Below are 138,250 nucleotides of genomic sequence, written 5' to 3'. Positions count from 1 at the left end.
ACACACACACACACACACACACACACACACACACACAGGCTGTCCTTAAACTTGAGCATCCCTACCCATAATCTGAGGACAGAGCAATGACAATGTCAGTCACTGATCAGAAGCAAAAAAGGAGCCCCAAGTCCCAGCCCCAGCTCTGGCAAAAACTGTGGGCAACAGAGCAAATCACTGCCTTTCTCTGGGCTGCGACTAAATGTGGGGTTAGACTAGATGCTTGGCACAAACCTGCCAGCACTAAGACTCCAGTGCTCTAGTACTCTAAATTTCATTCATTCTACAAATATTTCTTTTTTTATGTCAATATATTTTAAAATTTCTTTTTTTTTTTTTGAGACAAGGTCTCACTCTGCCACCCAGGCTGCAGTGCAGTGGCGCAATCACAGCTCACTGCGGCCTCGACCTCCTGGGCTCAGGCAATCCTCCCATCTCAGCCTCCCAAGTAGCTGGGATTACAGTCATGAGCCACCGCACCCAGTCAATGTATTTTTAAATTTCTAAAAAAAATTTATGGACATGTAATAGTTGTACATATGTATACAAATATTTCTTTTGACCTTAATTGCACACAGACCAAGGTCAGGCCCTGGGAGGCAGTGATGGACAAACAGAGACATAGAGTTTACAGAGTAGCAGGGAAACTTGCAATGAGCAAGTAAACAAACAAATGAATATCTAACTGCAAAGTGGGCTAAGAGTTGGAAGCGGTAGTTCAGGGGCCAAAAGAGCACTTGCCTGGGAGGCTAGTCTGGCCCCGAGCCTCAGAGGGGCCTCCATGAAGAGGTGACAGTAGAGCTGCTCTTAAAGATGAGGAGAAGGCATTTAGAAAGGCAAGGACACAAGGGGGTGTCCAGTCACCATCAGCCCATGCAAAGGCCCCGAGGTGGGCGGCAGCGCAGCCCCTTCCAGGCAGCTCCTGAAGATTATTGTCATTGCAAGAGTCCAGGAGCCAGCTCTTCAGGCACCAGGAGCTCTGCCTGTTTTGTGAACTGCCATAACTTCGCCATCCAGGACAGTGCCTGGAACACCGTGGGTGCTCCATTAACGCTTGTTGACTGTGTGAATGGCCACTCTGACCTCCACGCTTGCATTTTCTTTTTTTTTTTTTAATTATACTTTAAGTTCTAGGGTACATGTTCACAATGTGCAGGTTTGTTACATATGTATATCAACACCGCATGTTCCCACTCATATGTGGGAACCGAGCAATGAGAACACTTGGACACAGGGTGGGGAACATCACACATGCTTGCATTTTCAGGTTTGCACCAGGTAGCGCTCTGAGGGTCTGCTCCAGCGGCTCCTCGTTCATCCTAAGAGACTCACGTTCCACGTTCTCTAGTTTGGGGGGCCTGTTGTGGGGCCCAGCCGGGATGTTCCTTGTGGACTGCACTAACATGGTTCCCAGGGGCACAGGCAGGCCTGTGGCACGGAGCAGGCTGTGCCACTCACTTGTAGCCTGTAATTTCAGAGGCATAGAGTGGCACCTGGGCCCTCTGCCCGGCCTAGAAGGGATTCAGAGACCTCACCCTGTGCCCGCCGTGCAATTAGCCGCCGGGGTCCCCGCCCTGGTGGGCAGGCATGGCTAGGGAGGCAGGGAGGGTGAGGGGAAAACCCACCCCACCTCGGTCTGTGCCAGGGTCCTCCCCATCTGCTCCAGGGGCGGCCACCCTGCCCACCACAGCCCCTAGCTCCAGCCCCTCGTGGGTGCAGGGTCTCTTCTAATTACACAGCCCCAGTGGCCACTGGAGCCTGTCCTCTGGGCAAAAATAGGCCAAGCCTTTCATGTGGCAAGAGAGGCCTGGGCTGTGGCCCCATTACAGCACAGGCCTGGCCTTTGGAGGGACACCCGTGGAGTGGCCTCCCGCCTGGCACTCCATGGAGGCAGAGTAGCCTTTTCCCTGAGGACGCTGGCAGAGTGTGGGGTGGGTTTTTCTCCCACCCTCCCTGCCTCCCTGGCCATGGCTGCCCAGCAGGGTGGAGTTCTAGGTGTGTTGTGAAACCTCCTTGGGCCTCAGTTTCCCCACCTGTAAACCAGACATTTTCACTTGTTCCCCAACTGTTGACTGAGCACCTGTGTGTGCCAGGAACTGTGCTGGGCACAGACAGACAGCAGTGAAGGAGGCAGATGCTGCCACACCTTCTCTTGGGCTGTTCCCCCTGCCTGAAGCACTGTCCTCCACAGCCGCTTTGCCTGACCACCCCTACGCACCCTGAATCTATGTCATCACCACCTCCAGGAAGCCCTCCCTGCATGCCAGCCTCTGGAGAGGGTGAGCAGCAGCCTCCTCTACACTCCTGTACCCTCTGGGCTCCTGGCTTTGAGCCCTGAGCACACTGGGCTGTAATGCCCTGTTTACGTGCCTCTCTAGATTGGGAGCTTCTCAGGGCCAGAATCCAGGCCTTTACTGTCACTCTATCTGTGTCACCCACGCCTGGAATATAGTAGATGCTCAGCAAATGCCCTCCCACTAGCCAGTGCAAACTGCTCATGCTATAGATGGGGAAACTGAGGCTGAAGGAGGAGACAGGATTCACTGGGGATACACTGATATTATTTTGCTTGTTTGTGGGTTGATTTAACCAATATTTACTAGGCAACTGCTCCACACCAGCTCCTGCATGGACACTGCAGGGCAGCCAAGAGCAAGACAGATCAGACTCCCGCCTCAGAGAGCTCCGGGTAAGACAGGCAGACAAGAAATAAATCAACCAGCAAAGAGGGAAGGTAACCCGACACTGTGAAGTGCTGTCAGGGAAACGGAAAGGACCAGGAGACAGGGAGTAGCTGGGAAGCGGGTGGGGCGGGTGCCTGGGCAGCTATTTTAGCCATTGTGCTCAAGGATGGCCTCGAGAGAGGTGTCTGAATGGACACCTGCAGAATCAGGAGAACCAGGTATGCAAGAGCAGGAGGAAAAGCTTCCAGGCCAAGGGGACGACAAGTACAAGGACCGTGAGGCAGGAAAGGGTTTGGCAGGAAACCTCCTCTGAGGAAATAAGACTGCGCGCCGCTGATCTGTTCTTACCAGGGGGCAGTTCGAGCTAGGAAATTGGGAGACTGACATTAGCTCCTGGCTCTGCCCCTCCCACACTGTGATCTGAGCCTCACTTTCCCTTCCTATACCAGGAAGGGTCAGAGGAGGCATCAGTAAGCTCTGATGTTCTGTGATTCTTAGTAAATTTTCCACTTGTTTCAACAACCATCCCTTCTCCCACCCCCAGCAAATAACAGGATGCTCACCCACTGCTGGTGGGAGAGAAAAATGGCACAGCCACTTTGGAAAAATGGTTTGGCGGTTTTTATATAGTTAGCCATCACTTCTCATCTGACCCAGCAATCTCACTCCTAGGCATTATCCAAGAGAAATGAAAACACACATCCACACAAAGACACAAACACAAAAGATAAAAGTGTCCATGGCAGCTTTATGCATAACAGCAAAAACCTGGAAGCAGCCCAAATGTCCATCAACAGGAGAATGGATGCACAGACGGTGCCATGCTATGCTTGCATGATGGAGTACTACTCACCAGTGAACAGGAACAAGTGTGGACGAATGCCACAGACACGTGGAGCAAAAGAACTCAATCCAAAAGAACACACATGTCTCCATGAAGTTCTAGAACACAGGCAAAACTAATAGGCCAGGCAAGGTGGTTCATGCCTGTAATCCCAGCACTATGGGAGGCAGAGGCGGGGGAATTGCTTGAGTTCAGGAGTTCAAGACCAGCCTGGGCAACATAGTGAGATCCCTGTCACTACAAAAAAATGTAAAAGTAGCCAAGTGTGGTACTAATCACCTGCAGTCCCAGCTACTCAGGAGGCTGATGCTGGAGGATTGCTTGAGCCCAGGGGTCAAGGCTGCAGTGAGTCATGGTCATGCCACTGCACTCCAGCCTGGGCAACAGAGCAAGAAAACAAAACAAAACTAAGCTATGGGGTCAGAAGTCAAAAGAGCAATTACCCTTGGGGAGTACTGCCCAGGAGGGGCACAAGGACCCTTCTGGGGGTGGACCTGTGTAAGATCTATACCTGGTTAGTGGTGGTTAGGTGGGTAGTTAGGTTGGTGGTTAGTGGTGATTAGGTGGTTAGATGGGTGGTTAGTGGTCATTAGGTGGGTGGTTAGGTGGTTAGGTGGGTGGTTAGTGGTCATTAGGTGAGTGGTTAGTGGTCATTAGGTGGACGGTTAGGTGGTTAGATGAATGGTTAGTGGTCATTAGGTGGGTGATTAGGTAGGTAGGCAGTTAGTGGTCATTGTTTGTATTGTTAGGGGTGTTAGGTGGGCATTAGGTATTAGGTGGGTTATTGTTATGGGTGCTTAGGTGACTAGGTGGGTGGCAGAGTGGTTAGGTGGGTGGTTAGTGGTGGGTAGGTGGGTAGTTAGTGGTAGTTAGGTGAGTGGTTAGTGGTGGTTGAGTGGGTGGTTAGTGGTGGTTAGGTGGGTGGTTAGTGGTGGTTAGGTGGATGGTTAGTGGTAGTTAGGTGGGGGTTAGTGGTAGTTAGGTGGGTGGTTAGGCAGGTGGTTAGTGGTGGTTAGGTGGGTGGTTAGTGGTGGTTAGGTGGATGCATACATGGAAAAATCAAGCTATAGTCTTCAGATGTGTGCCCTTCATGTAGGTTATGACTCCCTTAAAAGGTTTTTTTAAATAATAAATCACCCTGCATCCCTTTCTTCTGGGGGCAGTGACCCCCCGGCTGAAGGCCAGGGGTCTTAGAGCTTCCGGTGGCTGCAGTGGCCCAGCCGGCTGCACACTCCATGTCAACATTTACATTCCCCAGGGTCTAGTGTAAGATGCGGCTTCATCAGCCCAGCATGGAAGCCAGATGGGCCCGGCAGGAATGTAAACGCTCACCGCACTGCAGACCCGGCTCTGGTGCCCTGCTCTGCCAACTGTTCACTGGTGCCCTTGGGCCAGTCACTACCAGGAGCCTCACTGGCCAGCAGGAGAAGGAACAGAGGCGATGCTTCTGAAGATGCTTTACAGCCATGGTGGAAATGGGGGCCCTGTCTGTCTTTGAGTCCTTGAGCAGGAGAGGGGCTAGTGGAGAATGAGAAATAGTGAAGGCTTGAAGCTGAAATTAAGAGGCCCTGAGCTACCCAAATTCTCAGGTAAGTCACCTCACATTTCTCCTGCTCTCCCTCCACTTCCTTGCTTTACATGAAAGCCATTTCTTCCCTCTTCCTCTCCCCTCTGCTCCCTTCCTCCCCTTCCCTTCGTTTTTCTCCCCTCCTCTGCTCTCTTTCCCTTCTCTTCCCTTCCCTCCCTTCTCCTTCCTTCCCTCCTCCCATCCTCCCCCCCTTCCTCCCATCCTTCCCGTCCCTCCTCCCCTCCTCTTTCTCTCTCCCCCTTCCTTTCCCTTCCTTTATTCCTCTCTCTTTCTCTCTCTCTCTCTCAACAAATACTTATTAAGCACATACTATGCGCCAGACACTTTCCAGGCAAAGAACAACACAGATTAAAAATCTCTATTCTAGCGGGGTGCGGTGGCTCACGCCTGTAATCCCAGCACTTTGGGAGGCCGAGGTGGGCATATCACCAGAGGTCGGGAGTTCAAGACCAGCCTGGGCAACATGGCGAAAACCCGTCTCTACAAAAAATACAAAAATTAACTGAGCATGGTGGTACGCACCTGTAGTCCCAGCTACTCGGGAGGCAAAGGTGGGAGGATCACCTGAGCCCAGGAGGTCAAGTCTGCAGTGAGCTGTGAGCATGGGTGACCTAGCGAGACCCTGTCTCAAAAAAAAAAAAAAAATTCCTGTCCCAGCCAGGCACAGTGGCTCACCCGTGTAATCCCAGCACTTTGTGAAACCGAGGCAGGAGGATCTCTTGAACCCAAGAGTCTGAGACCAGCCTGGACAACATGGCAAAACCCTGGGTCTACCAAAAAAAAAAAATAGCCAGGCATGGTGGTGGGCCCCTGTAGTCCCAGCTACTTGGGAGGCTGAGGAGGAAGGATCACTATAGCCTGGGAGGCGGAGGTTGCAGTGAGCTATAATCGCACTACCCTGGGCAATAGAGCAAGACCCTGTCTCAGAAAAGAAAACAAATGAACAAACACACAAAAAATTCAGGTCCCTGCAGAGGGACCCTGCAGAAGGGGACCGAGCATTGAAAAGCTTGCTTCGTGAGGCCACGAGGCGTGGAGGAGGTGGGAGTCAGTATGGAGGTAAACAGAGCGGGGTGGGCGGCCTCCATGCAAAGACCCTCAGGAGGCGGGACAGCGAGCAGGGAGTTGCTCAGAGGAGGAGCCCCAGCAGCGGGAAGGGCAGTGCTAAGATCCTCAGGTGGGGGCGCCTGCGTGTTCTTGGAGTGGAAGAGAGCCTGGCATAGCTGGAACAGAGTGAGTTAGGGGAGAGTGGGAGAATGTGGGGCCCCTGCGGGCGTCAGCAGGGGTTTTGGCTTTTTACTACGAGTGAAGAAGATCAACCGTGGGTCCCTGAGTGTGTAAAACTTCACCACTCCCTTCCTTTCCTTGCATCAAACCCCCTCATCCCCATCCTCACTGCCCCCGCCCCCATTCACACACATACACCCTCTTGGGACCCTGATCAAGAGACAGCGCAGAGCCCCATCTCTGGGGAATGGAAGAAGCTCTACAATAAGACCTCACGAAGGTGACCAGCCTGGCCAACATGGTGAAACCCCATCTCTACTAAAAATACAAGTTAGCCAGACGTGCTCGCTTGAACCCTGGAGGTGGAAGCTGCATTGAGCTGAGATTGGGCCACCGCACTCCAGTGCTGTGTTCGAGACCCTCCAACCAGGTGTCTCTTTCCAGTGTGGAAACAGAGCAAGACTGTCTAAAAAAAAACAAAAAACAAAAAAAAAACACCCCATGCAGGCCATGCAGTACCCCAGACCTCCCTTGGCCCCTTCCAAACCTGAAACCAGCTTCCAACCCAGCTGTGGCTAAAAGCTTGGCACCCAGGGGTTCCTGACCAGCCACCTCCTCCAGGCAGTTGCCATGAGTCAGCCTTCTGCCCCTGGGCCTAGGGACAGCCTCACAGACAGGGTCTTCCACAACACCCAGACACACCCACCAGTGGGAAAGGGCCACATCGGGGAGGTGGCAGCACGGAGGTAAAACCGTCAGGATGAGCCAAGACCACCTGCCCTTCTGGGACCTCTGAGTTCTGCTGCCTCTGAGCTGGATGACCTTGAGCTAAGTTACTCAGCCACTCTGACCCTCGGTTTCCTCATCTGTTAAAATGGAGGTAATAACCCTCACTTCTCTGGGTTCTTGTGAGAATTCAGTGAGCCCTTGGCAACTGGCACGTGATAAATATGCTAATAGTAATAACAATCATAGCAACAGTAGTGACACCTGGATGGAGAGTCTTTTTTTTTTTTTTTTTTTTTTTTGAGACGGAGTCTCGCTCTGTTGCCCAGGCTGGAGAGCAGTGGCACCATCTGGGTTCACTGCAACCTCCACCTCCCAGGTTCAAGAGATTCTCCTGCTTCAGCCTCCCAAGTACCTGGGGTTATGGGTGCCCACCGCCATGCCTGGCTAATTTTTGAATTTTTAGTAGAGATGGGGTTTCGCCATGTTGGCCAGGCTGGTCTCGAACTCCTGGCCTCAAGTGATCCGCCCACCTCAGCCTCCCAAAGTGCTGGGATTACAGGTGTGAGCCACCGCACCCGGCTGACAGAGTCTGTATCACACCATCTGGGCAGCAGCTAACACAGAAGCCTGATATACAGCAGGCACTCCACAAGGCTATGGGGTGGAAAGTGACAAAGCAATCAGCCACCCAGCCCCTATCCTCGGGGGAACGTGCGTGCAGACCCAGGGCTCACCTCCCCACTTCAAACCCACAGCCCAGCTGGGGCTCAGGGGTGCATGAAGCCAATTGACCTCCCCAGGGCTGACTCCAACCCTTGTGAACTGGACACACGTGGATGCTGGCCGGGGGGGATGGGCCCCAACAGCTGGAAACATCTGTTTTGAATTGTTGGTTGGAAGCACCAGCCAAGCAGCCAAGGAATTTGTGAGCTAATTTTAGGCCACAAGACCGAGAGCTCTGCAGGGCGGGCTCTCACTCCCCAAACCACAGGGGCGGGGGCTGTGGGGGCTGTGGGGGCTGTGGGGACATGGAGGCCTCCACAGTACTCCTTGGATGGTCCACATTGACCCGGCAGCCAGGAACTCTCTCTCCCAGGGTGAGCATTAACTGGCACCAACTGTGTGCCAGGCTGTCCACGCCCACTCCACCCTCCCAAATCCCTAGGAGTAGGAAGGATGCTTCTCCCCATTTCCTAGGTGAGGAAGGGAGCCTGCCAGAGGTTAGCAAGTTGCCCAAGGTCATTCAACTCCTAAGCAGTGGAGCCAGGATTCAAACCAGGGTCGCCTGACTCCAAGCCTTAAACCTAAGGCCCCCCGGCTCTCTGCCCCTGCCGCTTACATTTTGTCAGTCCCATTGCCTCGCCTCAACCCCTATGCCCTCTGCAAAGCCTCCCTTGCTAGTCCCTTTATTCAGATGTCTCCTGATTCCCTACCATGTGCCAGGCACCAGGCAGGGACAGGGAGAGAGTGGACATGAGGGACAGAGGTCCCACCCGCAGGCAGAGCAAATCAATCTATCAACATCACTCTGACCGTCACCAGTGCCTTGAAAGGAAAAGGGGGTGTCCTAGTGAATATCTGGGGAGCAGGGCTGCAGAGTGGCCTCTCTGAGAAGGTGACATCCAGGCTGAGGCCTAGAGGATGAGAAGATGCCAGCTGTGCAGATATCTGGGAACAGGGCCCCAGGCAGAAGAAACAGCAAGTGCAAAGGCCCTGAGGCAGCACTACCTGAAAAAGAGCAAGAAAGCTCGTGGAGCCGGTGCAGAGTGGGAGGTGACGGAAGCTCTTCTCCACCCGTCCAAGCAAGGTGACCGTCAACAGATGAGATGGCATCTGAGCTGGGCAGGAGTCAGGGCCCAGAAGCTTCTGCCGGTGGGATTAGACAATCCTGCCAGCCCACGCATTTGTTTGTATCCAGAAATTTGCGTAGGGGCTGCTGAACCTCTCAGGAAAATCAGTTGAAGCCTCTCCCTCTCAGGGGCTTGGAGGTCGGGCAGAAAGCCAGATAACAGGGACTCCAGAAAGAGCTACCTCAAGGGAATAGCGGGCATCTCAGAACCAGGGCTGAGACTGGCCACCGTTGTGAGAACTCACCCTCGGCCACCCTGGCAGGGTCCCTGTGCCTGTGAAAGGGGTCGTGCTTGTGCCACTTTTGTGCTTAGGTCTCCCTGCCGTGGGGCCCTTTCCTTTCTCCTTTTTTCTTGGCAGGGGCAGCAGTAAGGCTGTCCTGATGCACATCTCGGTGTGGCGTTCTGGTTCTGCCAACCTTGGGCATAGGTGTGCCCAGTTCTGTGGGGCCCTGTGCGTGTGCTAGAAAAGAGACAGCCATCACTGCAGCCTTCCAGCCACCAAGAGATGCACAACAACCATGTTCCTGATGACACAGAAGCGCCTCTGGGTTTCCAGAAATCTTTGGGAAGTGGGGTTCTGGGGATCCCACACTGCCGGAGGGGAAGCCGCAGAGCTGGGTTTCTCTACCGCGGCACTTTTGGACTTCTGTGCTGTGGGGGGCTGTCCTGTGTACTGTGGGAGGTTGAGGAGCATCCCTGACCACCACCCACCAGATGTCCCCTGATTGTGACAACCAAACATGTCTCCAGACATGGCCAAATGTCCCCTAGGGGGCAAAATCATCCCCGAGGAAGAACCACTAGCTCAGAGCACTCCTGTTTGGGCATTAATAACTATAGGATAATGTCTGGGGCCCCTAGATTTCCTAACACTTTGGGTTTCTTTCTGTCCATTTGGGAATATTAGGAGAACACAGAAAAGTTGAAAGAAGCAAATTAAGCTCACCCAAAATCCTACACTCAATAACTAACCTCTCTTAATAATTTGGCATATTTCCTTCTGGTCATGTTTTCTTTATACTTGATAATCCTACTAGCCATGATTTCTGGAGGACTTATCTTCTAGCCATGACTTATGGAGGACTTACCTTCTAGCCACGACTTCTGGAGGACTTACCTTCTAGCCACGACTTCTGGAGGACTTACCTTCTAGCCACGACTTCTGGAGGACTTACCTTTTGCAAGGCATCATGCTAAGTACTTTCCATGCCGGTCTCATTAAATCCCCAGAACACCCCTGCAAGATGATACTATTATTATTCCATTTCACAGATGAAAAAGCTAAGGCTCAGAGTTCATTTAACATCATGTCATGGGCATTTTTCCATATTATCCTTCAAAAACATCATTTTCAATTGCTGAATCATGTTTGATTGATCATACATCTGGGGCTGCCTTATTTTCTTTACCTCTTCCAAGTTGCTGGAATATTCCACAAACATTTCTGAGTCACCTACTCTGGGCTAGGATCACACTAGAGACTGAGGGCAAAGATGAGTCACAATTCCTTCCCACAAGCACACACCATTGTATGCCCAGGGACTGTGTGGGCGAGTACATGAATGAGGGGTCGAGAGACCTTGTGCCCCTAAATGCTCAGCAATCAGGTCTCTGCCCACTTCCACTCCCAGGGGCAGTACAGCATGATTACCACAAAAGTCCTCAAGGCTAACCATATTTGGACCCTAATTCACACGACGCCTCAAACACAGAGGTTTGATCTTTTGTTGACTGTCTCTAGAGGCAGTTGGGCTACATCAGTGAAAGACATTAGAAAGAGTTGTTCACCAGTGGCTCATGCCTGTAATCCCAGCACTTTGGGAGGCCGAGGCGGGCAGATCACTTGAGGCCAGGAGTTCCAGACCAGGCTGGTCAACAGGGAGAAACCCCATCTCTACTAAAAATACAAAAAATTAGCTCGGTGTGGTGGTGCACACCTGTAATCCCAGCTACTCGGGAGGCTGAGGCATGAGAATTGCTTGAACCCAGGAGGCGGAGGTTGCAGCGAGCTGAGATTGTGCCACTGCACTCCAGCCTGGGAGATAAAGCGCGACTCTGTCTCGAAAAAAAAAAAAAAAGTTGTTCACACAGGAGCTGTTTGTCATTATCTGGTTTCTCTCCCAGTGTATATAAAAAAATATCCCATCACATGGGGTGTGAGAACATCTTTGCCATTATCAAGAGGGCTCATATCGGCAAAGGCTCGCATCCTTTACTGAGGAGTGCCACCTCTCCCCGCGGCTGCAGGTCCTGCCTCTGGGCAGACGTTCTCATAGTCCTGCCTCCAGGTTTTCCCTCTCTCCCAGGCTGCAGCCTCCTGCTGCCTGGTGGGAGGCCTCTCTTGGGTCAGTACCCATTACATCAACCGGGTTCATTCACCTGCACTCTGCAGCCCAGGCTGGAGTGCGGTGGTGCAATCATAATTCACTGCAGCCTTGACCTACCAGGATGCAGGGATCCTCCCACCTCAGCTTCCTGAGTACCTGGGACTGCAGGTGTGTGCCACCATGCTAGGCTAATTACTTAATTTTTTGTAGAGATGGGGTCTCGCTATGTTGCCCAACCCAGGCTGGTCTCGAACTCCTGGCTCAAGTGATCCTCCCGCCTCAGCTTCCCAAAGTGTTGGAGCTACAGGCGTGAGCCACAGTAACATACAGTCTGGCCAGGTTGTATGTTATATTGTGTGATTCTGATGATAAGTTCTGGAAAAGACCAGTGGTTACCCTTGTTGGGGAGGGAATGATCTGGAGGCGCTTGCAGGGACCCTCTAATATGATAGAAACTTGTCTTATTTGGGGGAACCATTGATAGTCTCTGAGCAGGGGAACAGCCACAGAAGGTAAGGACATTCACAGGGGACTTCCAGGAGGTGTGGCTTCCTTGGGCCTCCCTGTCACCCAGTCCCTGGGAGTGGCGGGGACAGCAGCTGTGGGAGCTCCAAGGAGCATGCCCAAGGCCCTCTGCTCTCACACATGCCTTGGCCGACCTCTGGGTTCACACAGCCTTGTGAATTCACCTGCTTGCCTGCTTGCTTATTGGTTTGCTTGCTTCTTGGGGTATATTTTACACACAGTAAAAAGCACCAGTTGTAAAAATGCAGTTCAATGAGTTTTGGCAAATGCAGACACCCGTATGACAACCAACCAGACCAAAATAAAACATGTTTCCATCATACCAGAGGGTTCCTGTGAGCCCCTCCTAATCATTTCCCACCCCCAAGAGTAACCACTGATCTTTTCCAGAACTTCTTATCACTGGAATCACACAACATACAGCCCGGCCAGATTGTATGTCACTGTGGCTCACGCCTGTAACCCCAACACTTTGGGAGGCCAAGGCAGGAAGATCAGTTGAGCCAGGAGTTTGAGACCAGCCTGGGTTGGGCAACATAGCAAGACCCCCATCTCTACAAAAAAATAAGTAATTAGCCTGGCATGGTGGTGCACACCTGCAGTCTCAGCTACTCAGGAAGTTGAGGCAGGAGGATCGCTGGAGCTTGGTAGGTCAAGGCTGCAGTGAGCTATGATGGTGCCACTGCACTCCAGCCTGGGCAACACAGTGGGACCCTGTCTCTAAAAAGAAAAAAAATATAGCCTTTTGTGTCTAGCTTCTTTCAGTCAGCATGGTGTCTTCGAGATTCGTCCATGTTGGCATGTGAATCAGTGCAACACTCCTGTTTATTCAGAGTAATATTTCCTTGCATGGATGGACCACAGTTTATCCATTCACCAGCTGATAGATATTTGGGTTGTTTTCAGTTTGGGGATCTTATGAACAAAGCTGCCGTACACATCTGTACCAGTCTTTCTATGAACATCTGTTTTCATTCTCTTGGGGAAATATCTAAGAGTGGGATTTCTGGCTTGGATGGGGAGTACATGGTGAGTACACGTCTAACTTTATAAGAAACTCCCCAACTGGTTTCCAAAGTGGCTGTATCATTTTGCATTCCCACCAGCAACATGTGAGTGTTCTAGCTTCTCTGCATCCTCACCAGCACTGGGTGTTGTCAGTCTTTCTAATTCTAGGCCTGCTGGAGGGTGTGAAGGGGCATCTGACTGTGGCTTTAATTTGCATTTCCCTGATGGCTAATGACCTCAAGTATCTTTTGCAACAGATTTCCTGGAACCTCCACCTGGAGGCTGAGCAGGCCCTGAGACTCAACTTGGCTGAACCCCAGCTCAGGATGCTCCTCTCACCACCAGCCCTGCAACCTCCTTCCATGGCTTTCCCAGCCACCCCATGGCACCCCCATCAGGACAGCTGCCCAAGTCAGAAACCTGAGATTTCAACCTCCTTCTTCCTCACTTCCAACCCATCAGCAACTCCTACCCTTTTCTTCCCAATTATCTCTCGATTCCACAATTTCTTTCCACCCTGCCCTAGTCCAGCTTCTCCTCATCCTCACACAGCCTCTTCCTCCTCCATGCAGCCACCCTGGCTCCTTCCAGCTGCCCCCACCTTGTCTGCTCCCCTAGTGCAAACTCCTGTGCCCATGTTGTTCCCACTGCCTGGAACTTTCTTCCCTCTATCCCTTCCCTCCCAAGTCAATAACTCTGTGTCCTTCAAGTTTCAACCATGATTTTCCTGACCCACGCCCCCAGCTCTGGCCCCATTGCTCTCAGCATCTCTCCTCTGGGCTCAGGGCCCAGCCATAATCTGATTTTTTCCTGGATGATTATCTGATCAATCTGTCCCCCTCTAGACCATGAGCCCCAAAGGGGTCTCGAACTCCTGGCCTCAAGTTATCCGCCCACCTTGGCCTTCCACAGTTCTGGGATTACAGGCCTGTCCTACTCACATGGCATCCCAGGTCCTCTCACAGTGCCTGGCACATTCCATAGTAATCGGTGGCTTGATTGAATGGCAAAGAGGGATGAGATCTGGGGAAAGAATTTGAGGAGCCCCTGCCAGATCAGCTGCTGGATGAACCACCCCCAGGGTGGCAGCCCCAGCCTGTAAGAGACAAGGGACCTGGAACAAACTAAGCCCATCATCCCCCGCCCCCCATTTCCTGTCTACCCTCCTTCCTTCCCTGCTGGCAGAGCTGAAGTCAGCACAGTGTGGTTTCCTAACCGTGCAACCTGCTGGAGCAAGTGGTTCAGCTTTCTGAACCTCGGTTTCCCTGGCAAGAAAATGGAACAATCATTGCACCCACATTATGGGGTTGAGTCCTAAATGAGATAATGCAGACAAACTGTTTGACAAGGCACTAGGTATGCAGTAAGTGCTTAGTAAAGGCCAGCTGCTTGTCCCCAGCCATCCCTCTTAGTCCTAGGCCCCAGCTCTGCTGTGTTGTGTTCTCTGCAATGAGAGGGCTACGCTGTACTTGGTTACCCTCCCAAGGAACAGCGTCTTCTCTCAGCAGCCAGGAGCCACAGAGGGTGACTAATGGGGGACTTCCAGGCGCCAGGGCAGGTCAGCAGGGCTGAGGCTTTGGGGCGTGGGATTCCCCCAGAACCCCACTGTGATCTCAAGGACAGCGTGACACAGTGGTAAGATCCTGGCTTTCAGGTCGGGTTCCAGTCTCAGATCCTCTTCATGATCTGGGGCAGGCGACTTCACCTAGCTCTCAACCTCAGTTTCATCTTCTGTAAAATGGGGAGAATACTAGAACCTTCTGTGAGAGCTGTTTGAGGGGATTCAAGGGGATATTGCAGCTGTGTGTGTGTTCAGGATGTGTTTGCTGAATGGATGAGTGGGGTGATTCAGGCTGGCTGTCCTCAGGGGCATGGGAGGCCCAGGCAGGAGGGGAGGGCACAGGGGTGTGCAGGAGCCAGACTATATCTGCCTGTGAGAGCTAATCAACAAAATTTTCAGAATTTTGTGTCAGTTGTTAAATCAATTAAATTCTATTATATTAAAAGCCGAGGTCATCAATACTCAAAACTCACCAACTTCTACTAATTGTACTACATTATTCGATGATCGATGCTCTTGTCACTAACATCTATTGTATCATCGACTATATGATGGTTTGGTAGCTCAAAATCGGCTATGGGAGTATTTACATGGAAGACATTGGCAAATGCTACAAATCAGGCCTTTTTCCCATTGGAAGCCAGTTGTTAAACACTTAACAGCACGCCACTGGCTTTGGGGCTCCTTCCTGGCTAAATGATCTCTAAGTCTGGCCCAAGGGAAACGCAGGCTTCCACCTGCTCTAAGAGCTGGCGGCTGGCGCCCCCTGGTGGCCGCTTCAAGCACCCGGCTTCGCCCACCCTGAATGAAATCCCACACCTTGGAGAGAGAGAAAACTGTAAAGGGAAGGTGGCCCTCTTCCAACGCAAATGGAAAGCTGTGGTTACACAGCATCCTCAGGAGCTGTCAGGGAATAGGGGAAAGCTCCCAGGAAGACGAGGTGATAAGATCCCTGGGGAACAACTCAGAGGTCCTTCAGCCTGAGTCCACAGCCCCCTGCTGTGGAGCCTTCAGCTCCCCTTCTCTGATTTTTCTGATCCCTCCCAAAGGGGAGGTAGACTCAGTCTCTCCTGACCCACCAGCCTGCCAACCCCAGGTGTTAACTGACCCAGCTCATGGCAGACACTCCCACCTTCTTCCATCAGCACCCCCAGGACACTTTGAACACACCTGCCTGTGTGTATCAGATTTGATCCTTCTAGAATTTCAGGGGAGGAGACAGACACTGCATTTCCAATATGTGTCGGCCCTCTCCCCACTCCTCCCCGATGGTGTCCCATGGCCCTTCCCCCTGACAGCTCTTTCCTACCTTTCCCTTGTCTCTTTCCTCCAACCTCTCTCTCCCAAGCTGCAGCCAACTCCTGCCAGACTCACCCTTCTCTGTGAACTCCCCTTTTCCAGGCTAAACCATTGGGGGCAGGGAAAGAAGTCCTTCACTTCCAAAGAGGTCATTGAAGGTATTTTTTTTCTTTTTTCTTTTCTTTTCTTTTCTTTCTTTTTTTTTTTTTTTGAGACAGCTTCTCACTGCTGTTGCCAAGGCTGGAGTACAATGGCACGATCTTGGCTCACTGCAACCTCCACCTCCCAGGCTCAAGTGATTCTCTCACTTCAGCCCCCTGAGTAGCTGGGACTACAGGCACACATCACTGCACCTGGCTAATTTTTGTATTTTTTTGAAGAGATGGGGTTTCACCACATTGCCCATGCTGGTCTCAAACTCCTGAGCTCAAGCCATCCTCCTGCCTCGGCCTCCCAAAGTGCTGGGATTACAGGCGTGAACCACCACACCCAGCCGGAGGTATTTTTCAAGAAGAAAAATAAAGATTATCCCCTGAGATGACTTTTATTCCTCTCCTAGAAGGTAGAACAGAGTCTGTTTTAAGCGGCAGCTTCTTTCTCTATATATGGAAATGACTGGAAGGTATTTGGGAGCAGAAGACCAAGAACTCTCCAAATCCTGGTTTTCTAATCTGACTGAAACTGCCTTTGCAAAAATTGTAACTGAGGAAATTATGACAGTGAAAGAGACCAGACTGAACAGACTCCATCTTGCTTCTAGCCTTTAAGCTGTCCTTGTTCATGTTTTGACTTTGAAACAAAATTAATAATATCCCTTCCCCCCGAAAAGACCCCCTTCTTGCCTGGGGACCGGTCTGCCTTTGCAGGACTAACAAATTAGCTACAAGATTAGAAATTATGGTTTAGGGGTCATGCAGCCTCTGGCTCCAAGAGTCTAAGCCTCCCCAAGTTGCTCCTGGGGATAACATCAGTATTGTAAAACCTAAGATCACTGCGTGAGATATTTTGCAGACCCTGCACTGGATGGATCAGTTGACACCACCCATGCCGGTATTCTGGCTCAACCAGTTCTGCCATCGCAGCCAGGAACAGAAGACATGAAGAAAACCTCAGTGGGATCCCCTATGACTCCATCTCCAACCTGACCAATCAGCACTCCCCACTTCCCAAGCCCTTACCAGCCAAATTGTCGTTAAAAACTCCGATCCCCGCATGCTTGGGTAGATTGATTTGAGTAATAATAAAACTCCCTTCTCCTGTACAGCCTGCTCTGCATGAATTACTCTGTCTGCATTGCAATTCCCCTGTCTTGATAAATCGGCTCTGTCTAGGCAGCAGGCAAGGCGAATCCACTGGGCGGTGACCTGACCCTCACAAGGTAGTGTGGGTTTTGAATGGGATAATGCAAATGTTGCTTAAATAGCAGGGCCAACCTGGTTTACTGGGGCTGAGTTTCACAGAATATGGGACTTTCAGTGCTAAAATCAAGAAAGTCCCGGGCAAACAGGGACGACTGGTCACCCTATGCTTAAAATCAGACGTCGGCAAACTGACGGAGCTGAAATAAGCCTGCTCCCGTTTGTAAATAAAGTTTTATTAGAACACAACCATGCGCATTCATTTATGGACATATTGTCAGTGGCTGCTTTTGTACTACAAGGACAGAGTTGAGTTGTTGCAACAGAGGCTATGGTGTTGCAACAGCTAAAGCCTACAATATTCACTGTCTGGTCCTTTAAGAAAAAGTTTGTCAGCTTGAACTTTTCCACCATTTGACAGCAAATCAGTGCTTCCATGAGTTGTACAAAAGGTTGCAGGCTGCATCTAGGCTGACCAATAAGCTACTGGCTGTTAATGAGAGACAGGGCCTGAGAGAAAAGGAGAGGTCAGGGTGAGCTTCTGGAGAGTGGGCAAGATTCTGTGCTTGGCCAAGCTTTAATCAGTCAGGCCCCTGAGTCCTCTCCTAAGCCCATCTGTGCACTTCCTCGTAAAATCCAGTTCTGGGCCAGGCGTGGTGGCTCACACCTGTAATCCCAGCACTTTGGGAGGCCGAGGCGGGTGAATCACCTGAGGTCGGGAGTTCGAGACCAGCCTGACCAACATAGTGAAACACCATCTCTACTAAAAATACAAAATTAGCTGGGCATGGTGGCGCATGCCTGTAATCCCAGCTACTCAGGAGGCTGAGGCAGGAGAATTGCTTGAACTCAGGAGGCGAAGGTTGCAGTGAGCCAGATCGCGCCATTGCACTTCAGCCTGGGCAACAAGAGCGAAACTCCATCTCAAAATAAATAAATAAATAAAATCCAGTTCTAACAAGAACTCTGCTAAGTCAGCTTAGCAACAACCCTCCCCCCACCACTCCATATCTGATCACCTCCCATATCTGATCATGTTCCTCATCTGCCACCATCCCCCCAGTGACGTCTGAGCACCCTGGCCTGCCTCCAGTATGAATCCTGTTAGGTCAGTGTAGAAAATGACCGAGAACCCATCCCCAACAGTCAGTTTAGCCAGAATTCCCCTTCCCCTGATGTTTCCTCTTGGTAATTTTCCAACCGCAGATATCCAACCCTGCTCCCTGGCTATCAGTTCCCACTTGCCCCTGCTGTACTCATAGTTGAGCCCAAATGCCCCCACTGCAAAATCCCATAGCTGCAGTCCCTGCAGTGATCGAGAGAGTCCCCCTCCCCTTGAACAAAGTCTTCCTTACTATGCTTTAACAAGTGTCATTGAATCTTTTTTTTTTTTTTTTTGAGACAGAGTCTTACTCTGTCACCCAGGCTGGAGTGCAGTAGCGTGACCTCAGCTCACTGCAGCCTCCCTCTGCCTCCCGGGTTCAAGCAATTCTCAGCCTCCTGAGAAGCTGGGACTACAGTCACATGCCACCACACCCGACTAATTTTTGTGTTTTTAGTAGAGACAGGGTTTCACCATGTTGGCCAGGCTGGTTTTGAACTCCTGACCTCGGGTGATGTACCCACCTTGGCCTCCCAAAGTGCTGGGATTACAGGCATGAGCCACCGCTCCCAGCCCCATTTTTTTTTCTTTAACAGGAGGATAGATTGATGTTTAGAGGGATGTTGGTCTGAGGTTTGGGGGGGACCAAATTCTGTGGGCCAAAACTGGGTAATGGGGGAAGTGGAATAAAGTGGTCACTGGTGGGGAAGGGGCAACCCTCCCTTTGGCCCCCCACAGCCTGAACTTTTCCTGGTCACCCAAGGATGTACAAGACCCCCTGTTGTCCAAGAGGCAAAACGGAAGTCAACCTAACAGCCCATGAAAGAGGCTTCCTGGGGGGCCAGGGGCTGAGGGCAGACAGCTGAGGACCAGCCCCCATCCTGCACTGAGGGCTGGAGAATTCCGGGAAGGCTGCCTGAAGGAGACAGCCTTGAAACCTTGAAGGATTCCGCTATCGTTTGTCCATCACTCATTTATTGCCTGCACTGGGCCTGCAGTTGGGATACTGCAGTGAACAAGACAGAGCCCACCCTGGAAAGTGGCCACAGGGGAAGGCAAGAGAGGACGGCTGGGGGTCACTTGTCACTAGATGGAAGCTCCTTGGACCACACAGTCCCAAAGAAAGGTCTGCCCTTGGGCCCGCGAAACCCATCCCAGCCCTCACAGGCTGAGCCTCACCCTGGGTTTTCCCAGAGAGGTGCCCAAGAAGACCCAAGCTGCCCCAAGTCGGAGGAACAGCAGGAAACGGCCTCAGGAGTCCGTCACTCTCCGGTACTCCTCCCTTAGAATGTCCACTTCCTGTTTGGTGACCCTGGCAACCAGAAAACAATGGCAGTGCGTGTGGGGCGGGGGAACTCCATCTTCCTTGGGTAAGTGGGGAGGAGACTCCAGTGACCAGGAGAAGCGGGGAGAGCCATGGGAGACGCTGAAACCCAGCGAAGATGGGGGACAGGAAAAAGGAGAGAATCTGTCTCAAGTAAATGGCCTCCTGCCCTGGACCTCGGCTGAAATGTGGCTGGGATGTGGCTGGGCTTCATCCAAGGAGGGAGGAAAGAGGTGGCTCCACTTGCCGGTCTGCTTGGCCCCAGGCTGCTTTTGTCCTGTTTGGGTGGCCAGAGTTCCTTCCCTGAAGATCCCCATCCCCAGGGGTCTCCGAGGAAGCCCAGAGCTGTGGAATGAGGTCTGGGCACCAGGGGTGGCCCAGGAGAGACCGTGGAGGTGGGGTCTTGCCAAAACAGATGGCAGAGGGAGCTAAGGGAGGAAGCTGTGCAGGGTGAGGTCATCCCCCTCACGGTCCTCCCTGGGCTCTGGCGTCAGGCCCTGGCTCTTGCCCTTGGGCAAGCCCCCATTGGCTGTGGCGGAGGGCCCCTCACCCCCATCAGGCAACAGGGATGAGATGCAGACCATCTCGGTGGGGGAGTAATTACGCACGGGGTACATGTGGCCCTTGCGGGAGAGGCGGACTGCCAGCACCACAGTGCACACGAAGAAGATAGTGGCCACCAGTGCCAAGATTAGGATGGCCAGCAGGCACTGCTTTACAGAGATGTGGTCTGGGGGCCCCACTGGGTGGTTGATGGACAAATTGCTGGCTGCCATGGGAATGCCCTTATGAGTAACAGAGGACACAGAAAAGGGTATGAACAGACCCCTTTTGGTAGTAGGTTCCATGGACAGGGCCTCTGTGGCATTGGGTTCTGTGGACAGGGCCTCCATGGCTGCCAGTGGAGTGGTCTGTGCCTCCGTGGCTGTGGGTTGAGAGGTCTGTGCCTCTGTGATTGCCAGAGGAGTGGTCTGTGCCTCCATGGCTGCTGGTGCAGTGGTCTGTGCCTCTGTGGCTGTGGGTTGTGTGGTCTGTGCTTCCATGGCTGCTGGTGGAGTGGTCTGTGCCTCCATGGCTGCTGGTGCAGTGGTCTGTGCCTCCGTGGCTGTGGGATGAGTGGTCTGTGCCTCCGTGGCTGCTGGTGGAGTGGTCTGTGCCTCCGTGGCCACCAGTCGAGTTGTCTGTGCCTCTGTGGCTGCCAGTGGAGTGGTCTGTGCCTCCATGGCCACTGGTTGAGTGGTCTGTACCTCTGTGGCTGCTGGTTGAGTGGTCTGTACCTCCATAGCTGCCGAATCCGTGGACAGGTTCCCCATGTTGGCCAGCTCCGTGGTCAGCTCTGTGACTGCCCCTCCTGCATCCAGGCCAGTAGAACGCCTTGCAGCAGGCTCCACAGTGGTAGACTCAGGGGTTGCAGGCCCAGTCAGAGGAGCAGTGTCAGTGCTGTTGCTCAGTGTTTCTGGAGGCTCCGTTTCTGGCAGGGAATCATAATCCAGGTACTCATAGTCGGTGGCCTGTCTCCGGTCCCGGGCAAGCAGGGGACCCAAGGCTTTCTCGGCTTCATCTGCCCAGGTGTCCCACAGCTGCAAGCTGCTGCCAGGGCCCAGTAGGATCAGCAGCAGGAGGAGTTGCAGAGGCATGGCACCTTGGGGGAGACAACAGGCGGAGGGATGTCAAGACAGCTTCACCCTTGGGCTTAGCAAGCACCCTAGACCACCACCCTCTACTGCCACAGCTGGAAGCATATCTGGTCTGGAGCAGGGACTGGGGACTTAGGCATCCCTGACATGCCTGGGATGGAGAAGACCCTCAGCCAGTAGCAGTTATTATTATTACTAATCAACATGAATAAAGCCATCCAGGAGGGCCCTTTAACTTCTTCTAGATGGTGCATAGAAATTGATTTGCCTCCCTCTCCATTTTGATTAAGCCACTTTATTTGTGGACAGGACAATCCATTGGGGTGTAGAAAGAATTAGTGCCTCTGCTTCTTGTTCTATTAACTTTTCATGTCACTCTTTTTTTTTTTTTTTTTTTTAGATGGAGTCTTGCTCTGTCACCCAGGCTGGAGTACAGTGGCGCTATCTCAGCTCACTGCAACCTCCACCTCCTGGGTTCAAGTGATTCTCCTGCCTCAGCCTCCTGAGAAGCTGGGATTACAGGCATGCACCACCATGCCCAGCTAATTTGTGTATTTTTAGTAGAGACGGGGTTTCACCATATTGGCCAGGCTGGTCTCAAACTACTGGCCTCGAGTTATCCACCCACCTTGGCCTTCCACAGTTCTGGGATTACAGGCGTGAGCCACTGCACCCGGCCTCATGTCACTCCTTCTTAATTTCAAGTATTACATTATTTATAATCTATCATAAGAATAAAGTAGTACCTGCACAGAATTCATAAATAGATTAATTGACCAGTTATGAAGTCCATAAGCAGAAGAGTTTGGAAACCACAGACCTCCCAGATACAGCTGCTTATTGGACCTTTGAGGCCTCTTGGAGTCTGATTCTGCCTGCTGCCCGCTCTCCCTGCCCACTGCCATGCCACCTCTATATGTCTGTCTCCCTCCTTCTCCTATCTTGCTTCCACCCTCCGTAGCCCTTGCCAGTCCTCAGAGTCTCAGTTTATCTCATTCCTTCTCAATGACTTGGCTTGGTCCCCTTTGCTTTGGTGGTGTTCTCGCCTGCACAATGCACAACAGGGATGACGGTGCCTACTTCACAGCCTATTGTGAGGATAAAATGAAGGGATGCATGCAAGACCCTTAGCACTTCGTTTGCATGACAACCTCTCAGCAAAGGTTGATTTAGTTCTTTCAGTCAACCTGCACTGTAAGTCTTCAAGGGCCCAGGGCTACTTAATTACACTCTCCATGGCCAGGAGAAAACTCAAATCTCTTCAGAGCACCCCTGCTCTCAGGAAGCTTATAGTCACTGAGTGTGCCTGTGGGTAGGACCACTGTCTATTCAGAGACTCTACATTGTCCTCCCTACTAAGTAGCCAGAAAAGACAGCGCCTCTTGTTTGGCCATCTCATTGATCTTTCTTCTTGGCATTGTGAACATCTGCGCTTTCTTGTTTTCTTTCTCTCCCCTCATGCTCTCCTTGGCACTGGCTGGTGTTTACAGAATTGAAAATTCTGTGCTGAGAATCCTATGGTGAGTGACAGCCATGTTCTGGGGCAGGATTCAGATATTCCTGCATTCCCTGGACATAACACCCTTCAGCAGCACACAACCCTTAGAATAGTGTCTGATGCAGAGTGGGCATTCAAGAATAGCACCTGGACAATTTCCAGTCTCTTCCTTTGTACTTCATTCACATGATTTGGAGGAAAGAACAGTTGCTCATCATTCCTCGGGTGACTATAACTCACTCACGGGACCCTCACCTTCCAGGTTCAATCTGATCTCATATGTTAGTTAGAATTATGTTGGTTTCTTTTCTTTTTTTTTTTTTTTTCCGAGACAGAGTCTCGCTCTGTTGCCCAGGATGGAGTGCAGTGGCATGACCTCGGCTCACTGCAACCTCCGCCTCCCGGGTTCAAGCAATTCTCCTTCCTCAGCCTCCCAAGTAGCTGGGACTACAGGCACACACAACTATGCCCAGCTAATTTTTGTATTTTTAGTAGAGACAGGGTTTTGCCATGTTGGTCAGGCTGGTCTCAAACTCCTGACCTCAAGCGATCTGCCCACCTCAGCCTCCCAAAGTGCTGGGATTACAGGGCGTGGGCCACCGCGCCAGGCCTATGTTGGTTTCAAATATGCAAATCTGATCACATCTTAAACTAATTTATTTCCATTTATTTATTGACTTACTTATTTTAGAGACAGCGTCTCGCTTTTTCGCCCAGTCTGGAGTGCAGTAGTGCAATTATAGCTCACTGCAGCCTCGACCTCCTAGGCTCAAGTGATCCTCTCACCTCAGCCTCCTGAGTAGTAGGGACTACATGCATATGCCACCACATCCGGCTAATTTTTAATTTTTTTTTTGTAGAGACGGGGTCTTGCTATGTTGTCCAGACTGGTCTCAAACTCCTGGCCTCAAGCAATCCTCCTGCCTCGGCCTCTCAAAGCACTGAGATTACAGGCATGAGCCACCACACCTAACCCACATCTTAAAATGATTTCTTAGGCCAGGCGCAGTGGCTCATGCCTGTAATCCCAACTCTTTGAGAAGCCAAGGCAGGTGGCTCACCTGATGTCAGGAGTTCAAGACTAGTCCGGCCAACATGGTGAAACCCTGTCTCTACTAAAAATCAAAAATTAGCTGGGCATGGTGGTGCACCCTGTAATTCCAGCTATTTGGGAGGCAGAGGCAGGAGAATTGCTTGAACCTGGGAGGCAGAGGTTGCAGTGAGCCAAGATCACACCACTGCACTCCAGTCTGGGAGACAAGAGCAAAACTCTGTCTAAAAAATAAAAAAAAAATACTTTCTTAAACCAAACTTTACGATATTTGCACCAGAGACATCTGGCCCTCACAATTATCCCCATTTTACCAAGGACGACACTGAGGTTAAGAGAAGTGAAGTGACTTGCCCAAAGACACACAGCTGGTGAGAGGTCAAGATCAGATTGAAACGCAGTGAGGTTCAGGAAGGCATGAAGCCATCAGGAGAGACCTGACCTAGTTGAGGAGACAAAAGGCTGGGCTTGTGGACTTGGGTGGGAGAGGGAGGGCAGAGTAGGAAAAAGGAGGAGCTTGAAAGCTATGTCCCCCAGAAAGGCCTGCCACGTATTTACCAGGTGCCATGCAGGGCATAGGGTTGAAAGCATAGATGTGGGGTCAGACAAAAAGGATGTTCAAGTCCTAGCTCTGTCCCTTACAAGCTGTATGACCTTGACACAGATGCTTGCCTCCCTGAGCTTCAGTTTCCCCATCTGTAAAATGGAGGTAAGAAACCGTGCCCATCTCATAGGGCTGTTGAGAGAGTACAACAAGGGGATAGATTCAAAAGTTCCAGGCTGGTGGGCATGGTGGCTCATGCCTGTAATCCCAGGACTTTGGGAAGCCAAGGCGGGCAGATCACTTGAGCCCATGAGTTCAAGACCAGCCCGGGCAACATAGTGAGATCCCCATCTCGACACAAATAGAAAAATTAGGCCAGTCACCGTGGCTCACTCCTGTAATCCCAGGACTTTGGGAGGCCAAGGCAGGTGGATTGCTTCAGCTCAGGAGTTCCAGACCAGCCTGGGCAACATGGTGAAACCCCATCGCTCGTCTCTACGAAATACAAAAAAATTAGCCAGGAGTGGTGGTGTGCCCCTGTAGTCCCAGCTACTCGGGAGGCTGAGATGGGAGAATTGCTTGAGCTTGGAGAGATCAAGGCTGCAGTGAGCTGTGATCGTGCCACTGCACCCCAGCCTATGTGACAAAGCAAGACCCTGTCTCAAAAATAAATAAAAAAATTTTTAAACAGAAAAATTAGCCAGGCATGATGACGCACGCCTATAGTCTCAGCTACTGGGGAGGCTAATGCGGGAGGATCGCTTAAGCCTGGGAGGTTGAGGCTGCAGTGAGCCGAGATTGTACCACCGCACTCCAGCCTGGGCGACAGAGTGAGACCCTGTCTCAAAACAAAAGTTCCAGGCTTACGGTAGGTGCTTAATAAATGTAACACACACACACACACACACACACACACACACACACACACACACACACACACTTTTGCCTCCCAATTTGCCTTCAGGGCAGCAGAGTTTCTTTGGGGTAGAGTTCTTATCCGGGGGAGTAATCTACGGCCCAACCTTCGCCCCACTTTCCTGGAGGCAGGGACTTCAGGAAGAAGCCACTAGCCTAGAGACATATTTCATACTTATGAGCACACTCACAGCCACCAACCCCCACTTGGGCAGTTCTCTGTTCCTGGAAGGCAAAGCCCTCAGCCACTTCCTGGAAGCAGAGAAGGTGGGGGCAAAGCTGCAAGGACTGGTCCCCCTGGTTCCCGGGTTGGGGGAGGCATCTTGGTGAGTCAGAGCCAGACTTGCAGCAGCCTGGAGGCTGGGAGAATAACACAGAAACATGGAGGGTGCTGGGGCCCAGTTCTTCAGGTAGGCTGTCACTGTCACCCACCCCTCCCCTACAGCCACAGCCTCCTGCACCCAGAGACAGCTGGGGTGGAGGAGAGGCTGGGGCCTGAATCCCACATTTGCCCCCACTTAGCGGCTGTGTAAACTCGGGCAGGTTGCTTCACCCTCCCTAAGCCTCAGTTTCCTCATTGTAAAACCGGCAATATTGCTAAAAAAAAAAAATCATCATGAGAATTGAATGAGTGTATGGAAGGTCCCAGACGCTGGCTTTCAGCGGGGGGTACTTTATCTGGGGGACTCTCTTCGGGGCTGCAGGCAGAGGAGCAGAGGAAATGGAGGTCTCAGACTCAGAGGGTATGGAGATGGCGGCCTCTCTACCTCCCCCCGTGGGTATTTGGGCTTTGAGAAAGCAGAGACCTCCGTACCTGTTGTGATAAAACCTGGTGCATTGGGAAAGCCCAGATCTCCTTTCCTGGGCCCGTCTAAAGCAACTACCTTATCCTACATGTTCCTGGTGTCAGTGCTGAAAGTCCCTCAACCCCAGAAACCCCTCACTCCCAGGCAAACTGGGGGTGGGGGGTGTTGGTCACCCCAGCCTGGTCCCTGCCATCCCATGGGCTTTAAGACACAGCAGCCTGGAGCCAGGCCACAGCTGAGCAGACATCGGCCCATCTAACAGAAAGAAAATCTGAGGCTCAGCCAGGCACGGTGCCTCGAGCTTGTACTCCTAGCACTTTGGGAGGCCAAGGCAGGAGGGTGACTTGAAGCCAGGGGTTCAAGACCAGCCTGGGCAACATAGTGAGACTGCCATCTCTACAAAAAAATTAAAAATTAGCCAGGTGTGCTGGTGCATGCCTGTAGTCCCAGCTACTCGGGAGGCTGAGGCCAGAGGATGGCTTGAGCCCAGGTCAAGGCTGCAGTGAGCTATGAGCGCACCACTGCACTCCAGCCTGGGTGACAGAGTAAGACTCTGTCTCTAAGAAAAAAACATATTTTTTTAATGAAAGAAAAGAAAATCCGAGGCTCTGAGAGATCTTCTCTCAGCTGAGGCCACACAGGTAGAACGGGGAGGAGCTGAGTTTTCTCACTGTGTATGGCAGGTAGCATAATACCTCCTTAATATTTGCGACAGTAAATGTATTATACAACAGTAAAAATGACATATGTGGGAGCCCCTCCCATGGAGGGATGATTTCATCCTCTCACTATCTGGTGACCTCATTCCTCCTCACCCCTGTGTTCACTGGCTCTAACGGTGCCATCACACCGATTAGCAAGCAAGGCCCAGAGCGGCGGGATCACTCCCAGGCCCCATCTTCCACCTCTCCTCTCCCCAGAAGGCAAAAAAACAGTCCCACAGGAGTGGGGCCCGGGCAGGGCTCCGACAGAGGGGTCTCCAGTAACCACATCCTATTTGTCTCAACACTTGCCTAATGGAGTAGGTCAGAGACTGCCCGTTTTGCCTCTTTTGCCCTAAAACCAGGCTGCTTCTGGCCCAGGCCCCATCTAGACTCCACGTGGGCCCCATCTAGGCTGTGTGGAGGAGCAGGCTGCAGGGGGCCCAGACTCCAGCTCCAGAGACCCCGCCGTGTGGCTGCCCTGAGCTGCTCAGGAAAGATCCTCATGGGGCTCCACACTACTAGGAACCTTGCACTGAGAATCCTGAAACTGGGGGTCAGAGCGGGCAGGATCTTGGAATGCTAACATTCAAAAGACTGAGCATCTCAGGGTTTGGGTCAAGTAGTCACCAAGAGAAGGAAAGACCCCAGATAACTGAGGCACAGGCAGCAGATCTAAGTCTGGGTAGACAGGACAGACCCTGCCCTGCCCTGCCCTGCCATGCCCTGGGAGTCACATCAAACCAGGTCAATGCCCAGCTCTGTCCCTTAGAAGCTGTGTGACCTTGGGCAACTCACCTCACCTCTCTGAGCTGTGGGTTCCTTAGCTGGAATACAAGGACAATGGTAGCACCCGCTTTTTATGGGGTTGTTGTGGGTTGAAGAGGGCCAGGGAAATGCTGAGTCCTCCCAGAAGCCTTTCCGGATTGCCCCAGGCATGATTAGTCACCTCCCGTGTTTAAATCATTTCTGCTGTTCATTTACTTTCTAAAAATGTATTCACATTGACTCCTAAACTTCCAGAAGAGAGGAACCACAGCTGTCTTGCTGATCAGGCCACAGGCCCAGGATTTAGCCGATGGGCAGGCACACACCACTCGCAACACTTGCCCAGCCACTGTGGCTGTCTGCTCTGCTACCCCCACGAGACCACAAGTTTTTGGAGGGCAGGAGCTCTCCTGGGTCTCCTGGCATCCCCAGGGGCCCCACTAAATGCCTCTGCAGAAGAGGACATGTGACTGAGGCAGGGGAACATGCACAGAACTGCATAGCATGTGCTGTCTTCAGACTTTTCACACCACATTTGCCAGCTGACGCTTTCCAACCTCTTTCCATCATCTACCTCAACTCACATCAGGGAGCCTCTGTAGACATTTTTTCCCACTTATCATCGCCCTCATGAAAGGTTTATATATTTTTATTTACTTTTAGAGATAGGGTCTTGCTCTGTTCCCCAGGCTGGAGTACAGTGGTGCAATCATAGCTCACTGCAGCCTTGAACTTCTGGGCTCAAGCAATCCCCCCAAGTAGCTAGGACTACAGGTGTGTGCCACCCGACCCGGCTACTTTTAAATTTTTTGTAGAGATGGGTTTTCACCATGTTGCCCAGATTGGTCTCAAACTCCTGGGCTCAAGCAATCCACCTGCTTCAGCCTCCCAAAGTGCTGGGATTTACAGGCATGAGCCACGGTGACCAGCCCTCCTCAGGAAATGTTAATAGCACAGATATGCTGTATATCTGTTTAATGTTTGGTGGCTTGCAAACCACAGTGTTAGTTGAGATTTTTTTGTTACACCCCCTTCCCCACCCTCCACCCCGCCAAGAACCAAGTTACACCTGCTGGAACCCAAACTTGCTGGCCTGATCCAGAGGCAGTAAGGTACTTGGCACAAATGAATTCAATGAGACCTACGTCTGGTTAGTTGAACAACTGTCTTTAAACAGTTTTCTAAACACCCCTGTGTAGACAGACAGATTAACAAACACAGGCTCTCAACACACACACACCAGCCATCTTATCTCCTTCTAGACCACTGGCCCCCACTGCCATCTTCCTGTTCAAGTTCAGCAAAGGAGATTGAGACACAGGCCTAGGGTCACCACGAACTCCACGGGCATCCTGCAGCCAGAAGCCACGCTGCCAGAGGCAGCTGCTTCTCCCCTTCAAGTCTCAGTTTTCTCATCTGTAAAAGGGGCACTGTCCACCCTCCAAGGTTCTTGGATGATTGATTCCCCAGCTCCTCTGATTGCCCCACTCTGGGCCCAGCCTGGCAGCCCAGCCCTTCCGCTCTCTGAGGTTTAACTCCCCTGGCTGCTGGCCAAGCCTGTTGAGGGAGGCATCAACCACCCAGGGCGCGGCCTCCCCAGGTAAGGCCAGAGGAAGAGACTCTGGGGCTGTCTGAGGGCCTGGGAGACACCTTCTGAGGCCCCGGCCCACTGGGGGGCCTGGCTCTGGGGGCCTCAAAGTCAGAGATGGAAAAAAAAGGAAAACAGAAGAAAGAGGAAAGAGGAAGAGAATTCTAGGCAACAGAAGCCCAGATATCGACAATATGGGGTGTGTGTGAGTGTGTGTGTGTGTGTGTGTGTGTGAGAATGTGTGTACAGCAGGGCACAACAGGCCCCCGCCATTTCCTTTTAGTGTCCTGAAAGTATCTCAAATACAAACTAATAAGAGTATTCTAATTTTTTTTTTTTTTTTTTTTTTTTGAGATGGGGTCTCACTCTGCCACCCAGGTTGGAGTGCAGTGGCACAATCTCGGCTCACTGAGACCTCCCCCTCCCAGGTTCAAGTGATCCTCCCACCTCAGCCTCCCAAGTAGCTGAGACCACAGGCATGCACCACTACGCCTAGCTAAGTTTTTGTATTTTCGGTAGAGACGAGGTTTCACCATGTTGCCCAGGTTGGTCTCGAACTCCTGAGCTCAGGCCATCCACCTGCCTTGACCTCCCAAAGGGCTGGGATTACAGGTGTGAGCCACTGCACCCAGCCAAGTATTCTAATTATTATTATTATTATTGTTTTCCTTCTTGCTAACAATAGTATCCTAATTCTAATATTTTAATAGTTTGCCACAGACAAGTGTCATTTTCTCAGTCTTATAAAAATGGGAAGAATGCATCTTTCTCTGAAAACAACTTTTTTATGCGTCCATAACATATGCGGCTTCAAGACAAATCCTGCTCTCCCTCTACTTTCTGGAGTCTTCCAGACCTAATCTCAGCTCTGCCCCTAAACAAATCCCTTCACCTCTCCCGACCTCAATTTCCCATCCAAGAAAGGAGAGGGTAAGATCATTTCTAGGGAAACACTCATGGTTTCTCTGATTTTCAAAATCAGAATGCCCCCAAGCCAGAAGCTGCAGGCAAACTGGCCAGGGAGGGAAGTAAGTTAATGGGAGGCTGGGGCTGGTGGGTCACACCTGTAATTTCAGCACTTTGGGAGGCCAAGGCAAGAGGCTTGAGGCCAGGAGTTTGAGACCAGCCTGGGCATCAAAGTGAGACCCCATCTCTAGGAAAGGTAAAAATATTAGCTGCATGCGGCGATGTGTGCCTGCAGTCCCAGCTACTCAGGAGGCTGAGGTGGGAGGATCACTTGTGCCCAGGAGTTTAAGGCTGCAGTGAGCCATGATTGTGCCACTGCACTCCAGCCTGGGTGACAGAGTAAGACCTTATCTCAAAAAAAAGAAGGAAAAAAAAAGTTGGCAGGAGCAGGATTCAGAAGAGTCACAGAATAAGGCCACAGACTCCAGGAAGACTTTAGTCTTGAGTCGGAGGGGCCTCAGTTTGCCCTCCCCAGGGGCTGCAGCTCAAGAAGGGCCTGGCGGTCCTGCCCAGGCCTGCCAACAGCTATAAGGCAGGCCCCTGGGCCATGGGGACCTCCAGCCACTCCTTGTGGTTTTGCAAGCCAGCACTTACCACCGTGCTCAGCAGAGCATGGGACAGCTGCCTCGTGGGCCCAGAAGAAGTGGCTTCTCTGCTTTAGTGACAAGGTCCCAGCCAACGCTGCCAGGCACTGCTGTGGCACCCCCTGTGGCAGTCCCAGATCCGAGCAACCCCCAATAGCTGTGTGTGGAAGGAGGAAGCGAGAATGTGGTTACTTAGGCAGGGCCATGTGACAGCCCACACCCCTTCGTTTGTGACAGCTTTGGTGACAACATTGATAAAGATGGGGTGGGTAGTGGGGCATCTCCTAGGTCTGACATTTTTCTTGGGTTTCCATAACTGTGAAAACACTAAGAACCAAGTAGAAGCTTTCTGGGGAGAAGTTCTTTGGTTCTGAGTGGGGCCCAAACTGAGAAAGGCCACAGCATTACTTCAGCAGCAATGGACAGTCAGGGCCAGAGGGAGCCCCCTGAAGGGCAGGAGTGACCAGATAAAAAGGAGAATGGTCTCACTTCTTGCCCAAGATTGGCACGGGGTGGGGAGGGATGGGAGGTGGGCGGGGAGTAAAAAACACAAAATATGAAGCTTCAAAGGGTTTGTAAATATGGTGTATTTCTTCTTGCAGGACTCAAAACACTCTCTCTAGATGCACCGCACAGGCCCTTTCAGCTGCAACCAAGCGTCTCTCTAGGGAGCTGGACTACAGCTTCCACAAGGGCGAGCCCTGCTTATTTTATTTCTTCATCCTAAATTTGTTCATTTGACCAACTCTGGCAATCCGGACTGCATGCCCTGAGGTCCAAAGGCCAGCAATTCTGGGCTGTGCCCTCTGGTAGCCCTCCATCCACTGCGGAGGCCGGCAAGTAAACAAGTCGATGGAACATCATGCCACAATGACACAGCGCAGTGAGTGCCATTCTGCGGTGAGCAAGGGAGGGGCCTCTCCTTCCACCCTGGGTTGGGGAGGGAGGTTAACAGGAGGAGCTTCCAAGAAGTGGCACTTGAGATGACAAGCCAGGTGGGCATCCCAGGCAGAGAGCACAGCAGAGGCAAAGGCTGGGAGGCCTGAGAATACCCAGACACTTCTGGAAGGGAGGGGGTCTCCCAGGGTCTGCCCTGCGGCTTTGCACCAGGCAAGGGCTCAGGACATGCACAGGAAGATATTCATATCTTGCCTTGCACAAGGTTTTTTTTTTTTTTTCTTGCTTGTTTGTTTTCTTTTTTTTTTGAGATGGAGTTTCACTCTTTTTGCCCAGGCTGGAGTGCAATGGCACAATCTCAGCTCACCACAACCTCCGCCTCCCAGGTTCAAGTGATTCTTCTGCCTCAGCCTCCCGAGTAGCTGGGATTACAGGCATATGCCCCCACCCTGGCTAATTTTGTATTTTTAGTAGAGATGGGGTTTCTCCACGTTGGTCAGGCTGATCTTGAACTCTCGACCTCAGGTGATCCACCCGCCAAGGCCTCCCAAAGTGCTGGGATTACAGGCGTGAGCCACCGCGCCCAGCCGCGCACAGGTTGTTTTAAAATGAAAACCAGAGACCCAGCAGGTGTTCGCCATGACACAGTCTCAGCCACCTTAGGAAGCTGCAGCTGGGAAGAGCCAAAATCTCACCCTGCCTGAACAGACAGGGAAACCGAAGCCACAAGAGGGGAAGTGAGACCCCTAGAACCCAGGCCCCTCACCCTTCCCCAGCAGGTTTGGAAATAGCCATCCTTCAGGGACAGGGGACTGAGAAACTCTAAACAGACCCAAGTCTGCCTGGAGGTCACTCTGATTAGCGGAGGTGAGTGGTTGCAAGCTGTCACATCCAGCCTGCCACGTGGTTTTGTGCAGCTTGTGAGCTAAGAATGGTGGTTACATTTTTAAGTGGTTGGAAAATGTTTTGTGATGCATGAAAACTGTGTGAAATTCAAGATTCCGTTTTCATAAAGTTTTCTTGGGACACAGCCACACTCATTGGTATACACATATTGTCTCTGGCTGCTTTCACATTGCAGCGGCAGAGTTGAATAGTTTCATCACCTGCAAAGCCTCACAACACAAACGCTTAACATTTCCTGAGCCTGTGGTCAATGCCAGACCCTGTGGTAGGTGCTTTGCATACATCAGCTCATATAATCCTTGAAGCTACCTTTAGAAATGAGGAAACTGAAACTGAGAGGGAGAACGTGCCTTGCTCAAGGTCACACAGAGTAATGGCAGAGCCAGGACTCAAGTCCAGGCACATGGAATAATATTCTTGATCTTAACCCCTAGCCTGGGACGGTGCAGGCTGAACGGTGAGCTCCGGCACATCAGCAATTACTGTATGTAAGGAAAAAGGAGTAGCTTAGCAGCAGGTAAGCTATTTCTTCTGTGTGTGTGTAATAGGGTCTTGCTCTGTGTCCTAATCTGGAGTGCAGTGGTGTGGTCATAGCTCACTGCAGCCTCAAACTCCTGGTCTCAAGCAAGCAATCCTCCTGCCTCAGCCTCCCCAATAGCTGTTACAGGAGCACACCACCATGCCCAGCTCCAAGTAATCTATTTCAAGGTGAGACTTGAGCAGTGAAATTTCCTTCTCAGAGGAGCAAATATTGCTAAGATAAATCTGGTGTATGTCATCTGTGTGAAGACCATAAAACCACACTTCACTGCACCTGACATCTGTGAGAGTCAAAGACTCAAAGTGAACATGTTTCTGCTTCTAGGAATCAAGCCCAAGAAAAATACTCCAAATTGCCTTCCAAGATTGAAGCAATGATATCTGAGGTAAGAGAAATATTGGGAAAAAACACAGACTCCCCTACTACAGAAACCTGTCCCTTGATGGAATGTGATGCAGGCATGAAATTCATATTTATATTGAATGCTTATAAAGTACTCAAGACCTGTTAGGCAGAAAAGAGAGGGTACAGAAGTATATAAACAGCATAATTCAAGTGTGCTTGGATGCTGAGAGAACAGACTGAAAGAAATGCTGACGGTGCCTGTCTCTGGGTGGCATAATTATGAATGCCCCTTTCCTTTTAAATGTATTTTCTTTTCTATATTTGTATATAGAAAAAAATGTATATAATGATGTCTATTTCACTTTTTCTTTTTTTTTGAGACAGAGTCTCACTCTGTCGCCCAGGCTGGAGTGCAGTGGCGCGATCTCAGCTCGCTGAAACCTCTGCCTCCTGGGTTCAAGTGATTCTCCTGCCTTGGCCTTCCTAGTAGCTGAGATTACAGGTGCTCACTACCACAGCCCGCTAGTTTTTGTATTTTTAGTAGAGACGGGATTTTGCCGTGTTGGCCAGGCTAGTCTCAAGCTCCTGGCCTCAAGTGATCCACCAGCCTTCACCTCCCAAGGTGCTGGGATTACAGGCATGAGCCACCATGCCTGGTCTACTAATTTGTTTAATTGTCACAACTGCCTCATGAGGTATGTACTGTTAGTATCCCCATTTTGTAGATTAAAAAAAAATGTTCCAGAGAGGTTAAGTAACTTGCCTAAGGTCACAGAGCTAGTAAGTGGCAAAGCCAGCGTCTGAACCTAGGGTGTCCTATGAAAGAGCCTGCATTCAATCACAATAAATATTGGTTCAATATATAAATGATTCCAGCTCCTCCTTGCAGACCTTGCCTGCTGTGATTGGTCTAAGAGGACCCAATTCTCCCCACCTCCTCCTAAACACCGTGTGAGCTGCTTGGGGTGTGGAGCAGGAATTGCAATCAGCAAAGCCAATGGGTGTTAGGTTCCTCTCTACACTGGAGCCCAGTAGTGGGCTAGCCTGGGAAGCAAGGGCTGTTTATGGGTCTTCTGAGAAAAATGCACTCCTGGTTGTAACTAACTGCCTGGTACTGTTGGAACAGCCCCATGTTAAAGCAAAAACATGGCTCATTGGGCTCCTACTTGGAGCTCTCTTACAAGTGGATCCTGAGCAACTAGAGATGTGGTATTCAAACAAACAACCTATAACTTCCTTATACTTAAATGATCATCCGTGCACTAAATTCAGTCTTCCTTCCATTTGCTGATGGATGAAAATGCCTGCAGCCTCATGGTGGTCCCCAGTCCCCAGAGGCAACACCACAGCCTGTACAGCTGCATGTGTGCAGTGGCCTGTTTAATTGCGTTTTGCTTCTTTGTTGTTTCAGGGTGGGGAACTGTTCCCACAGTGACAAGCACAGCTGTAACAAAGCCTCATACTACAGAGACAAAGAGAGGAAGGCTTGGGTGCCAAAAGCCAGCGCAACTTAGCTTCAGCCTGGTATTTACCAAGCTTAGGTTGGTCAACAGTACAGTTATTAAAGAAAATGAAAAATTAAACATTTGTGGAATCCTGAACATATGTGGCTAGGCAAGGACTGTAACTGACGGGCCAGGTATAGCCTGAGATTTTATAATCTATGTGTAACTTGTCAGGAACTGTTATCCCTCCCCGATAAGGTGCTGGCTTCCTATGCAAACCTGTGTCTGCTTCCCTAAAAATGGGGAAAACAGGGGTGATAGAATCCCACCTCCCTTCCCAGTGGTCACTATCCCTCCGAGGAAGCTGAGGCTCCCTGGTGGCGCAGGAGGGCACAGGTGGACCGGAGCCCAGCCAGACTGCAAAGCCTATTTAAAAGCCCGTTCCTTCCTCCAAGGAAAGCAAGAGTCTTGCTGGTTGTGCCGCTTGTTTCTCAGGGCAGTGGTCTTTTCAGTTTACTCACAATGGGACCTTTTGTTCGAATGAAAGCAACGGTCTCATGAAATAGAATAAGAATAGAGCTGCTCGCAAGCAAGGCCCAGAAGGGAGGAGGGGAAGTGACACCCAACTGCCTGCCCTCCCCCGTTCCCCTGCTGCTAGGGGGGCTCACGGGCTACAGCTTGCTGATTTGAATCATCCAAAGGGGAAATGGTCCACTGTGGGTCTGGTCCAGGCAGGATTCAATTCTCTTTCTCAAATGGGAACAGAGATCTGGGGAGTTCACTTTCGGCCCCAGATTTTGGCTGCCAAACTGGGTGGCACTAGGAACCAGCTTCTGGGCTGGAGACTGCAGCATGAAGCCATTCCTCCAGAGTGGAAGAAAACAGGGGCTCCCCAGCTCACTGAGTCTGCTTGGACTGGGGGTGGCCAGCGCTGCTGGTCCCAGACCTGGAAGGCCAGAGGGCAGACAAATGTTAGAAATGTACTCCAGACTCTGTGATTCTTCCCCAGAGGGTAGTGGCTGAAGGAATCCATGCCTCTGGCAGACATCCTCAATCACCGGGCCTCAAAGACCCCTGGGAAGGGGTCTTTAGGAGAGAGACCTTGGTGTTGAGGAAGCCAGGGGCCTGGCAATAGGAATCCTGGGATATTTCGTGGAATTTAGGATCAGAAATAAAGCTGGACCTTAAGCATGGACTCGGGGAGCTACAGGGACCCAGAAGCCCTTTCTTCATCACTGCATACCTGCTCTGCCTGCATGGTCCCTGGCTTCCCCAACTCCCAGGCCCCCATAAAGGAAAACCCAGATCTGATGCCACTGATGGTGGCTCCAAGGGGCTCATAGGTCACCTGGAGTTGACTGTGGTCCAGGACAGTCTTATTCTGTGAGCAAAGTACTGCTGGGCAGATAATGCAATATGTGCTCCCATCCCAGATAATGTCTATATTTTCAACTATTCAGTCTTTCAGTAAGTACTGATTGACACATCATGCCAGATTCTGGGGATCCCGGTGAAGGAAACCAGTGCCTGTCCTCATGCAGCTTATATTCAATTCAGGGAAGACAGTCAAAACTCCAATGAGATGACAGATCAGCTATCAGTGGTACTAAGGTGCTACGGGCACTATTTACATATGGGGGTCAGGTGAAGTGCTGGGAAGGGCAGACATTGGAGTTGGGGAAAGGATGGGCACTCCTGAGAGAACAGCACATGCGAAGCTCAGAGGTAGAAGGCCTCCTGAACACAAGAGAACATCAGGAGAGGGTGAGGGGCGGCAGGGCAGGCAACACGGGGCCTCCTAAGCCAGTGGTGAGGATTTCGTTTTTATTCTGAGTGGGATGAGAAACCATGGAGGGTTTGAAGCCTTAGATACAGGAGTCAATGAGCTTTTTCTTAAAGGGCTACACAGTAAATATTTTAGGCTTTGTGGCTGTACGATCTGTTGCAGCTACTCAACTCTTCGAGTATAGAGCAAAAGCAGCCACAGACAAGGCACGGTGTGTTCCAATAAGCTTTACTGATGGACACTGAAATTTGAATTTCATATCATTTTTACTTGTCACTAAATACTGTTTTTTCCCCCAACCATTTAAAAATGTAAAAAACCTTCTTAGCTTGTGGACTACACAGAAGCTTCCGGCAGGTTGGAGTTAGCCCATGGGCCTTAGCATGCCTTCTCCTGCCTTAATACCTGAAAAGGTGACTATGGCTGCAGCTCTGAGAACAGATTCAAGTGGGTGGGGGAAGCTGGGTTAGGAAGCTGTGACTGTTAACCTTGTCAACTTGATTGGGCAATGGGGTGCCCAAATATCTGGTCACGCGTTACCCTGGGTGTGTCTGTGAGGGTTTTCTGGATGAAATGAACATTTGAATCTGTGGGTTGAGTAAAGCAGGTTGCTCTCTCTGGTGTGGGTGGGTGGATCCGTTCAGTTGAGGGCCTGAACAGAACAAAAAGGCTGAGTAATAAGGAATTCCTCGCGGGCACGGTGGCTCATGCCTGTAATTCCAGCACTTTGGGAGGCCAAGGTGGGCGGATCACCTGAGGTCAGGAGTTTAAGACCAGCCTGGCCAACATGGGGAAACCCCGTCTCTACTAAAAATACAAAAATTAGCCGGGCATGGTGGCGCATGCCTGTAGTCCCAGCTACTTGGGAGGCTGAGGCAGGAGAACTGCTTGAACCCAGGGGGCGGAGGCTGCAGCGAGACAAGATTGTGCCACCGCACTCCAGCCTGGGGCGACAGAGTGAGACTCCGTTTCAAAAAAAAAAAAAAAAGGAATTACTCCTGCCTGACTGCCTTCAAGCTGGGACATCAGTTTTTAGCTGCTTTCTGATCTGAACTGAAAAACTCAGCTCTCCTGGGTCTCTCTGGTTTGTTGACTGCAGGTCTTGGAGCTTAGCAGTCTCCATAATCATGAGTCAATTCCTTAAATACATCCGGATCTCTCTCTCTTCCCGCACGCAGACCCTATTGGTTCTCTTCTTCTGGAGAACGCTAATAGAGAGGCTCTGTCCACGCAGAAATGATGGGAGCACAGGCTGGGGGAGTCACCGGGCAGGTGTGAGAAGTAGCTGGGATATGGATGCACTGTGAAACCAGAGCCTGGGTGTGGGATACGCGAGAAGAGATGGGAGTCAAGGAGGCTCAGAGGTGGAAGAGCATGAACTTCCTCCTGTAGACAAAAGGGATAATCACTTGTGTCTCCTTCAGAGACCTTGACAGAAAACATCACTCTAGAAGCAAAACAGGGAACAGGCGGTTGGAGGCAGAGAAACCAGTTACAAGGCTGTTCGGACACTAGACTGGTATCTACATGGGGAGGCACCTGGCAGGTGGCCAGATCCCCAGATGGAATCTCCACCTTGTGGCTTATGAGGCATTCTGGGCCACTGCCTCCTGAAGACACTGCTCAGGGTGATAAGAACTCATTTTGCATTTGGGGAGCTGTAGGCGGGGATGGTGATAAGCAGCCCAGGATTTTGTTCGCCAAGAGGTATTATTCCAACTTCCACAACCCAAATAGCATCTCTGCACGGAAATGAAGCTGCAACAGCTCCCTGTCATGGATGGGGCACTTCCCAGCTCTCAGACCTCATCACTAGAGCCCCCAAGCTCGGATGTTGTTGCTGAACTCCCTCAAGGCACTGAGCCTTTAGTTAGCCTGAGCACCTCTCCTGGCTGGACCAGGGGTCACTTGCTCCATTACAGTTCTCTCCAGCCTGGTGACACTCTCACTGTAAATACAAGTTCTCACTCAGTGAATGCCAAGACGAATCCAACCCTACCTAGTGGGGGAGAGATTAGGAAATGGGTGATGAGAGGCACAGGGCTCTTGGGAAGGGAGCCCTGCTGCTGGGGGCCTGAGAGGCACCCAGTGGAGAGGAGCCTGGACAAACTTGGCAACCAGCCCCCTGATCGCGTTCCGCAGCATCTCGGGGGCCAGGCACCCTGCGTGTGATCCCTTTCCGCTGTAACCAGGCCTGCCCCCTGCTCTTCCCCTCGGAGACACAGATGACCGCTCCTCTGGCAGCCCAAAGCTTTCTCTGCCCCCACAACTGCCTGCGGGCCTTTGTCTGAGCCACTTCTCCTCAGTTCTGTTCCAAACCCACCAGGAAGTCCTTCCCCAAAAGTCCACTTAACTCTTTGAGATCGGTGTGAGGAAGCTGCTCTAAGAACAAAACTGAGCACCCAGTGGTGAGTGCCCAAGCTCAAGTGTGCAGATTTTTTCTGACAGCAGAACAGACCTGTCTACTTGCCTTCCAAGTTGAGTCCTGAAGTGGATAACTTCCTCCTCTGACTTCTGCCCTCAGGCTCCCTGGGCAATGGCCCTGGCGTTGCTTTCTAGCCCCTCACCATGAAGCCTGTCAGGGAGCCGCGTGCCTCACCCTCTATCTGCCCCTCACTAAACTCAGGATCCTAAAATATGCCCTCTTACCCATTTTCGTTCACATGAATTAAACTCCAAATACAATGAATTTGAAGGATCCCATCTGCCTCTCTAAACTCACCCCCCTCCACATTTCAGCCAATCCAACCAACTCAGCAGCCACCTTATCCTCACGGACCTTGGGATGTGCAGTAATTCCCATCTCCCACCCAGCCCTCCTGACACTCGCCACAGGGGAACTTTCACCCAGCACACCACGGCTAGGTGAACACACCCCCACCCCACCCCACCCCACCCCACGCCCCAAAGTTCGAAGTTGAGAATAAGCCATTTGCTGGTGGACTCGGTTCCCGCAGGAGGGACGAGGATGGCTGCCATCTGCACATCAGCTGCCTGGGACTTAACATTTCACACGTCACGTTTCAAACAGAGGCAGCAGCTGCAGCTGAGATGAAGCATATCAAAGTATACTTAGCCCTTACTATATTGGAAGAAAACGTATTTCCCAGTTCCGATGACCTTCATTTTCTGCCATATTAAAGTCTTACATAATTTAATTTTTATATAGCCAATCTGTCTTTTCCTTTGTGATGTATTCCATTGCTTTAGGGCTTTCATTTTTTTTTTTTTCTAGTCTGAAGTGTAGATTAAAAGGGACTGACTTTCTTCTAACTAGAAAAGAAAAGGTTTTAACTGTGGACTCCATTAAGAATGTAGATTGGTGTCCCTGCTGCCCCCACAGCTCACCAAATGTTGCTGCACCATTTCACACATCTCCACTGATTTATGCTTATCTTAATGATTATTAACTTATCACAAATACATTAATTTTAATAATGCCTTTCTGGGAATAAATACATTTATAGGAAATTCAGAAAAATAGGATTAGATAGAAATTACACACAACTTTACCTCCCTATAGCAATAACAACATTTCTGGTACTTATTCTACACATAAGTATACATTGTATATGCATATATCCTTTAAAAAGTTTGTCACAAGCCATCTGTTCTGCGGTGGTTTTACATATCTGTATTAGGAAACCTACACTTCTCACTAGAAGTTCTGGTCCTGAATGTTCTTATGAGGTCCAATGGACTTCACTTTCTTCCCCATTTTACTTCTGAATGGATAAGCCAACTAACATCATTTACTGCAGAGTGACTCCATGGGGTAGAGAGCTGGTGAGAATTACTTTGTAAACACACTTATACTTTTTATGCTGACATCAGCAACGCAGTTCACTGTAGGGCACTTGGCATACACAGAAAAAAGTTGGTAGTGACATCCAGCACCCAGAAATAATATACTTTCATGCTTCAACCTAGGTAGGTATATATTTTAAACCCAAGTTGGAATTGACTTTATTTTACTATTTTTTAATGTTTCCTACTCAATACTCTTTTTAAATGACTTTAAATAACAAAACAGTATTATAACATACGAATATGACAAGTAACTTACTGACCCCCTTCTGCAGAGTTGATTTTACTCTTCTAATTCCTGAATGTACCTCCCACTAGTTCTCTGGGACAAAATTTCCAAAGGTGAGAATCTTGGGTCTTAAGAAAACACTTAAGGCTTTTGGTACACTTGCCAGACTGCCCTCTGGAAAGGCTGTCCACCCCGCACATACCCCTTTCTCGCAGGAAAGGACTGCCACCCCTACATTCTTTGGCAAGGGACTTCTTTTTAACGAACAAAAGAGCACAAAGGGCACTGTCCAGCCTGGACATCAAGGGTTGCCCATCTGAAGAAAGGGCACTGTCCAGCCTGGACATCAAGGGTTGCCCGTCTGAAGCAGGAAAGGTGTGCCCTTGATGGTGACTCACGTCCGTGACCCACTGCCAGCACTGGGATACTTAATATGCCCGCAGAAAGAGAAGGGGCCACTTAGAGTTAACAGATTCTTAAGAGCCAACAAAGAGTTTTTCTGGGTGTAGAATACCAAGTACAGCAAGGGAAGTGACCTTAAAAAAAAATGGAAGTTCCCCCCAGACGAGGTCTGGCTGGCTGTCTGGGGCCAGCATGCTGACCTTCAGGTCTTCTGGCAAAGAATCAAGGTGGCCCGAGTGAGAAAACAAGTTAGTCATAAACAGACCACCACGCGTCTCCCGGCTGACTGCGGGCACCTCGGGTCTACAGAGAGCCCTGCCAACTTCTACTTCCTGCAGCCACGAGTGGACCAAGAACATGGCAGCCATTCTTCTCACAGACTAAAGCAACTTTAAGATAAGGCATTTGAGGAAGGGGAGCTTTATGCTGACCATTCATCATATTCAGAAAAAGCAAACAGTGGGAAATTCTTTGCTACACTGAAATGTCACGAGACAATGTCATAGTGCGAAAGGGAAACCCTGCAATTCAACTAACCCTGGAAGCCTGCTGGAATAAAAGTCACAGCTGAGCCAAGAGAATTTTGTTTCTACTGAAGAAAAAGTGCTTTCAAAGGCTCTGTCAGAAAATCAACTCATAGTATAATAGTAACAGTGGTGGCCATGCAGTGAGGGTTGTTTGTGTGGCCACACAGGTATTCCTCTCATCTGAACTATATGGAATTATCATTCTCCTTTCAAGAAAAGGGACTCAGAAGGATTAGGAACCCCATCCCAGGACACACTGCTGGCAAAGGTCTGAGGCAGGATCCAAAGGCTCAGGTCTGTTGGAAGCCAAAACACAGTGCTTGACTGACTTGGAGACCTCACTTGCACTTGAGCTGAGCCACCCACACGCACTTCCCCTGTACTTACCCCCACAGAGGAGTATGGCACTGTGCTCGTCCACCAAAGTCAGAAAGCTATGTCAGGCAGAGAGGTGGGGGCTGCCTCACAGACAGCCAAGGCGTGAAATAAACACAAACACCATTTTGTAATCAATGATTTTTATCTCTGAAAATGGAAGCAAGTGTTTTGACAGAACACTATGGCCACTCTATAAGAGCCGACCTAGGAGTAATTCACTGTCCTCTTTCGGGATGTCACGGCTTAAAAAAAAAAAAAAAAGACAAAACAGGAAAATAATCCACAATGCTTTGGGGCGCCTACTCTGAGCTTGGCTGGGCATCCGTTCATTAAATAAGTCATAAGCTACAAACTAAGATCAGGGTAACTTTCCCTTGCCCTCCTGCTTCTCTTTGAACCACATGCCCTATGGTGTTTCACCACCATCAACAACTTTACTTCATTAATTCGATATCAGAACCTTAAAACACTTCTGAATCTTAGACAAAAGGTCCTCAGCAGATTACATTGATAAAGAAACAAATACAGGTTTGAATATAAGTCATTGTCATTATTGTTTTCTTTACATCTCATGATCCACTTCAATATTAAACACACACATACACACACACGAAACCACATCAAACATTCAGATGTCCTGAAATTGTGGAGACAGCACTCCCAATATTGGCTGGATAAGAACATGGTCCTTTTTCTACATGGACATTACTCCAAGTTCAGCTGTCACCACACTCCGCCCTCACCTGGCTCCCTGTATACAGACGTTTCCAGCCAGTCCCATGCCCACACCAGCACGAGCATGTGCAAGAATTCCCTTCGTGGTCCCAATGGCACTACACACTTCACGTTCAATCACAGACAGCCCTTCCAGAACAGAGGCTCCTTAAATCTTGTTTCCCAAGCATGCACTATAAGAAATTGGAAATGGGGCAAAGTTCCAGCTAACCGTGGAATGAACAGGCAACCAGAGCTCAGTCTCTGGTCCCCTCCGAGTCCGGGGAGCCTCTGTGCTTTGACGCAGCCTTGGTGCGAGATGGAGAGGCAAGGCAGGTTAGTTGTGCGGAGGGACATGTTTGTATGCATTAAAGCTACAGCAGAGGTCTGCGCTCCTGTTTCTGCTTCACTCTCTATCATTCTCCTCAGTCTCAATATTCATTCAATCGCACCCTCTGGCCTTGTCTTAGCTTAATGTGGTTAGAGCTAAAAGGCAGGAAGGAAAGAAGGAATGGCTGGGGGAGCCCTGAGAGAGGTCGCAGCACATGTGAGGAAGAGGGTAGGACAGGAGCTTTGTTGGTGGAAGGAGAGCCACTTCCTCCTCCAACACAGCATGGGGACAGCACAGGGAAACAGGATCACCCAGGGCAAATACCCCTCTCCACATGCCCACATTTTTAGTCCCCACCACTGTACTCAAGAGCTGGGCAAGCTGCTGAAAAGGGCAAGAAGGAACACTCAGCAGTACACATGTCTTCCTATCCTGGGCACCCTTGTCAAGTATCGACCAAAACCTGAAACATGATGTTTAAAGTGATGAATGCAATAGATCCTAGGTGTGTAACAAACTGCAGAAACACATGCTAGTTTGGGTTAGATTATAATCATCTGAAGCACAGGATAACCGAGAAGCAAAATTCCATTCTGGTACAAACACCCAATTTCTAGAAAAGAGAAAGGAAAGGAAGAAATACGATGTGAGCTTTTTTGATCAGAAGACTCCATGAAATGAGAGCGGTGGTAATATGAATCCACGTGATTTTTCAAGTCTTCCTGTTGTACAGTCATCAAAATGACCAGGTTTGTGCTGCAAAGGAGCCAGCACCATGTGGCTGCTGCTTTGATTGTTCTCAGATGAATGTTTATAGAAAATAATATCTTATCTTCATTTAGTTTATAAACATACACAGTGCTGTCCCTTTCAAATTAAGGAAAAAAAAAAAACCACACACAAATACTGCAAAGTAGCAAAATACAAAGGAAAACAAAGCTACTTCTGGTTTTGGCAACATTAAAAAAGAAAGAAATATAAAAAGCAATGTGGCATTGGTCCCTATTCATTAAAAAAAAAGGGTACTTTTTTTTTTCTAAAATTTGTTTTCTAAAATTCAGAGTATCTGGGATTTTAAAAGTAGCACTTTTTAAAAAGTTCAACAAGTCACGTAACACTTAAAACATCAAAAAAGCTTTCTGATAAAAAGCTCAGCTTTTAAATCACGTTTTGTTTCTGCAAATTTGGGAGACAAATTGAGTTCTTACTGGAATGTGGCCTATCGCTGGTTGACAAATCTGAAATGGAATGTCTCCAAATGGCAGTGCCTCCCTTTCCGCCCTCCCTAGGACCACACCAACAACCAGCTCCCAAGCACAAGTTCTTGCTCCCATTTTTTTGTAGGGGTGGGGGTGGGACCTTCAGGCTGCTATTTTTGCCATCTGCTGTTCTAACTTGGAAATACGCTCATCTTGATTGCAGATTGTGTCTTTTATAGATTTGATCTCTTTTAAAATCTCATCCAACTTGGCTTCATTTTGCTAAGAAAACAAACAAAAAAAGGAGGCAGTGATTAAAATGCAGTAAACAAAGTTCAACACAGTTCAAAACTTGTAAGATATAAAATGTAGTTTTCTATTTTGCAAACGGCAAGCCATAGTCACCAAGTTGAAAAGAGAAGTCAAAGCCCTACTGTATCTGGGGCTTTGAATGCAATGAGCACTGGCCGATCTATCTGAAACCCTGTGGCAAAACAACAGTGTGTCACAGTGTCACAGTGCCACTTCTGATCCCGAAGCCTGTGCGTTTACTCAAATAAAGGGTCTCCTGGGTCACAGTTAGACTATAGGACAAAACAGCCTCCTTCAACAGTGTCCTACGTCCTAACCACCCCAATCATTCCATCAAGAGTAACTTCTATCTGACCAGAGCGAGGGGTGACTCTCCCAGAGGCTACAGAGCTCCTGCCATCTGTGAGGAAGGCTCCTTCTTGGGAGAGAAACCCTTGCCCTGTGTGTCCACTCCTTCTCTCTTACCCAGGACCTGCTCTCCCGGCAACAGCAGTACTCTCCAGTGGCCACAGCAAGTCAAAGGCAGGCTTGATTCCCAATTCCCCACCCAAAGGGCTCTTGCCTAAATCCCCCTTGTTGCCAACCCCACACCGCCAGATCCTTCTGTCATAGCCACTCAGCTACATCTGAACACGTGCCACTCCCTCCTTCCAGGGACCTCCTCTCCCTGGTGCCTATGACCCCACGCTCCCATGATATTTTATTTCTACCCAAATCAGAGAAGGGTTTAACTAGTTTGGCAAAAGACAGGAAAAAACCCAAGAGGCTCCTGTTCACACTCAGAGATAGGAGGAGACTGATACCTATCCCAATCATGGTGGTTTGTGGCCACACTTGGCTCCTTTAATGGGGCTAAAGGAGCTTTAACTCCATTAAAGGAGGCAAGTGTGGCCACAAACCACCACTATCACATGACCGAGGACCTTCTCCCACTTTTTCGTTTACTGAAAACCCCTGTGCACACAGCTGGGACAGTACTCGCTGACGCCCTGGACCACAAGGGCTTTCTAGAGGATAAAGCCCGAACCAGCCAAGAACCCCTGCACTCCACTGGTCCTCACCACACTGGCCGTGTCCGTGGTTTTCTTGGGGACGCTGATCAGGTCACACTTCTTGTTTGCAGTGGGCTTGCTATCCAGAATGTTCTTCTTGACCACCTTGAGATCCCTGTTTTTGCCTGGAATGTACCCGTGCTTCAAGGAGATGAGGATTGGGTCTGCATTCTTGCCTTCGAACCACTCTTCTGCCTCCAGTGCAGCCTCCGGCCCCGCTGTGTCAGGATACAGGTCATCTTGGAAAAGGTCAGACTACAAGAGACATTTGGCACCCATAGGTAAGAAAGAAGAAAGGCCTGGGATTTTTGAATTTTATTTTTACATTTGTTTAAAATATGGATTGCCTAGAAAACTGAGCACTCACCTTCCTGGGAACAGTCATGATAATAGGTTCACACTTTCTCTCATGAAGTTTGAAGAATCTTCAGAGGGGAAATAAAGGCAAAGTTGCATTAAGTGAAATATGAGGCTGACTAACAGGATGAATAATGAGTTTTCTACAATGCTGTCTGAAATGTCAAGTGCTTCTTTACCCATCCCCACATCTGATCCACCCTGGGAATAGGCAGAACTTAGTGTTCCCGGTTGACAGATAAGAGAATGGAAACCGAGAGTCACTATGCTAGGAAATGGCAGACTGGAGACAAGAACCATGAGCAGAGGTCTACGTATGATGATGACAAATGCCAATTATCTGGGGGGCAGACCAACTGTGGTGGAAATAAAAGCAACACTGAAACTGACTCACTTGTGAAAAAATTACCATGTCAACATACAGGAGAGAACATACATCTGTTAGACTGTATCTACGACACGGGTACAACACAGGTGCCAGCTTGAGGTGGTTGAACATGTAAGTATAAATATGACTTTTAGAAAGCAAAAGAAAACAATCCTAGGATTATGATTTTCTCATCCAAGCAAACCACATCGTACATGACACTCAAGAAAAATGTGAAACATCCAAAATGTGGAAAGAGAATGTAAAGCAACTTGCACTGTAATATTGGAAGAAGGGAGCAAAGAGCTCTGTAATGGGGAAGAAAGGTATAACATTTTTATTTGTATCCTACAAGAAAACTAAACAGACCAGAAACGACTTCTCTTATGATGACCCTGATAAGGTCAAGCCAATTTTCTTTTTCAGTCAAGACAGGAAACAACAAAAAAAGCCTCTAAAGCTCCTGGCAAGAAAGGTGGCCTTAGTGAGCGTTCTGGCCAGATCACCAGATCAAACGGCTGGTGTGCAAGTGGACATCCATGCTGCTGGGGAAATGTTTTCTGAATTCCAAGAGTTTAAGTCAGAGAAGACACTGCCACATCAAATATGCAAAACCATTTCTCCTGGAAACCTGCAGCCTTTGGCATCTGAAACTGGGCAGGAGTCCGTTGAAGACAACCTGGCAGATACACTGCTCTAACACATCAGGGGAACAAAAGCTGAGTAGAGCTCAGGGTGGTAAAGGTTTATAAAATCATCGTCCTCTTTAAAAGGAAGGTTGTGTCAAATGTGCCTGTTTACTATTTCAACCAAAAACTAAAAGAGTCCCAGATAAACCAAAAACCTTTTTTTTTTTGAGACTGGGTCTTGCTCTATCGCCCAGGCTGGAGTGCAGTGGCACAAGCTCATTGAGGTCTTGACCTCCTGGGCTCAAGCAAATCCTCCCACCTCAGCCTCTGGAGTAACTGGGACCACATGTACATACTACCACACCTAGCTAATTTTTTTAATGTTTTGTAGAGACAGGGTCTCACTAGATTGTCCATACTGCTCTTGAACTCCCAGGCTCGTGATCCTCCCACCTTGGCCTCCCAAAGTGTTGGGATTACAGGGTGAACCACCACTCCTGGCCCAAAAACATATTTAAAGACTGATTTAATGAAAATTCTGTGGTTAGTATAGCGAATAAAAAGACTGACTTGGCTTTGACTTCCAGCTCTACTACTAAAACCCATGAGAGTGTGACAACCTCACCAAGCCTTAAGTTCTTCATCCATAAAATGGGGATAAAAGTTACACCTACCACATAGGATTGTTATGAAAAGTAAGAGGTAGCAAGTAGCATATTTAGCACAGTGCCTGGCATACAATAAATGCTCAAGAAACACTTCATAAATCGGAGACATTCCGAACAACTGTGTTTATGGTCTGTCGAACTTTTAGATGACAACAAATGTGTTTTGAAATACTGGATGTAATCATAAACTTGAATTCAGTCTATTTTGAACCACATTTTGATTAGTTTGGTTTAAACCACAATTTTCAATTATCTTTAACAGCTTTCCATCATTATTCCAACTTAAAAAAAAAAAAAAAAATCACACAGAGAGTTTTGGTTTGTTTGTTTTTGTTTGTTTAAGATGGAGTCTCGCTCTGTTGCCCCAGGTTGGAGTGCAGTGGCACCATCTCGGCTCACTGCAACCTCCGCCTCCTGTGTTCAAGTGATTCTCCTGCCTCTGCCTCCCAATTAGCTGGGATTACAGGCACCCACCACCACACACAGCTAATTTTTGTATTTTTAGTAGAGATTAATATAAAAAAGGGGCTTATAAAAATTCTTTTACTTTTATTTCAAAGACATAAGTATCAATTCTTTAATTGTGAGACCAGAACAGCAAGAGTTTTAAAAGTCCATATAAACACAGTGTTGTACAAATGTTTGGTATGACCTTATATGTGATGATGTAGTGCTAATTATTCTGTTGTTTGAAATGGCCAGTGGTCACTGAGTCTCAGAGGATATATTTGTTGACTAGCATGAGAAAAAAGCCTGTCCCTTAGGAAGCCTGCTAGCATTTAGAATATGAATTTTTTAAAAATCAGAAGTAGTACAGAGAGGCAGAAATTATATCATAGCTGAACTTCCTAAATCAAGCTAACCTACCATCCCATTATAGGACCTTTGGTTTCTCTATTTTAGGACCAGTGGGGCCCCAAATACAGTTTTGACTCTGGTTCTTCCACTCATAGGGTAGGAAAACCACCCACTTTTCCATCCCCAAGCCAGGCTCTGCCCTACTTGCCCACCAGGGAACACTGACCACGGCCTCAGCTTGAAGATTAAAGATGCATGTTTCACTATTTCAGTAGGTGTGCAATACACCCCAGCTATGCCGCTTCATTGCTGCACTTCAGTTATATAGGCAGGAAATGAGGTATTAATTCCACAGTACACACAAGGACAGAAAGACTTGGGCTTCATAGAATTTCTTGCAGCTGTATTGCTCTGGTATCACCAGGCATTCAGGTGATGATAAAAAGTGAGATGTGCCGGGTGTGGTGGTGGGCGCCTGTAATCCCAGCTACTTGGAAGGCTAAGGCAGGAGAATTGCTTGAACCAGGGAGGTGGAGGTTGCAGTGAGCTGAGATCACACCACTGCACTCCTGCCTGGGCAACAGAGCAAGACTCCGTCTCAAGAAAAAAAGTGAGATATTTTTCTAATGAAGAAACTCAGTTTTAGTGAGTATCCTTAGAAAGTGCCATCTCATCTCACGAGGTCAGGAGATCGAGACCACAGTGAAACCCCGTCTCTACTAAAAATACAAAAAAATTAGCCGGGCGTGGTGGTGGGCGCCTGCAGTCCCAGCTACTCGGAGAGGCTGAGGCAGGAGAATGGCGTGAACCCTGGAGGCGGAGCTTGCAGCGAGCCGAGATTGCGCCACTGCACTCCAGCCTGGGCGACAGAGCGAGACTCCGTCTCAAAAAAAAAAAGAAAGTGCCATCTCATGGCAATGTGTATAATTCTACTACTTTCTTGCTCAGAATGGTCAGATATTTTTGAGATCTGAAGTATATGCTAGTCTAAGTACAAATAATTGTCACACAGTTACACCAACCTAGAACACTTAACAATCTCTATTCTTTACCTGGCAATCTCACATTTGTTAACATCAAGTCCCCTCTTGGGCATGTAACCCATCCCTCTCTGAGGCTCCTTGCTGCTGAATGTGTTGAGGTAGTGGACATACGGGGATTCATCCGTGATCTCAAAATAGCGAATACTGCTGTCACCCTGTAAGAAACCAGAGACAAGTTTGTGTCTGATTGTTAACTGAAACATCTGGATTATGGGGGTGTCTCTCTCCTCTATAAACCCAGCATTAGTTGGGACCCCGCTTCAGTAGCTGACCTTTTCTTCCTCATAAAGAGGCTTGCCTAAAGCATGTAACAGTTTCTTTTCCTCACAAAGTAATCCCTCACTTATCAAATGCTAGCATGCCTTTTAAGTGGTCTCCTTGGCCTCCTACCAAAGGCTCTAATTTTACTCCCCTGAGCCTAGGCACCAGGCCAGGGTTAGGGCAAAAATGTTAATGCCTCTGCCAAACAGCTACATTGCAATTCAACTTTGAAAAACAAACAAACAAACAAAGACTAAGAGGATTGCTGAGAATGCAATTATTGATTTAAGTATTCATTTACTGGCATAACGCAATGCTGTTCACAGACCTAAGGGCACCAATACCAGGCACTGAGATGATAAAAAGTGAGATTTTTCTAATGAAGAAACTCAATTTTAGTGAGTATCCTCAGAAAGTGCCATCTCATGGCAATGTGTACAATTCTACTACTTTCTTGCTTAGAATAGTCAGATATCTTTGAGTACTGAAGCATATGTTAGTCTAAGTACAAATAATTGTCACACAGTTACACCAACCTGAACAATGACGGCAATCTTGTCTGGCAGAGAGGAGATACACATATATGTAAGAAAGAAGAAGACAAAAATAGCTAGGTGGTATCATGCCTCAACAGTGCTCCCAGTTCTCATGATTTCCATTTGTCTCAATGACTGAGATATCTAAAGCAATGGAAAAGAAGCTAAACCCTTACTAGTCATTTCTGCATGCCCAAAAGAATTTTCCATCTCATGTTACTAATATCTGAGTAACTGCTCATTTTGTTTGTTTTAATTCAGTCAAGGGCAACAACGGCAAGGTAAATGTACTTAACACCTGTTAACATCTGTTAAAATGGCTTTCAAGGAAACAGACAAGATCTCCGTTTCTAAAACAATGACCTATAAAAATGTAAATCAGGTCTGCAGCATGCTCAATCAGCTACGAAAAGCAACATCACCAGCTTTACCACCCAGCGAAGGGCTATCTAACAGGTCTAGGGACTAATTCAACAGCTCCACTGTTATTAATTCATTTATTTCAACTACAAAAAGTTCTAAGGGAAATTGAGCCTACAAGAAAAAAAAGGGAATTATAAGGTTCCCACTTACAAAAATGAAATAATAAAGCTACCCACAGTCTAGGTATGCTGAGCTCATAAGGCAGGAGGAAGGTTTTTGGAGTTCAGTGTGGAGTCTCCCTGTAACTGTTATCACTCCTGAGCTTTAGTCAGGCCTCATATCTTCAAGCCCAGAGCCCTAGCACTGAACCCCAGGAACAAGAACCCTCTGGAGAGTCTTTGACGCCCTCAAAACTTTGCATCCACAAAGCACCATTCTCCTTTCAAGTCCATGGTGTGTGGTACTAAGTATACACATGCTCATCTGGGGTTATCCAACAAATTTCAGCATTAGATGTGGCCAACTGGTTGCCCATCCCTGACATAAGTACAGATAAATCTAAAATCACCAATCAGGTAGCACTGCTAGGTGAAGATGAAACACCAGTGTATCTTCTTTTTTTCACAAGAACGCCCTGATTGGAGCATTTTCCCCAACACCCCAGCCCAACCCCTGCTTCAGTCAGAAGTATGGAACATGGCGTGTTATCACTGCACAACTGGCAAGCGGCACACAGTCCAGTCTCAAGACCTAAAAATACCAAATTATCTGTCCTTGGCTTATAACATACACACACAAATTAGAAAAATTAAACAGATACAACACATTGCCTGTCCTCTAAATCTCTGAAGGATAAATGTTTCCACTTACAGGATTTAACACCAAACATCAAAATTACTGTTTACCTTTCCACATAAGTAAATGATGCTGGTGTCAGGGTCATAGAAAGGCAGCAACACCCCATTGCTAGTGTCCATCTCATGAAGGGCAATTGGTTCCTGCATATTTTTCTGGGGGTAAGATAATAATAATACATATATGTGTGTGTATACATTTTTTTAAAAATAAATTTTTCCAATCTTATTTACATTCTTCTATACCAATTAAGTGAGCCATTTTCCTAGAATAATATAAGTTTGAACTATGCACATACAATACTCATACATGAAAACAGCAATAGGGATGCTAAATGAGATCCAACTCACAAAATTTCACTGATTTGACAACATAATGCATGCATACATCAGCGTGATTTCATGACAGTGATGAGAGAGCCCTTCTCCTTTGTTAATGTTTTCTTTTTTTTTTTTTAAGACTGAGTCTCCCTCTGTCACCCAGGCTGGAGTGCAGTAGTGCTATCTCGGCTCACTGCAACCTCTGCCTCCCAGGTTCAAGCGATTTTCCTGACTCAGCCTCGCGAGAGCTGGGATAATAGGCACATGCCACCACCCATGGCTAATTTTTGTATTTTTAGTAGACACAGAGTTTCACCATGTTGGCCAGGCTGGTCTCCAACTCCTGGCCTCAAGTGATCCAGCCGCCTCAGCCTCCCAAAGTGCTGGGATTACAGGGATGGCCACTGCGCCCACCCTATTTTATTTTTTGAAAGTACTTTTTAAATTATAAAATATGTGTGCTTTTAAAAAGTTGAAAGATATAAAAAAGAACATAAAAATCATTCCATATTCCAAAATCCTACAGCCCAGTGGGTGGCAGAAGCTATTATCATTTTGATCTATTTCCTTCCGACACATGTACACACAGAGATTGAGATGACAGAATGTACGTTGTATTTTTCCCCACTTAAGCTAATTATGAACATTTTCCCAAGCATGACTATTTTGATTTAGACAACTGATCATATTATTTATGAAACATGAACTTATTTCCCAAATCCAAAACACTAGATTCTTCATTCTTTTTAAAAAATATAGTCAACAGCCTCTTCAGGAGTATCAAAAGTATGTCTTTGAAATACATTTACCAGTAAGTCTCCAATGAGGATAAGAACTTCACATCCAATCTAAGACAAGCAGGCGTTTAGAAAACTACACTAAGAATCCCATAATCTACTTACTCACCGGAAGACCTGCTCAGAACAGAGAGAAAGCTCAAGTGAAAGCAAGCGGAAAGGCTGGGGAGGGCGTACCGGATTCCAGAGAGCCAGCTGCCGTTCGCTCATGCGGCTGAACCCAGTGGTGAAGACATTGCCATCGGCCAGGAAGATGGCTCTCATGGGTCTTGCTCCTTCATGTGCTTTCTCCTTCTCCTGGAGAGCAAAAAGGCACACGCCACACATTAAACTGCAAGAAGACAAGGTGAGTGGGGAAACTCGGGCACAGATCCAACCTCACCAACTGCCACTCATGTTCACCTGGGTGTGGGAGGGAGGTCAGTGTTAACCATCCCCCTTCCCCAGATGAGGAAACAAAGAGATACTATGTGATCTGGTCAAGGCCCCTCCGTGAGGCAGCAAGAATGCCAGGATTTAACTCAGAAGCCTCGCTCTCTCCACCATATCCTGCTGCCAACCCAAGTCTATGCACTGCGAAAATAAAACACATGAAAGGACTCTGACAAATGTTTGTTTCTCAAGAGGATAATAACATAAGGAGATTAGGTATGCCCTACCATTTCTACCAATATCATAGGGCAGAAAGAAGCCTTGTCTAGTTAACCCTTTCCTTGACCTCGGTAGTTTAATGAATGCACTAGGACAACCCTTGGAAGATGTCAGGTGGAGAAAACACTTTACACAGGGCTGGACAAGTCCCCAGGGCTCAGTAAGCACCAGCTACTATCATTGCCCAACTCTCGAAAAGAAATGCTGCCAAAGAACAACCACATCTCAGGAAGGGCCTCAGAGTGTGGCAAATGAGGCCTTCTCAGACTCACTACGTGTAGTTTCAACACTGACTGAAGACCCAAATGTCCATCTTTTGTCAGGGTACATGATTTTGTTCAGGTCCAGTTTGGGTGGCAGAAACTAAGACACTGAACTGATGAGAGAACCTGTTGCTTTTCGCCCCGTGCATTTATTTATTTATTTATTTATTTATTTTTGTATTTTTAGTAGAGACAGAGTTTCACCATGTTGGCCAGGCTGGTCTCAAACTCCTGACCTCAAATGATCCACCCACCTCGGCCTCCCAAAGTGCTGGGATTACAAGCGTGAGCCACCATGCCCGGCCACCTGTTGCATCTTTAACAGCTGTGTTTGGAAAAGGGTGAGGAATTGATTCATCAATATTCAATACTAAGCTGCAAAATCAGGAATGCAGCCAATTGGTTTAATTGATCAAGACTTATAAACTCTTAGGGACTCTAGTGAACTGATACAAACTATTTCTTTGTGAAAAAAGGCTACAAAGTGAGAGACTTGAGTAAAAGCTGGAAAATTCACAACTCTGGAGAGAAGCACAACTGGGGAGACAGAAGGGTTTATAAGCCTTCTCTTATTCACAGTTGGTGTCTACACACAACAGGGTCCCACTGACCAGTACTGCTGCCTGCCTTAAAAAGCAGAAAGCTCACACTCGAGTGCTCCAACTACTGAGTTTTCATCCTAGGAATACTCACAGCAACAATCTCTTGTTTCCTGGGGTCAATGACTCTCACTTTCTTGTCTTTGGAAGCTGTGCAGATCAGACTGCCATTCCGGTTCCAGCTCACATTGTAAATCATGTCTGAATGCATATCATCCAAGTTTATAAGGGCTTCCCCTGTTCCCACATTCCAGATGATAATGGCATTATCACAGCCTAAAACAGGCAAAATCATCAGAGATTAGAAGATTAGAAACACCTATGTAACACACTCAGAAAACTACAGATACAGTGAGAACACATATTGTATATGCAGAGAGAGATAGAGAGAGAAAAGATGCGGCTGATTGTCAGAGGCCCTACCAGAGGCCCTACTTACTAACAGTGTTAAAAAATGAAGTGACAAAGAAAAAAGTTTGTATAAAAGAAATAAAAGTGTTAAAGTAAAAACACAACTTGTTAAGTTTGGGTTCATATGAAACAATCAACCAAACAAAAACAAAGAACCACACCAAAACAGAACCCTATTTTCTTTAAAGAGTTAAATGGGCTGGTAGACCCAAGTGACTTCAAGTTTCCCTTTCTAGTAAAACAAGCATCAGGGTGAATATAGCTTATTTCTCTGACAAATAAACTAAAAATAAAAGGGTTAAATGACTGTTTAGGGCACTCAACAAAAACTCTGGGTGGCAGCTTATTCAAATCAGTGAGACTCTAAGACACAGCTTTGGGATATTAAAGATGGTATAACAGTGGAAGAGAAAAGCCAAGAGTAAGGCCTGTTTGCTCACAACAGATCTGTACCTTTAAATGAAGAGAAAAATAGACCAAGACTGCTCTGATGATGGTGAGAAGCCCAAACTGTAATCAAGTAGCTACATGGATTCAGAAATGGATTCTGAAAGAGGCCCACGATGTCAACTCATTCACCACCTCAGCTCACCAACTCCTTCCTTCCTTCAAGGGTCTGCCCCACACCTCCAGGCCCCTTTAAAAAGAGGCAGCATGTGTTGCTCCTAGGATGTTAGTTCAATATACGGAAAGGACATCCTAGAGGTGGATTCTTGCCAATAAGGCTATTTTGAAATCATTTAGAAAAAATAGCCACTAATATCCAGGATACTTAAGTTACCTAAGGGTTAGAAGTAGGAAACTGGCCAGGCACGGTGGCTCACGCCTGTAATCCCAGCACCCTGGGAGGCCGAGGTGGGCAGATTGCCTGAGGTTAGGAGTTGGAGACCAGCCTGACCAACATGGAGAAACCCTGTCTCTACTAAAAATACAAAATTAGCCAGGTGTGGTGGCGCATGCCTGTAGTCCCAGCTACTTGAGAGGCTGAGGCAGGAGAATCGCTTGAACCAGGAGGCAGAGGTTGCAGTGAGCCGAGATCGTGCCATTGCGCTCCAGCCTGGGCAACAAGAGCGAAACTCCATCTCAAAAAAAAAAAAGAAAAAAAAAAAAGAAGTAGGAAACTGGAGAAAAAAACTACACAACAGTATGAAAAGTTGAAGCTAAACTCTGGGATGGACAGTTGAACCTTCCTCTGCCTTCTTCCTCATAGGCAAACAGGTAACTTCAGCCCCGGCAGCTGGATCACATAGTCTAAAAATATGCAGAACACAACAATCACTCATTCTCCTTCACATGTAAAAGGGAGAATGCAGACCAGTCTGTGGCTGCTGCCCCGTGTTGAGCCTTGATGAGAAAGGTAGCAGGAAATTTTCCATGACAGAATTCCAGCTCTGGAATTTTTTTCCTCTCCTTAATCAGACTGAGGTTCTGAGAGAACATCAAAAATGATTCCCAAGTATAGGCGATGCTGATTATAAAAAAAACATGGCATCTTTTTTGAAAAGTGGGCCTTAGTTTCAATAGGCACTTGGCATTATAATTTTTTATTTAACTCACTGTGAGTCATAAACATTCTGTATTCCCAGTTAAAAACTGAACTGCCCCTCCTCCTTTTTACTGGTGAGGGGAAAGACCTTTAAAAATCCTATCTCTAACATTAGTATCACTTTTTAAATAAACCACTTTTATTAAGGTATAACTTACAATACAATGCACCTATTTTAAGTATATATTTGCTAAGTTTCAACAAATGTATAAACTCATGTAGCCACTACTATGATCAAGATATAGAATATTTCCATCACCCCACAAAGTTCCCTCATGCTCTCTGTATTGCTTTCATAAAAGAAAATGAAATCTCCAATTTTAGATAAAGGAAAAGATTTCTGTACAACACCAGTGTCCAGAAATACGGGACTTATCAAGTAAAATGAGGTATATCCAGAAAATGGATTAGTATGAAGTCATTAAAAATAGGAAGAGTGCTTAATGGCACATGAAAAGGGTCACGGTGTACCACCAAGTGCAGAAAGCAGCCCATGTGTAAAGTGTATGAACCCATCTCTGTGTGTAAAATAATTTATGTATGTGCACAGAAATATCTTTTGGAAAGAAACATCAAAAAAGTAATAATGATCTTCTCTCTGAGTGGTGGGATTAAAAGTGATTTTTTTTCCTTTTGTTTATATATGTTCTCTATAGTATAAATGTACTAATTGTATAGCAGGGGAAAATGAAAGTTTTCTTTAAAAGGAAGGAGCGTATTTGCCTAATAGGGGTCTCTCAAAGCTGGCAGCAATACCACAGACCGAACACCGGGCTTCTGGCTCCCAACAAAGTATACCTTCTACCATATCAGAAATAACCAAAACTATGGTTCATGGAGGGCCCTGGCAGGAACCATGAAACCTGCTGAAATTGTAGCAGGAAATTCATAGCTTTCCTCAGGTTGTCAAAGTGGCCTTGAAACACACACACAAGTATGTGTGTGGGCTGGGGGAGCAGTGCACCCCAATACTCTTCACCATGGTTTCCTAATAATCTGCTTTAAAACCATATAGCATACAACCAAAACACTTTGCTTCCCCCCACTCAGAGAGCTACAAGAGCGGAAGACAAGGGGAGGACCGCTGAGCTAAGCTCCCACCTGCGCTAAGAAGCACATTACGGGCCGTCGGATGCCAAGCCACGATGCCGACTCTCTTTGAGTGGCCTTCCAAAATCACCACAGGTTCAGTCAGGGAAAGGGTGAGTCCATTTTCTGGGATCTGCCATACCTGTTGGAGAAGGAAGAAAGATGATCCACATGAAAGCTACTGCCTTTCATTATCACATTTACAGTGACCATCCACTATAAAGATTTGCTCTATATAAACAGAATATACAGTGATATTTGGATGAAAGGCAGAATGTTGTGAAATGACCGTGTTAGGCTGTTTTTTTTTTTTTTTTTTTGGTTTTTTTTGAGACGGAGTCTCACACTGTTGCCCAAACTGGTGTGCAGTGGTGCGATCTTGGCTCACTGCAACCTCCGTCTCCCAGGTTGAAGCAATTCTCCTGCCTCAGCCTCCCAAGTATCAACTGTTTTTAAAATGTAATATGTTATCGGAGATCTGGATACCAACAAAGACTACAAAACATTTCCTCTCAGCTTTTATTTAATATTATTTGGGATTTTATTCTAAATTCCTTGTTAAGTTCAAAACTCTCCAGTTAGAAGCATGCAAAACATTGAAAGAAAACTACAAAATGATTGAAACACTCAAGAAAAGGAATGGGATGAAGACACTTAGCTAAGTCTGTGGTTCTTGATGGGATGATGTAGTTTTTAAAACATATTTTCTATAATTTTACACTTGGAAAACAAAAATACACTTAATATTTTTATAATGTATTATAGAAAATATTACAAAAGAAAAAATAAATTAGACCTCATCAAAATTAAAAGCTTTTGTGCTTCAAAGGACACGATCAAGAAAGTGAAAAAACAACCCGCAGAATGGGAGAAAATAAGTTACAAATCATACATTTGATAAGAGACCTATAGCCAGAATATATAAAGAACTCTTAGAATTCAACCAAAGGACAAATAACCCAATTTAAAAATAGGCCAGTCATCTAAATAGACATTTCAAGGAAGACATATAAATGGCGAAAAAGCACATGAAAAGATGTTTGGCATTATTAGTAATTACAGAAATGCAAATCAAAACCACAAGCTCTCTCTTCATGCCCATTAGGATGGCTAGAATCAAAAAGACAGATAACAAGTGTTCACAAGCATGTGAAAAAATCAGAGCCTGCACACATGGCTGGTGAGAATGTAAAATGGTATAGCCACCATTTGGTGGCAGACTTTGGAAAACAGCCTGGCAGTTCCTCAAATGATTAAACAGAGTTATCATATGACCCAGTAATTCCACTCCTAGGGATATACCCAAGAGGATGGAAACTATGTGTCCACGCAAAAACTTGTACAAGAATGTTCATAGAAGCATTATTTGTAATAGCCCAAAGGTGGAAAAAACCCAAATATCCACCTATTGATAAATGGCTAAACAAAATGGGACATATTCATACAATGGAATATTATTTGGCCATAAAAAAGAATGAAGTAGTGATACATGCTACAACATGAGCAAACTCTAAAAACATTATGCAAAGTGAAAGAAGCCAGACATAGAAGACTGCATGTTGCAGGATTCCATGTATGTGAAATGTCCAGAATAGGCAAATCTGTAAAGACAGAAAGTAGAATAGTGGTTGCTTAGTGTTGGGAAGAGTGGAGGGCGGCAGGTGGAGGGGTGATAGCTAAAGGATTTGGGTTTCTATTTGAGGTGATGAAAATTTTCTATACTTGTCTGTGGTGATGGTTGTGAATATCCTAAAACTCAGTGAATTGTACATTTTAAATGAGTGAATTCTATGTGAATTATATCTCAATAAAACTTGTTATTTAAGAAAATCCTCTTGACTAGTGAAGACATGCAGAAGACTCACCATATCTTAATTGGGGACATGCCTGGGCACAGGGGGAGAAAGGGACAGGGAAAGTATGAGTGGAAGGAATGAAAGACTTTACGTTTAACAATGAACAACAAAGGTTTCAAAAGATTAAGAAGCAAACAATCTCTAAGAAAAGGGCTGAGTTACAGGTAAGCTGAGTAGCATCAAGAACCCTACAGAAGACCAGATATTAAATAATATTTAAGTTTATGAAAAAGCTAAAGTTTAAAATCATTATTTTCTACATGAAGATTAAAACAAGTAAATTTACCATCAGAAAATGATTTTGAGGAACTAGCTCATGAAAAATTTAAGAACTTGTCAGTGAAAAATCATGTTCAACACTAGAACACGTGAGAAACAGAATTTTCCTTTGTGGGAACTTTAAAGGAGGAGACAAACAATTGTCTGTTTTCAGTTGCTTAGTGGAAGGCAGAGATCTAGACTGGATGAGTGTTTAGGGTTCAGCTCAGTTCTACTGTCCTGCAAAAAATGAGAACAAAAAGTTTGCCATTCTGAAGAGTGGGAAAAAGTCATGAGTTGAGTGATTTGTTCATTTTTACAGCTAAATTCTGCCCAGGCTAAATATAACCCCTTATGCAAATCATAACAAAAATAAACCTGCATTTTGAGGGCCCAAGCTTAGAACATCACCTAATTTCCCAAGCCCCACCATCATTCAGCAAATTTTAAGCAAGGCAGGTGTGAACAAGCATAGAAGGAAAAGGATAACCTACCCTGCCCTCTCCCTCCCTCTGTGGAAGAGACCTTGACCCAGGCCTCTTTCTCCCGTGGAGAACGTGGGCATCTGCTCTCCTCCAGCACTGCATGTTAGCTTTCATCCTGATATGCACTATTTTTATTCAAGAATTTATGATTAGTGAAACAACTCCACATTGAACTTGACTATCTGAATATAAAGCAGGACTGACATTTTGAACAGAACAAACAGAAAACAGTGACTACTAATTTGATCAAAGCATGAAGTCGACAGAAAAACAATTATGAAATGGGACTTTAGTGACTCAACAGGAAAAGCATTTTGCAAGATGCACCGTGACCCCACTTAGAACTGACAGAGTGGTAATACCACCTTCAATCTCCAGATGGCACCCCAACCATGGCCTGCTGGGTTTCCTTGCAAGGACTGAAAACACTTCTGTGTCTCATCTGAGCAGAGCTAGTGCATTTTCCAAATCAACTAATGAGACGTGGAGTGATGGGAGACTTTGGTTATAATCAGCATTTCCAACCTTAAAATATGAGGGCAGAAGGAGAGCTCACAATGGGGACTCAACCTTTTCCTTTCTCTAGCTTCTCCCCATCATCTTTTCCTGGATTAAAAGAAAATTTTAATGATGAAGCAAAACATTTATTAATTTTTTAAATAAGGAAACTCTGTGTGTTCCTTCTTTACCTCACCTCCAGCTGGTTTAATGGTTCCCTCAGCTGGGTTTATTCACATAAGACAAGCACCTAACTCATTTTACTACCTTGATTAACTCTTTCTTTTAACACATTTATTGAATTACAATAAATTGTATCATAACCCATCTAGTACTGGGTAACTAAATACAGGCCCTGCTCTTGAGAAGTTGATGGTCTAACAGAAAGCAGAGACTTCTATCAGACTGAAAATCAAAGACAACAAATCCAAGTGGTATGATACAAACAGAGAGTGAGCACCAGAGTCAGGCAGAGTCTGGTTCAAATCCTGCCTGGGCCACTACCTGTGATGATCCCTGGCAAACATCATTGCATAGAGAAAACATTAGTACCTATGCCTGCGAAGTGTGCTAAGAGAATTAAGGAATTAATTAACCCCCAGCACAGAGCCAGACACACACATAGTCCCTCCAGAATGAAGAGACAGTACACAGCAGGGCTGAGATTATGGGCTTCTGGCCAGACTGATGTGACTGAATTCCTGATTCAGTTACATAGTGCTGTGACCTTGAGGACATTCACCTAACCTTTCCAGGACTTAATATTGAGCCTGCCCTCTGTGAGGCGGTTTGAAGACTAACATGGTAACATGAAACTGACACATTTAGAAGAATGCCTGGCATAAGGCAGACACTGAGTGTTAGTTGGTATTATTGCCCAGTGCAACCAATGCTATGCTGGCATAAGCCGACCGTAGTACTATGAAATTAGCTTCCTGCTAACCAAGCTTGGTCCATCCAGGAGGGCTCCCTGAGGAGGTGACCTCTAAGGATGAACAAGACTTAGGTGAAAGTAGAGCAGAATATGAGGAGAAATTGAATATCCAGTCTCAAAATAAAAAACGCAGATGTGTAGAGCAATTTTCTAAAAAGTGCATGCAGCATTTAAACAATGCCATAAAGAAGCTGGCTCATGAGCTGCTAGGGAAAACGCACCAGAGTGAAAAAGCTAATACTATAAGCACAAGGACTGCAATGCGAGAAGAAAGTGAGTGAAAAGTCTCTGAAATGAAATGAGAAGACAACAGAATTCTTGTGTCCACTGGTAAAGAGGGGGTGGTGTTCTCCACGGTGGACTGTGGAAAGAGCTTGGGGATTGGGGGTGGTCTGTAGGTCTTTCCACACTCAGCATACACATGCTCTGGCTGGCGCCCACAGGCCCTGCTCACAGGCCTGTCATTATGTGGCTCTCTGCCCTCTTCAGGGTTGTCTGCTACTCTGGGTAATGGCCTGCCCGGTTTGGACTGATGTTCCTGCAGCTCAGGGACAACAACAAACAGAAGCACCACTTGGTACATGTTTGGTCCTCTTGTGTGTAATATGGGATGCTGGCCTGGGTGTCAGAAGACACAGGCTCCTGTCAGAGCTGGGACACTAATTGGTCATGTTAGCATTAAGAAGGGATTTCACTTCTGGGAGCCTGAATTTCCTTAATACTGGGGACAGCTGTGCTTACTCAGGGGTTATTAGAAGGGTTAAATGAGCTCAAACATTTTGCATGCCCCAAAGCACTACCCTAATAGGAAATACTGCAACTAGGGAGAAGAGAATGGGGCTTTCTTTGGAGCTAGACAGATCTGGGTCTGGCTGAGCCTTTTATCAGCTGTGTGACCCTTGACAAAACTGCCACTCTCTGAGCCTGTTTCCTAAGTTGTAAAATAGGCCACACTCATGGCTTACTGTGCTGATACAATAACTAAATATAATCATGCACATAAAGGCTTAGAATAGCGCATGGCAAAAAAAAAAAAAAAAGGAGCCTATCATATTTTCACAATGACTTTTCTTGCTGTTAATATGACCACTATGACGCCATATATATTTCTAGGTCTGAACATCAGAATTTCTTAGAATGAGTCTTGTCTTCAAATTAATTCAGCACTGTACGCAATTAATTAATACTAACTAATTTACACCCAAGATATCATATGTGTGAAAGCTCTGGTTTATACCTAGGCCAATTATCACAGTAAGGACAGATCTGATCTCTGTGCAGGCTTGTTAGCTTTTCTTTGTTCTATGGCTACGGACTGGTACTGTAATACCAACCAGCTTTCTCAAAACTGTATGCCGTGAGTGCAGAGGAAAACAGACACAAAACACCCAGAGTGGGCATCTCAGCGCAGCAGACAGTACAAGTTATTCCTAGTCCCTCTTTTTTATTTTATTTTCTTAATTTAAATAATGCTGTGTGTTCCTAACATTTTCTGTTTGGACAACACATTACTATGGCAATGTTTTGTTTTGTTTTGTTTTGTTTTGTTTTGTTTTGTTTTGAAATGACAAAAATGAAATCAGAGGAGCTGTGGTGGCTCAGGCCTGTTGTCCTGGTGCATAAGGAAGCAAGGCTCGGCGTTTGAGGCCAGCCTGTGCAATATAGAAACCTCTCGTCTATATAACTAAAAAAATGACATCAGTTCCAAGGGCTCCTACGTGAAAAAGTGAACCCATCAGTAAAATCCCCTCGTGGTTCTGGAAAAAAAACAACTTTAAGCACATGTTCAGAACTACTGTACCATGGGCATCCTTTTCACATGTGAAAGCCTGGCTATGGAAAAAGGACAACTCAAGAGAACAATTCCAACAAGAAAAAAGGAAAACTAAGACACTTGGGTTTCTCTCACGTGCTAATTTTAAAGTACAATTAGTTAAATAGTTTTATTTTTCAAATACTGCTTTCCAGACACTGCTTCCCTATTTTAGTCACCCATCATCAACTTGCTACTGGGCTAGGACTAGAGTTACAGCCACAAAAAGGGTTACACCCCCAAAAGACCCTATTTTTCTATTGCTAAGGAAACCAATTCCAAAGGGGAAATGAAGAAAAGACATGAGACAGGAAAAAGCTTAAAGATGTGGTAGCAGCTGCAGACCAGCACAGCGTCCTACAGACACCCACAAAGGCCTGCATGTAGGGCATCAGGGCATTCCCAAATGAACCATGACGTGCAGAGCGGCACCGAGTTCGGGAAAACCAAGAACTGAGTGTTGGGTTCCGATCTGCCAGGGTTATAATATCCTCTGGCAAATGCCCCAGATGTAATCTGTACAAAATGGAATTAAGACGAAGCCCTCCCTGCTGAATGCCTGAGACGAACCAAAACATCACTTTCATTTTTATTTCAGGGCAAAAACTATATTAGAAAGCATTAAAGCTCTTTTAAAATTTGTCTAGCAGGTTTTCCAGTCTTTGTCAAATGCCTTCCCACCCACCAAAAAAAACTATATTAGGAAAATTTATAATGGAAGCAAAAATGGATTAGATAGGGTATTTTTGTTGATTTCTACAGAAGAATAAACTGATTTGAGAGAAGGGGGAAGCGTCCTTTAAACTTAAAAATTTGGACTATTTTATAGCTGGAGACAATTAAGACTATCATTTTGCAAGATCTTTCCATCTCCCAGACTCTGGAAGGAAAAATTATGCAATCCCATTGTCCGAATTAGCCATTTTTTGCATTTGTGTTTGATTACTACCCTGCAGATAAGGAACAATGTTGAATCAACATCATTCACTAAACTTAACTTGGCTGCTCTTTGTATTATTTAAAGCGCTATTATTTTCTTGGAGCTAAAATTTCCCCCAAGTAAAATACTTAGGTAGCCATAATCTTAAAACTCTCTTTGAGAAGATACTGCTGAAGAAAAGAACTCACAGAGCCAAAACTCTGCAAAACCTAGGAGTGAAGTGTAGTTTCTGGGAGTAGGATTTATATAACTGCTGTGTGATAGTATAAAATGCTGTTTCACAAAGTAGTACATGAAAGGTAAACTGTGTCAATATAATTTAATTTTAGGCTGCGTAAAGAAGCCACGTCTAAAAAATGGGGGAATGTATCTTAAGATTGGTATTCCCTCTCCTAAAACTGCAAAGTAGCTGTCACTAAATCAATGCCCACAAAATTAACAAATCAATGCTTAAATGCTTAGGACTTCATGGATTTATACCATAAGTAATACAAAAAGCAGTTTTTAAAAAATTACTTTTATTCTTTTACAGTTCATTTGATAAACTGGTTCTGTATTTTTCTATGAAATGTCTATTAAAGGTACTTTTGCTGCTAGGAATCCACTATAGATATACATCAAAATCCCCATTACAAACAATAACAGCCCATTATACGTTTACAGCTTCCTTCTGACTCTCTCGATAGGCATAATTATTATTATCATACCTCCATATTATATGTAAGGCAACTGGGGCTGAGAACGTTTAAGCGAAGCGACCTGCAAATGCTCAGAACTTCTACTCTCGGGCTTTCCTTGATATCCTTCTTCTACTAAAACTAGGCCCTGTTATACTATCTTCTATTTGTAGCTCATGAGCTACTACCAATAGCCTAGGCTTCAGAAACTACACAGAGCTTTTCTGTTAAAAAAAAAAAAGGCGGTGGGTGGCGGGGGGTGTTGTCTGAAACCATTTGATCTATGATACAGTGTTCTTTTACCTTCAGAAGAGCAAGGTGGAAAATAAGGTATTAAGAAGCAGGTAGGCTAGGAGAAGATCAAACATTTCTTTAAACTTTCAACTGCTAAGCTATACAAGCTTCAATTACTCCAATAATAACATGATATGGGGGATATTAAGTGATTAAAGGGTGATTTAAATATCAATTTCTATACTTAAAGATTTTTTAAAATTAGAAAGATTTATCCCAAAGCATTATTTAATTTACAAAATGTGCACTCCAGCAATGCCAATAAAAGGGCAACATTGAGGATTCTGGGAAGATGAGAGAATCTCAGTGGCAGCATTGTTTGGGGGTTTTTCCAAAGTCCCTACGTAAAAATACAGAGCTAGCAGAAAACAAAACAAAACAAAAATCCAGGGACAACATTTACACAAACTAGGTGATATCCCCAAAATTTAAGCGGGTAGGAGCAAACACCAACAGCCACACGACCTGCATGTGATCGGCCTCAGGTGTGTGTGGGAGGGGACAGCAAGGGGATACCTGACAGACCTGAGGGCAGCAGGCCGGTGTGAGATCAGCAGCAGAAACTGGGAAGGATTTTGCCTTTTCCAACAGAAGCTGGGCACACGGGTACTGAATTTAAAAGGTCTGAAGAGGCAGACACAATCTAGACCCCAGCACTCTCAAAATCACCCAGAGAGGGCTCCCTTCCAGGATGGGCCCACAAAGGAGACACTCCAGAAAATGAAATCAAATTTCAGCAGGATAGAAATAAGAGGGATAAAAGCATAAGAGAGGCTACATAAAAGCCAAGCTAGGAAATATTAGAAAGCAAAGCACCACGCTTCTGAACACTATCTAAGATGTCAGAGAGGGAGCTCTGTGAAATTACAGCAGCTATCTGAACCAAGCCACCATTTAAAAAGCTTGGGAAAATTAAATCCACATAAAAATAAGCAAGAAAAAAAAATCAAGGTTGAACTCCAAAATTACTGTCAGAAAAAAAGAGAGTAAGACACAGAATAACATCCCTTTAGACAATATAAGAATGCTAAAAAGACATGCTCAAAAGAGACAAAAACTACATTATAGTGATTCAAAATAAGAAAACAATATATAAAACATTATAAATCAGAACTTGAAAAACTCAAAAAATAAAGTGACAGAAATCAAGAAAAAAAAATAGAAATAAATGAAGACAAACCAAGAAAGAACACAAGAGCAAATAAACACAACAAATAATGCCCCCAAAAGAAATAAAAGGAAAAGAGCAAAATAGTAACAATAAAGTCTAAAAAAAAAAGGTTTGGGGCCTGGCATGGTGGCTCACACATGTATTCCCAACACTTTGGAAGGCCAAGATGGGAGGAATGCTTGAGGCCACAAGTTAGAGGCCAGCCTGGACAACATTGTGAGAAACCTTGTCTCTACAAAAAAATAGAAAATTAGCTGGGCATGGTGGTGAGTGCCTGTGGTTGCAGCTACTCGGAAGGTTGAGGTGGGAGGATTGCCTGGGCCCAGAAGGTCAAGGCATGATCGTGCCACTGTACTCCAGCCTGGGTGACAGAGCAAGACCTTGTCTCAAAAAAAGAAAGAAAAGAAAGAAAAGGAGGGGAGGGGAGGAAAAGAAAAGAGGTTTGGAGAGAAACTGACAACGACTAAAGAGAAGTAAAGAAGACAAAGCATATGGATAACAGGAGCTTCTGATAAAGAAAACCAAAGCAAAGGAACAGGAAAAAAAAATCAAAAACTGTAATTCAAGGAAAAAAAAGACTGGAAACTATATATTGAAAGAGCATACCATGGTATCTAGAGATACCAACTCAGAATGACCAACAATCTTCCAGTAAAATTAACTATATTTGAAGAAAAAAAAATCTTATGAACATTTAGGCAAAAAGAGCATATGATTTATAAAGGAAAGGAAATTAGATTATAATCTGACTTTGACAGCAACACCTATGCCAAAAGAAAATGGAATAAGGTATTTAGATACTCAAGGAAAAACTGTGAGTCAATAATTTTATTTATTTATTTATTTATTTATTTAGAGACAGGATTGGTCTCACTCTGTTAACCAGGCTGTAAGCGCAGTGGCACGATCACGGCTCAATGCAGCCTTGATCTTCCAGGTCCGAGAGGTCCTCCCACCTCAGCCTCCCAAGCAGGTGGGACCACAGGCACTCACCACCACACCCAGCTAATTTTTTATTTTTTGTAGAGATGGGGTTTCACCATGTTGCCCAGGCTGGTCTTGAACTCCTGGGCTCAAACAGTCCACCTGCCTCGGCCTCCCAAACTGCTGGAATTACAGGTGTGAGGCACTGTCCCTGACCAATAATTTTATATTCAGAAAAACTCACTTTCAAGTAAAAAGATCACAGGTAAGTTATTATCAGTATACAAGAACTCAGAGAATATTTTTCCCACTCCTTCTTAAGGAATCCACCCAAGAACAAGCTGCAGATGATCCAAATGCCTGGTGCGAGACTGACACAATGATTGATGGAGTGTACTTCAATGTAGTTACAGAACCAAGGGAGGAGAGACTGTTGAATGTAACAGCTATGTGGTCTTGAAAATACAGAATACATCATTTTTAAATGGAGGGAGAATAGACATAGCATGGGTTTTAAAAAGTTGTTTAGTTTTTCCACTAAAAGTCATTTAGTTTTTTAACGATTTTCAGTATCATGGTATGGTGGTGGTATTCGTATTTTCACTCTGAGACTATTATATGTATAATGTGAAAAGACAAATGAGATAGATCAGGATATTCTAATTCTCCTTCTGTATCCCTAGGACTCTACATTCTCTGTGTGAAAGAAAGGAGATGGAGATGTAATTAATATTAAAGAGGTTAGGTAAACACAGGCATACCTCATTTTATTGCACTTCACAGATATTGCGGTGGTGTTTTTTTTTTTTTTTTTTTAAACAAATTGAAGCTTCGTATCAACCCTAAGGCAAGTCTATTTGCACCATTTTTTCCAACAGCGTATGTTCACCGTCTCTGTGTCACATTTTGGCAATTCTTGCAACATTTCAAACTTTTTTGTTATTACTGTATCTGTTACAGTGATCAGTGATGTCTGATGTTACTACTGTAATTGTTTTGGGGCACTATGAACTGCACCCATATAAGATAGTGAACTTAATCGATAAACGCTGTGTGTTTTCTCATTGCTCTACCACCTGCTCTCCCTGTATCCCTGTCTCTTCCTCTCCTTGGGCCTGCCTATTACCTGAGACATAACAACATTGAAATTAGGCCAATTAATAACCCTAAATGACCTTTAAGTGTTTGAGTGAAAGGAAGAGTTGCACATTTCTCACTCTAAATCAAAAATTAGAAATGATTAAGCTTAGTGAGGAAGCCATGTCGAAAGCTGAAACAGGCCAAAAGCTAAGCGCCTCTTAAGCCAGTTAGCCAAGTAGTGAATGCAAAAGAAAAGTTCAGGAAATTAAAAGTGCTACTCCAGTGAACACATGAATGATAAAAAAAGCAAAAACGGCCTTTGTTTTAGCGGTCTGGATAGAAATACAAACCAGCCACAAGATTCCCTTAAGCCAAAGCCTAATCCAGAGCAAAGTCCTAACTCTCTTCAATTCCATGGAGGCTGACAGAGGTGAAGAAGCTGCAGAAGAAAAGTTGGAAACTAGCAGAGGTTAGTTCATGAGGTTAATGAAAGACGCCATCTCCATTATATAAAAGTACAAGGGAAAGCAGCAAGTGCTGATGGAGAAGCTGCAGCAAGTTATCCAGAAGGTCTGGATAAGATCATTGATGAAGGTGGCTACACTAAACAACACATTTTCAATGTAGATGAAACAGCCTTCTACTGAAAGAAGATGCCGTCTAGAACTTTCATGGCTAGAGGGGAGAAGTCAATGCCTGGCTTCAAAGCTTCAAAAGATGAGCTGCCTGTCTTGTTAGAGGCTGACGCAGCTGGTGACTTTAAGTTGACACCAATGCTCACTCACCTCACCAAAAATCCTAGGGCCCTTAAGAATTATGCTAAATCTACTCTGTCTATGTTCTAGAAATGGAAAAACAAAGCACGAATGACAGCACATCTGTTTACTGCATGGTTTACTGAATATTTTAAGCCCACCATTGAGAACTACCGATCAAGAAAAAAAAAGATTCCTTACAAAATATTACTGCTCATCAACAATGCACCTTATCACCCAAGACCTCTGATGAAAATGTACAAGGGGATTAACATTGTTTTCACCTGCTAACATCAATTCTGCAGCCCCTGGAACAAGGAATCATTTTGACTTCCAAGTCTTATTATTTAAGAAATACATTTCATAAGGCTACAGCTACCACTGATAGTGATTCCCCTGATGGATCTGGGCAAAGCAAATTAAAAACCTTCTGGGCTGGGCACAGTGGCTCACGCCTTTGGGAGGCCAAGGTGGGCGGATCGCGAGATCAGGAGATGGAGACCATCCTGGCTAACACGGTGAAACCCCATCTCTATTAAAAATATAAAAAATTAGCCGGGCATGGTGGCACGTGACTGTAGTCCCAGCTACTCGGGAGGCTGAGGCAGGAGAATCGTTTGAACCCAGGAGGCGGAGGTTGCAGTGAGCCGAGATCATACCACTGCGCTCCAGCCTCAGTGACAGAGCGAGACTCCGTCTCAAAAAAAAAAAGAACTTCTGGAAAGGATTCACCATTTTAGGTGACATTAATAAAATTCATGATTTGTGGAAGGAGTTCAAAATATCAACATTTGAGAGTTCAAGACTTTGGTGGAAGAACTAACTGTAGCTATGGTGGAAATAGAGAACTAGAGAATAAAAAGTGGAGCCTGAAGATGTGAGTGAATTGCTGCAATCTCATGATAAAACTTGAACAGATGAGGAGTTGTTCCTTATGGATAAGCAAAGAAAATGGTTTCTTGAGATGGAATGTACTCCTGGTAACGATGCTGTGAACACTGTTGAAATGACAACAAAACATTTAAAATACTACTTACATAAACTTAGTTGATAAGGCAGCAAAAGGGTTTGAGAGGACTGACTCCAATTTTGAAAGAAGTACTATGGTGGGTTCTCATTGTTCAATTCCCACCTATGAGTGAGAACCCATGGACACAGGAAGGGGAACATCACACTCCGGGGACTGTTGTGGGGTGGGGGGAGGGGGGAGGGACAGCATTAGGAGATACATCTAATGCTAAATGACGAGTTAATGGGTGCAGGAAATCAACATGGCACATGGATACATATGTAACAAACCTGCACATTGTGCACATGTACCCTAAAACCCTGAAGTATAATAAAAAAAAAAAAAAAAAAAAAAAAAAATAAAGTTAACCATTACAAGGGGACTACCTGATTCCCAAAAAAAAAAAAAAAAAAAAGAAGTACTATGGTGGGTAAAATGCTATCAAATAGCACCACATGCTACAGAGAAAGCTTTTGTTGAGAGGCTAAGTCAATCAATATGACAAACTTTATTGTCGTGGCCTCATCCAGCCCAACCTTCAGCAACCACCACCCTCATCAGCCAACAGCCATCAACACTGAGGGGAAACCCTCCACAGCAAAAAGATTACACTCTCTTTGGTAATACAGTATTTTTAAATTAATGTATACATATATATATATTTTTTAGACATAATGCTACTGCATACTTAATAGATATAATTTTCCCTTAAAATAAACCAGGACTTCTGAAAGAAATGGCTTGGGCAGGGATGTCCAAAGTGAGCCTGAAACACCTCAACATATCACATAGCCAGGAATCTATCTATCAAAGACTATGAGGGTCATTTCAAAAGGACTCAGAAATCTTGAAGAGGTTTCCATGGGAAAAGGCGAGAAAGTCAGCTTTGAGATAAGAATTATAATGGATTGAACCCATCAAATATGTTCAAATCCATAATTTCAAAATGAAAGGAACAGGGGAAAAAAAACTCCTAATTTGTCACCTTCTGAGGATGACAGAGAATCAATTCATTATCTTGAGAACTGGGTAAATAAAAGGAAAGAACCAAGCACTTATCCTGCTTTCCTAAATGAACTATACTATTTGGTAACTAAATAGTGAGTAAGTGAGGACATTATCTTATAAAATTTTACCAGCTAAAAATTGAAAACAAAATGACAGAATTTACTATCACCATACTGCAACCCCCTAGTGAATGACTGGATATAGGCACAGAATGCACAAATTAAAAAAGAATGAAACCCAGACATCGTGACATCATGTGCTTCCTAGTGTATGAAAGAACATAACGCAAACAATATAGTCTTGCCAAAAGGACAGAACCTGAATCCGACCGCACTTCAGGTTCCAGCTGCCAATTTGCAGGAAATTCAGAGGACAGAGGAGCAAGTTGAACTGCAACATGAGGGTACAATCAGCAAAATCCAGACGGTTGAAAAGCACAGTTCAAAGGTCAGGGCTTTTGAATAGATAAATTGTAGGGAAAAGAAAATGACGAAAAAAAAAAGAAAATGATGAAGGAGGAATCTTTAGATTAAGACTTAAAAGACTATATATCAAGTTTTTAAAATGGCAAGACCAATCTAGAGTCTAGAGGTATACACCTGAGTGATTACCACTACAAAGAAAGGCAAGGAAATGAGTATTACAAAAGTCAGGAGAGTGGTTACTTTGAGAGGGAGGAGGGGTGTTGTGACTGGGATGGGGCACATAGAGAAGTCTGAGGAGGTTGGGAAAGTTCTACTTTTTGACATGGAAGGTGGTTACATGGTGTTCGCTATGTCATAAATCACTTAACTCCCTGAATCTGCTTTTTCACTTAACTATTTGGTATGTTTTTCTGTTTTATAATACACATCGTTTTTTTTTTTTAAAGGATAACGTGACCAGTAATGCTAGAGACAGGGAGAGCCAGAGATGGATCAAATTTGCTTCTTCAAAAGAGGTTCAGACTCTCCGTTTAAGATTCTGGCATCAGAGTTAGGCACAGTGGCTCGTGCCTGTAATCAATCCCAGCACTTTGGGAGGCTGAGGCGGGGGGATCACTTGAGGTCAGGAGTTCGAGACCAGCCTGGCCAACATGATGAAACTCCGTTTCTACTAAAAACATAAAAATTAGCCAGGCATGGTGGCGCAGGCCTGTAATCCCAGCTACTTGGGAGGCTGAGGCAGGAGAATCGCTTGAACCTGGGAGGTAGAGGTTACAGTGAGCTGAGATCATGCCATTGTACTCCAACCTGGGTGACAAAGTCAGACTCCATCCCCCCCAAAAAAAAAAAAAAAAATTCTGGCATCAGGTCTAAACAATACTCCTTTCTCTTAGCAAAATGCGTCCATAGCCATTAAAATGATCAATTTAGCAAGGCACATTAAACAGAACAATTCCCTTTCACAGCAGCGTATTTCCTTAATATGCTTTAGCTGCCAAAATTATGAGATCACAGGAGGAGACATTCTCAGCCAAAAGCCCATGAGGAAAAGCGGGTAAATGTTTAAATGACACAGTTCAGGAATTAATTTGTGTTTATGTAAAATAATTTTAATTAATAAAGCTTTCCAAACAATGTTTCAGTCTACAGCCAATAGAGAGGAAAATAAAAGTAGCATGGTTCTCCAAGCTGTCTACCTGACATGTGCAAGACTGCTTACAAATTAATTACAGACCATCTTCCCTTATTTCAGGGGCAGCAGTACTCCCATTTGTGCTTATGCCTAACCTTTTCAACCTATTTTGGGCTACCATTAAAAACTGTTCCAAACCAATAATCACATTTTAAAGTTAAAAATCATAACTAAGGACAAGAAATCATATTAAAAAGTATTCCAAAGCCTTGTTTCACACATAACCTACTTTTGGAAACTAAAGGAGGGAATGTAAAGTACTTAATTCACCTTTCACGTTTTTTGTTTGTTTATCTTTATGAAAAGGACTTTCTTAACCAGGGTCCACTGGACAGAACACACGTTCTGCCATTAGCTTGGAAACAAACAATTGCAAAAACTCTTTTACCACCCGTGACATATCCCATTTTATCTGCATAACTTTGGCATCTTACGTCACTGTCTTCTACAGTCTGTGCCAGCAGTTTCAGTTTTTTCTCTCCTTTTGGGGCGAGGGGAAATTCATGTGGTCAAATGGCATTACAGAATTATTGAAAAGTCACTTTACTTTCCCTAAAAGCTTCCAACACAGAACATGTCAACTGTCAATAAGCACATGCACAAACACACTCACAGAAAAGACTGTAATCCCAGCACTTTGGGAGGCCAAGGCAGGCGGATCACTTGAGGTCAGGAGTTCGAGACCAGCCTGGCCAACATGGTGAAACCCCGTCTCTATTAAAAATACAAAAATTAGCCAGGTGTGGTAGCAGATGCCTGTAATCCCAGTTACTCGGGAGGCTGAGGCAGGAGAATCGCTTGAACCCAGGAGGCGGAGGTTACAGTGAGCCGAGATCATGCCACTGCACTCCAGCCTGGGTGACAGAGCGAGACTCTTACTCAAAAAAAAAAAAAAAAAAAAAAAAAAAAACAGGCCAGGGGCTGAGTGCAGTGACTCACGCTGGTAATCCCAACACTGCAGTACAACCTTTTGATTTAAGGACTTGTTGAAAGGATTATCTGTAATTAAACTTAAACGTAGTAAATTACTGTAAAATCCAACAGACAGTCAAAACTGCTACAACTTTCTGCTTTTCAAGCCTCTATACATATACCCACACGCTTTTGAAAGCAGTAGGTGAGTCTTACCGGCCTGTGTGCACACAACACCCTGGGAGCTTACCATGACCGTGCAGTCCTCTGAACCGCTGGCAATGACCTGATCGTTATGTGGGCACCAGTCTATGTCCAGCACTGGTCCTGTGTGGCCACATACGGTAGGGTAGGATTTGTCAATTCGACCAGTCTGAAAGAAGAGAGAAACAAACCTATTATGTAACATCAACACCACAGACGTTATACATTTTCTTAGGCCCATTTCTCCTTTATTACCTCCACCCAAAACTCTCAATTTTCTAGATATGATGACTTCGTATAGTCAATATCAACTTTCACTTCTAGAAAAAGCCACTACCAAGGACATGCCATCAAATTACAAGAATTCAAATCCCTAGAACCAAAAAGACGTAATCAACTGCACTAGCAGACATAGCAAAAGAGAATATGAAAGTCTTTTTACCAAAATACAATTCTAAATAGCCAAATTGTAAATTAAAAGGATGTTCCATGGCTTTTTAAAAAAAACCCTAAACCTTGGTATTATTCAAAATGTTAATACAGTAAGACAATATCCTCAAATATATAAATTACCACTTCTGGAAATGAATGGCACTATTAAAATGTAAAGGTCGGGCGCAGTGGCTCACGCCTATAATCCCAGCACTTTGGGGGGCTGAGGCGGGTGGATCATGAGGTCAGGAGATCCTGGCCAACATAGTGAAACCCCACCTCTACTAAAAATACAAAAATTAGCTGGTCGTGGTGGTGTGCACCTGTAGTCCCAGCTACTCGGGAGGCTGAGGCAGGAGAATAGCTTGAACCCGGTAGGCAGAGGTTGCAGTGAGCCGAGATTGCGCCACTACACTCCAGTCTGGCGACAGAGTGAGACTCTGTCTCAAAAAGAAAGAAACAAGAAAAAAGAAAAAAAAAGGAAAATTTAAAAAGTTAAAGTTAAAAAATAAAAAGAAAAGCTTTAGCTATCATTAGGGTCTAAAGAGCCTACTACATTTTAATGTCTCAGTCTCTCTGCTATCCTCAATCAACAGAGAAATGCCAGCCAGACAATCTAGTTAACACCAACTTAGACCTCACCCATTAGCCAGTTCCACATCTGATTAAGAATAAAATGCTTAATGTTGGTCATAAATAGCTACCACAATTTGCTCATGTCACACATTTGAATCTAGCAAGCCAACCAGGGTTATCGGACCAATTTTGTGTCAACTAAGACAACTGCTATTGTTAACAACGGGTGCATGAAAGTGGTTTCCTTTTTAAAACAGCTTAATGCCAGTCCACGCTGAAGCTGTGTATGCTCTAAGAGCAGGTGCACAGAAAGGAATCACTGCAACATATGGCTTAATCTATTTTTTGTTGTTTTTGCTCTTATATGGCAAATCATCCCAACACTGGAGCGGGCTTCTTAGCAATTTTTCAAGAACAGAAATTTCTACGATTTCTCCAATTTGACTTGACTGTGCAAATCTCCAAGGAAGCAGAACACTAATGTGTAAAGACCACAGGCTCTGGAATCAGACAGGTAAGCGTTCAAATCCAGGCTCTACTGATTAAACAGGTGACTTTAGACAAGTCATGTAATCTCTCTAAGCTTCAGCTCATTCGTCATCTGTAAAATAGTTAACAATGATACTTAACTCCCACAATTACCGTAAGGATTAAATGAGAGAACACTTTTAGATAAATCACAATTCAGTATTATAATTATCTGTAAAATATGTAAAAAATGTAACCACAGTATCTGGAATAAAATATCCAATAAAAGCTGTCACATTATTAGTTCTTCTAGTACAATAATTTACTCCATCATTAAGAATTAACAAATATGTGTTGTGAACTTTTATGGACCAGACATTGTGCTGAGTGCTGGAGATACAGACGTGAACAAGGCAGTCCTGTCCTGGATAAATGTGGAGCTCAGTGAGAGGAGAGACATTTAAACAGCCAATTCTGGTGCCACATAGGAACACAGAAGGAAGACATTCAAGCAGGTTTGTGGGGTCACAGTCTCTGGAGAGGTTTTCTTCTGGGAAAGGTAAGCTCTAAGTTGAGGCCTGAAGATGGCCCTGTTTACAGACCTAAGGCCTAGGTTTCTTCACGTTCCTCCACTTTCCCTTGCAACCCAGTTTGGATCTTCCAAAACGCATCACCAAAAAAGGACTTCAAAAAAGGAAATTCCAATGAACACCATATCATATAGAATCTGGGTGTCACAGGAAGGAGCCACACAGTTCATTTACAGGCAGCGAAGCATAAATGGTTGAGAACCAGACTGCCCAGAGTGTAGTCATGGTTCTGCCATCTTCTAGCTGTGAAGTCCTAGCCAAATTACTCTATCCCTCAACCTCAGTTCCTCATCTATAAAACTAGAATGTTTAACTGTTTATTCCTTAAGAGCTGATGTGAGGACTTAATGAGACAATCAAGGTAAAGAACTTGGTACTGTCCCAGCACTTGAAGTACTCAATAAACATTACCCAAAATTTAACAAATGCTGGAATCTACCACATTTCTGATAGTGTCTCTCCTTAAAGAATGACCAGCTACTAAGTCTAAGCCACGTGGTTTTGCTTATCTTATTGCATTATCACAAAAATCATGCAGGCAAGATGGAGATTTCACTTGCATCCTTGAGTTACTACCCCAGGTAATATTATTGCTTAAGCTGATGGTACTGGGATCACAGGTGTTCATCCCATTTTACATAATTATTTAATAACTGTTATATAATTATTAAACTATAGACATAGTAACTCTTTCGAATGTGTGCTCTCTCCTTCCTTTCTCTCTCTCTCTCTCTCTTGTTCTTGTCTCATGTTGCCTCGGCTGGAATGCTGTGGCCATTCACAGGCACAATCATAGCTCACTGAAGCCTTGAACTCCTGGCCTCAAGAGATCCTCCTGCCTCAGCCTCCTACATAGCTGGAACTATAGGTGTGTGCCACCATGCGTGGCTTGAATGTGTGATATTTCATAACTTAAAACATCCTAAGGCTGGAAGGCCAGAATGAAGTTTGACACACATTTAAATAGACAAACCAAAAGGAGAGAATTAAAAGAATGGAACAGAGGCAAAAATTAAAGAGATAATGGCTGAGAATTTTTCAGGTTCAATTAAATGCATAAGTCTTTAGATTTAAGAGGCGCAAATCCCACCTCCAGCAGTATGAGTGAAGACAAATTCTTATCTATTCATATCCTAGTGCAATTTAGAACACCTAAAACAAAGAGAAGATTCCAGGAGCAACAACAGAGAAAGGACAGATTACCTACTGACAGAGTAATTAGACTGACTGTGAGCAGACTTCTCAGAAGCAATCAGAGAAACAAAGAAATGGAAAATATCTTGGAAATGCTAAGAAAAACCACCACCCTTGTATTCCATACCCAGAAAAACTATCATTCAAAAATGATAGTGACATTGTAGACAAAAAGAGACAGAATTTACCATGGGTAAACCCTTGTTCAAAAAATTAAATTCTTAGATCTGTCTCAAAGAACTGCTGTATTAATTTTGAAGAATTAAGTTTAAGGACTCATTTCAGGAAAAGAAAGTAAAGTAGAAAAACAGACTGGTATAGCAAAACAACAGTGAGCAAATAAATAAATAAAGCAAATACAAACAGGTACTATGTAAAACAGTACCAATAATACCTACTTGGATTACAGATTTTAAAAAGACAGAAATAAAATATTAGACAACAATACCATTTAAGGTAAAAGGCATATGATCAGACTTAAAAATTGACTAATTTTAGACTTTAAATAAAGATGTCCAAATGCAGAGTAAATACTAAAAGGAAAGAGAGAGAATGTATAATTTCTGGGGTGGGTGGGGGTGGAGGTGTACTAGAACAGCTAGAATTTAAAAACTGGCTCAATCCAATAGAAAGAGAAAATAAAAAGAAAAAAAAGACCAAAGAAAGTATGAATGCAACTCATGAAAAGCAGAGACAAATTTTTTAAGAAAAGAAAAAGCATGAAAACTAGGAAGCACAAAGATGGTGGAAATAAAACCAACTATAAATCATGATTTGCAGTAAATGCAAGATTAAGCTCACTAGATAAAAGAAAAGGCCTCTCAGATTAGATTAAATCCAGCTACAAAACATATTTTAAAAAAAAATGGCACTAAAAGGCAAATAAAGGAGGAGGACATATTAAAAAGTATACCTGGTAGTTAATACCAGAACAAACAGACTTTAAGGTGAAATGCACTATTAGAGATTAATGTCACTACCTGACATCTAAAGAAACAATTCACTGGAAAGTTATATTGCCACTATAAACTGTAATTCATCTAACCATACAATTTCAAAATAATTAAGGCAAACGTTGACAGAACTTGAGGAAGAAAATGACAAAGTCGTAATCTTAAGAGATTTCAACAAAGATTTAAGAAATTAAACAGACAAAATTAATATGAATACAGAAGATTTTATAAAAATTAACTTTGATCTAATGAATATATATAACCTTGCACCTAACATTTAAAAATACACTTTTTTCAAACATACATTAAACATTAATTTGTTTTAAATTATCAATTAGGAGACCACAAAGCAAATCTCAAAAAATACCAAGGAGTCAATAGCAGGTAGAGCATGTTCTGAGTATAATGCAATACAATTAAAAATTAATAGAAAAATAAACCAAAAATCTCCAGTACATTTGAAAATATTTTAATTTACTAAATAATTCAGTTTTTTAAAAATCATAACGGATAACAGAATAAAAGTTAAAACTGAGCGATACACAACATATCCAAATGTGCAAGATACAACTAAAACAGATATTAGTGAAAAATGGACAGTCTTAAATGCATATAGTAGAAAAGACTGAAAATTAATGCATTGAGTTGCTACCTTTAGAAGTTAGAAAATGAACAGAGTACATCCAAAGAATGTAAAATTATTAGAAAAGACGCCAGGCGCAGTGGCTCATGCCTGTAATCCCAGCATTTTGGGAGGCCAAGGCAGGCGGAACATGAGGTTAGGAGTTCGGAACCAGCCTGGCCAACATAGTGAAACCCCGTCTCTACTAAAAATACAAAAACTTAGCCAGGCGTGGTAGCAGGTGCCTGTAATTCCAGCTACTCAGGAGGCTGAGGCAGGAGAATTGCTTGAACCTGGGAGGTAGAGGTTGCAGTGAGCTGAGATCGCAGCATTGCACTCCAGCCTGAGCAACAGTGCAAGACTCTGTCTCAAAAAAAAAAAAAGGAAGAAAAGAAGTCAGTGGAAAAAAAATCAATAACAAAATCAACTAAACTGGATAGATCAGGAAAAGAGATAAGGCACAAACGAATACCAATAATTTTAAAAGGCACATAACTTACAAATAAAGTAGAAATTTACAGAGTATGAAAATACTAGGAATAACATTTGACAATATATAAAAAATTGAATACTCTAGGTGAAATACACAATCTCATAGAAGTAAAAGTAACATCAAAAGATTTTCAAGAATAAATAAATGTAAATTAGATCCATAACCATAAAAGATCAGTAGTATAACTCTACCCATCACCACCCCCCAATAAATCAATCAATCAGCAAACACCAAAAAACACTAGGCCCAGATGGTTTTACAGGTGAGTGTCACCAAATATTCAACGAAGAGATCATTTCAAACAAACCTTACCAGAGAACAGAAAAAAGAAAAGTGCCACTGAATTCATCATATAAGGAGTGTAACACCTTGACACAAAGGACAGTATAAGGGAGAAAAATTGAAGCCTGTATGACTTATAAATACTGATGCAAAGCTCCTCACAAACAGCAACAAAAGCAAACCAAATTCAGCAGTGTGAGTTGTTCTTTAAAAATGTAAATGAACAGACAAGTTACAAAGTGCAAGAAGAGGTATGCAACATACACACCCAACAAAATCAACAACCAAACAGAACGATGGGCAAATTACACGAGCAGAGAACTCACAGCGAAGAAAATCTGAAGACGCAATAGATGTGTGAAAAGATACTTCAATCTCACTGATAATTAGAGAACTGCAAATTAAAACAACATGGTCACATTTTATACTCATTAAAACTGGTGAAAATTTAAAAGTCTAAATATAAGGAAAGAGGAACTCATAAACTGCTTACAGAACACCTTGTTACAATTCCTTTCAAGAGCAATTTGGTAACAGGTAGAGGTCAGGATGTCCAGCCCAGCAATGCCACTTCTAGGTGGTCTGAGTGAGAGTGATGCTCCCATATTTTGTACAACAGGAATATTTATTGCCTCACTGTTGGAAATAGTGGCAAAAGCAGAAGCAATTTCACTGTCCTTCAGTATGGGAATACATATTTACATAAAAGTTTAAGAGACACAAAATAAAAGTACATGTTACAGATAAACATATATGTAATAAAAATATGATACATATTTGAAGAAAAGATTACCTCTGGGGAAGGAGAAAATAAATAAGAATGGTATTTTACCTGTATCTGTTATGCTTTATTACTTTTTTCAAAAAGGGGAGATATGAAACAAATATGGCAAAACATTAACATCTGTTTAATCCTGTGAGTACATGTGTGTCCTATTATTTTATTTGATACATCTCTTATTTTGAAAAAAAGAATTTAAAATATAATAAAGTTAAGAAATACACCAATGCATTGTTACTAAATTTGCATTAAAATTTTTTTTTACTCCCAAGGGAAAAAAGCTTTTCTACCTGAATTGTTTTGTTTTACATCAGGGTCTTTGCATTCCTAGGCTCTGCTCAGGAAACCACATTTGGCATCCTTGATGGCCAAGTATAGTACTGACCTCTGAACTTCCAAGAACACCAAATGATTTTTTCCAATCTGGGCTAAGAAGTGCTTTTGTTCAAACACAAAGCAATTTTGAGGGGAATCTGGAAGTACTAGCACTAGTTGTTCTTAATTACATACTAAGAAGCTTCTTACTTAAATGACTTCTTTTTGGAAGTTAAAATTAAATAACCCTGGCTAAAAGTTAATAACTATTCACCAGTATTCTTCAGTCAAGATATTTGAGAATAATAATAAGCATTACTGCCATTCCCAGCTCAGCCCCAATAAATCCACAGCCTGAAAGTACTAGAGCTCAACATTTTCTCTGGAACCTGAATGTCACTGAAAGAGCAACTGCCACCTATTTCCGTCCTTTCTATCAAAACAAATAATAACAATGGCTAACACTTTTTAAGTACTTAAATTACAAGCTAGGAACTGTCTGAAGACCTTGATAACTTTGTCCTCATGACAACCTTTAAGATGTGGGAACTTTATTACCCTATTTTCCAAATAAAGAAACTGAGGCACAGAGAAAGTCAAGAAGCAAAGATCTAAAATATCACTGACCAACCATACTAGATTTGGATAGGGAAAGAAAATTTCCACTATGCCATGGTCGTAAAAAAAAAAAAAAAAAGGCACACAAGTAATGTTAAAAATGATTGGCAATTGGCCATCAGAAACACAGAGTTAATAAAAAATGATATTCTACAAGCAGCTGCTTCCTCTGGTTGTGATGTCATCATAAATCCTTAAATAAAACAGAGAAAGTAGTATTCTACTGTAGCACAAGAGAAAATCAATTGACTAACTATCTGACAGTGACAAAAGAACAAAAATGTGAAGAGAGTATGGGGGTAGACGGCATTTTAAAGGTACACTGATTATTTGGCATGCTGGATGTTCATAAACACACAGTCAGTATCAGCTATCCTGCTCTCAAGGGCTTATACCTCTAAGTATCTTCTTACTCATAATCAAATTAAAACAAAAGCACAACATATTTCACCAAATCAGCATACGTTATTAAAAATGCAAAGCTGGGCACTTACAAACTGCTGAGGGCTCCAGCAGTTCATGGAGATTAAAGGAAACCATACTAATAACGGCCTTATATGGTAAAGATGAGGAAACATCATTCTGAAAGACATTTTGCACTAGGATCTAATGAGAACACAATTCTCATTCGTCTGCACAACACATACTCATTTATCATGTAGTGAATAAACCAAAGAATCCATGTATAATTAGCTAGATTGTGAGGGGCCATTCAGAAAGACATCCACCACATGTCATGGTGACAACACAGTTTACCTGAACCTCTAAGCAGCAAATTTAAATGAATGCAGAGGCTGAAAGGAAGATGTACAAGAATTAAAGCCAGCTTTTAGATATCTTTTTAAACTAAAAAATGAATTATTTAAGAAACTCCCACCAATCTTCTAAGGCTTAGAGATAGAAAAACTTCACTTTACTAACAGATCAGTCCACTATTTCACTAGGGATAAATCACCTCTGTTGCTTAATCTAGAATATTACTACTTTTCTGGCATGGAATTGAAGTTTAGCTGAAAATGTAATAGCCATTTAGACTCCTTGCTTTAAATAAATTTTGATTCATTGATTACTTACTAGTCCCAATCACATGCCATAGGATAGCTTTTATTATACCTTTCTAGCTAAAACTCCAAATGATTGGGATTACTAGCATGTCAACCCAACAAGTGGCAAAAATGGCCAGCACCAAGTTTTCCAAAGGCTCTGGTCCAGAGCCAGTTCATAAACTTGTGGGACATTGGTGAAATAGGTCAGGACACTGGCCTACAGGCATCATTATCTGAAAGAGCCAGTACAGCCTGCCCAGAGCCAAGCAACATGAGACGAAAGGAAAACTCAGCTTCCAAAGCATGTATACAGCTGGCACAAGGGAGAGGTGTAATGGCACAATTTCCACGTGGCTGGCCAGAGCTAAGGGTGATGTCTTTGAGCATGTTCCAGCCAGCAACCTTCACCGTGGCAGAAACCGTCCCAGATACAAGCACTATCATTTGTTTTGGGGAAAACACTTAAAAATCTTGAAGTAGCTAAAACACAGCCGAGTTCCTGGAGACTGATACTTCAACTAAACCCACAGAGTTAGGCAACATTTCCTCCAATGGGCATTTTGCGGGGAGAAGGTGAATGAAAATCAAAATGTAAGCGTAAGTAAAAATATAACCTTATCAAATTGCTCTAAAAAGGAAAGTTCATAACTTAAATAACTTAGCAAAAAACATTCCTCTTTAGGCACACTAAATGCAACATAAACCTTAAGAAATCCGGCGAAACCCTGTCCCTACAAACAAATATAAAAATTAGCCAGATGTAGTGGTGCGCACCTGTAGTTCCAGCTACTTGGGAGGCTGAGGTGGGAGGATCACCTGAGCCCAGGAGGTCAAGGCTGCAGTGAGCTATGATCGCGCCACTGCACTGTAGCCTGGGTGACAGAGTGAGACCCTGTTTCAAAAAAATAATAAGGCCAAGCGCACTGGCTCACGCCTGTAATCTCAGCACTTTGGGAGGCTGAGGTGGGTGGATCACTTGAGGTCAGGAGTTCGAGACCAGCCTGGCCAACATGATGAAACTCCATCTTTACCAAAATTACAAAAATTAGCTGTGCATGATGGTGTGTGCCTATAGTCCCAGCTACTCAGGAGGCTGAGGCACAAGAATCGCTTGAACCTGGGAGGCAGAGGTTTCAGTGAGCCAAGATCACGCCACTGTACTCCAGCCTGGGTGACAGTGAGACTCTGTCTCAATAATAATAATAACAATTTAATTAAAATTAAAAAAAGAAAAAAGAAGAAATGATATTTCTTAGTTGTAAGGGCATTTCCAATCAATCTTACTGGAAAATCACAACAGCTTCCACTTATTAACAACGTATCCCCCAACTTTTTTTTTTTTTTTTTTTTTTTTTTTCAGAGTCTCACTGTGTCACCCAGGCTGGAGTGCAGTGCTGCAATCTCAGCTCACTGCATGCAACCTCCGTCTCCCAGGTACAGGCGATTCTCCCGCCTCAGCCTCCTGAGAAGCTGGGATTACAGGCACACACCACCATGCCCAGCTAATTTTTGTATTTTTTTTTCACCATGTTGGCCAGGCTGGTCTCAAACTCCTGACCTCAGGTGATCCGCCTACCTCAGCCTCCCAACGTGCTGAGATTACAGGTGTGAGCCACCGTGCCCAGCCCAGTATACTTATTTATCAATCTCAAGTCTCCTTCTAAAAAGGAATCCACATTTAAGAAGTACACTCATCCTACATATTGAGGGCAGTACTGAGTACAATTAAAAAAACTGTTAATGTACACAAACATGTACAGACAATTTCTGACAGATGTGTCTCAATAAAGTTCTGTGCTGGGATGTGTTTTTAAAGCAGCTAGTGGTGTATTACCCATGTACCGCAGCCATGTTCACCTTCCCAAACTCTCAAAATTCAACATTGGGAATTTTGCTTCCAATATGTCCTACATATTACAAAAGATCATTCAGAATGACTGTTTCTTCATGTAAGAATGATTCCTCACATAATTATTTCTGACCCACATATTGGTTTGCAGTTGAAGACACTACCAATTGGTGTTAAAATGGATCAATCTAAGCTGGGCACGGTGGCTCACACCTGTAATCCCAGCACTTTGGGAGGCCGAGGCAGGTGGATCACCTGAGGTCAGGAGTTTGAGACCAGCCTGGCCAACACGGTGAAACTTCATCTCTACTAAAAATACAGGCCGGGCATGGTGGCTCACACTTGTAATCCCAGCACTTTGGGAAACCAAGGCAGGAGGATAGGTCAGGAGTTCGAGACCAGCCTGATCAACATGGTGAAATCTCGTCTCTACTAAAAATACAAAAATTAGCCAGGTGTGGTGGCACATGCCTGTAATCCCGGCTACTCCGGAGGGCTGAGGCAGGAGAATTGCTTGAGCCCGGGAGACGGAGGTTGCAGTGAGCTGAGAGCGTACCACTACACTCCAGCCTGGGCGACAGAGTGAGACTCTGTCTCAGGAAAAAAAAAAAAAATTAGCCAGACATGGTGTTGGGCACCTGTAATCCCAGCTACTTGGGAGGCTGAGGTGGGAGAATCACTTGAACCCGGGAGGCGGAGGTTGCAGTGAGCTGAGATCGCACCACTGCACTCCAGCCTGGACAAGAGAGCAAGACTCCGTCTCTGAAAAAACAAAAAAGATGGATCAATCTGATAATCACTAGTTCCTGCAAGAAAGGAAATGTAATATTTTGTTAAAGTCACACAACGCTTTACCCAGCAGGCTTACTCTCTCTCATAACTAATGTATGTTTTCACAAAGTAATAAATTCTCATGGTGATAAAAAGTGACACACATTCATTCGAGTGATAAGTCAAATAAAATATTCCCCTTTAAGAAGCTCAAGGTATCCCACATACAATTTCTTTCAAGTTTGCATTCTGGAGTGTATCATATAAACCCACACCTTCCTAGGGTGCTGGATTCAGACTGCTTTCTACACGGTTTCCCTTATCTAATCCAACTCAGGCAGCTGTCTCACTTCCAGTACTTTTCCAACTCCTGATGTGCAGTCCTCTATGCCTATTATCCAGACTGGTTACACCATCCGAAGATGTAAGGGCCTAAGAGCCCCCACCCTATCCTGGGGAAGGCAAGCAAAGATACTTTACATGACCTGATTCAAGGAACAGTTAAAGATTTCCACATTGTTCAAACCCCTACCTAATATTCATCTAAGTTTTCATTTTAGGAAAAAATGAGTATCAAAATCACTTTATGTGCCTAAATTTCAATCATAACTTATTTTTGGCTTTGGGTGATACATACTGAGAATTCTTCAACTCAGCAAGGAGAATGTTAAGTCACACATGTGCTCAGAAGTAGAGGAAAAGTTTTCAGCCCAAGCATAAGGGCTCCATTCACACTGTGCAGAGTTCAAAGGAGTCAAAAGGATATCTATTGAAGTGGGTTTTCCATTTTTTTCAACTTCCTTTTTCTTATGACAGTATTATTTATGTGGATACATGTTTTGTTGGAATTTCTTAAGCCCCTGCTGCTCCACGGGGAGGAGCTAGAGTGATTGTGGTCATGAGACAAGGGGACAGCGGCATGGAAATAAAACAGAGACTCAGCAGCAGACCAAAAAGACGGGTGCACACAATATATGACTTGTGCACAGGCTGGTCCCTGAGAGTGACAGCTCATGGCCTAGGAATAAAACATTCTGAGGAGGCTTTACTTTAAGGGAACCAGAAACACCATCCTTGAGGTAAAAGGAGGTGCTCTGGAATAAACCCTACAGATTGAGTTACCCTGTAAGGTAAGGTAAGCTAGAAACAAAAACTGCTGGGAAGAGGGAGTGTGGGCCTACAGAGACTTCACCTGCCTGTGAGTAAAAAACAGCAGTCTTTTTGGACAGAGGTGAAAATGCCAACCATGGCCGGGCGCGGTGGCTCACGCTTGTAATCCCAGCACTTTGGGAGGCCGAGGCGGGCGGATCACGAGGTCAGGAGATCGAGACCACGGTGAAACCCTGTCTCTACTAAAAATACAAAAAATTAGCCGGGCGTGGTGGCGGGCGCCTGTAGTCCCAGCTACTCGGAGAGGCTGAGGCAGGAGAATGGTGTGAACCCGGGAGGCGGAGCTTGCAGTGAGCCGAGATCGCGCCACTGCACTCCAGCCTGGGCGACAGAGCGAGACTCCGTCTCAAAGAAGAAAAAAAAAAAAAAAAAAAAAAAAAAGAAAATGCCAACCAAATAATTTTTGCATCGCAGATCCTCCCTAAAAACTGGGTTTAATACTGAATAGACCATATTTTAAAATCAATTAAGAACTTGAGGGAAGTTATTATAAAACTACAAACATTTTATTATCAGAAAGCAAAAACATGGAAAAGTTAACATTTCCTTACTCAACCTTGCCCAAATATGCGATAGCAACCAGAGTATTTCCTAACTTCCTGACTTAAAGAATTTATAAAGTGAAAACCTAATACTTTCTGCTCATTACTACAGACAAGTAATTCCATATGATGCTTCTGGGCTGAGAACAAATAAAAACTTGGAACCCAAGATGCGGTAGAATCTAGTAAAATAAAATTGAGCTGGAAAGCAAAAGCTGAAAAGCAAAAGAACTATAGATGTAAATGCAATATGGGAAATTAAAGCATTCAATATCAAATCAGAAAATAGATAAACTGGTTGTCTAAGCCCTCATAGTAAGCAAATGACACTGGAGATTGATCTACTGAAACCCTCTGTGAACGCTGAAGAGCTCCAGGGCTAACCCTTCCCATTGCAGCTCTGCACTGGTTTAATCCGCAGGCCTCAGAATGAAAATCTATCCTCCTTGAAGTGGAGACGAAAAATAGAAAAATATTACAACTTTTTTTGGGGGGGGGTGGGGCTAATGCCTTGGGCTCCACGGCTTAGTCAGTTCATACAAGCAAGAGGACTGCAATATAGACTCAATTCAGTCAGCCAGAAATGAAACCCAAGCCACCGTTCCTCCAAGAAAGCAGACACGTGTCCCATCACACACCCTCTCAGCTCAGTCTTCCCCAGACTCAACTCAGGTCCCACCCCTAACTGGCAAAGATATTCAACTTGGCAGGAGCAGATGATTTGCTACATGTGGTTATAAGGTGGCTTCTGGGCAAAACCGTGACTGCAGAAATGTGTTCATTGACACCTTCAGTTTATTTCAGAGTAATGCGTATTCAGATACCTTTCTTTACTGGAGATATAGCAGTTTTCCCAGACGGGTTACCATCTTTACACACTGAGGGTTTCTGCTGGCAGCAATTGCCGCCCTGCTTAGCACAGACCAGCACGCTCCACAAACCCAGGAAAGAGTTAAACGTTCTTTGCACTTGACTCAGTGGCTTCTCTTCACCACACACTCCCAGATCCCACCATTCTCTGAGCCACCCGTACAGCCAATCAAAGCAAAGGAAGGAAATTATCCTGGCCAGCTGACAGCCACAGCGCTCTGATGGCCATATATGGTAAAAACCACTGTCAGAGCCCTGTCAGGCCTGCGGGCCGGCTGCTGTGGACATATCAGTGAACTGCAGCAGCAGGAGAAGCTGGCCAAGGAAACGCACAAAGGCTGCCTGCTCATCTCCAGGGGAGGGGGTGGGGTGGAAACCATCATCTGCCAGGGCACACACTCAGTGAGTCACAGCCACTCACTGTCATCAAAAATAGCCCCGGGGTACGCTGGGAAGTTCCTTCTGCCAGGACTTTGTGCTCCATTGTTAACTGGGGGTGAGCAGGGTGCCCACCCCACCCCTCCCAGCAAAACTGTGGAAAACACAGTCACTAGGAGAAAATGAAAAGGCCTTTCTGTGGCACTTCATGTGGTAATGAGGCCAGGCCGCGCTCGTGTGGCTGGCAGCTCGTGACATAATTTGGAAGTCATTGTTCTGCACCTGGTGCCCTCCCCTTGCATCCTCCACCCCTCCCAGTCCTGTCCCCCAGCTTTTCACGGCCTATACACTTGGCAGTTTAAGGTGCTCCAGGCATCAGGCAATCTATTTCAGGAGGCAGTGAATGGGCATCCCATGACATGTCAGGACACTGGCTGGCTCTGAACAAAATCCTCTGCCCCAACACCAAAGCTACCAAATGCCAAATGTCCACATCTGTACAAAGGGCTACCGGCACTGCCACTGTTGTCTAAAACAGAGTACCGCAATGTGTAGAAATGGAAATTGCCTGTCAGCAATGCACAGTAAGGCGGACATGCAGCCAATGCAAATCCAGCAGGTGCTGGCAGAGACAGTGGATCACACAGAAAAGCACCGTCAGGAGACTGCCATTCCCTCTCAAGTAGCCCATGAAAGAAGGCACTTATCAGCATGGCGCCTGGCACTTAAAGGAAGCCTGCAACAAATGTGAACTGCTGTGATTTCATCACTGTCACTGTGTCCTCACAAGGCATGATATAGACCAAGTACTTTCCAAACCTAAGACAATTCTCTGAGCTGACAGAATGAAAGCCCTGACAAGTTACTGTTTTTGTTATTAAACTCTCTAATCCCAGAGAAAGAATGCAAAGGATTCAGAGTCCATTAGACCACAGTTTCTTTTTCTTTTTTTTTTTTGAGACAGAGTCTTGCTCTGTTGCCCAGGCTGGAGTGCAATGGCGTGATCTCGGCTCACTGCAACCTCCGCCTCCTGTGTTCAAGCCATTCTCCTGTCTCAGCCTCCTGATTAGCTGTGGTAACAGGCATGTGCCACCATGCCCAGCTAATTTTTGTATTTTTAGTAGAGACAGGGTTTCACCATGTTGGCCAGGCTGGTCTCAAACTCCTGACCTCAGGTGATCCACCTGCCTCGGCCTCCCAAAGCGCTGGAATTACAGGCATGAGTCATCGCGCCCAGCTAGACCACAGATTCTATACCCCTCCCTCCCCAAAAAAATTCGTTCACACTCAGTAGAAAAAAAATTAATAAAAATATACATGTACAAATCAAATAAGGACTCAGCAACCTAAGTTCTGATCCACAAACAACCTCACGGTCTTGGACAACCACTCAATTTGAGTTTCAATTTCTACAACTGTAGAACAGAGGAATGATCCCACCCTACCAAGTGAAAAAAACGGAGGCACTGTTCATGAAGGGGACTATCCACGTATGATCTGCTGACATTCTGCAGTCTCATTTCTATGAATGTGACAGAAGTCACTGCTTTTTCCTAAAGATGATACAAAGGAAAGACGCCATGTTGATCTAGTTATAACAATGATTCTAAAATATAAAACAGTGCTTATTCTAGTTCTTTTCCCCGTAACAAATCAAGGAAAATACCAATTTTGCCAAATTCACACTGAAAGTGAAAGAGTCAAGAAATGTAGGATTGTCTACCAAAAAGCTATCCTTCAGCTTCTTTTGACTCATAATGTTAGTTCACACTATGCATAAATGATTTGTTTCCCTTCCAATCAAACATTCTATTTCTGCAATACTATAAAAATCCACCTAAACTAGAGATCCTGGAGTCTGAAGGAGGAATGTGCCTACCACCTACTTCTTTGCCCTCCTGGGGACAGAGCCCGTCTACTAACTTAACAGTTTAAAAGTTGGGTTGGCTCCTCTTCTGTTTCATCTTTAGCTCCTACACAGAGAAAAAAAAAACCTGAATTCAAACTGAATCTTCTCTGTGATGTCTTCCTTACCTCCTAAGCCTAGCATGCAACTGATCTCTCACACCCCAGTGCTAAAGCACTTCATGCACAAAGCACTCCCCTGGAGAGATCAAGCACAGTTGTTGAAGCTTCTTAAAAGCAAGAACCTAGCCGGGTGTGGTGGCTCACACCTGTAATCCCACTTTGGGGGGGCAAGGCAAGAGGATCAGGAGTTCGAGACCAGCCTGGCCAACACAGTGAAACTCTGTCTCTACGAAAAATATAAAAATTAGCCGGGCGTGATAGTACACACCCGTAGTCCCAGCTACTCACGAGGCTGAGGCAGGAGAACTGCTTGAACCTGGGAGGTGGAGGCTGCAGTGAGTCAAGATCGCACCACTGCTGCACTCCAGCCTGGGGAACAGAACAAGACTGTCTCAAAAAAAAAAAAGCAAGAACCCACCACAGGTCCCTGCACATGCAGGCACTAAGGAATGAGTATGTGAATGCATGAATGTGATTTTTCTAAAGTACTGTGTTAAATTTCACAAATATTTAGGCAATAGTTAGCTCTTTATATGTGCTCTGGTAATATTACTGATAATATTTTTCAAAATCTCAATATGTAATAAGTTCATTGTAAAAAAATATTTTTAAGTGCAGGTAATTATAAAGAAGAAAATAAAACATCACTTTTAGTCCCATCAATGTTAACATTGCACATTATTTCCTAAAAACTAATAACACAATTGAAGTTAAGTACGAGATAATGACTATGATCTTATAACACATTTTTTAGGTTATATGAAGGTACCATGGAATACAGGATAACAAAATCTTGCCACATAACGTAACTTTCTCTTGCTATTGAAAGGAATCCCTCAATTATTCACTTAGGACTTAAGAATGTTTATATCTATATAGACATTATATTTCTATGTAGATTTTTCTTAAAGGCTAGGTGGAAATATAGTGTTCAAAACTACCAGAAAGCCTTTTAGGTCACTCTGACTTACTCATATATGAATTGTGTGAACTAACATTATGAGTCACATAATACAGTCTAAGAATATATGTATTAGTTATCAACTGCTGATTAACAAGTTATCCTAAAATTCTGATTAAAACAATAAACATTTATTACTCACACAGTTGCTAAGGATCAGGAATTCAAAAACAGCTTATCTTGGTGGCTCTGGCCCAGGGTTTTTCACGAGATAGTGTCAGCCAGGGCTGCACTCACCTGATGGCTTGACTAGGGCTGCAGGATCTACTTTCAAGATGGCTCATCACATGGTTGGTTGAGTTGGTGCTGAAAGTCGTCAGGAGGTCCTATGGACCTTGCCACAGAGCTGCTGGAGTATCCTCACAACATGGCAGCTCCAAAAGAGACAAAAGTAGAAGCCAGTGGGCTTTTATGACCTAGTCTCAGAATTCACACTCCATCAATTCCACCATACCTTATGGTTACACAGGCCAGCCCTATTCAATGTGGGAGGCCACCTACCACAATATAGCAAAGCAAGTTTTTGGAGAACCTGCACAAAAGGCTACCATATACATAGCCACCCAGTTTGCATCCTCTATCCAAGTGAGTCAAGAAATCAAGAGCATATAATTCTAACCACTCCCTCCATCTGTTAAGTGAATAATAATCTTAATAATGTGATAATGCAGCCTGTGGTACCAGCGGTATGAAGAAGCAACTAAGAGAACCCAATGGACGAGTTCCTCTGTTTCAGTAAATAATCAAAGGCAACATCTGAGCTGGATAATGAACAGTAAGAAAAGACCACCAAGTATCATCATTAGTGGAATACTGACTGAAATGAATCACTATCTCTTCCTCAACAAACATGACAGAATCATTCTAAAGCAGCCCTCATCAATCTAGGTTCTATAAGAAATTAAAGTCCTAATGCTCTAATATACGCTATTATAGGCAATGAGCTCTTTTCCATCCTATGCATCTAGAAGACTGGCTATGTACCATCCTTGGGAGAACCAAAAAAAAAAAAAAAAAAGCCATTCAAATGATTTTCTGTAGAGCTAAATTCTTTCATAAAAACCTAGATGAAAAACTGCAAAATGAGTTGAAAAATGGTTCACAGACATAAATAAAGCAAGATCCCAAATATTCCCACACACAGCTCCTAAAATAAATAGGAGAAATACAGTTGCGTATAAGAAAGTACCACATAGCTATAACAAAGGAGCTCATGGGAGAGAAGAAAAGATCATGACCCAAAAAGCTAACAGAGACCTGGCCATACCCATCCTATCCTGGCCAGAGCAGCACTCTTGTCCCAGGTAGTTTCTGTGAGGGTGAAATCAGCTATCATTCCAATTCACCAAAGTTGCTTCACAGTACTTCATAATACTCAAGGAAGGAAGGGAGAAAGAAAGCAATTTGGGAAGACAGGAGCCATCTAGTTCGCATCCTCCATCCAAGAGAATGTCAAGAGATCAAGAACATATAATTCTTACTGATTCCTCCCACTCCTACTTGTTTTAGGCAGGATTTACAGGCTTGTTGTGATATGAAGTGTTGTGTGTGTATGTGTGGGGGGGTTGTATGTGTATCTATCCAGAAACACTGGTGTGTATGAGCCTCCACGGTTCACAATAGGGAGGGAATGTCTCAGTTCTATCTACATCACGAGTGTGGCTACTCCACAAAGGAAAGGCTTATTCATGCCAACGTGGTAGATTACACAGAGGGCTGAAAACCTGTGTGCTCTTGAGACAAGGCAGCCGGTGCAGTTGTGGCAAGAAAAAAAAGTATCCCTCATAGCCAAAACCACAAAGCCAACTTATGTTCAGCAAGACTGCTATTATTCATCCTCTGAAGGACTAAAGAATAAGTAAATACACTAAGCCACACCTTGAAAAGTCATGGCAGAGTGGCAAGCCACAGCTTGATGGAAGCATTACAAAAGAGAGTGGGAATCACGTGTGCTAATCTAAATCACCCCACCTCAGGAGTGAGGACTTTCTATATTCATCCGGCAGTGACCTCTTCAAAAATCCCACTTTCCCTAATAAAACCTTCCTAACAAACACCTCATAAACCATATGCTTAAAATAAGCATACATTCATTCTTAAGTGTGCTGCTTGCTGCATATGTGTGTGTCTTTGTATATGCATGTGCTTTGATGTATTTATCCCTGTTACTCTTTTCACTTCAGATTTTAAGTCCTGGAAGACAGAGACCATGTCTAACTTATTTTACATTCTCCCAGAATCTAATCACAAGCCTCATGAGGTTGCAGTAAGAAGCCTTGTTTACTGCTGACACTAAATAGCTTTCAAAAGAAATTCATGGAAAACCATGTTTTCAAATGGGAGCCTTTCTGAAAGGGTCATAATCCAACTTAATTCCAAAGTGTACATATTCAATATTATTATGTACAGAGTCCCAAACGCATCACCAAAACTAACTTGCCTGTCTATAACCAGAAACAAAAAAGGGAAAACATTCTCAGAAGCCCATGAGATACCTATTAAAAGCTATACCCATCTTTTAAGGTTCGTGTTTAAAATCATCCCAGGCTTCTATCAACATGTACTGGAGCCTAACACACATCTAAATAACATTTCTTGCTATCTTGATTTCAAACATAACTTCATATTATAATTGGGAATTTAGTTTTTCTTTGCCTTTAAACCAAAGCAACACCTCATGATAAAACTACTTCATAGTTGCCAAGACACTAAAGTTGTAGGAGTCTCTTTTCCAGGGTAAAGAGCCCTAGTATTACAAAGCCCTGTACTGAAAAGGGATTAATGGGTTCACCATGTAGTTGGAGTCCCCATCATATTTCTTCTTCGAGGCTGCACTTCTAACGAGGAGACAAACACCTCAGTACCAGCAATCTGCTAGGATGCTTTCTTAGACACAAGTGCTCCTGAAGGGCACAGATGCTAGCACACAGCAGATACTCAGCTTATAGACAATCAAACCAACTAATCGTATATGAAGACTCACTCATATTGTGTAAACAATCAAATATCAACTGTAAAATGTATAACCATTATTCAAATATTCATGACTATACCAAAATTATAAGGTAGATACCAAGAAGGCAGTCAGCCCCATAAAGAAATGTAGGTTTTCTGGTAACATGGAAGATGGTTCTATTTTCTACCAGCTACTGACGTCTGGCAACCAGGCAGCATCTCAGGTAGGAACAGCAACTTAGAAGAAAAGAAAGGCAAGTGTCACCTGATGCTCCAGGGCTCATGGGCCAAGCCCTGCCACAGCAGATCCTACTGAGAACTACCTAGGCACACGACTGTCATGAGGGACCACAGGACCACTCCTCTTTGCTGGGCTCAGCTTTGCCTTAATGAAAAGGCAGCCAGGAGTAAAAAGGCATCTACTTGCCAAAGTTATACATTGAATTAGGGGGACAAAAAATGGAACAAAAGTGTTTTCTTTGCTCAATTTTGAGTGCACACCAACTGCACTGGAAATCACTTCATGGCTGAGAACCATGGGAGGTGAGAAGCATTTCTGACATGATCTAAAATTTCCAAGGCAGAAAATAACTTTTTTTCTTTTTGAGACGGAGTCTCGCTCTGTCGTCCAGGCTGGAGTGCAGTGGCACGATCTCAGCTCACTGCAACCTCCGCCTCCCAGGTTCAAGTGATTCTCCTGCCTCAGCCTCCTGAGTAGCTGGGACTACAGGTGTGCACCACCGTGCCCAGCTAATTTTTGTATTTTTAGTAGAGACGAGGTTTCACCATGTTGCCCAGGCTGGTCTCGAACTCCCGACCTCAAGTGATCCACCCGCCTCGGCCTCCCAAAGTGCTGGGATTACAGGCATGGGCCACTGCACCCAGCCAGAAAATAACTTTTATACACAGCTGCTTATGTTACAGAGAGAGAAACAGGAGCAGAAGGATAAAGAGACACATCCACGTCCCACTACAAGTCAGTGACTGAGCCAGGACTGAACTCCACAGTTCATCGATTCCCAGATTTGTGATCTTTCCTCTATGCCACACTGATGCTAGGAGCTAAATACACACACTTTAATACACAAAAATCTCACATAGTACACATGAACCTATCAATTATAGAAACCCAAGTATTGATCTTATTTCCAATGGCTGTCACAGGGCTTAGCTTATACCAATGTCACCTCCTCTAAAACAAACTCATATTTAAGGAGCAAAGCTACACAGACAGTATTATAGCCTGGGAAAGACCCTCGATGCTCCTCTAAAAAGCAACACCTCATCTAAACATGACAATTTGTAAAGCAACTTATTCTACCCTAGTTCCCATAATGCTGGTTAAAGAACAAAATACAAGGACATATTCATTAAGTGTATGTAGGTCATTGAATGCAAGGGAAAACCAAATTATAAGATCAGTTAGCTGGGGCACTGCATACAGGTCTCCCTCAAATGGGATAAGTGAAACTCAGTTTCTCATGGTTTGCAAAAGCAAAGATGAACTCACAGAACCTTTGTGGATGTGAAAGCTGAAAGGAAATGTCTGAATTCAGAGGAAGATTAGCCATTCATTATGTCTATTTTGTGCTTCTTAATTGGCTTGTTCCTTTTCTTTGAAGTAAAAAAAAGTCTTACATTTATTCCTCAGTCTATAAAAGAGGAAATAAAAACTCGTAACTCCAAAACAAATCATGGTGCTCCAGTGTCTGACCTTAGCTGACAAGCTATGGCTGTCTTCTCAGTTGGCTGCCATAAAGCCTACCAGTAAAATGTCAAGTTTCCAAATGCCCCTTGCTCTTGGTGAAGGAGTAAGTTAAAACAATGTGGAGACCAAATGCAACTGGCCTTGAGTTCAAATCCCCAAAACCAGATTAAGAACACTTATAACAGTGTAGTGTACTTATCTGCCACTGAATGACAATTTTTTGAACAGAAATAAAAGTATCTAAATAAAAAATAAATGTTCAACCTAATGAAAAGATTCATCTTCGCCAATAAGAAGGTACATTTCAAAACACGTATCAAATTTGTTCCCCAAAGGCACCCATCTCCCTTCTTTGGTTAGGAGATGGTTCTACTGTGTTATCTATCTGGCCACTGAAGTAAAAATTAGATGTTATAATAAAACAAGTTAGTCACCAGCATCTCTGAAACAAAAGTCCAAGAGAATTGGACATTTTCCCAGTGAGAGTTTTCCCAAGGAAAAAACATCAACATACAATGGGAAACAACCCTTTGACAGAAATTCACTTTATTGTAACCACTCTCAGAATCACATGGTCCATTGTGATGAGATGTACCCTGAATATAAGGGGCTCAGACACAGCGGGGATCCACTTCCCCCACTGTTTTCAGCAGAGTGGAAACAGCTGTCATACGACTCAACATCTGCATCCTCACCAGCACCGAGCCCTTATCACTGGAGCTCAGGACTCACCAAACTCATTTTCCTCCTAAAAACTAACTAGAAAACAACTGTTTCTAGGCCCTCTTCACAGCTTTTTTTCTTCATTATTTGCAATTCTGGGACTTGCTGATAAAGTAACTATAGATTTTGATCTGCAATATTCATGATTGGTCAGCAAATGCACAAAATTCCTATCTAATCTCCCACCTTGGAGCAGGCTTTCTGGGAGAATAAAGGAAGCAGGAGGGCTTGGAACCCCACTGAAGTTGAAGAACACATAGAACCATTCTCAGTAAAGATCCTTTATTTCTACCACTTGTTAACACTGTTTAAACCTTATGCTGAAACTTATTATTGTCCAGAATTGAAATCTGTATTGAGGACATTTTCTTGAGTTCTTATTCAATTTCCTACTCAAAAAAGGAGAAGAAAAGGAAAGAAAAAGGGCTCATCCTTATGACTTCACAAAAAAAGAGAATATTATCTTCCAAATTTCTGCTCTTTTGAAAATGTAACTGTTTTTAAAACTTTACTTTGGAGTAAAAGCCGGTTTTTAAAACTGCACTCTAAAAGAAAAATTTTTGTGAAAAGCAGATGATTAAGAATGAAATCTTAAAATTCCTATGCCTGCCCATGCTCACAACATTATAATAATTTTTTATCCATAGAAGGCATCCCCAGAACAGAGGTCACTATTCTATTTAATGATTCTCTGTTAGAGAAAAACTGATGTGGTTAGTAAGGCGTGTGGAACTTAACCTCAATTACATCAGAGTCTAATGGTTTCACAAATACAATTCTTAGTGAACTGTCAATCTATTAAGGAAAAAATATGGAGACTATCAGAGGGTGTCTACCAGAATGGAAGATCAAATTACCTACCTTGTGCAGAGGGAGGACAAGGAACGCTCCTCCCCCACTTGCCTCTATGATTATGGCAACAAATCTGGGATTGACAGCACAAAAGGAACTATCCCAGGTCACACGAGAAACCCGGATGTCATCATAGCACTGGTCATTTTTCACCGCTTGCCCAAATACATGCCGAAACTTGCTCTGTCGTACCACTCGCCTCATCGTGTCTGCAAAGGAAGAGTGAGAATTATGTTAGAATTATGCACCAAACTGAAAGCTTTACTTTTACAAATGAAATGCTCCAAGTAGGAAAAACAGAATGGTATGGCATTTTGTCTGCTCTCCTAAAAAGTAGCCAAATTGCGATCCAAATTTCTTTTAGCAACACATACCCGGAGACAACTGCAAAATGCATCAGGGAAAGAATTACAAAGAAATGAAAAATGCCTAATTCAAGATCCAGAAACAGCTCATCAGTTTTAATTTCAATGGAAAGATTAAGGGAAAGAATTAAAGAAAATTAGCCTTTCAGGGTTGGGTGGGAGCTGACAGATAATGTACTTCAACCCTTCCCCTTTTACAGATAAGAAAACTCCAAAGTGAAATTCTCTGGTAGAGGTGAGGCTGAAGAAAGCTGAAAAACAAGTTACGATTTTGTGGCTTTGTCCTCAGCCTGCCAAGGTAATTCTTCAGATTGTAAACATTTTCCCTAGACATCAACACTCTGCTGTCTGAGAATTATGTCTATTCCCCAGAGTGTTTCAACAAGAATAACTATGGGAGGAATTCAAAAGACACAGCCATCACCCTTGACTTCAAAAGCCTAATCTCCTTCTAACACAGACGTAATAATCAGAGCAACTCACTACCAAACTGCCTAGTGCTAAGTGGTACACAGTGAGAAACAGGAAAGGTCAGCCTAAAGCAGCCTAACGGGTAAGAGCCAGGTCTGGGAAAAGCAGAGCAAAAGTATTTAAATGGAAAGCAATGTGATCAAAGTGATGTTTAGGATGACAGTAAATGTGGCAGAAGCACACTGGACGGCTTACACAGGAACAAGCTCAAAGCCAGGTACTGGGCTAGGAAGCTATTTGACAGTAAACCAGACTTGAGGAAGGCCTGGAGTGATACAGCAGTAACAGTTGGGACCGAGGAAAGGAAAAATGCAGGGGCTATAGTGGAGGGGAAACAAAACCAGGCTGGGTTTTCACTGAGCTGATCATCCACCACAGCCACTTCCCTAGTAAACCAGGGACTCTGAAGGGGAGGGGAGGTGACACAGAGCTAGGTTCCTAGGCTGCCTTATGTGTCATTTCAGACTCCAAATTCGACTAAATCACCTGATAGACACTGAAAGCTTTGTGCTTTCGGATCACCAGGCCCTCCCTGATTAAGATTTCCTAGACTGCGCCCAATGTAATTTTCCTATGTGCTACTGCAGGACATTCTGTTCATGTTGGTTAGATAGAAGGAGCCTGGATAAAAATCTAAGTGGAAATGGAACATGGTTCAACGTCGACAACTCAGCTGAAAATCAGATCCTCATATACAGAGGAGAGCTAACACCTGTCCACTCATGCCAGACGGGACACATGGTGGGCTGTTGCTAATTCCTTTCCTCTAATTCCCTTCCTCATGGCCCTGAGCCCACTGCTAAATGCAGAAACGAATTTATTTTTGCCAGAGTCTCTTACCCTTCCAAGGCATGTGTGAAAGTGGCCTCTCTCCAATGCTGGGGGCATGTAGCTGGGCTGAAGTAAGAGACCCTTGGCAGGCAATTGAGCAACCACGTTTCTTAGCCCAGCTGTTATTGCCAGACTTTCCCAGCTGACTACCAGGGCCATACATTTTGAGTCTTTGGTAGAGGAGATGGTAAATGATTCGTGGCCAGGGTCCTTCATTTTGGAATCAATATGAATACTTCTCAAGCGTATAAGACAGCTTCCACGAGGTGGTGAGAAGCAAAAGGAAAGCACATCTATACAAAAGCCAACATACAGCCAGCTGGTCTCGGGCTCCACTTCCCCACACAACCATCTGCAACCATCTGTACAAGTTATAGAAGCTGCAATCCCCACCAGCATCTTCAAGCAAGTGTATCAAAAGTAAGCTAATGTAGAAGAAAAAAGGATTGCACCATGTCAGCGTTAACATCCTTCATAAAACGTTCTTACAAATTCATACAATTAAAATCCAACAGAAAATTAGACAATGGATATGAAGAAGTAATTTTTTTTTTTTTTTTTTTTTTTTTTTGAGACGGAGTCTCGCTCTGTCACCCAGGCTGGAGTGCGGTGGCGCACTCTCGGCTCACTGCAAGCTCCGCCTCCCGGGTTCACGCCATTCTCCTGCCACAGCCTCCGAGTAGCTGGGACTACAGGCGCCCGCCACCACGCCCGGCTAATTTTTTGTATTTTTAGTAGAGACGGGGTTTCACTGTGGTCTTGATCTCCTGACCTCGTGATCCGCCCGCCTCGGCCTCCCAAAGTGCTGGGATTACAAGCGTGAGCCACCGCGCCCGGCCATGAAGAAGTAATTTACAAAAGAAACACAAACAGCACTTATCTCCACTCCTTCCCAAAATCCTAATAAAATGAAAGCAAAACATAAAAGCACGTAAAAACATGAAAGGACAGGAGGACTAGAAAAGAGCCTACAAGAGAGCAAATGTGACAACAAACTTTTGAAGATGGAAAGCTGTCGTGCACATGTAACTGACTGAAGTGTGAGTGTCCTCTACTCAGCTGAATCTCAGGAGGAGCGCACAAAAAGGACATCAAGGCCCACTGTGAATCCCCAGAACACTCCAAGGAGAAACTGTGTGTCTCCAAAGACAGGGATGTGGGAGAGGGGCTGCAGAGAAAATGACTGAAAGCCTGAATTAGGAGCAGCTGGACACCCAGATCCCCTCTGTCCAGGGCTGCACAACCAGGGTACTGGCCTGCCCTCTCCCCAGCAGAAGCCAGGAGAGGCCCGACTACAGGCCCTGGACTGGATGACACCCAGCACAGGTGTGAACAGGTGCCTCACTGACAGCCTGGTTCTATACAGTGGGGCCTCCAACCCCTTGTTCCTCTTGGCTCCCAAGATACCACCTGCCCCACCCCACAAGAGATCAGACATCACTGCCCTCAGTGAGGTCCACCATTCAATGTGCCCCTCCACCCACACAGGCACAAGGTCAGCTTTTAGAACCTCACTTTTAAATGTGAATGGATATTTGAGGAAGGCCTCTCACTTGAAAAAGACAATTTTTCCTCTTCACTCAGATAGGCCAGATACCATCTAACCTCATAAAAATATGAAGATTAATATAAATATGTAAAATGCTTTGTCTTCATTGAAAGATACTATACAAATCTTCTGGCTGACATACATACTAAACTACCTTAAAAAGTGATTTCCACCAGGCGCAGTGGCTCACACCTGTAATCCCAGCACTTTGGGAAGCTGAGACGGAGCACGAGGTCAGGAGATCAAGACCATCCTGGCCAACATGGTGAAACCCCATCTCTACTAAAAATACAAAAATTAGCCAGGTGTGGCAGCAGGCGCCTGTAATCCCAGCTACTCGGGAGGCTGAGGGAGGAGAATTGCTTGAACCTGGTAGGCGGAGGCTTCAGTGAGCTGAGATCGCGCCACTGCACTCCAGCCTGGGCGACATAGCAAGATCCTATCTCAAAAAAAAAAAAAGTGATTTCAATATTATGCATACTTATTTTCGTCCTAAATACCTGTGGATAGAATAATATAGAAGTTCTTTTGCTACAATCAAAGAGTAGAATGTTAGCTACAGAACAGAGAGAGTAAGAAAAGCCAGTGCTTCCGCAGTGCTGTGCTGAGTCAGGCATCTCTAAGCGGAGCTTGAAGGGCAGTGTGAGCCCATTCATCTCCAAGGTCAAATCTGATCTGGGCTCAGCTGTGTACATATGGCATAGCTGCTTTTCTTGCACAAAATGTCTCAGGCCCTCCAGACATACAATAGAGCAAACTCCAGAGTCAGACAGCCTCGTAAGTGAGAAGCACAGCTGTACTATTTACTTCCTGGCCGTGGTAGAGTACAGCAAGTCATTAAGTCTCCATTAAGTGTAAAATTCTCTATCCAAAAATGGGTACAATGCATACAAAGTTGAAGTGATCATTAAATGAACAATTGGTGATGGGATGGTAGCAGGAGATTCTTAATGCTATAATAGTACCTTATATGGTTAAATACACAAAATTAATCACTCAATAAATACTAGCTACCATTGTCATCCTAGTAAGTGACATAAGATAATTTGGATTCAAATCTGAGCTCTGCAACTATTAGCAAATTACTTAACCTCTCTGAGCCTCAGTTTCCCATCCACAAAATGAAGGGAATGATACCTGTAATAAGAATGTAGGCCGGGCATGGTGGCTCACGCTTGTAATCCCCGCACTTTGGGAGGCCAAGGAAGGCAGATCACTTGAGGTCAGGAGTTCAAGACCGGCCTAGGCAACATGGTAAAACCCAGTCTCTACTAAAAATACAAAACTTAGCCAGGAGTCCCAGCTACTAGGGAGGCTGAGGCATGAGAATTGCCTGAACCTGGCAGGCAGAGGTTGCAGTGAGCCGAGATCACCCCACTGCACTCCAGCCTGGTACAGAGCAAGACCCTGTCTCAAAAAAAAAAAAAAAAAAAAAGAATGTAAACCAACCACAGACAAAGCCCAGGCCCAGATGACTTCACTGCTAAAGTCTATCAAACATTTAAAAAATACCAAGTACTCACAAATTTTTCCAAAGATAGAGAAGGGAACGCTTCCAAACTAATTGTATGAGGCCAGTATTATCCTGATACCAAAACCAAACAAAGGCATCTCAAGAAAATTACACACCAATATCTCTTATGAATACAGATGCAAAAAATCCTCAACAATACCAGCAAACAAAATCAAGCAACATAGAAAAAGAATTAGAATTATACACCACAATCAAGTGGGATTTATCCTAGGAATGCAAGGTTGGGTCAACATCTGAAAATCAATTAATGTAACACATTATATCAATAGAAGAAAAAAAATCACACAATTATCTCAGACACAGAAAAAGCATTTGAGGCTGGGCACATTGGCTCATGCCTGTAATCCCAACACTTTGGGAGGCTGAGGCAGGGGAATCACTTGAGGTCAGGAGTTCAAGACCAGCTTGTGCAACATGGTGAAACCCCATCTCTATACTAAAAATACAGAAGTTAGCCAGGCATGGTGGTGGGCACCTGTTAATCCCAGCTACTCGGGAGGCAGAGGCAGGAGAACTGCTTGAACCCGGGAGATAGAGGTTGCGGTAAGCTGAGACAGTGCCACTGCACTCCAGTCTGGGCAACAGAGTGAGACTCTGAATCAAAAAAAAGCATTTGACAAAATCAAATACCCTTTCATGATAAAACACTCAAGAAACTAGGAATAGAAGGGAATTTCCTCAACCTGATAATGGGCATCCATGAAAATACCACAGCTAACTCCATATTCAATGGCAAAAGATGCCTTCTCCCTGAGATCAAGAATAAGATGAGCTTGTCCACCCTGCCACTTCTATTCAGGATTGTAGTACAGCCTCTAGCCAAGGCAATTAGGCAAGAAAAAGGAGTAAGAGACATTCAGATTGGAAAGAAAGAAGTAAAACTATTTCTGTGTGCTGAAGACATGATCTTATATACAGAAAATCCTAAGGAATCCACTAAAATAACTAGTAAGTTCAGTAAGGTTGCAGGATACAACATTAATATACAAAAATCAATTTTTTTTTTTTTAAGATGGAGTCTTGCTCTGTCACCCAGGCTGGAGTGCAGTGGTGCAATCTCGGCTCACTGCAACCTCCGCCTCCGGGGTTCAAGCGATTCTCCTGTCTCAGCCTCCCAAGTAGCTGGGACTACACCGCACCCAGCTAATTTTTGTATTTTTAGTAGAGACAGGGTTTCACTATGTTGGTCAGACTGGTCTCGAACTCCTGACCGCAGGTGATCCTCCCGTCTTGGCCTCGCAAAGTGCTGCGATTACAGGCGTGAGCTACCATGCCTAGCCGTATTTTTATAAACTCATAACAAACAATCCAAAAGTGAAATTAAGAAAACAATTCCACTCACAATACATCAGAAATAAAATACTTACAAATAAACTTAATCAAGGAGATGAAAGACTCATACTCTGAAAACTCAAAATACTGTTGAAAGAAATTAAAGACACAAATGAATGAAAAGAAATTCCACGTTCAAAAATCAGAAGACTTAGCGCTGAGATGGCAATATTCCCCAAACTAAGATACAGATTTAATGCAATCCCTATCAGACTCCCAGAATTCTTTGTAGAAATGGATGAAGGGATTGATTGGAACTGCAAGGGATCCAAAAATACCCAAATTACCTTGGGGAGAAAAAAGAGAAAAAGTTAGGAAGACTCCTATTTCCTGATTTCAAAACTTACCTCACTAGTAATCAAGACAGTGTGGTACTGGAATAAGGATAGACATTTATATCAATGGAATATAATTAAAGTCCAGAAGTAAACTCATACATCTTTGGTCAACTGATTTTCAACAAGAGTGCCAAGATAGAAAAACTCTTCTCAACAGATGATACTGGGACAATACGTAAAATAGCTAACTCAAAATAGATCAAAGACCTAGACATAAGAGCTAAAACTATAAAACTCTGAGAAGAACACATAGGAGTAAATCTTCACGGCCTTGGATTGGGCAATGGATTCTAAGATATGATAGCAAAAGCACAAGCAACAAAAGAAAAATTAGAAAAACTGGATTCCATCAAAATTTATAACCTTTGTGCCTCAAAGGACACTATCAAGAAATCAAAGACAACCCATAGAATGGGAGAAAACTTTTGCAAACCTTATATCTGATAAGGCACTTGTATCTAGAATATAAAAAGAACTCCTACAATTCAATAATAAAAACACAGTCCAATTTAAAAATTAATCAAAGGACTTGAATAGACATTTTCCAAAGAAGATATACAAATGTCCAATACACATGAAAAGTTGCTGGACATCATTAATCAAAGGAGAAATGAAAATCAAAACCACAATGAGAGACTACTCCATACCCACTAGGATGGCTAAAACAAAAAATTCTGAGAATAACAAGGGTTGATGAGAATGCAGACAAATCAGAACCCTCATACACTCCTGGTGGGAATGCAAAATGTTGCAGCTGATGTGGAAAAGTCTGGCAGTTCCTCAAACAATTAAACAAAGAATTATCATAAGACCCAGCAATCCACTCCTAGGTATACACTCATAAGAACTGAAAACAGGTAGTCAAACAAATACTTGTACATGAGTCTTCAAAGCAGCATTATTTACAATAGCCAAAGGGTAGAAGCAACCCAAATACAGACTATCCTTTGTATCCAATGGATAAACAAAATGTGATATTACCTGTACAACAGAATATTATTCAGCAATAAAAAGGAATGAAGTACTAATACATGCTACAACTTGGATGAATCTTAAAAACATTATAAATGAAAGAAACCAGTCACAAAAATCGACACACTAATTTATATGAAAGTCCAGAATAGGCAAATCTAGAGAGACAGAAAGTAGATTCATGCTGGCTCAGAGTTTTTTCTTTCTTTTTTTTTTTTTGAGACAGAGTCTTGCTCTGTTGCCCAGGCTGGAGTGCAATGGCTCAAACTCAGCTCACTGAAACCTCTGCCTCCCAGGTTCAAGCAATTCTTCTGCCTCAGCCTCCTGAGTAGCTGGGATTACAGGCGCCCACCGCCATGCCCAGCTAATTTTTGTATTTTTGATAGAGACGGGGTTTCACCATGTTGGTCAGGCTGGTCCTCAAACTCCTGACCTCAGGTGATCTGCCCACCTTGGCCTCCCAAAGTGCTGAGATTACAGGCATGAGACACCATGCTCGCTCTATTTATTATTTTTTTAGAGACAGAGTCTCACTCTGCACTCAGTGCAGTGGTTCAATCATAGCTCATTGCAGCCTGAAACTCCTGAGCTCAAGCAATCCTCCCACCTCAGCCTCCCAAGTAGCTGGGACCGCAAGCATATGCCACCACACCAGGCTAATTTTTTTTGGTAGAGATGGGGGTCTAACCATGTTGCCCAGGCTGGTCTCTAACTAATTGCTGGCTTTAAGGAATATTTCCATCTCAGCCTTCCAAATTGCTTGGATTACAGGCATGAGCCACCATGCCTGGTGTATTTCTTTTAAGGTAATGAAAATGTTCTAAAATTGACTGTGTTGATGGTTGCAGATTATTTGATTTTATATATATACTCTGAACTGATATATATATATAAACCGCTGAACTGTACACTTTAAATGAGTGAACTGTATAGTATGTGAATTATATCTCAAAACATTTTTAAAAAAACTATAAAGTGCTCAGCATAGAATCTGAAGCATATTACATACTATCTAACAAATGGTGGCAATTATTATTTAAGAGCCCAGTAATAGTTTTCCCTATCCAGGGAGAAAACCTAAGCAAGTCCCTACTGATTATGGGCTAAGAGTAGAATTTTCATATAAAAGAACCGGCACCACTTATCAAGGACTCTTTTACAGAATTTTATCTTCTCTCATTTCAGCATGGTATTTCTATAGTTTAATTTCTCTGCAAACAAAGGAAAAAATGGGAACTATCCCAAACACAAAAACTTCCTCTTCTTAAGAGAGCTGTCTGCACTGTCAAATGGTATTAGTGTTTTACCACTTTAAAAATTGTTCAGTTATAAACTTCCAAATTAAGATGGCATATCATCAAACTCAGGAGTTCTGTTATCAGCTATCTTGTCCCAAACTGATCAAATCATAAATTAGATGACTAAAATGTCCCCCTAAAACTAAAGCATTTTATAAAGGGATCTAATTCTCAAAAAAAAAAAAAAAAAAAAAGAGTAAATGAAAAAATCCTGAACTAACACAATAGGCACAAATTCCAAGGAAATACTAGGTATGATTTTAAATGTCCTGTCAGAGAGTGGTTCAACTTTGGAAAAGCTGCTTGCTCATCAGGTCTTTTAAGTACAAATTCTTAAAACTGCATAGGCTCTTTCCCTTGCTTGAAACAGTAAGATCATCTCAGTAAATATAAATAAAGAAGAAGACAATGTAGCAGTAGTTATTTACTAAGCAAATCAAAGGAATATTTACAAGTTTCAAAATAGACTTACTTTCAATGGGAGACAATGCAACAGAGTTTTTAACCTCTACAAAACATGGGAAATACAAACCTTACTTGTCTTTTTAAGATGTAATTTATCACTCTCCTCCTACTTTCCGATAAGACAGCAACTATTCTAGAATGGTTTTTATTATAATAAAAATTGATACACCTTTGAGACAATGCAGGAATAGGTTGAGAACACCAGCTCAACTATGAGATGCTCTCTCTGGGCATTGGTTGAAACCTCTATCTCAGAAACATGGACAGTTGTCTCCCTCACCAAGTTTTCCAGGTGATACTGAAGGCCAAAAAGGAGGATTACGGGCTGCTCTGCCTATGGAGTAATCATTCTTTTATTCCTTTACTTCCTTAATAAACTTGTTTTCACTTTAAAAAGAAAAAAAAAAGGATTATGGGTCAGGTTTTGACTATTCAGCAACTGTCATAATAAATTTTTAATAAGGAGATAACATTCCTCTTTTTATCTTCAAATAAAATGTAAAAGCTGATAACTAATATTCATAATACTTAACATCTAAGGAAACAAAAAACAATTAAAATTTTTCTTCTTTTTCTTTTTTTTTGAGACAGAGTCTCACTCTGTCACCAGGCTGGAGTGCAGTGGCACAATCTTGGCTCACTGCAACCTCCGCCTCCCAGGTTCAACGATTCTCCTGCCTCAGCCTCCCGAGTAGCTGGGACAACAGGTGTGTGCCACCACACCCTGCTAATTTTTGTATTTTTAATAGAGATGGGGTTTCACCATGTTGGCCAAGATGGTCTCGATCTCTTGACCTCGTGATCCGCCTGCCTCGGCCTTCCAAAGTGCTGGGATTACAGGTGTGAGCCACTGCGCCTGGCCTAAAATTTTTCTTACATGTTGGGTGAATATTTTAACCAAGAACAAGTAAAAATAAGGTCTACCTCTATGGTTTAAAGGCTTTATGTGTCAGAGAAAATTCGTACTCTTGCAATAAAACCTTCATCTTATTAGTCAGCTGATAATCCTCAATCTCTAGGAGAGTGTAAGGGCATGCTTCTTATAATACTACCACGTGAAGTTAAATGTACAAAATTTATATGCCAGGCACAGTGGTTCATAGTTGTACTCCCAGCATTCTGGGAGGACAAGGCAGGAGGATCACTTGAGTCCAGTAGTTCGAGACCAGCCCAGGCAACATAGCGAGACCCCATATCTACAAAAAATAAAAAAATTAGCTGGGTGTGATGTTGTAGTATACCCCTGCGGTCCCAGCTACTCGGGGAGCTGAGGTGGGAGGACTGCTTGAGCCCAGGAAATCAAGGCTACAGTGGGACATGATCATGCCACTGCACTCCAGCCTGGGTATCAGAGCAAGACCATGTCTCAAAAAACAAAATACAAAAGAAAGAAAAGGGCCGGGCATGGTGGCTCACGCCTGTAATCCCAGCACTTTGGGAGGCCGAAACAAGTGGATCGCCTGAGGTCAAGAGTTCGAGACCAGACTGGCCAACATGGCGAAAACCCGTCTCTACTAAAAATACAAAAATTAGCTGGGCTTGGTGGTACACGCCTGTAATCCCAGCTATTCGGGAGGCTAAGGTAGGAGAATTGCTTGAACTCGGGAGGCAGAGGTTGCAGTGAACCGAGATCGCGTCACTGCACCCCAGCTTGAGTGACAGAGCAAAACTCCATCTCAAAAAAAAAATAAAAACCTTATAAGCTATATAAGAAACATGTTGGGTGTTAGGAGGAAAAAATGCAGACAAGACAGGGTATTTATATTGCAACAGCACCAAATAAAATACACTCAAAACACCTGAGTAAATGTTACATTTTCTCTATTCTACTTCCATCTCATAAAAAATGACAATTTTGACATTTTTCCTGTTTATTGAAAAACTATCTGTTTAAAGATTCCAGCAGATGTACTTCTATGGTTCATATGAAAGGAAACACATCCTGCTAGGAACACATAAAGGAAAACCCCCACTAGTAGCAAAATCCTGCTCAGCCCATTTGCTGAGACCATTCCAGGGCGTCAATTACTCAAGCATTCAGTGGGCAGAGAATGCTCCCTCAGCCAGTGGCAACCACAAGAAGACTCTAAAATGTCCCATTAGAGGAAAGACCATGTTCCCTCCAAGCCACTGTTACCTGTATGGCAGGTACTTTAATGTAGAAGAGATCCGATGTGTTATTTAATAGAAAAAGGCAGGTAAGACAGCAGATGAGGAGACAAATATCCTAAACTCAGTTATTTAAATGACAATGCCAACAGTTAAAAATTCCTTTTAAGAAGATGGAGGTCAGGCAGGGCGGCTCACACCTGTAAATCCTAGCACTTTGGGAGACTGAGACAGGTGGATTGCCCGAACTCAGGAATTCGAGACCAGCCTGGCCAACATAGTGAAACTCCATCTCTACTAAAATACAAAAAATCAACTGGGCGTGGTGGCAGGTGTCTGTAATCCCAGCTACTCAGGAGGCTGAGGCACGAGAATTGCTTGAACCCAGGAGGCGGAGGTTGCAGTGAGCCAAGATTGTGCCACTACACCCCAACCTGGACAACAAGCAAAACTCCATCTCGAAAAAAAAAAAAAAAGAAGTTGCAAATGTAATAATATATAAGCCTACACAGAATACACATTCACGAGAGAGCAGACACCCAAAGCAAATATAGGCGGTACTCTGATTAAATATAAAAATCTGGCCGGGCACGTTGGCTCACGCCTGTAATCCCAGCATTTTGGGAGGCTGAGGTGGGAAGATCGCTTAAGGCCAGGTGTTCAAGACCAGCCTGGATAACATAATGAGACACTGTCTCTAAGAGGGCTGATGCAGGAAGACTGCTTGAGTCCAGGAGTTTGAGGCTGCGGTATGCTATGATCATGCCACTGCACTCTAGCAAGATCATGTCTTAAAAAAAAAAAATTCATCATTTCTGAATATGAGATAGCTGAGCTTTTTCAAATTTTCTAAATTAAATCCAGCAGTGACACTCAAAGAAAGAATTTACCTAACAAACTGTATATTTCTACTGCATATAACTCTTTAACAGATTCATACATGAGATAGTCCGAGAAAAAAAAACACGCCTTACCTATTTTAATAGAAGCTGTTTTAAAAAGGAAGAAAAAAGACCACATGCAACATTTGCTATAAAGCACAGCAAAATGTCAGATACACAATAGATCTCCTCATACACAGCAGTTTTGGCTGAAAGAGATTCGTATTCCACTGCTGATATGGACTTGTTGAAAAAAATGTTTTTTCTAGAAAAACTATTGACCACTTAGCATGACCGACTGACTGCAAGTATGAATAGCCTTGATGTTGGTTCAATTGATTATGACACCAGGAATGGTAAAAATTAAGGGAAAAAAATTCACATGCATTATAGCCTTCCAAATAGTTTCATCCCATCATTATTAATCCAGGTAACAGGTAAGATGCCAAGAATGAGGCATACCAGTAAAAATGCATTTTGTTTCAATTCAGTAACTCAATATCATTTAGTTTTTAAAGTTTCTAAGAATAAAGAGAAAATGCAAATAAGATCTACCAAGAAGCCTCCAGGCTCGGGCCTCACAGAGCTAGGACTGGAGAGTTCCGAAGCTCATCAATTCCAGGCCCGTCATGTTTCAGCCTGGAGACGTATAACTCCTCCAAAGATAAAAAAACTTCTGAGAAAGATGCAGTGACCTTGAACTACAAAGTATGGAGCATTTCAGCCCATGAACTGTCCTACTTTTCCAACAATCAATCCCAAATCATATATACAATTCAGTTTCTCCACATCAGCCAACAATGGCACTTAGAGCTCTGTCCTGCGGGTGCTGCTTTGACAGCCCCCAGTCCAGTTGGCCAGTTTGTGTAACACTTTAAATGTGAAACTGCACTTTGCCTACACTTTATAAATATGAGTAAAAATGGAAAAATCAAAATACAGAAACCAGCTGTAGGCATTCAAATGTACTGAGACAAACAAGAGGGTATCTGTTATGACCAAGGAAGCAAATCTTACTTCTCACTGAAAATCCTTAGCTTAGCCAGAGGACTATGTGCTCAGTTGTCCAAGAAAAGAACAACCTGGGCTGGGCACAGTGGCTCACACCTATAATCCCAGCACTTTGGGAGGCCGAGGTGGGCGGATCATGAAGTCAAGGGATTGAGACCATCCTGGCCAACATAGTGAAACCCCATCTCTACTAAAAATACAAAAACTAGCAGGGCGTGGTGGCACACAACTGTAGTCCCAGCTACTCAGGAGGCTAAGGCAGGAGAATTGCTTGAACCCGGGAGGCAGATGTTGCAGTGAGCCAAGATCATGCCACTGCACTACTCCAGCCTAGCAACAGAGGGAGAGTCAGTCTCAAAAAAAAGAACAACCTGAAAGAGCATGCATAAAACACTAGAAACACACACACACAAACCAAGGATAGTATCTAAAAGGTGAGACATTACAGGTGCAGTGATTCACACCTGTATTCCCAGCACTTTGGGAGTGAGGCTGAGCTCAGGAGTTGGAGACCAGCCTAGGCAACATGGCAAAACTCCATCTCTACCAAAAATACAAAAAATTAGCTGGGCATGATGGCGCATGCCTGTGGTCCCAGCTACTCAGGAGGCTGAGGGCAGGAGGATCGCTTGCACCCGGGAGGCAGAGGTTGCAGTGAGCCGAGATCACGACACTGCACTCCAGCCTGGGTGACAGAGTGAGACCCAAAAAAAAATAAAAATAAAAGATGAGGTATAATAAAGAGGTATTACACTTTTTAAAGTTTTCAAAGAAGAGCACTCGTATATTTACATTTTATAATCTATACTCATTTTAGGAACTTCTTACAAAGAGACTTGGTTGGGGACCACCTAACGTCAAACCTAAGCACTCCCTGGCAATGTGAAGCAGAAAGCAGTGAGCACATCACAGAGCGGAATGTGACGCTATGAAAATGACAGCTGAAAATCAAGTCTGACAAGAAGTAAAATGAGCAGCAAAACAGCAACACATAATGAACCTGAAGACAAAAGATAAAATTCCTAAAATTGGGCTGGTGTGGTGGTTAATGCCAGTAATCCCAGCGCTTTGGGAGGCTGAAGCAGGAGGATTCCTTGAGCCCAGCAGTCTGAGGCTGCACTGAGCTATTATTGCACCACTGAACTGGATCCCAGAAGACAAAGCGAGACCGTGTCTCTCAAAAAAACAAAACAAAAGTGTAATTCTCTCACACCTTATTAAAGAGAGACCCTTTTATGAACTAAAAGATGCCATGAGGCCTGTAACTCACTTAAAATATAATAGAAATGACACTACAGAAATTATGCAGTTACTAAAATGTGAGAATATATAAGGACTTCAAAATCATCTCTAGCTCTTCAATGACAGAGATATATATTTCTGGCCAGGCGCGGTGGCTCACGCCTGTAATCCCAGCACTTTGGGAGGCCGAGGTGGGCAGATCACGAGGTCAGGAGATCGAGACCACGGTGAAACCCCGTCTCTACTAAAAATACAAAAAATTAGCCGGGCGCAGTGGCGGGCGCCTGTAGTCCCAGCTACTCCGGAGGCCGAGGCAGGAGAATGGCGTGAATCCGGGAGGCATAGCTTGCAGTGAGCCGAGATTGCGCCACTGCGCTCCAGCCTGGGCGACAGAGCGAGACTCCGTCTCAAAAAAAAAAAAAAAAAAAAAAAATATATATATATATATATATATTTCTATTACAGAGATAATGTGCAAGGATGACATGTTTACAACCCTCCACATCTCCCAATTTTCTGCTTATCACCTGCATCTTTATAAACACAACCACCTCTTTTGGTCCCTGGAGCTTTGAAAAAGCATTGCTGAAGAAACGTCCCTTGGGAAGACAAAGGCAGGCGCTACCTGCCACCCCCCCACCCCCTCCCCCGGGGATACTCGAAACACCGCAGAACCATATAAAATCGCCTGAGGCAGCAGCCATCTCCCTAAAGTGCACCACAGGAGACCAGACTCAGAAGCTGAATTCTGTGACTCTCTTCAAAGAGCAGAACGCAACTCAAAGAGCCAAATTAATCCCAAGAGGTCTCAAACCAACTGCAAAACTTTTATAGACATGAGTGACCTAGCAATCTCACTTAAAAATTAATCCTTGAGGCCAGGCGGAGTGGCTGACACCTGTAATCCCAGCACTTTGGGAGGCTGAGGTGGGCGGATCACAAAGTCAGGAGATGAGACCATCCTGGCCAACACGGTGAAACCCCGTCTCTACTAAAAATGCAAAAATTAGCCAGGCCTGGTGGCACGTGCCTGTAATCCCAGCTACTCGGGAGGCTGAGGCAGGAGAATCGCTTGAACCCAGGAGTCGGAGGTTGCAGTGAGCCAAGATCGCCACTGCACTCCAGCTTGGCGACAGAACTAGACTCTGTCGCAAAAAAAAAAAAAAATTTATCCTTGAATATGTTTCTAAACATTCTTTCTATATTGATGACCTACTTTTCTTATCAACAACTGGTAAAAAACACACTGGGTATGACTGTTCAAACTTGTTAAGTCTGTTTTTCACTACTTAGTCATATGGAGTAGACAATAAAATTTTATTATTTGGCAGTACTGTTATACCCGGAAATAAAATTACTGGATGCTCGTATCTTAAAAAGGGATGGGGGATATTTTTATTAATAACGTCATAAGGCTAGTCACAGGCAAAACTAGCAGTGTCAAAAAACAAAATAATCACCTTCACCTGAAGAATTTCAGCCTTCCCTTTTTAACCCATACCTTGGGCAAGTAGAGGTTAAATGGATTATATGAACATGTACTCCTGACAGTGTTTCAAAGGAACATTAAGGAAGAGTAGGAAAATCTCTGGCTTAGATGTCAGACACAAATTTATCTTGACATAGTCACCTACCCAGCTAGATCATTTTGGTCCTCTGGTTGTTTGTTTCTTCATCTATAAAATGGAAGAACTAAAATAAATGATTTCTAGGGTCCATCAGAGTCTACAGGAAATCCTTCTTTCACTGGGATACAGTCCACATCCCTCCCAGTAAAACAGACACAACTCACTGCAAACCACATTACTTACTAACATCCACAGGGTTATACATATTCCATATACACTCAACTATGAATGTTGAATATGTCCTTAATCCCAGTCATTCTTTTACTCAACAACTATTCACTGGGCTTTGACCATGCTTCTAGCACCATGCTAGACATGAGAGACACAACTGTGAGCAAGCAGACCTGGCCCTTGCTCTCATGGAGCTTACAGTCCACTGCAGGAGACACGACACAATCAGATATTCGTGCAAACATTAGCATGCCACTGTGGCAAGTGCTGGAATGCAGAAGAACACAAGGTAACTGAGTCAATAATCAGGGAGAACAGAACCAGTCAGAGAAGTGACACTTAAGCTGAAATCGAAGAATGAAAAGTCAAATGGGCAATAAGAGAAGAAAAGTGAGTCCCAGCTGGGAAGAACAACAAAATATCAAAAGTCTGTATCAAAAGCAAGCACTTGTCAGAATCTGGACTACTTAGCCCACAGAGGCTGGAGCCCAGAGAGCAAGGGTAGAAGAGGCTGGGAGGTCAGCAGAACTCGGATCACAGAGGGCTTTCTAGGCCATGTTAAGGATTTTATCTTTACTTGCAGTCTTGGAAATTTTTTAAGAGTATGTGACATAATTAGATTTGCATTTTAAAAGCTCACGCTGAATGAAGCTGGAGAATGGATCTGCAGGTGGGAGCATCTGAGAGGATTCAGGGAAGCTAGTTAGGAAGTCACTGCACTTGTCCAGGCCACAAGTCACAGTCCCAGTAGAAACAGAGATGATAGAGTCAAAAGACTTGAAGTCAACTGAATTTAAAACTGTTTTAGATATGAAGGGTGCATCAACAGTGATGCCTAATTTGACTTATGCAACCAGATGGTTGGGGGTGCCTTCCCACCTTCTCTTTGGTGTGGAGACTTACTTACTACCTCTTAGTAGTAGCTTCAAAGAGCCTTCTGTTGACAAGTAAGGTATCTGAAAAGAGTAAAACCATGGGAAAAATACTTTAAAATGTATTTTTTAAAACGTAATTACCTTTTCACATTAATAATTGGATCCACGGCTTTAAAATTACGTACCTTTGCTCGCAAAACTGTCTGGAGCTTGAAGAAAAACGTATTGAGCATGCTATTTGAAAATGAAAACTAGGCTGGGCACAATGGCTCACACCTGTAATCCCAGCACTTTGGGAGGCCAAGGCAGGTGGATCACCTGAGGTAAGGAGTTCAAGACCAGTCTGGCCAACATTGTGAAACCCCATCTCTATTAAAAATACAAAAATTAGGCCAGGCGTGGTGGCTCATGCCTGTAATCCCAGCACTTTGGGAGGCCGAGGCGGGCAGATCACAAGGTCAGGAGATCGAGACCACCCTGGCTAACACATTAAAACTCCATCTCTACTAAAAATATAAAAAATTACCCAGGCATGCCGGTGGGTGCCTATAGTCCCAGCTACTCAGGAAGCTGAGGCAGGAGAATGGCGTGAACCCGGGAGATGTGAACCCGGGAGGCGAAGCTTGCAGTGAGCTGAAATCGCGCTACTGCACTCCAACCTGGGCGACAGAGTGAGACTCCGTCTCAAAAAAAAAAAAAAAAAAAAAAAAAAAATTAGTGGGGTGTGGTGGCGCACGCCTGTAATCCCAGCTACTCAGGAGGCTGAGGCAGGAGAATCACTTGAACCTGGGACGCAGAGGTTGCAGTGAGCAGAGATCATGCCACTGTACTCCTGCCTGGGCAACAGAGCGAGACTCCACCTCAAAAACAAAAAGAAAGAAAGAAAAGAAAAGAAAATGAAAACTAACACTGTTTAAAATAAAAATCTCCCTATGTTTCTGGAATTTTCAGACATCCTATAGAAACAGGAAAGTATAGCGCTTACAATCTTACTGCACCTTAGGAAAAATAATTTTGTCTGCCTGATCCCTTTTGGTAAAATTAAAAATATTTCCTTATCAGCATATGCATCTTCTAAAGGGAAGGAAAAAAAAACACTCAATATCAGTATCTACAACAGAGTACAAGAAACTGTAAGAATTTAACTCACTGGAGAAAATGTAGTTACTACCAAATACTTTACTACCTACCATTCAATACCTTTAGAAGAAAGTCTCAGGCTCTTCAGGAAGAAAACAGCACACATTCAATTTCACCAATAAAATGAAAATATCTCTAGGGAAGTGAAGACAAATAAATACGGCCCACTTTCAGAAGGAAACATTTGGGCTAAATATTCTAGAGCGAATACTCTACTACGAAAAGCTTTTATCAGCTGTAGCTGGTAAAACTGTAGCCCTAACTCTCCCAAATCCATTTTCCTTCCAAACTGTATCAAGACTTGAAAATTATAATCTTTAATTCTCTATGCTAAATTAATTGGACATCACAATAGTAACTAAAGAGAAATTATCTATCCTCAAATGAAAGTAGGACAAATAATTTTAAGTAGAAGGCCAGCAAAAAGATCCAGGGGCTTCCTATCCCTAATACTTTTTTAAACAACTACATTTATGGTTTATGGTACTCTCTAAAAACTACCAGAAATAACACACACACATATACACACAAATGCAATTACAAAATAATTCATTTTTTGTGACCACTTATCGTGAATACAATATAAACCAAAGTCTACAGTTTTTCAAACTTTAATATGTATAAAGGAACTGCTAAGCGATTAGATCATCTTAACAGTTGTAGTGGTGCACAATTCACCCTATCTTACCTTACTCAGTCCTTGTCAAATTCTCAAGTCAAATGAATTCTCAAATACATTAAATCCTTGGGGCTCCAGGAGTCACTCAAATGCCCTAAGGCCTGCCCTGTGATTTCTCTGGTGCTGGGCATGGCACATCTAGAGGTCCACTGCGGACAAACCTCCACCTTCACCTCCTCCTCCAGGGAGAACATAAGGCAATGACAATGGCGCATTAAAGGATGAGAAACTCAAAAAGAGAAAGATAGTGAAGGAAAACAGCTTTTTCAATGGCTAACTTAACTTTAAATCCCCTTGACAGAAATTATGGTTCTTCCCATATCTATCTTCATTGTTAAATGAAAACATGCTTCCATTGGGATGTTACCTCATTGACTCTAAAGTCAAACTTGCTAACCAGGCCAGGCACAGTGGCTCACGCCTATAATCCCAGCACTTTGGGAGGCTGAGGCGAGAGGATCACTTGAGCCCAGGAGTTGGAAACCAGCCTGAGCAACACAGTGAGACCTCGTCTCTACAAAAATATTAAAACATTAGCCAGGCATAGTGGCATATGCCTGTAATCCCAGCTACTCGAGAGGCTGAGGTGGGAGGATCACTTGAGCCTGGGAGGGCGAGGCTGCACTGAGCCTCAATCATGCCACTGCACTCCAGCCTGGGTGACAGAGCAAGACCCTGTCTCAAACACTCATACAGACACACACACACGCACACACAAACTTGCTAACCAGAGCTATAAAATACAGCCATAAGAAACCCATGCTGCCAATATTTTTAATTTATTCAAGAAATCAATTAAGTAAATTTGCGATGAGTACCAAAATGTTGTGTTATCCTGCTTTTTATCAGAATATATGCTTTAAATAATCAAAACCCCAAAATTTGCTTTACAAATAAAGCATGTTTCAATAAAGGAATGTGTATATATGTCTCTGTGTAAATTTACACATATAAACATTATTTACAATAAAAATTATGTAGTTTATAAAGTTTATAATAACATAATAAGAATTTTTTTTTTTTTTTTGAGATGGAGTCTCGCTTTGTCACCCAGGCTGGAGTGCCCAGGCTGGAGTGCAGTGGTGCAATCTCAGTTCACTGCAAGCTCTGTCTCCCGAGTTCACACCATTTTCCTGCCTCAGCCTCCCGAGTAGCTGGGACTACAGGCGCCAGCCACCACGCCCGGCTAATTTTTTGTATTTTTAAGAGAGATGGGGTTTCACCGTGTTAGCCAGGATGGTCTCGACATCCTGACCTCGTGATCCGCCTGCCTCGGCCTCCCAAAGTGCTGGGATTACAGACATGAGCCACCACACCCGGCAAATATTTACAATTAGTAGTCCTAGGTCATAGAAAACATCTTTATTCCTTTCGTCTTCTAGGAAAATGGAAAGACTGACAATATCACAAGTGTATCATGCAAAGTTGAAATTCAATTACTCAATTAACATTTATTGAGCAGCTACTATGCACCAGGCAATATGCTAGGAAATGGAGGCACCAAAAAATTTAAGATATCCTCTACCTTTAAGGAACATGGAATATAGCAGTATTATAAGGTGTTCACCTCCACAAACTAGAAAATAATTCTGTACTCAATTTCTAGTCATTTAATCCCAAATGTAATTAGTATTACCATAGAAATCACTAACACTAGTGACACCCACAAATTACACTTTCACCTACCTTTATAACTCCATAACCAAACTATATTTACATTTTACTCTAACATATTGTATAAATGCATAACCTACTATCATCACTTTCCACAATCAGGGCCATCTCATCTACCCATTTTACACTATTCTTCCCTAATTACACCAGTTCTGAGTCAGCCCAGTACTATTAGGCACACCCTCAGGCAGGATCTCACTCCCAGTGTCCCACAAACACTGACTCTCCAACGCCCGTCTCCTGAATTCCCACAGAGCTCACAGTCTATACCGCAGAATTCACCATCAAAGAGTCATGTGCTTGAGGGCTGGAGGAGGCTTGTAATGTATTTTTTAAACTTTTACATAATTTAAAAGTAAATCAAAACATTAAGCTTGCCATAACAGACTTTGTGAATATGAATTTTTTAAATGACACCAGAAAAATTAAGTCCCTAATATATTTTGCATCATAAAATGTTTGAATGAGAAGAGTTCTTTGAAACCAGTAGTTCAAACCCTTCACAGAGGCACTAACAGAATGGAGAGGTCAATAATTTCCCACTGTTTGATGAAAAAAAGTGGCTTTTTGATAAGTTTGTAATAGAAAAATAGACAGGACCAGGGCCCAGTTCTGGCCATTATAAGATGCCCCAATTTACAATCACTACCATGCCCTGATCAACTTTCCAAAGGTCAGAGAAACCAAGCCACTTTGCCGAAACCTAAGACCCTTTCAAGCTGTTAAGTTCCCAAACGGAAAAGGGAAAAAAAAGATCATACGTATTTTGAAAAAAAATTTAGCAGAGTCACTGTTTCGGAATAACAGGAAGAACCTTTCTAAAGCAGGCATGGTTTCTTCCTGATTCCAGGTATCAGGACTAGCCTCCTTACATGGGGTCTGCCTGACTTCACATGCTTCTGCTCAACTTTCCCCTCGAAACCTTGCTGCAATGACTGAATGCAAACATTTCAAAGAGACAATCTGTTTATCAGTAAGGAACCTCCTCTTTAAAAATATTAACATTGTACCCCTCTAAAAGGGTTAAAGAACATGAGTGAAATGACATGAATAAAGCCTGTAGTCATCCCAACCCTGAATAACAGCGGTAGTCTAGCAGGGAAATGAATTTGAACCATGTGCTTTGCTACCATGATTTAAAGAAAGTGAGCTTAACCAGGGGAGTAGAAGCTTCAAATTAAGAGAGAGACGAAGAAGGATGAAGAACAAGGAGGGCCAGCACAGACCTGGAGGCCTGCAGTGGCATGAGACCTCTGGACGCCACACAGCCTGCACAGGGAGGCTCTTGGGGCATGGGGCATGAGTCCTTACTTCTCTTTCACATGACTACCAGCTCCCAAGATCCAGAATTCCACTATCACCATAAACAATTTCAAAAACTGCTGTGAATTAAACAGATTCATTCAGTCTAGGCTGGGAACGTACCCACCACATACAATGCTGAATCAACACAATAGACAGAAACTACTACTAGTAGATCTGAGTTCCAAATAACTGAGTTAGACTCTGGAACACAACCCAGTCTTGAGCTGGGGACCAAATGTACACACTGCCTGCCTCCAAAACAGAAATTTCATCTGGGCTCTTGCTCATTCACTTTCAGAGAAACACACAGTTCATAACCATCCTTTGAAGGTATGATATGTTATTTGTTCCACTTGATAAAAGTAATTCAGTCCACTGCACTCAAGACATTGTCATAATGCATAAAAAGATCAAACTAGCAGTCTTAGGGAGAAAAAAGAAGACTTCCAACTTATCTTTTCCTACAGTAGCACTGTAAAGCAACAATGGCCCACAGAAGAGAGAGCCTGAAGGACAGTTACCCTATTTCTAAAACAGACAACGTGCATCTTATTAAATATCACCCCCAAAGAACTGTGGCCAGCCCTCATTGGCTCCAGCCTCTCTTTTGCTTGCCAAGAAAAACTAGGATGACAATGTTAAGCTAAAGATACTACTAACCACAAAATTAATTCACCATCTAGCTTCCAAAGTGACTAGTTTCCTAATAAATCCCCCTGCTTAACAGAAATGACAGCGCATGTTCACGTGTGTTCCTCAGTCCCTACTCCAGCCGCATTTGAGTTTTTATATTAACAAATCAGTCAATTCTTTAAGTTCCTAAGAACGAAAGGAATTAGAATCTTTAACTAGGAAAGAATGCTTGACCATTACGAAAAGGAATTTAAGTATCTTTCCTGTGAAGTAAGCAAATAATGGTGATTAAACATTTGTCTTAAGGAAGGGGTGCTTGTGAACTTTGTCGTGCACCCCTATGATATCAAGAGTGGAAGATACAGCCTGACGGCTTCACTCTCCTAACACTTCCTTTCCCATGTGTGTCTACTATGGTCTCTCATGAAAAATCTACAGCTTTGTTCATCCAGAATGAAGGCCTCAGCAGTTGTTGAGACATGGGGACACACACCCAGTTCCACAATGGAGCAAGAAAGACTCTTACACCAAACCACCATGTGACCAGACTTGCAGTCTGTCTTGGTTTCCCAAAGACAGAACAACCACATTGTGAAATAACAATCAACCTTTGCTAATCCTAAGTGGTTTTCATTATGTCTGTCACAATCTATATATTAATAGTTCAGTACTGGGCCTCTGTTGTCCCTGTCTAAACTTGGTGTTTTCAAATACAGACGGCCTACTAATGCCAATTTTTTTTGGCAAGATGCAATGCAAAGGCACCTTTGCAATAATAATTGGTCTTCCAAATACAAAAGCACTGCTTACTAGTGCTCAGATTATAAGATTGAGGAAATTTAAAAGGATCAATAAAATACTGTCAAGGAGCTCTACATTAAAAATAGAAATCAAGTTTACCAAAGGTTTATCCAAGAGATATCATGTATTTTCAAGTTTCCTAAAAATGCATCTAAAAATCCTCCTAAAAACCTGGACCAAACTTCACAGTTTAATACATGCACAACCTGAATATGTGGGAAAAAGCAACAACAACAACAACATAGGTACGTGCTACCAACTGTGGTGATTAACTGAAGAAAACCCTGTGAATAGGCTCGGTTTGCAGATCTGGCAAAAGAGCATGACGAAAGGTTAAGCGAATGGAACTGCTGCACTGGGTCAAAGACTAAGAAGGGAAAGCCATGTCAGGTTCACACTGTTAAATAAAAAATCCACACTATACTATAAATCCACACGACTAACTATAAAAATTAATTCATACTACACATGGAATGAGGTGGAGGTGGGGTGGGGGGAAGAAAGGAAGGGGCAGTTAAGTTCCTGATCTCGGGTAAATCTGTTAAGCTCCTGCCACCAAAGTCCCCTCATCTGTAAAATGAGGAATAGACCAGCCCACAGTGCTTCCTGTTCTGGCTGTGATTCAGAGTCACCAGGGAACTCACGCCCAGGCAGCTGGATTCATAAAGGTCCACAGATGATCATCAAAGGCAGTCAAGAATGAGGACCTCTGTACCTGAGCAATAATCACCCAAATCTCCCAAAATAATATATCCTTTAAAAGATGGTGAGATACTGGTGCCAAATATAATCTATTATTCATAAATTTTTAAAAAGAAATGTAGATCATTGCCTGACCAAAGGGGAAAAAGTATAACTGCCTTCCACATACAATGTATAGGCCTTCCTACTCCCATTTATAGTCTCTCTCACTCTGACCTTTGCATTATATTAATTACTCACTACTGCAGCAAACCAGAGGAACTGTGTTTTTGTTATTAATGTAAGATCCAAATGACAGGCCTAATTTAACATACCATAAAACTGCAGAGGCTCTTTTCCCACACAGGATGTTACACTTTATCACACTGTAACCAGAAGAGTATCTCAAGCACTGCAGTGCAATCTCCTTCAAATCCTAAAAAAAATTCATCTTTTGCCAGGAACTTTCCTTAAAATGGACAGATAGACACACAGAGAGACTGAATACACAGACCTGAATAGAGAAGACTGTCTGAATAGACATTTCCAATTCAGACAGATGCAAAAACACTGGAGGTGTTTTTAAGACCCCCTTCCCATCCTAAAATTAGACATTTTTTGCCCTCTTCAGTGACTCAACTTTGATTCAAAGTCTAAAATCCTCAGGTGGGAGTAGGAATCCATACCCTTAATAGCTAAATGTCAGATGTAAAATGTATTAAACTTACTCTCTTTACTTCTCTGCAGTTCCATTCATTAATAGACATTTAAGAGCGAAGAGAGGGAACAGGAATGTATTCAGTACCTACTCTGTATTAGGCACTTCATATAATTTTCCTTGCTTAATCTTGCCAATGACCCTGCAAGGTAAGCCTTTTGCATCTCCACACTACAGAGGAGGAAAGTGAAGCTCAGGGAGGTGAAGGAACTGGCAAAGTCACAGCTAGCAAGAAGCGGAGCCAAGAGTGAAGCCCAGCTCTATCTGGCCCTAAAGGCCTGCACCCTCACGGCCTCAGTTCCCCTAAATACGAAACTCTCTTAGAACGAGAACTACAGAAGGTACCCATAGCTCACTGTCCCTAATTAGACAAAAAAAGTTGACATTTTTCTTTCTCTTCTGTACTACCTTGCCACAATCCAAGCTTTAACGAACACACAAAAAAGAAAAGGTATCCCGAAATGGCCAACTGGTTTCTCCTAATTCTCAGAAAGGTGCTAAGTGAATTTATTTATTTATTTATTTATTTATTTGAGACAGATTCTTTCTCTGTTGCCCAGGCTGGAGTGCAACTCTGTCGCCCAGGCTGGAGTGCGATGGCGCAGTCTAGGCTCACTGCAGCCTCTGCCTCCCAGGTTTCAAGCAATTCTCCTGCTTCAGCCTCCTGAGTAGCTGGAACTACAGGCGCATGCCACCACACCTGGCTAATTTTTGTATTTTTAGTAGAGACAGGTTGGCCATGTTGGCCAGGCTGGTCTCAAACCCCTGACCTTGTGATCTGCCCGCCTCAGCCTCCCAAAGTGCTGGGATTACAGGTGTGAGCCACCGCGCCCGGCATGAAATATTTTTAATTAAAGTATTTTAAAAATGAACATAATCTGGGAGGCCAAGGGGGGTGGATTATGAGGTCAGGAGATCGAGACCATCCTGGCTAACAAGTGAAACCCGTCTCTACTAAAAAATACAAAAAAATTAGCTGGGCATAGTCGCGGGCACCTGTACTCCCAGCTACTCGGGAGGCTGAGGCAGGAGAATGGCTTGAACCTGGGAGGCGGAGCTTGCAGTGAGCTGAGATCGTGCCACTGCACTCCAGCACTCTAGCCTGGGTGACAGAGCGAGACTCCGTCTCAAAAAAAAAGAACATAAGAACACAAAATATAACTAAAGAATACTAATTTGAGTCAGACACTCCAAGAGAGGAAAGCATGAACAAAAGAATGAAGAGGCTGGGCATGGTGAATCACACCTATAATCCTAGCACTTTCGGAGGCTAAGGTAGGAGACTTGCTTGAGCCCAGGAGTTCAAGACCAGCCTGTACAACATAGTGAGACCCCATCTCTACAAAACATTAAAAAAAAAAAAAAGAATGAAAAGAAAGTACACACCCTTAAAATCCAATTTACAACCATTCTCATGAGTGTGATGGGGTAGTTCCAGTACTAACTGACCAAATACTATCAGGGTCGGCCTGTATGCATTTGGTGTGATTACATCGTGTTCGCTGGCCATCTACCCTACTGAGAAGACTGTGCGCCAGTCATTACTGTTCATCGGGGGAAAGAACCTGGACGAGAATGTTCTGCCATTGGGGAAATGTTTTAAACACTCAGTTTTACATTTGAGCACTTTTTGGTGAGAGCTGGACTTGGATGCCAGAAAGGCAAAAGGGAGTTACCCCATTCATGTTATTTTAACATAGGCAATAAAGACATTCATGATAATCAGAGAAACCCACTGACCTCAGGATCTTTCCAGTTAACTTCAATAAATAATCATTCATTCAGCGAATATCCAGTAGGCACTAATGACCAAGCCGTGAACAAGAGAATCTCAGTCTGCCTTCCATGTGAATTGGTCTATTGCATTCTGCCTTGTATGGAAAGGCACCTTTCAGACTATAAGCTCAAATTCAGGTCCAGTTCTTTGTAGCAAACAGTCCTGATGAATGTACAATACATGAGGGCAGGGACAAATGTCTGCCTGTGAGATGAGGGAGTTTTCATGGAGGAAAAACCTCATGACCCATGTCCCAAAGGACAAGTGGGATTCTAGAAGTAGAAAGGGGATGAAGTAATAAGTTCATCACAAGATTTGAAAGCTGGGATGTTTCAGGGAGTGACACTAGAGATGAAGACATGGGAAGGGGAATAGTGAAAAATAAAGCAGGCTGAAATCAGAGCCCACCTTACTCCACACCTCATTAAGAAGTCTGAACTTTATTTTGTGGGTAAAGGTGAGGTCACCAGAGGATGTGAACAGGTGAATGGCATGTTCCCTCATTAATCCTTTTTGATCTATAGCATTATATATTAATAATATATTAATTCAAACCTTTCCCCAGTCCTTTCACATTTGGGTTTCAACTTATATAACCAAAATATTCATGAGGGTGTGGTTTAAGGTCTAATTTCTAACTAGTAAGACCCTACTATGCATAAATTGGAAATCATCAAAATTTAAAATGTTTGTTCCTAAAAAGGGGCACCATCAAGAAAATGAAAGGACATGTCAGAATCCAAGAAAATTTTTGCAAATCATACAGCTGATAAGGCACTTAAATCTAGAATACATGAACAACTTTTATAACACCAATAAAAAGACAACCCATTAAAAAACGGGCAGAGCATCTGAATGGACATTTCTCCAAAGATTACACATACAAATGTTCACCAACCACATGAAAAGATGCTCAACATCATTGGCCATTAGGAAAACATAGATGGCTAGACTCAAAAAGTCAGAGAGTAACAAGTGTTGGCAAGAATGTGGAGAATTTAGAACCTTCATATACTCTTGGTGAATATCGTAAAATGGTGCAGCTGCTTTGGAGAAATCTGGCCATTCCTCCAAAAGTTAAATATAGAGTTACCATACAACCCATCTATTACATTCCTAGGTAAATACTCAGGAGAAATGAAAATGTATGTTCACAGCATTATTCATAATAGCCAAAAAGGGAAAACACCCAAATGTTCATCAACTGATGAATGGAAAAACAAAATACAGCATATCCAAATGGCATATTATTTGACCATTAAAAAAAAGAATGAAGTACTATACAATACTACCACATATATAAACCTTGAAAATATGCTAAATAAGGGCAAGACACAAAAGACCACATAGTGTATGATTCCATTTATATGAAATGGGAGGACTTCTAAGGGGTATGGGGTTTCTTTTTGGGGGGGATGAAAATGTCCTAAAATTGATTGTGGTGACAGCTGCACAACTCCGTGAATATACCAAAAACCACAGAACTGTACACTTTAAATGGGTGAACTGTACCGTATGTCTCTATGAAGCTGTCATAAAACAAAAAAAGTTCCATTCTGCACTCTAGAAATACAAAGTACTCAGAAAGGAGTACAGAATCTTGTTCACTCACTTTAAAGGATCTGAACTAGGGCAAAGAAACCCAGAGAGATTCTATTACTTAACATTCTAGGTACTAGGTCATACTGAAATATTCATGAAGAATTCTATGTTTTAATACGGAAAAGGTATCTTAAGTTTAAAAAGACATACAAGTGTCAGAAAAGAGTTTTCATAATTCAAGGAGACAATAACACAGAGAAGTCATAAATGGAAAACAAGCTTAAGAGGTTTTATCACTTGAAAATGCAAGTAGCTCTCAAATTTATTATTGCCCCACCCCTGGAAAAGAGGTCAAAGGTAAAACAGCCCAATTAATAATATGTTTCTAAAGTACCAGTTTGTGACAAATCAAAATATGAGAAATTAAAATTTTACCATCATAAAGAAGAGACTCGTCGACATACCCACTTATATAACTAAGAATTGATATTTATCCTTTTGAACATTCCATCTCATAGTCGTTAGAGTGAGTCTCTTCCTCATGGTTGGAGCGGATCCCAGAAGTGACAGATAAATTAAACATAAAACTTTTATCAAAAAATCTAACAGTGCTTAAAAAAATGCTATTCACTGACACCGAATCTAATCCTATATATAAATAAGCATAAATGCTGATTAGCACAATCTGCAGGCAAAGTAACAAAGGATCATGAAAAAGTCAATATTGTGTGCAGTTATGTTTCATCGGTATGTATCTATTAAAATTCATCAGGCTTTAATGTACCTTCCACAAGTAATCAAAATAAATATGGACAAGATAGGTTCCATATTTGTCAAAAATGTGTGCTCCTGACGTTTATACCAAATCTTTGTCCAATCCTCAGTACACACGACTAACCTCCACCACAAAACACTGCACTTCAGGACCTAAGGTACAACACAATTCTCAGTTTTATTTCACTTTTTTGCCCTACTTATTTATGCGATTTCTCAGATCCAATGTTTACTATTATGCTTCATAGCCAAACATTATGACTGTGAAACATACCTCCAAACCAAAAATATTAGTTTCCTTAAATCATCTGAAATGTATAGAACCAAATAGATTTTGCACATTTCTTTAGTTTTACAGGGAATGCAGAAAGTGAATTAATATTAAACAGATATCTATTTGCCTTCACAACTGAACAGACGGTACAAAGCAACTGCTTATACTTAATCATGTTTCTGTCTATTCCAGCAGGCCCTGATGTCAGGAGAACGTTCTGCCAGATAAGGACAATGAGATGCATTATTATATAGAGTAACTAAGAGCCCTACAAGTACTGTTTTAGAATGTAATCCCAGGCAGAAAGGCTGCGGTAAGAGGGTCTAATATTTTGTGATAACTATTTCCAAAAGTAAATATATCCGCCACCCAGGACCAGTTTATTAAACGTACACTACATTCAATTCTTTTTAAATGTCTTATAGGAGGGAAAAGCCTTTGTATCTTACTATGCCGGGGGAAATGAACAACTTGCAATTTGCTTCGCACTCTGAATCCCACGTTTGCAACATGTAGAGCAAGCACTTTAGACACCACAAAACAAGGGCAGCCTACATTACGGCCAAATATAGGATGTGTTTCTAAACCGTGATGCAGTAAAGCCTACGATTCCTTTTCCAGCGTTCAAAATCCTTTGAACACTCCCAAAAAAGGATGGCAGGGCCAGCGCCTCCCTCCAAGAGGAAGCCCCTTTCTTCTCGGCTCTCACCGCAGCCTGCCACTTCCCCCAACACATTCAAATCATTTGAGAGACGGAGAGCTGGGGAGCGTGCGCCGGTGGGGACAGGCGGGAGAGCTCGGTTTCTGCATTCCCACCCTCCACGTCTGACCTCATCCTCAGTCATTTCGGCGCAGCGGGGCCCCACCTGCACCTCGCTCCTTTTTACTGCGTCCCTCTCCAGCTGCCCCGCTATTAGGGGAACACACCTCTGAATCGCCCAGTTCACTCGGACACCCTGGGCCCCCGATCCGACAGCCTTCCTTCTTCGTTCCTCCCCTTCCAACCCCCAGCCAGTCCCAGCCCTCTGCTCCCTTGGCCGGGCTCAGCCTCTTCCTAAGCCGCCCCCACCCACATTACTCCAGCTCCAGCTCTGCCCCGCCCTGCCTGACCCCCAACCGAGATCTACAGGGCCCAGAGCTGGTCTCGCACCCAAAGCCAGGAAACCCGCAGGCCAGGCGGCCGCCCTCGCCCCTCCTGAGGCAGGGCCCAGCTCGCCCCGGCCCCACGTGAGCCCGGCCCCTGCCCGCCCCCACCCACTCGTTCCCTGGGGCAGCCCAAACCCAGTCCCCAGGCCTGGAGCCCCCGGGCTCTGCGCCTCGCCCGAAGCAGCCCTTCCCTCCCAGCACCTCGCCCAAGCAGGCGATCCCTGACCCCTAAAAGCCTTCCCTGGGCAGCCTCGTCCCACCTCGGCCCGCGGCTCCGCACCCGGCCAGGAGCGTTCCGGACCTCGAAAGCCTCCTCCCCACAGGGACCCTGCTTCACGCTCCCCACGCCACCCGGTTCGGTCCCCAACTCCCTTCCCCCGAGCCCCCGACAGCCCCCGGCCCTAACCCCTTGCAACCCAGCCCGTGAACCCGCGCCCCGCGCGCCCACCCAGCCCTGTCCCCTCCACCCAGCCCTGCCCCTCGCCCCGCCGGCTCCTGTCAGCCGGCGCAGGCACATGCTCAGAGGACAGGTCCGCCCGCCCGACTCGCTCTCAGGCTGCCCCGCCGGGCGCGCGCCGCTCACCCGGGCCGAGGTGCCTGAGGCGCCGCCGCCGAAGTCCCCGCTGCGAAGCCGGGCGAAGCCTCCAACCGCTGCCGCCTCCCGCCTGGCACTGAGCGCCGTGCGGGGGAGGGGCGCGGGCAGCCGCCCCCGCCCCCGCCGCCGCGCGTAGGCCCCGCCCCCGCGCCGCGCGGGGCCCAACCAGGGCTGCCGGGCCGCTGTGCGCCACGCCCACTTCCGGAGGGGAAGCCCGCTTCCCACCCCACGTTCCACGCCTCGCTACGCCCCCTCTGGTCGCGCCGAGGGATGCAGGCGGTGCCCAAGCGCACGCCCCGCTCTCCAGTCATCTGAGTGGTAGGGGGCCACGCCCACAGGCGCCACCGAGCCACGCCCACTGCTCAGACCCCAGAGCCGGGTTCTTAGAGCCCCGCCCACTGACCCGCTAGGCTCTGCAAGGCCACATCCCCTGGCTCCTCAAAGATTCCCCCAGAGCCCCTCAATACAGGAACATTAGCTCCTCTGAGCCCCGCGCATTGCCTATCCAAGTCCTTAAACCAGCCTCCTGGTTCCCTAAGCCCGGCTCCCCTCCCACTGCTTCAGAACTCGCCCAGCGGCCTCACAAAGCCCCGCCCCGTCTTCCAGAAGGCCCGCCCAAGGACCGCAACCCTATTCCTAGCATCTCAAGCCCCGCCCACTACCGCATCTCAACGTTTAAACCTCAAGCCCCGCCCCGAATTCGCGAATCCACGCCTCTGGCTCCCGAGGCTCCGCCTTGGGTCCGTCACACCCTCCCACCACCTCCCCTGAGGACTGCCGACGTTCCAGCCCTCCCTGAACCGTCCATTGTCACATTCCTAGTGCAGAGTGGCCGCCCCTGGGCTGGGCCACACCCACGTAACCCCAAAGAGGGCCCGTGATTGACCCCATTTCGCAGGTGAGGGAATGGAAACTTCAGGGTTCCTCCCTTCCTTTCCTTGGCCAGAGTCCCTTAATAACTCGGCGGCCCAGGCCTGAAAGTCGGAGCACGGGAATTTGAGCCTCAGCTCTGCGGCCGTCAGACTGTGTGACCTGGGACAGTTCTCTTACCTCTCTGGGCCTGAATTCCCTAATCTTTAGCATGAGGAAGTTGTCCTGTTAATAGCCAAAGTCCCTTTCTGCAATACCAAGCTCTGAAATACCGCGATTTGAGGAAACAGAGCCTGGGGAACCGAATTGACTGAGGGGTAGGGCTGTTTACTTCCCAAAGCAAGGCATCTTTGCCATTCACAGAGGGATTTTTTTTATTTTAAGCGTCAGCCTCAGAAACTTGTGTTATTTAAATGAAGCTCGACCTGAACTAAGACAGCTATCATAGCAAATTACTTATCCTCTCTAAGGGTCAGTTTCTTTATCTGTAAAATGGGGATAATGACAGCCCCTCCCTCACAGGGTTCCATGAGATCATATTAGCAGCCATGATCATGGCATTACTTTTTGCCATTAAAAGGAATGGCAAAAACCGCGATTACTTTTGCACCAGGATAATAGTAATATACTTAGAAGGGTTCCTGGCTTGTGATAAACCCTCGACAGTACCTGTTGCTGCTACTGCTGGGACTCAACAAAATGAAAGGATGGGTTTTATTTTGCCTTCAAGCAGCCACTCCTAATAGGAGGAATTCAGCACTCTTCCTGCAGTAAGATTTGCCACTCACTTTATTTAAATGAGATAAATGTGATAAAACACCTACTGCAGTGCCTGCCATATGGTGAGGCTCAAAAACAATTCACTTGTTTTTGTTTGTTTGTTTGAGACAGAGTCTTGCTCTGTCGCTCAGGCTGGAGTGCAGTGGGGCAGTCCACGGCTCACTGCAGCATGGACCTCCTGGGCTCAAGCAATCCTCCCACCTCAGCCTCCCACGTAGCTGAGACTACAGGCACGCGCCATCATGCCCAGCTCAATTTTTAACATTTTTTTTGTAGAGATGAAGTCCTGCTGTGTTGCCCAGGCTGACCTCAAACTCCTGAGCTCAAGAGATCCTCCCACCTCAGCCTCCCAAAGTGTTGGGATTACAGGCATGAGCCACTGTGCCCACAACTCAATAGTTTCGAACAATAAAAGTTGATTTTTTAAAATTCACTAGTTAATAAAACAGGGGCATTGATAGCAGTGAGTTCTGAGTGCTTTGGGGAAAATGAAGATTGGTAAAGTGCTTTGAGTTCCTTTTTTTTGAGACGGAGTCTCGCTCAGGCTGGAGTACAGTGGCGCAATCTCAGCTCACTGCAAGCTCTGTCTCCCAGGTTCATGCCATTCTCCTGCCTCAGCCTCCCGAGTAGCTGGGACTACAGGCACCCGCTACCACGCCCGGCTCATTTTTTGTATTTTTAGTAGAGACGGGGTTTCACCGTGTTAACCAGGTCTCGATCTCCTGACCTTGTAATCCACCCGCCTCGGCCTCCCAAAGTGCTGGGATTACAGGCGTGAGCCACCGCCCCTGGCCGAGTTCCAACTGGAAACCACCGAGTAAGCTAACTTATTCTTTGGAAACAGATTATTGCTAACATTTATCCATCACTTACACATGCTAGGCACTATCTGAGTGCTTTACATGCAGAATCTTCTGAAATTGCTCAACAATCCTATGGCCACAGAAATAATTCTTTTTTTTTTTTCTTTTTGAAACGGGGTCTCACTCTTTTGCCCAGGCTGGAGAGCAGTGGCTCCATCTGGCTCACTGCAGCCTCAAACTGCCGGGCTCAAGCAATCCTTCCACCTCAGCCTTCCGAGTAGCTAAAACTACAGGTGCACACCACTTTGCTCACTAATATTTTTACTTTTTGTACAGATGGGGTCTTGTTTTGTTGCCCAGGCTAGTCTCAAATTCCTGGCCTCCCAAAGTGTTGAAATTACAAGCGTGAGCCACCACACCCGGCCCAGAAGGGATTCCTAATCCCCACCTATAAAGGTGAAGAAACTGAAGACTCAGAGAAGTTAAATTCCTTGTCCAAGTCACATGGCTTCAACCACGTAGAACCCACATCCATCTAAATGCAGAGCCTGCACTCTTAGCCAGTTAGTCATTACACTAAACTGCCTCTGTGGCAGCATGACAGAACAGAAAAACCGTGGACTTTGGATTCTGGCCGGTTTAGGTTTAAATTCAGGCTCCACCTATTACTCATTGTGTGACGTTTAGCAAGTCACTTCCCCTCTGAGCTGAGCCCTGTTCTCCTTGCCTATATATCACTGGGATCAGTAAATGCTTCAGGAAGTGGTTTTGAATATTCAGGAGTTTAGATTCAATGAATTCGGACATGGCAAAGCACCCAACACAGTGTCCAGCACAAAATAGGTGTTTTAAAACATGTTGATGTTTAAAAATCACAGGGTTCCAGCCAGGAGTGGTGGCTCACACCTGTAATCCCAGCGCTTGGGAGGCTGAGGCAGGTGGATTGCTTGAGGTCAGGAGTTCGAGACCAGCCTGGCCAACATGATGAAACCCCATCTCTACTAAAAATACAAAAATTAGCCAGGCATGGTGGCACATGTCTGTAATCCCAGCTACTTGGGAGGCTGAGGCAGAAGAATTGCTTGAACTCGAGTTTGGAGGTGGAGGTTGCAGTGAGCCTAGATAGTGCCACTGCACTCCAGCCTGGGCGAGAGTGAGACTCTGAAAAAAAAAAAAAGAAATAAATGAAAATAAAAAAATCTTGGGGTTCCGTGAGATCAGAGATAAATTATGAAATTAGAAGTGATGAAATGATAATGATGAAATTAGAATAATTCCCCCAGCCAGATGATACCGCCAGAAAGCAGCCATGGAATATGCTATGAAAGATCCCAAGGCCTTCATCTTCCGACTGCCTCTTTCAGTTCCTAGTTTGAGCCCTGCATTTGAGGAGGTGATTCTTGCACAGGAAGCACCCAATGCCAGAAGCAACGCCACCTCACTGTCACTCCATACCTACCCCAAATGTGATCAGCTGAGAGCTGCTTACTTCCAGAAACAGGAAAACTGCATAACTCTGCTGGGAGAAAACCCCATCATCTCATTGTTCTTGAACCTACAGCAATTGCTTTGTGGGCCTGAAAGAAACCTTGGCTTCACCTGGATCCAGGTCCGGGTGAGATGCTGGATTTAAGAGTTTTTTCCTGCTCTCAAAAGCTGGTGATTTCTAAAGTAGCCTAAGACAGGAGCTAGATGGAGAGGAATTTAATGATCAGGAAAAATAAGAATGATTCCAGACCCCACATGATATAGATGCCAGCTTATGTATGAAGAGGAAAGAACTGTGGGCCCAGCATCCAGAGGCTCCTTAGCAAATCATTTTTCTATTTTTTCTGAGTACCAAATGGGGACATTTGTTTTAGGTTGCTAGGGAAACCTAGAAGCTCAGTGAATTACCCTGTGGAAGCATTAACAAATAATAATATTATTAAATAAATGAGACTGGAAGTCCCTAGAGTAATCTCAGTAGACAAGACCCCTAATTGAGCGATAGAAGACAACAAAATTTGAAGAGCACTAAAACTCACTCTACATTGATAAATTTTCATTCTCACTGCTTTGGGTACTTCTTTCTGCAAAATAGAAACTGGAAAAATACTGAATGATTGACCGGCTACAGACAAATGCCTTTTTTAAAATTAAAATTTTAATTTTGAGATAATTGTAGATTCACATACAAGTGTAAGAAATAATACAAAGAGGCCAGGAGTGGTGGCATGCGCCTGTAATGCCAGCTACTTGGGAGGCTGAGGCACAAGAATTGTTTGAACCCAGGAGGTGGAGGTTGCAGTGAGCCAAGATCACGCCACTGCATTCCAGCCTGGGTGACAGAGCGAGACTCTGTCTCATTAAAAAGAGAGAGAGAGGAGAGAGAGAGAGAGAGAGAGAGAGATCATGTGTGTGCCAGGTGCAGTGGCTCACGCCTGTAATCCTAGCACTTTGGGAGGCCAAGGCAAGTGGCTCGCTTGAGCTCAGAAGTTTGAGACCACTCTGGGCAACATAGTGAAACCCCATCTCTACAAAAAATTTAGTGAAAAATAACAACAAAGAAGAGAGATCACATGTACCCTTTACACAGTCTCCTCCAATGGTAACATCTTGCAAAACTATAGTACATTATAACCTGGATATTGACATTGATACAGTCAATGTCAATATAGATATTGAAAATATTTCCATCACCACAAGGATACCTCATGTTGCCTTTGATAGCCACACCCACTTCCACCTTCCGTTCATCCCCTCCTTAAGCCCTGGCAACCACTCATCTGTTCTACATTTCTATAATTTTGTCATTTCAAGAATGTCATGTAAATGGAATCATATAGTATGTAACCTTTTAGAATTGACTCTTTTCACTCTGCATAAATCTCTGGAGATGCATCCAGGTTGCTGCATGTGTGAGTAGTTTGTTCCTTATTATTACTGAGTAGTGTTCCATGGTACAGATGCACCATGGTTTAAATATTCACCCATTGGAGGACATATTGTTTGACCTATTCACCCACTGAAGGACACAGGTTGGAGCTATTATGAATAAAGCTGGTATAAACGTTATAAACATTCATGTACAGCTTTTTGTGTGAACGTATGTCTTCATTTCTCTATGAAAAGTTCCCAGGAGTCCAACTGCTGTGTTATATGGTAGTAGTATGTTCAGTATTTTAAGAAACTGTTCCCCAGAATGGTTGATCCATTTTACATCCCCACCTACCAGCAATCTATAAGTGCCAGTTTCTTTACATCTTTGTCAGCATTTGGTGTTGTCACTATATTTTACTTTAGCCATTCTGATAGATACAGAGTAATACCTCATTGTGGTTTTAATTTACATTTTCCTGTTGGCTAATAATGTTCAAAATCTTTTCATGTTCTTATTTGCTGTTTTTTTTTTTTAATTTAATTTAATTTTTTTTTTCTGAGACAGAGTCTTGCTCTGTCACCCAGGCTGGAGTGCAGTGACATAATCTCAGCTCACTGCAATCTCCGCCTCTCAGGTTCAAGTGATTCTCCTGCCTCAGCCTCCCGAGCAGCTGAGATTACAAGCACTTGCCACCATGCCCAGCTAATTTTTGTATTTTTAGTACAGATGGAGTTTCACCATGTTGGCCAGGCTGGTCTTGAACTTCTGACCTCAAGCAATACACCCGCCTTGGCCTCCCAAAGTGCTGGGATTACAGGTGTGATCCACCACACCTGGCTCTTATTTGCTATTTATATGTCTCTTCATGTCTTGCTAATTTTCTTTTCTTTCTTTTCTTTTTTTTTTTTTTTTGACAGGGTCTCACTCTATCACCCAGGCTAAAGTACAGTGGCATGATCATAGCTCACTGCAGCCTTGAACTCCTGGGCTCAAGTGATCCTTCTGCCTCAGCTTCCCCAGTAGCTGGGACTACAGGCACACACCACTACATCAGTTAATTTTTAAATTATATTTTGTAGAGATGGGGGTCTCACTATGTTGCCAAGGCTGATCTCAAACTCTGGGCTAAGCAATCCTCCCACCTTGGCCTTCCAAAGTGCTGGGATTACAGGCATGAGCCACTGCACCCCACCAATAGCACTGTATTTTTTATTACAATGTCCATGAGTTCACGGCTAGTATATTGGAATACAATTAGTGTTTCTATGTTTACCTTATATCCCGGGGCCTTGTTGAACTCACCTTTTAGTTCTACAAACTGTTTTATAGATTCCTTGGGATTTCCTACAGAAACAATCAAGTCATCTGAAAATAGAGATGATTTTAATTTTTTTCTTTCCAATCTGCATGTCGCTTATGCCCATTTCTTGCCTTGTTGCACTGGCTAGCACCTCCAGCACTATGCTGAATAAGGAGTGAAAGCAAACGTCTTTGCCTTGTTCTTGTCTTTGGCAGGAAGCATTCAGTCATTCATCATTAAGTGTAATATTAGCTGCAGTTTTTGTTTTTTTTTTTGTAGATGCTCTTTATCAAATTGAGGAATTTGGCTGGTCTGAAAGTAGCGAGTTATCTCAATGGATTTTTTACAGTGAGTTACAGATCAAACTCCATGTACTACTCTTCCCCTCTCCCCCCACTTCTCACTACTGCACTTGATTATTCTTTAAAAAAAAAATCAAGGAATTTCCCCTTCATTCCTATTTTTAAGAGATTTTTAAATCATGAATACCTGTACTACACTGAATGATAGATGATTTTTCTTCTTTAGCCTGTTAATATGGTGCATTACGGCCGGGCGTGGTGGCTCACGCTTGTAATCCCAGCACTTTGGGAGGCTGAGGCAGGCGGATCACGAGGTCAGGAGATCGAGACCACGGTGAAACCCCGTCTCTACTAAAAATACAAAAAAAAAATTAGCCGGGCGTGGTGGCGGGCGCCTGTAGTCCCAGCTACTCGGAGAGGCTGAGGCAGGAGAATGGCGTGAACCCGGGAGGCGGAGCTTGCAGTGAGCCAAGATTGCGCCACTGCACTCCAGCCTGGGCGACAGAGCGAGACTCCGTATGGCTTGTCTGAAAAAAAAAAAAAAAAAAAATATGGTGCATTACATTGATTTTTGAATACCAAGCCAGCCTTGCATCCCTGGAATAAATCCACTTGGTAAAGGTAGACAATTCTTTATACAGATTGCTGAATTCCGTTTGCTAATTTATTGTTAAGCATTTTTTTTTCTTTTCTTTTCAGACAGGGTCTCACTCTGTTGCCCGTGCTGGAGTGCAGTGGCACAATTTCGGCTCACTGCAGCCTAGACCTCCCAGGCTCAGGTGATTCACCCACCTCAGCCCCCTGGGCAGCTGTAACTACAGGCATGCCACCACACCTGGTTAATTTTTGTATCTTTTGTAGAAATGGGTTTTTGCGGTGTTGCCCGGGCTGGTCTCGAACTCCTGGGCTCAAGCGATCCTCCCACTTCAGTATCCCAAAGTACCAGAATTACAGGCATGAGCCACCATGCTTGACTGCGTTTGTTTCTATACTCATGTGAGATATTAGTCTGTAGTTCCACCCTGTGTCTTGCTCTGTCGCCCAGGCTGAAGTGCAGTGGCGTCATCTCGGCTCACTGCAACCTCCACCTCCTGGCTTCAAGCAATTCTCCTGCCTCAGCCTCCTGAGTAGCTGGGATTATAGGCATGTGCCACCACACCCAGCTAATTTTTCTGTATTTTTAGTAGAGATAGGGTTTCACCATATTGGCCAGGCTGGTCTCAAATTCCTGACCTTGTGATCCGCCCACCTCGGCCTCCCAAAGTGCTGGGATAACAGGCATGAGCCACCATGCCCGGCCCAGTAATTCCACCTTTTCGTAAAACTCTGGTTTTAACATCAGAGTTAACACTTGCTTAGTAAAATGAGTTGGAATATGTTTCCTTCTCTTCTATTTTCTGGAAGAGATTTTGTAGGTAACTTAATTCTTTAAATGTTTGGTAAACTTCTCCAGGGAAACCATTTCAACCTAGAGATTCCTCTTTGGGGATCTGTTACATTACAAATTCAATTTCCTTAATAGTTACAGGGCTTTTCAAACTGTCTATTCCATAGTGGGTGAGTTATGGTAGTTTTTGTTTTTAAAGGAATTGGTCTATTTCGCTTATCAAGTTTGATGTCTGCAGTGATAGCCCCTCTTTCATTCCTGATACTGAAAATTTGTGTCTTCTTTTTCTTTCTTTTCTTTTTTTTTGAGCCGGAGTCTCACTCTGTCACCCAGGCTGGAGTGCAGCAGCACAATCTCGGCTCACTGCAACCTCTGCCTCCCAGTTCAAGTAATTCTCTGCCTCAGCCTCCTACAGGCACCTGCCACCATGCCCAGCTAATTTTTGTATTTTTAGTAGAGACCGGGGTTTCATCATCTTGGCCAGGCTGGTCTTGAACTCCTGACCTCATGATCCACCCGTCTTGGCCTCACAAAGTGCTGGGATTACAGGCGTGAGCCACCGCACCTGGCCAATTTGTGTCTTCTTTTTCTTTCTTGGTTAGTCTTAGCAGAGAATTGTCAATTTTACTGAAATTTTTCAAGAATTAGTTTTTATTTCATTGATTTTTCTCTATTGTTTTCTTGCTTTCTGTTTCATTGATTTGTGCTCTTTATTATTTCCTTCCTTCTGTTTGCTTTGGGTTTATTTTGCTCCCCTTGTCCTATGTTCTTTAAGTGGAAGCTTAGATGATTGATGTGAGACTTTTATTTTCTTTCTTTTTTTTTTTTTTAAATGGAGTCTGTCACCCAGGCTGGAGTGCAGCGGCATGATCTTAGCTCACTGCAACCTCTGCCTCCCAGGTTCAAATGATTCTCCTGCCTCAACCTCCCAAGTAGCTGAGATTACAGGCTTGCACCACCATGCCTAGCTAATTTTCGTATTTTTAGTAGAGATGGGGTTTCACCATGTTGGTCAGGTTGGTCTTGAACTCCCAACCTCAGGTGATCCACCCTCCTCAGCCTCCCAAAGTCCTGGGATTACAGGTGTGAGCCACCGTGCCTGGCCTGATGTAGGACTTTTTAAACATATGTATGTAGTGCTGTGAAATCCCCTCTCAGCCCTTGTTTACCTGTGTGCCACAAATTTTGATATGTTATATTGTCACTTTCATTCAGTTTAATGTATTTTTTAATTTCCTTTGAAACTTTCTCTTTGAGACATGGGTTATTTATAAGTGTGTTGTTTAGTTTGCAAGTGTTTGGAGACTATTCTGTTATCTTTCTGTTCTTGGTTTCTAATTTGATTCCTTTGTGGTTGAAGAATACACTGTGTATGATTTTAATTCTTTTAAATTTGTTGACATTTGTTTATGGTCTAGGATATGGTCTATCATGGTATATGTTCTATGGGCACCTGAAAAGACTGTATTCTGCTGCTGTTTAGGGGAACGTCCTGTATATGTTGATCAGATCCCACTGGTTGATAATGTTGAGTTCTTCTATATTCTTGCTGATTTTCTGTCAAGTTGTTCTATCAGTTATTGAGAGAAGAATATTGAAATCTTAAACTATAGGGCCAGGCACAATGGTGCATGCCTGTAATACCAGCACTTTTGGAGGCTGAAGTGGGTGGATCACTTGAGGTCAGGAGTTGGAGACCAGCATGGCCAACATGATGAAAACCTGTCTCTACTGAAAAAATACAAAAATTAGCCAGGCGTGGTGGCGGGGCCCTGTAATCTCAGCTACTTGGGAGGCTGAGGCAGGAGAACTGCTTGAATCCAGGAGGTGGAGGTTGCAGTGAGCTGAGATCCAGCCTGGGTGACAAAGCAAGGCCATGTCTTAAAAAAAAAAAAAAAAAAAGAGGAAAGAAATCTTAAACTATAATGATGGATCTGTCTATTTCTCTTTTTAATTCTATTAGTTTTTGCCTCACATATTCTGCAGCTCTGTTGTTTGGTGCATACGTGTTTAGGATTGTTAGGACTACTTAGTGGATTGCCCTTTTATCATTATACAATGTCCTTCTCTGTCTCTCAGTTTTCTTTGCTCTGAAGTATACTTTATCTAATACTAACATAGCCATTCCTGCAATCTTTTGATTAATGTTTGCCTGATATTTTTTTCCCATCCTTTTACTTTCTTTTTTTTTTGAGGAGTCTCGCTTTGTTGCCAGGCTGGAGTACAGTGGCGCGATCTTGGCTTACTGCAACCTCCACCTCCTGGGTTCAAGCGATTCTCCTGCCTCAGCCTCCGGAGTAGCTGGGACAACAGGCACATGCCACCAGGCCCAGCTAATTTTTGTATTTTTAGTAGAGGTGGGGTTTCACCTTGTTGGCCAGGATGGTCTTGATCTCTTGACCTTGTGATCTGCCCACCTTGGCCTCCCAAAGTGCTGGAATTATAGGCGTAAGCCACTGCACCCAGCCACCATCCTTTTACTTTCAACTCACTTGTATATTTGAAATGAGTTTCCTGTGGACAACATGTAGTTGGTTCATGCTTTTTCAGTCTACTCCTGCCAAGTTCTTTTTTTTTTTTTTTTTTTTGACAGCATCTCACTGTGTTGCCCAGG

At 44.4% G+C, this 138,250-nt stretch overlaps 2 protein-coding genes, 1 long non-coding RNA gene and 1 other non-coding gene across 9 annotated transcripts; 2 read left to right on the top strand and 2 right to left on the bottom strand.

Moving 5' to 3' along the window:
- Positions 1-17,221: 17,221 nt before the first annotated feature.
- Positions 17,222-30,622, bottom strand: SELPLG (selectin P ligand). Of its 2 annotated transcripts, XR_009208906.1 has the most exons (3): positions 30,495-30,622; positions 19,282-21,068; positions 17,222-17,510 (listed from the first exon to the last, which is right to left on the bottom strand). XR_009208906.1 is itself a non-coding variant. In XM_032168778.2 (2 exons), exon 2 carries the CDS (start codon positions 21,061-21,063, stop codon positions 19,855-19,857), a length of 1,209 nt encoding a protein of 402 aa, XP_032024669.1. In that variant the 5' UTR covers positions 21,064-21,068; positions 30,495-30,622; the 3' UTR covers positions 17,222-19,854. The 2 variants fall into 2 exon arrangements, 1 of the variants encoding a protein (XP_032024669.1); XM_032168778.2 differs by having other exon boundaries at positions 17,222-21,068.
- Positions 30,623-32,629: 2,007 nt separating this feature from the next.
- Positions 32,630-34,989, top strand: LOC116477980 (uncharacterized). The gene is made up of 3 exons (XR_004250696.2): positions 32,630-32,804; positions 33,153-33,213; positions 34,585-34,989. It is a non-coding gene; the product is annotated as an uncharacterized LOC116477980 (long non-coding RNA).
- A 6,881-nt stretch (positions 34,990-41,870) lies between these two features.
- CORO1C (coronin 1C) lies at positions 41,871-127,444 on the bottom strand. Of its 5 annotated transcripts, none has more exons than XM_032168776.2 (11): positions 127,320-127,444; positions 96,530-96,729; positions 73,390-73,512; positions 56,921-57,050; positions 53,957-54,138; positions 52,527-52,646; positions 51,283-51,387; positions 49,227-49,372; positions 45,723-45,780; positions 45,365-45,610; positions 41,871-44,273 (listed from the first exon to the last, which is right to left on the bottom strand). In XM_032168776.2, exons 2-11 carry the CDS (start codon positions 96,722-96,724, stop codon positions 44,154-44,156), a joined length of 1,425 nt encoding a protein of 474 aa, XP_032024667.1. In that variant the 5' UTR covers positions 96,725-96,729; positions 127,320-127,444; the 3' UTR covers positions 41,871-44,153. The 5 variants fall into 5 exon arrangements, with proteins under 5 accessions (XP_032024667.1, XP_058280955.1, XP_032024668.1 ...); XM_058424972.1 differs by lacking the exon at positions 127,320-127,444 and adding an exon at positions 126,997-127,012; XM_032168777.2 differs by lacking the exon at positions 127,320-127,444 and adding an exon at positions 113,621-113,757.
- On the top strand, positions 63,369-63,429 carry LOC116479764 (U7 small nuclear RNA). Its single transcript, XR_004251076.1, has one exon. It is a non-coding gene; the product is annotated as a U7 small nuclear RNA (small nuclear RNA).
- Positions 127,445-138,250: the final 10,806 nt, after the last annotated feature.

Source organism: Hylobates moloch, unplaced genomic scaffold (assembly GCF_009828535.3).
Source record: "Hylobates moloch isolate HMO894 unplaced genomic scaffold, HMol_V3 SCAFFOLD_12, whole genome shotgun sequence".
In the NCBI taxonomy this organism is placed as follows: domain Eukaryota; kingdom Metazoa; phylum Chordata; class Mammalia; order Primates; family Hylobatidae; genus Hylobates; species Hylobates moloch.
This window is presented reverse-complemented; position numbering and strand designations above follow the sequence as displayed.

Bases quoted from the DNA above. Each gene is read 5' to 3' on its own strand.
- SELPLG (XM_032168778.2), bottom strand. From the start codon at position 21,063: ATGCCTCTGCAACTCCTCCTGCTGCTGATCCTACTGGGCCCTGGCAGC.
- CORO1C (XM_032168774.2), bottom strand. From the start codon at position 98,350: ATGTATGGCCCTGGTAGTCAGCTGGGAAAGTCTGGCAATAACAGCTGG. The intron at 96,730-98,196 runs GTAAGAGACTCT...CTTCCTTTGCAG, and splicing joins TTCACACATGCCTTGGAAGG to ACACGATGAGGCGAGTGGTA. The intron at 54,139-56,920 runs GTGGGAGCTTAG...TGCCTGTTTTAG, and splicing joins TAATGTGCTTCTTAGCGCAG to GCTGTGATAATGCCATTATC.